This window comes from Anser cygnoides, chromosome 14, assembly GCF_040182565.1.
Source record: "Anser cygnoides isolate HZ-2024a breed goose chromosome 14, Taihu_goose_T2T_genome, whole genome shotgun sequence".
Classification (NCBI taxonomy): domain Eukaryota; kingdom Metazoa; phylum Chordata; class Aves; order Anseriformes; family Anatidae; genus Anser; species Anser cygnoides.
The window spans coordinates 10,109,960-10,254,138 of NC_089886.1; the positions used below are offsets into that span (position 1 = coordinate 10,109,960).

At 42.2% G+C, this 144,179-nt stretch overlaps 3 protein-coding genes across 4 annotated transcripts; all 3 read right to left on the bottom strand.

Moving 5' to 3' along the window:
* Nucleotides 1-4,821: 4,821 nt before the first annotated feature.
* Nucleotides 4,822-42,572, bottom strand: NSG2 (neuronal vesicle trafficking associated 2). Its single transcript, XM_067005592.1, has 5 exons — nucleotides 42,355-42,572; nucleotides 41,568-41,718; nucleotides 28,248-28,367; nucleotides 8,352-8,462; nucleotides 4,822-6,775 (listed from the first exon to the last, which is right to left on the bottom strand). Exons 2-5 carry the CDS (start codon nucleotides 41,694-41,696, stop codon nucleotides 6,584-6,586), a joined length of 552 nt encoding a protein of 183 aa, XP_066861693.1. The 5' UTR covers nucleotides 41,697-41,718; nucleotides 42,355-42,572; the 3' UTR covers nucleotides 4,822-6,583.
* Nucleotides 42,573-50,608: 8,036 nt separating this feature from the next.
* On the bottom strand, nucleotides 50,609-59,934 carry C14H5orf47 (chromosome 14 C5orf47 homolog). The gene is made up of 5 exons (XM_013191810.3): nucleotides 58,826-59,934; nucleotides 57,122-57,210; nucleotides 55,551-55,653; nucleotides 52,865-52,914; nucleotides 50,609-51,872 (listed from the first exon to the last, which is right to left on the bottom strand). Exons 1-5 carry the CDS (start codon nucleotides 59,214-59,216, stop codon nucleotides 51,846-51,848), a joined length of 660 nt encoding a protein of 219 aa, XP_013047264.1. The 5' UTR covers nucleotides 59,217-59,934; the 3' UTR covers nucleotides 50,609-51,845.
* Nucleotides 59,935-67,910: 7,976 nt separating this feature from the next.
* Nucleotides 67,911-110,620, bottom strand: CPEB4 (cytoplasmic polyadenylation element binding protein 4). Of its 2 annotated transcripts, XM_013191837.3 has the most exons (9): nucleotides 107,527-110,620; nucleotides 97,540-97,621; nucleotides 82,047-82,070; nucleotides 79,870-80,043; nucleotides 77,459-77,548; nucleotides 76,688-76,806; nucleotides 75,675-75,789; nucleotides 75,278-75,459; nucleotides 67,911-71,830 (listed from the first exon to the last, which is right to left on the bottom strand). In XM_013191837.3, the coding sequence occupies exons 1-9, from the start codon at nucleotides 108,646-108,648 to the stop codon at nucleotides 71,603-71,605; spliced, it is 2,136 nt and encodes a 711-aa protein (XP_013047291.1). In that variant the 5' UTR covers nucleotides 108,649-110,620; the 3' UTR covers nucleotides 67,911-71,602. The 2 variants fall into 2 exon arrangements, with proteins under 2 accessions (XP_013047291.1, XP_013047292.1); XM_013191838.3 differs by lacking the exon at nucleotides 82,047-82,070 and having other exon boundaries at nucleotides 107,527-110,619.
* Between the last annotated feature and the right edge of the window lie 33,559 nt (nucleotides 110,621-144,179).

Below are 144,179 nucleotides of genomic sequence, written 5' to 3' on the forward strand. Positions count from 1 at the left end.
CAGTGGATTAAGCTGTCTTACTCACCAGACTAGCCAGTCCAGACCTCTGCCAAATGCTATATTTACATTTCCAAACTAGAATCTGTTTCTAATACATTTTTATGGGGAGTTTTGACCCTTTATATTTATTGTTAATGAGCTTTCATCTCTATAATAGCCTTTCATCCCAAAGGATCCCGAAGAGTAATTGTAATAACCTGGCATACAAAATATACACAGAAATCAATTTACCCGCCATTGAAATGTAGCCACGGCTGGAGGGGTTGAGAGCAAGCGAGTGTTCAGCAGAAACCCGCGCAGCGCTGCGGTGCTGCTTCCATCTGAGTGACAGGGTGAGCTAATTACCTGCTCTGGCTGTTGGCCAGCCGAGCAGGGTTCACCCCTAGGCTTGCAAAGCAGCTTGCTGAGAAGGTATCTGGTGACTGCGAGGTCTCAGGAGCTTGGTTTTGGGGTTATCCGAAGGCCACCTCTAGGAGTGCACGCATCCAGCTGGGAGAAGAGTACTGGTGAAGCCCCGAGCACCAGAATACGCAGAGACCCGGTGCCACCAGAGCTTTCAAGCAGTGTCCGGCAAGCCGCTGGCATTGCTGCTGGGCATCCCTCCTTTTGCCACAGCACACAGTACCTCCTGTGGCTGGGCACCCTGCCGCTGCTCAAAGCACACTCCTGCACGGCTACACGTGGTGCTGTACAAACAGAGCTTAGCACTGAGGATGTGCTGCCCCGGGGCACAACCACCAGCCCGGGAGAGCTTCCGTGAAGGTGAAGGCCATCCAAAAAGCAAGCTCAGAACCTGCTGACTCTAAGGGAGACCTGGGCCTCCTGTGACTTTCCTCCCCATGCAGCATGAGCTATGCTCTTCTTAACCCTCAGGACTGTTGGACTCTCCTTTACGATTTGCAAATGTTGGTCTACAACAAGCACACTGATGGAAAAGGGCAGTGGAGAGGTAAATAAAGTCATCAATTCCCTTGGGGAAGCCTCAGCACAAGATTCATCTAAAACACCATTGCCCCCGAGGTGTAAATACTTTATTAATGGCTAGCTCAGCTTTCAGCATTTTTGTTACTACTCACACTCTGTGCTATCAGCAAGGGACACTACGGGGTGTCTCGTTTCCCACCCGTGCCCCTGCGCTCATGGGGGCTGTCGGCAGCAGTGAGGGAGGTGATGCACAGCCACAGCAACCGGCTCCTGCCGCAGGCTCAGGCAATTCCGTCAGGTCAGAGCATAGCAGGGCACCAGCCGTGCCAGGATCAACTGTGTAACCTGCTGCTAAGAGGCTTTTCCATTTCCTCCTGCTACGCTTTTAGCATCCATAGTCTGCCTACTGCGGGACAAAAGCCTCTTCAGCACTGATCCTGCTCAGCCTTTCCTGGTGAAGAGTGGTTCAGGCATAATGCCACTGCGTTTGTCACCTTCCGGTACTTCAGCTTGCCATAGATTATTTTCCATGATGGAGCAACCCCAAATTCATCAAATGACTTGCCAGGCACCCTCCTGAGTAAAGTAATAGTCTCAATCAAAAGGATTTTTACCTTTTTTTTTTTTTTGCCCCAGAAGGGCACCAGCCCAGGTCAGAAGGGTACCTGAGAGATCCCTGACTTTGCTGGGCAGTCACCCAGTGCTCCCAGTGGGATTCCAGTGACATCCCAGTACAGCATTTTTTTTTAAAGAATACAAGGCAAAAGAGATGGCAGGAAAGAGCCTCCCTTCCCCCATCCTCTCCCGTAAGTCATCCTCTTGGCCTATTTTACAGGAACTGGAAATCTATTAGAGCAATAGCTTAATCCGGTTTGACTGTAATAATTAGGGTGCTTTAAAAAAACCCTGACTAATCGTATAAAATGTGATTGTAGACAGTTCAGTGCACGACCCTTACACTTATCACTTGAGGTATTATTACAAACCAGAAACAGCTGGCAAGCACAGAGGAGGAGGATAAAGTGGAAAAAAATGCACACACGTAGGGACACGAACTGTTCCTTTTCTGATCTCAGAGCGAGGCACTGCCAGCACCTTGGGCTGTCTGTCTAACGCAGATCCACAGCATGAAGTCACCTCCAAGACCCTTGATAGATGCTTGTGTTTTTTGGAAGGGGCGCCCCCATCAGCCAGCAGGGTCCTGCGCCTGCCCCTCTCTTTGTGACACTGTTTTTCCAGGCAGTCCAAGAGGATTTGCTGTAGTGGTGGAATTATTCCCCGCAGGGCATGCTGCAGTCAGCAGATGTTCATAGCAACAATGGGCAGCTTTTCCAAAACAAGACAATCTGTATTAGTCAAGCAGGATATAGTGCTTTAGGGTCATCAGGTTACAATAGAAAAGCAATGCTGACTTCCATGTCTTGGCTGGTAGCAATCCCTTTTTCTCTTGCTCTCAACCTTTCTCAGGCTCAAACAGCCACAATTTCTTCCTTCCCCTCCTGAGCATGGGCTGAGAGCAGCTGAATTCCCATCGTGGCATCCCCACACCTTTAGTTATGCTATTTTTTCCCACATGTTGTGCCAGTAATTCTACAGGATGACTGCCTGCTCAGGATGCCCTTGTCCCTCCAGAGGAGCTCACTCATGTGCTGACACATCTTGTTCATCTCTTCCTACCACTCTGGTTACGACAGAGTCCCAGCACCCATCTCCTCTCTCAGAAGAGAAATCAACTCTCCCACTCCCAGTGGCCCAAACACATATTTTGGTGAAGAATTCAAAATGTCTCCATTAAAGAAAAAAAGAAAAAAAAAAAAAAAAAAAAAAAAAGGAGCCTCCCGCAAGCCAGAGACAACCAGGGAACATCTATAGAGAAGACTCTATAGGATATTTTGAGGAGCTGAGTTCACTGCAGCAATCTGGTATAAGGGAGGGGATTGCCCAAAGGAATTAGGATTTGACTTGTCTTGGCCACCACATAAATGCTGGGAGAAGCACAGGAAAGTCTCTCTTTAGTCCGCTCCATTAAGAGCTGAGATGGAGCCCCAGCTCAGACAGTAGCTTGCAAAAATGTGGCTCTGTAGAGTCAGTCAGGAGCTTCAGACTTCACAGAGAGATGACAGCCATATGAGACTGCACTATCACCAACACGAAACTTTAATCAGCACTGAAAACACACGATCAACCTTGAAGGAGGCTTTTAAAGACTGAAATAAGTAAAAGATGTGCTACGATTTCAATTTAGCATCTCCCTCTCTCTGTTACTGTGATTAAAATCCACGGTTGATCTTGGAAGCTCTACAGCAGATTGTACAAAAACCATAATAACATTTGCAGTCATGGAACTTGCAGCTGGAGTTGAGTTGTTTGTTTTCTTTCGCTCTCCCATGAGTCTTCCTCGGTCTTTTTTTTTTTTTTTCACTTTGCTCCACATAGATTTTGATCTTTCCTTTATTAAATAGAAATAGCTATCCCCACTGACTCACTTATCTAATAATAGCTAGACCCTTTTAATTCAAATGATTTGATTCCTTTGAGGTTTTTTTATTATTTTTTTTAAAGTAAACATACGGTTAGGGTATTACTGGGAGAGTGGCAATAGAAATACCATGGTCAAATTATCTTGTGACTCAATTCTGCAGAGCACACTGAACCCTTTTTAATACATTTCACAAGTACTCCGTAGTGACCTCTAACACCAGAGTGGTTTCTCTCCTGCAGTAGCTCAGTTTCACAACTCTGAATATACTTTTTTTTTTTTTTTTTTTTTTTTTAAGGAAAGCCATCCAAAGATTTTTATAAAACATTCTTTAGCCTTTGGGAATGAGCCAATTTAATGCCAGGGTATCATTCCATTTCAAAGAGCTGAAGGATTTGAGGAAACACAATCTGCTTTCTGAACAATGTGAGATGAATACAGTTGTGGTTTCATTAGAAGCCAGACTGCAGAGTTTGGATACAGAGCTCAACTTTTCCAAAGTTCAGCAGCAGCTCTTGGTTTGTCAGCTGTACTTTCCTGCAGCGCTCTTTCTGTGTCAGCCCTCCTTTCTAAGCCTGCTCCAGCAGGACAGGACACTTGCCTCAGGAGTAGATGACAAAGGAGACATTGCTGCTAGCCAAAATTTCTATCAGTCAGTCATTGGCCTTAAAACAGGGGAGGAGGAGAGGTCCCTCCATAAAGTCAGGAATCACCAATCAAAAGCATTAGCCCTTATTTTCAGCTATTTTATCACTGTGTTTGAGAGGATGCTGGAGAAAAGATTAAAGTTGCTCTTAAGACAAGATGATGCCTTGGCTACATCCTTACTCTGAGGCCATCAGAACCCATCTGGTCTTTTCTCAAGGTCACAGGACAGTCCAGAAATGTGCCCTGCTCCACAAGGACCCACGGAGAATCATTTTTGCACCCATTACATTTCTTCTCCATCACCCCTCCTGCACTGCCACATTTCCAAGCGAGTGCTGACATTCTGATAGGAATACCACAAAGTAGCACATCATGGTGCAAGCTGAAGAAAAGTATTTTTGCCTAGTTTTCATGTTAAAATTTTAGGGAAAAGCAAAATAGGCTTCTAAGAGAGTCATGGATCCAGGAGTTGTGGTTAGGCAACACGCTCTGTGCTCTGCCTGCTTTGAAGATCAGCTTGGTTTTAAGTGCAATTTTTCTGTTTTCAATTAAAAAATGGGCAGGGGTGTAGAGAATAACCCCCCAGTGATTAAAGCAGAAAACAGAAAGCTCTGAAGATGCCTCCTGAAAGCCAGAGCCATCTCATGCCCCACACAACGGCGCAGTCTCTGCTGCAGCCACGTTCTGCAGCTCCAGACACTCACCCGCCACCGCCACTACTGCCACGTCCCGGCACGTCACCAAAGAAACCTGCCCAAGCCACAGAGACACTCGGTCACATCTAGCTTTATTTTAATCCCGTCAGAAAAGTTCAAGAATTACACCAAAAAATACTTCAGTCTCTGCTACCTACTGACAAAAAATACACCACAAAATTATAAACTGTTCAGTGGTTTGCTGGAGTTCTGATTTTTGCTGGAGGGAGTGGTTTGTACATTTTGGGTAAGAAATGAATTTACAGGTGGAAGGAGAAGGAAGGATAGGAAATCAGACAATGGCATTTGGCACTACATTTTTAGCTATGCTATACAGTTATTTATCATGATGCCTGTAAGGACTGAGGAGTTCTGCCCTCATTTACACCCTCTAGTGTCTATGTATGCAAAATGAAGGACAAAACTGCCCAATGCGGGGGAAGAAGGGGTCAGTTCCTAATTTCCATCCCAGTCTAGCCACAAATCTGAAAAAGCAGCCTTAGTACAATGTGAATCTTGCCCTCCATGTGTGCTCTGATCCTGCTGCTCAGCCTCTCCCTGCCTGCACTACTGAGCAGCAGAACCACCTTGCAGAAATGGGCCAAGCAAAGGCTCTAAAAAACAGAGAATCCTTTTTTTAAATTTTTTAATCCCATCAGTCTGTTCTAGTTGTACATGCCATTTGTGAGGAGAGGATGTTTCACACTGGCCAGGATTGGACTAAGCTTGGGGTCTGGTCTGTGTATGCAAGCAGAGATTTGATGGGATGCTTGTAATCTGAGAGTACACTATGGCCACCCCTCTCTAATTATCTGGAATGAAACTCTATGCTGACATATCTGAAGCTGAAGGAGGGAAGCTGGAGCATCCCATTTCATGGGTGAGATGAAAATTAGGGGCTGAGAAGTTAGAGGTTTAATACTGTTTTATACTATCACCACTCTTGAAAGGCTCCACATGTTACAATGGCATTTCTTTGTCTCATGGTGACCCTCTGGAGGGAAGCCTCATGTAACTTACCAAAGGTCATGCAGGAAAGCCAAGCCAGAAGCAGAAATGAAGTCATCTCCTAACTCCTACCTCTAAGCTCAGAAGTATACCCATGATTTCTCTACAGCAGTTTTCATCCTGCTCCATATCCACACTCCAGCCAGGATTTCAGCCTCAGATCCCAGCCAAGATCACCAGCACAGTGCAGCTCTCTACAAATACCGAGATCTGCCTGGATTTGCTTAGGCCACTGTGCAGGGGTGTGTGCCTATGTCTTTGCATGTGTGTATGTGTGAGGGAGGAGGGGGGGATGCTTGCATTTATCAGCAAATGCACACTGATACTAGATTGGATTTGACAGCAAAATATCCCCCCTTTGGCAAGCTAAACAACACTGCAGTGTCTAACAGGTTCTCTCTACCCTGTCTCTCAAAAGGATTTCAGCTTATTTTTCAGCATCTTAAGTCTGTGCCACAGCTCTCCAGCAATGATGAAACTTTGCAGGATTCTCTTTGCTGCTTTTATCCTCTCTGGCTGTTTATCTAATTTGCTTTTTTTGTTTTTTAATTTCTTTTTCTAACAAATAGTTAAGCAATGATTTAAAAATATTTTTACATCGTAAGGTACAGTCAACATCAAACATGCCTTTGTACAAGAGCTCGACTCGGTTACAAATCAACGAGAACAATGCACGAAAAGAAATATCCATTAAGATGACTCCTGCACTTGGGTTCTATTTATTCCCACCGTGCTGTTAGCACAGCACCCTCTCTCAACTAGAGCAATGCAGTATAGACATGGTGTTGTCCCCCCACCCTCCCACTTTGCCCATCACCACTCGTTAACTTTAATGACCTTCTGTCTTGGCAGCCTTGGCTTCATGGTTTACCGACCCTGAAGACAGCCAAGGCGATACAGCCCGGGAGCTGGTCTGCTTGGCCATGCTGTAGTGGCTGATGACAGTGTAGAACCTGCCCCGGGAGTTGGAATCCTGTGCGGAGTAGTACGCGTCCAGCGAGGCCGGGATGCACCGCTTATGCTGGAAAAGGGGAGAAAGCAAGAGAAGTAAAGCAGGGTCCCACCAGCCTGAGGTTCTCCCTTTAAAAATCTCTGGGTTAGGTGTTTGCATGTATGATGTTTGACTCATATGCCTCAGCGAGAGCATCTGCTGCGCAGCCCCTACTGCCTTCCACCAGCCACGTGGGAATGCACAAAGTTTAGACTCAGGCAGCAGCCTTCCAAACCTGTTGCTATTGGCAACCCTGATTGCAGGCTGATTTCATTGCTGGATTGGAAACGAAGACTGTAAAATAAAGATCTGAGGGGTTTGGTATGTTACTGGCACATACAGAGATCAAAGCCCCTTGCTGGTGTCCTAGTGGAGTACATGGGGCAGCTCCTTCCCTGTGCTGGACTGAAAGCTCCATAGAGTGAAGTCCAGATTTAATCCCCAACCAGGCAGAGGACTGACAGAGGCTGCTCTGTTACTGTGTGTTATCCCTGACCTGTAGGACGACCACCTTGGATGGGGATGGTAGGAAGCACAGCCCAACTGGCCAGCCCTTGTCAGAGCTTCTCGTCTGTGCAGACACTGCCAATGCGTCTCCTCTGCGCTACTGTGGGCACTTGTGTGCTAAGAACTGCACAGAGAAAATAATTCATTTTGCAACAGCTGTAAAAGGGCAATGAAATAGTAAAAATGCTGGACAGGTTGGTATTCACCAGATTCAAAGTAGCACCAATGACATAAAGGGCCTCAGGTATGATTATTATTAAATGATGAGGCTCCTCAACTCCCACATCAATGTGACTAGCTGAAATCTGAGTTCAAAGCCTTTTATCTTTTTAGAAGTTCAGGTTTGGATCTGCTTCTGAAATTCATGTCTGAGTCCCAACTTCGCTTTTATATAACCTAAGAGAATATTTCACAACGACTAACACACAAACATGCTTACTCTATTTTCCAGCTCGCAGAATAACCTCGGTGTGGTCAAGACTCCTACGTGTTTATGAGTTTATTTGCAGCAAAGAGTCATTGAACTGTTTTGCAAAAGTTTTTTTTGTGTTTTTTTTGTTGTTGTTTTTTAAATCTCAACAGAGTAGACAAACAGTTCTCTGCAAATATTTGATATAAAACCACTGGGCAGCGGGTTTTTAGCAATTAGGTTACATGGTTTTGTTCTTGATGGACCTCAAAAGCACATCAAAAAATGAACCCCATAGGCAAATTTGGATTTCTTTGACAAAGGACACATGTGCCAGCACTCTGGGAGTTTGCTTTGCATTAAAATGTACAACAGTAAACCTCAGTCGCTTAAATGTGTGGGAAGAAAGCACAGGATTCCATCTGCAATAAATCCATTCACAAATATGAAGGATTGTTCCTGAACATCTGTCTGTAGTGTTCACCAAATGCTAATCCCAACAATTACAGTGTAACAGTAGCTGATGGAGGCAGATGCAAGTCCAAATTTCCCATAACACTTTTCCCATTTCAACACATTCTTGCCAAATGTTCTGTTTGGCCTGGTCAAAAAAGCAGACTAGACTGTAACCATGTAGTCAATTAGAGTATATCATTATCTCAGGCAATTCATCCATCTGAAGTTTCTTACCTTATAAACAAATCCATCTGGGCAACTGTGGTCGTAAGTAAAGGCTTTGTATACCACAAGAAACACTATGCAGGCAAGGAATGCAAGAGCCAGACTTATGAGAATAGTGACCTACAAAAGAGGGATAATGTTACTCTACATATGTTAAAATGGCATATGAGCAACCTCGTAATTAAATGACTTATAGTAACATCCATCCTAACAGACTGCAGTCTTCACTCCACTGTGCGGTACTTAACTAAGCATGGTAATTGAATGAATGCTAGATCTAATAGCCCCAAATTGTCACATCATTTCTATCCCCCTACAGACCTTCAGGAGTGCACGTTCCTGTGTTTAACCCACTGCAATAGATTCTCCTACGGCATTTGGTCTTCTCAGAGACTTTGTGTTCCCATGCTCTCAACTGAGATCTCTGCTGGCTCAGCAGGATTCACCAGCAGCCAGAGACTCCACATTTAGGCCTGATCTGTGTGATAAGCTGCTTTACAGCCATGGCAAGAAATGCTTTTCTGATAGCAGATGGAGGTAGGAAGAAGGAAGCCTCTGTAGAACATGTCCCTTTGTGCTACCTGGGTGACGCTTCAAGGCTAAATTGCACCTCGAGTAGCTTACAGAAGGGAATCCTTCTCAATCTATCAAAGCTGTAAAAGGAGAACAGCCAACCACTGACAAAGGCCAGCATGTGTGTCCCACCGCGTGTCCAAGAGCAGGCACGCAGGCATTGTGGCCGCTGTCTCTGTAAGCATTCCAGATCTCAGTGCTGGAGTTACCGGACACAAACAGGCCCAAGTACTCCCTCTCCTCACTCCCAAGCAGGCTGCACCATTCTGTTTCTTTGTTGCAGCTCCCTTCTTTCAGCTCTTCCAGGTCCCTCCTGGATTGTTCACTTAACAGCTAGTTTGCTGTCCCCATTCAGATGTCTGGATTGAAGCCCTGACCCTTGGTTGTAGCTGAGCTAAAACTTGTGTCCTCCCTCAGGACTGAGTAAGAGTCCCAAATGCACTCTTGTTCATCTAGGAAGAGGTTCAAGTTCATAATCATCCCATCAGGGAAGTTGCACTTGGGTGTATATTTTGGTTTGAACACCTGGATGAGTACCAGCCCCATCTCCATTCTTTCCTTCCTCAAAGCTTTCTTGGTTCCAGCTGGTAATTCAGCAAATGCCATGTAAAAGGCTCTGGACTTTTACTGCTTAAATTACAGCAACCCATCCTGTTGAGACTGCTGTCTCACACTGATCCGGATTGGCACGAAAAAATCATAATCCCTGGGGCTTCAGTGTTACCATGCAAACTGGGGCTCATAATCAAATGAACTCACTTACTGAGATGATGAGGGTGGGAACAGCAATAGAGGATCATTTAAGACTGCTGCACAGCCAGCAGCGTGGGCAGTGAGCAGAGGCAGCTCAGCAGCTTCCCCCGGCTCGCAGGCACTGCGCACCAGCAGCCAGGATCGTACAGGAGGTTTGCCTGCACGGAGAAGGTGCCGCAATGTCCCCGTGTCTATGAGCCTGTGTGGGAGCTTTCGCTGAGGAAATTGCTACAGCAAAATACCGAGGCATGGATTTACAGGAGGGACCGGGATTAATGAGGCTTTTGCCTACCCCTAGCTTCAATCTGTGTGCCCCTGAACCCCACTTTTGCACCACAGCACCAGCAGCTGAGCCGAGGGCTGCAAATTCTCCTTCGTCACATCAAAACCGGTCCACTTGGAGAACCACAACGGTAGGACCAGGAAGGGACTGCCTGCTTACCACTGGCTAACACCCCTGCCTGCAGGCACTTTCCCACCGTACCATGCATCTGCTTATCCTCATAACCAAAACAGACCTCCAAAGTATGCCCTCTCCTCAATATCATGGCTGCCTCCACCTGTATGAAAGACGATCATTATCACTTACTGCCCTAACAAGGAAAAGCAACGCTTTTTTCATTTCTATCTAGTTATTCAGCTATTGTTCCACCCTACCTCTTTTTGTTGTTAAAATTATGTCACAATTATCTTTATTTTCTTGTACAGGTGTCCAAGGAAATTCAATAGTAGGTACAGGCAGAAATTGTATAGGAGATTGATTGGCCATGGTGGAAAGTGGGGAAATTCAGAGATAATTCCTGTAGTATAGTGATTAAGTTTGTCAGGAACAGCAGGTAATAAATAATAAGCTGGACACATCTCAGAATTCATCAGTATAGTATTACTAATATAACAACAATATTATATAATATATCAATAAAATATATTAATTGCTTAATATTAGTTCACACTGAATTTTGCTCAAATTCTCTCCTTTGGTCATTGACATGGCTGTAATTCTGAGAACCTGTAAGATATGCAGTCCCTGCACAGACTCAAAGGGGCCACCGTAATTGCTTGCAGTGCAGGAAGGGACTTCTCCCCCTCATCCATCCTGCACTGCCTGGTGAGATGTATTCCTAAGCACGTAGCACATTGGGACTATTTCTTAGAGAAGCTAAATCAACCCTAGCCAATGCTGGAAGATCCAGAACTACAATCTTGGTGTCTCTTTTAAGACCAAAAAAAAAATAAAAATAAAAAGAGTGAATTTAAATCTTCATGTATGATGTCAAATCTGACCCAACACATACAGTTCAAAACTCAGGAGAGAGAGGTATGAAGATTATATCTAGCAAGAGAAATTCATAAATTCATTGTTAAGTCAGAATATCTTAGAATAAAAGTGTAAAAGGGTACGATGATTGGGTAAGACTGGGGCTAATGGGCTTTTCCAGTGGTGACCAGTTCACTGCAGCCCTGACTCTCCTTTTAGGATGACTGCCCAAATTAACCTCCTCCTTGGGGCCTAATCTGCTGCAAAATGGGTCAATTAAGCATAAGGCAGCCGTAGGAGGAGAAGCACTTACTGCTGGATCTCATCAGAGAACACGTGTAAGAGAGTCCTGGTGTGCTGAAGAGGTAGCTGGTAAAAAAGTACAGTTGTATGAATTTCAGTAGTCTGACCAAAAAAATATGGGCTCTACCTCCTCTCCAGCAAGGCACATTTGCCTGCAAGTTTGAATGGAAATATTTCAGACCAGTTTTATTGTAGCCCATGGGTTCCCAACCCAGGGAAGCCATATCCCTTTTCACAGGAGTGAAGAGGTAGAAGCCTCAGTTGGATTCAAAGGAGGTGGAAATAGAATTTTCCATGATTTCTGCCCCCAAGAGAAGTCATACTACACCTGAAAGAAATGAAAAAATGTCACTTTGAAGAAGTATAGTCAAAAGGAGAGAATTCCTGGATTATGTATGACAACACTCAACCTTATCCAACAGCAGAGCTGCAAAAAAGATCCTTCTCCTGAAAGACCCAGCTCTGGCAGGCCAATGTGGAAGAGCATTTCCCTCTGTAAAATAAATGTCCATCAACTCTTCTCCATTTAAAAGAGGAGCATAGTAGGCCTAGTACCTCCTCTCGTAACAGTTTAAGTAGTAATGCAAAGATGACAATGACACAGGTCTCCTTTGAGGTTAGTTTGAAGGCACTAAAGCAAGACATACACCTTGGTCTACCAAAGCCAGTGTTTAGAGGGCAGTCCTGGCTACAAATTCAGCAAGTAAGAAATGCTCAGCTCTCCAGTTTGGTTTGCTGTAATTACAATGTACAGTGAATGAAGAAATCTTGCTTGGATTAACCTGGAGAAAAAAACTTGGGCTCACATCAAAGGAAGAGACAAAGTGAGCTGAAATTACACCAAATACCACCCAGGAATGCATAGGGCATAACTCAGTGAGGAAGTACCTCTCGTTTCTGAGAAATACGAAGGTGTTCATCCTCTAGCTTTCTTTAGCAAATACAGCCTTCATCACAAGGGCTAGCAAGAGATGCACACCTGCAGGTTGCACACCCTGTGCACACAATTCCTCCTGCCCTAATGTCTGCATGGCACCTTCCTCCTCCTCCTCTTCATCACAGTTTCCTCCAAATGGGGCTGACTGCACCTAAAGAGGATGTGAAAGGGGAATGTCCCGTTGGCTGTGGGATGTCTCCCTCACCCAGAACAAATCTGTCTGCCTTCCCCATGAGCTGCCACGAAAGTGGCTTTAAATGCTTCTCATTCTGAGCCAGATAAAATGGCCACGTTTTTCCTTTAGCCTTGAAAAATGGAAAGAACTGAGCTGTCTGGAGCAAGAACGAATGTCCCTTTTTTTGTTAAATCCCCTGTACACGCACAGCCTATGGAAATGACCATTAGTAATGTGATTTGACTGGTTCCTTTCATCTTGTCTGCCCACTGAGCACCTAAAAATAATAAATGCCCCTCTGCTCTGGCGCTCTGTTCCAGCAAAGTGCTGACACCCAATTCATTACCTCCCGGGAGCAGGTCCCTTCCGCTGAGCTTTCCCCTCCCTCCCGGGTGTAATTGAGCCCATTCTCACCTCCCTCCTGCCGCTTCACGCACTTGCAAAATTACAGTGTGACACAATATTACACATGATGATACATAGTGTAAAATTGCTCTAGGATGAAATGTCATGTAAGATGTTAAAACCCAGAGGAAAGGGAAGGGAAAAAAAACCACCCCCAGATATTTCGCCAAGCCAGAGCTAAGATCCACCTCTATTCCAGGGAATACTTCATTAGCATTCAAACACCAAAGAATCACAGGGCTGCAATACCTAATAAACCTACACTTTTTTTTTTTATGAATAACATGAACCTTGGCAGTCCCTAAGCAATATAAACACTCACAGAGGGGAAATAAAATTTAGTGAGCAGATAAAACCTCGAAGTGCCGCAGGCATGAATCTGTCACGTGTGACTGCTCGAGTGGGTAGCTGGAGGGCAGGATTTGCCCACCCCTTCCCCAAAGTCATATACAGCTCCCAAAGGCTCCCTTAGGAAGGGAGTGCTGCAGAGAGAACATCACTACCACACTGAGGAACTCCCCATCCACCAGAAAACATGGAAAAAGGCTTGATCTAAGGCCCCTGACTTCGATGAAGGCTGATTTCATTTGCTCATCAAGAAGAGCGCACTTAGCTCAGTTCTTCCCCATCCTTCCATAGATGAAGCACATACTGCATTTTCACAACAGCACAGATTAAAAAATAAATAAAAAAAAACCCACTCTCATCAAGCAACAGGACATGTTTGCCACTAGGTTTTGCTCCAGTGAGATGATAAATTGTAATGGTGTTAGCAGTGTTCCTGTCAACCTGGCTTTTCGTACTGCCCGTTGAAGTATCTCTTCTGTTCTCTTTGATTTCAGCGACTGCCCATTATTATTTTTTGCCTCAAAAAATTCCTTTTTTCCACTCTAGCTGCAGAGAAAAAGCCTCATTTAAAAGCAAACCAGAGAACAATGCCACATCCAAACAGCAGGGCATTCCTTAATAGCCACTTCCCTTCTACATTTTTATTCCATATTGTCTTCCAAATTTGTATTATTCTTAGCCAAAAAAAATATCCATTCTGTGGCCTTAGTTTGCAGAGAGGATACGCACCCTTCATTCCCTATGGGAATCAACAAGATCAAAGAGCAGCAGGTCCCTCCAAAACCCAAGCCTTAAGGGCTTTGGCTTGCACAGGGGGGTTTGCCAGCCCTACTGGTGACCTGCTGAGCCACCGAGCCCGCAGAGAGCCACACACTGGCATTGGGCTGGTACTGACTGCCACGCAGACCAGTGAAGAGCCTTAAGAGTCCTGGGAAATCTACATCCTCTGGACATACCGGGGAAAAATAAAAAAAAAAAAAAAGGAAGCAGAGAAAGGCAGATCCTGAGCTGAGGCTGATGGGGTTACTACTGCATAGAGCAGATATTCATAAGGAACATTTTTCAGGCAGTGCAGGTGGGGGAAGGGGCTGTCAGCAGATGGCAGCTCCCTCAAATTTATGCACTGTTTGAACTGAGTTGACAAATATTTTTTTTCCCAGTGGGGACTGGATGCAGACTGCTCTCTGTTAGTATTCAGCATCCAACCTGTGCTGGTGAGTTGCGGGGGTGTGGGTTTTTTTTCCACATAAGCCACATATTACTTGCATTACCAGCTAGAGGAATATAACTTATAATCATGGCTCTGGTGTCAGGGCTTCTCATTCCACCTTTTTTTTTTTTTTTTTTCCCCACAGGCTCTGCTGATGATGTCACACCCTGTGAGGACTCAGCATAAAGGTAGTAAAAAAAATAAAATAAAAAATAAAAAAATGGTTAGGGAGAGAAAAGAACATGAGCATTCAAATGCAAGCCATCTCACAATGAGACACAGAAAATTATGTTCTACAAAACTGTCCTACTGAGGAAAGAAAGGTCTGTTTTTTCTAATTCAAAACACAGTCATAATTAATCTAAAAGATTTGCTCTGTACAATATGGTCAGCAGAGGGAGCTCAGTAAGATTCCAGAAAGATTAGGCATTTATATGGAGATCCTCCACATGGCTTAAGCTAGGGCTCAATAAAACAAAAGGAACAGCCCCACCAAGTTCCCAAATTTGATAAATTGAACCAGTCAGTCAGATCTAGACCCACAAAAGCAGCTGAATGTCTAAATCTCCTTTATTTTCCTACACTGCAGTAGTAATTCGGCACCATCTGTAGGTGTCTTCAGAGGGGTAAGAAATGGTCCATTCTGGGCTTTCCTACATTGCTCTGACATTTCTGGTTCTGGGTCACTAAACTGGGTTTCCAACTCAGAAGGGCAGCTCGTCTAGTACAGCCCTGCAATTCCAGTCCTCCAACACTAAGGCTCAGTCCTATCACAGCCCGTGCTCAGGCAGCAGCCTTGTCATCTGCTGCCTGAAATCCATTCTGAAGATCACTGTGCTGCCATTTCTCTGGGGGGAAAACAGCTGCACCGAGTCCAGCTTTGGAGGAACTCAGCAAGAACCTCCTGCTGTTTGCACAAGCCTCAGGTGTCCAGGTGTTTAAATCCATCCTCCATTTGTCACAAAAATGGAGCAGCTCTCAGAATGCAAACAGACAACATGATCTCTATCAATCTGTCTGAAGAAAGCTGCAGAAAATCTCTCCAGTGCTCATGCAATTGGTGTATGAGGTTAGAGAGCACAGCTTTTCATCCACTTGGATAGGACTTGGATATCATCAAACATGATATCTGTTTTTTTCTAAACCTGGCACATAGCTGTTTGACTCTGGATACCTTTCCCACTGCCCAGAGCACTCAATATATATGCTTATATATGCTTAAGACAGCAGCCAGGAAGAAGCCACAGCCAGGAAAAGCACTGCTATCTACAGAACTGTCCAGACAAGCAGCACCCAGAGAAGAGTTAATGCTCTCAGAGTGCACAGAGTGGTGTGCTACTGTCAAGAAGATCTGAGCTTAATTCCTGGGTAAAGATTATTTACCATGGAAAAATCCCTGGAAATTCTCCACTGTTTTCCTAATCTTATCAGCTGTGATGGAAATAGGGGACCTTGGGAGCCAGATGCCTCTGTCCATTCCTGCACTGCAGTCTCACTGTCTTTGCAGTCAAGTTTGTCCGGAAACGATGCCACTGCAGATGCCATGTCTGGTTCTCCAGGATACACTCAGTGTTGCTGGGTATTGGGAAATTTCATGACCTTTAATAGGCAATTCAGCTGAAGAAATTCTGTTGTTTTTAGTTTTTTTCTTTGTAAAGTAATTTTGCCTCCAAATGAGGCAAAATTTGTTGTAAACAAAAATGGCAGAAATTCCATCAAGATTATTTTCATACGAGAGTGTAAGAGCTATGCTTGGAAAAGCTACAAGGCTCTTTCAGTAGTTTATGCTAATGCCATTCCACCTGGAAATCTCTCAACCCATTGACAACCTAGTTAACAACCTAGAATAAAATCGCAAAATCATCAATCAATTTGCCAGTGAGCCAGTCCCAGAGCTCCTGCTGCTCAGTAGAAATTTTTGAGCTCCAAGGGCATCTCACTACACTATCATATGCTCATGATCTCGTTATAACAATTTATGCCTGACAGTGAAAAATTTAGGAGAGCAACTTTTTTCCCTTCATTCCATAACTTCTTCTATCCGATAATTAGATGTAAGATTGACAACATTAAATCTTGACATGAAAGCTACACCTAAAGTGAAAGACTCTGGAGCACGTCCCAGCTCCAGATTCAGATGTCTATCCTGGCTGCCTCCCACCTGTAAGTCTAGATGAAATCCAAATATGAACCATCCCAAAATCTGAATCCTGTAAGAAAAAACAAACATAGGCACAGAGGGAGCCACTAGGTGACAGGTTACTCAGATGGACCCCAAGAAGAGTTTCTCCACTGTCTAGACTCAGCCAAGGCAGTGTAGGGCACTGCACCCCATTACACAGACTGATCTGCTCCGCCAGTAAAACTCATTTGGCTACACTTCTTCGAAAACGGCATTTCAGTCTTGATTTATAACAACCTTTTTGTAATAAGTTGCTGGTTTTGCTGATTTTCTGAGAACAGCTTAACCTCTGAATTTTGAAAGGCTAAGAGGAAAAAAATGTGGCACAATTGGGTCTTTATTTTCCTGGTGCTGTTCAAGAAGATGTAGGATTTGTCCTTCATTATAACAGCACAGCTTTATTCCGGATGGTGTCCAGATTCTCAAGTAGCCTTTAAGAGATGCTTTGTCAAAACTATGGGAAAATACTCCTTCATGCTACATGGCTTTTTACATGAAGCTTTGGGGTTTGGATTTTTACACCTGTATCTTAGAATCCATGACCATAAAACAACTTGGCCCCAATTCTCCTAAGACCACTGAACACCAGCCAGGAGGATGTTATAATCTTGGGGTGCAAAACCATCTCACATCTGTTCCATTATTTTATGGGTTTCCTTCAGTCCACACAGCCCAACAATCAAAATACAAAGGATTTACAGGGAAAGGACATAGAAAAGAGAGGGTCATCTCTCCAACTACCCTAAGCTCCAAAGGCATCCACTTGAAAAATCATTAGTTATCTCCAAGCCAGTTTGCTATCTCCACCATGTCCTTTTTGGCTCTACCCATTTTTCCATACACCACTCCACCACATCCCCTCCTGTGAACCTCTTCATGTTCGCAAATCTTTAAAAGAAGCATCTATCTGCTGAGATGGCTAGGTACCCACCAGCAATTCCTCTGCTCTGTGCCTTGTAAAGCTGTGAGTGCAGCACGAGTGTGGAACAAGAACACCATGTTTCTAAGCAATTTGTCAAATAATTAAATTATGTGCACAATAACTAGCTGGCTCAATTATATTAGCCAGTCTCCATCATGTAATATAATTTCTAGTGGCTGTTTAGGCACTAATAGCCTCAGATCTTTTTAACTGTGCCTGGTGCCAGCTGCGGTCTGCATGATGCCTTTCTGTGCCAAGTTAAACCCCTTGAATGGAAAATTCATGGCTCAGTTTACAAGCCCCTGTTCCTTATGGAAGCTCTGAAATGCCATTTTCAATGAGGATGCTTCAACTGTTGAATATTAGTGAATTTCCACTTAGGTAAATAAAAAGCTCCATTTGTTTTGCTTTTTCTTTTCTGCCATTTACTGCCATTAAAAATGTTTCATCTGTTACCTTAATATAAGTTCTTTGGAAGACAAACCAAACAGGGTTTTTTGCCTGCTAACAACAAGAACTTTCCAACATGTCCCATGTTACACATGACACACAGATTTTTAGCATTCAAACCATGTTCTGTGTGCAGAAGACTGGATGACTTCTTCACGAGCCGCAGTGGTGCAAACAAAGTCATATTTTGAGCTCTTTCTGTTAAAATGTAAAGCCCTTCTCCTTACAGCAGGAGAAGCACAGTCCTTTATGCTCGGAATAGACTGGTATATTGAGATGCTATACAATTGCTTTTGGGAACACCAAATAAATACATGGTCTTTTGGGCAGAACATAAAGGTGTTAAAATGTCTTTTTTCCCTCCCCCTACAAGATTTTTTTTCCCTTTTTCAACCACATGAGCCTTCCCTTCTCATTTGTATTACTCTGATCCCTTCAGAAGAACATAACAGAGAAGCAAACACACAAAAATAAAAAAGTGGGCTGAACCACTGCTTGTAATGGTGCTTTTCTTCCCAAGCCCATGGTCCTATTCACAAAATGGTACGCCATTTCATGGAAACACGATCTGAGCAATTCTGGAAGAGGCTTCCTTTCAGATTAATAGTTTGAGATTTTATTTTTTTTTCCCATTTTTAATCCAATTAATGGGATTGTAGTAGACAGCCACATCATCTCCACAGCTAGCCCCTCCACAGTGACGTACTGCAATTTCCCATTGCATTGTGCAAAGTCCTGGCTGTGACATTTCCTCCGGTCATTGCAAGCAGAACATGACAATGGATGCCTCAGCTCATCAAGAACCCTTTTTAAATGCATTAACAGGAATACAAAATAAATCAAGTCATCAATAAAATGTCTCCTTGCCTACCCTTTGCCTGCCAAGACTCAACCTCTGAAGAGTCTCACGCATGCAAAATCTTCCCTTCTCCCTGCTTCCCTCCACTGGATTTGGCACAGGGAAAGTACTAGGAGCTCGAGTAAGAACAGGTCCAGGGATTAGCACATGGCAACAGATTTGGGAAAAGCTGGTTTTGTTCCTTGTTCCACTACCAGCTTTCTGTGAGACCTGGCACTCACTCAGGTCCAGCTCCACCGCTTGCTGGAGTACCGCTGGTACTCACAGACCCTCTACAAGATCCACCCAAAGCTGCAAGCATCTTTGTCTCCAAAACCTTGGCCTTCTCTGGGCCCCCGTCTGCAAAACCACCCAAGCACTGACACCATCCCACAGCTGAGAATTGGGCAGGCTCTAATGAAAATCTGAGGTCTGTTTCCTTTACAAAATATCCCTTTTGGGCAGGACATACAGGACAATTCTTGAAGCAAACCTTTCAGTATTGACGTATTAAGGCTAAGGCACAAAATGGTATTCCTCCAGGCACATTTTCCTGTGTATTTGCCTCTCCAATCTTTTTTCTGTATTTTGATTTTACGTGTGACACTACCATTTTCCACATTAGCCACCACAACGGGAGACTGGATTTAAAAATGCCTGGAACAGTTTAAGCTCTTTATACATCAGGGAACAAGATAACTTTCCCCTTCCACTCCCCAGTCCCACAGAAGGTCAAGCTTGCACATATTGAAACATATTCATTCAGTGCACCCTTGTGGTTAAAAAAAATCAATTGAAAGTTTGTTCTTTCAAAAAGGTCAAAATAATCACATGCACTTCAGCATCTATGTCTATCATCATGGGTCAGGAAATAAAGCTAATAATATGGCAGCATTCATGGTCCAGTACACCCATTTATCTTAAAAAACTTATTCCTATTATGTGGGTGCTTCAGACAAGGACAAAGTGAGGACTTGGAGAGCTAAGTGTTCCCTAGGTAACTTATGAATTAAAAGCCTTTCTATTTTAAATTAGAAATGTGAAGCTTTATTGCTGCAAATGACTTATAAAAGCTACTCTTTTAAAAACAAACAACAAAAATGAATAATCTTGCTGATTATGATCCCTTCAAAGGCATGAGGCCAGTTCCATTAACTGTGGATGTGGCCCAACAGGCTTAATACATCTGCAAGTACTAACAAGAGGGAGCTCAGGTCTGTTTAACATTCAATCAGCAGCCCATGCTGCTTTATAAATAGAGAGTATTAAAACATTACATGGAAAAAATATATGAGTGAAGCATTTCACTTCCCTGATTATTTTTTTTTTTAGCATTCTGTGGTTTGGCTGCAATACTCCAAATGCACTTCACAACAGTCAATAAACTTTGCCTTGGATTCAGTCAGCTGAAATCTCTTCCCTCTCCATTCCATCCTCTTTTGCTACAATAGCCAAACTAGCGTTAAGCATCTTTCATTCCATCTCAAATGCTGACAAGAAAATTACACAACAAATAGGGTTTACTGTGGGGCAGCAGAGATACCAGAAGGTACCATGGCATTGTGTTGTTGAAGACAGATGCAATGTAAGAAATCATTTGAATTAAATGGAAGCTGCGATTTCTTTTTGTAATTAGCAGAATTACTCCCTGCAGTCCCTTATGAAAATCTTTGTCATGCATTTTGTTCCAAAGAAAAGGGTCAGCTGAGGTTTCTCTTTCTTTTGCTCTGTAACTCCTTTTTTCCTCCAATACAACACAGTTTAGAAAATCCAGATTCAGCAGGTCTACCTCACAAGCTTTTAGTCATGTGAATACTCTCTGTGACTTCCATTTTTAGACAGTTTCTGCATAGCAATTAGCTTTTTTTTCTCTCCAAAAAATCAATTAAAGAAAAAAAATAACCCTGAAAAATTCTCTTCAGCTGATTATTCTGTCAGTGCTCACAGGTGGCAAAAAAATATATATTTCAGGTGTTTTTTCTAACTTTGCAAAAGAGTGAGTGTGTGTGTCTAACAAAGAATACAAAACAATAACATATGTTAAGGAATGATCCATTTCATACAAAAGCCATATCTTTTTCTTTTTTTTTTTTCTTTATTTTGTAGGTAGTTCTCAGCCTGGTCTTACAGAGCATCCTAGTTAAATCAAAATATACTTGTCTTTTGTGTGTTTCAGACATGGAAACTCTTTCTAGCTTTTCTTCGGATCTAACCTCTACCAGAAAGCAAGGTCTTAGCTAGAAACTTTCATAAAAATCTCAGACTTTTACCCAGACAGGAGAATGGAAAACTTGCAGGGTTTATAGTACCATACCTAGAATGTGATCAGAAATATCTGTTTTCTACCAGCTGAGCCACAAATCCACACTCAGCTCATCCTCACAGCTCTGAATTGTCACTGATGATCACAAATGGCTCCATCAATCTATCTCCATGCAAGCTGTGAGGCTAGCTAGGACAGATATGACCTAGCCTCTTCTCTTCCTATTACAGCCAGAGGAGGAGAAGAATGATTGCTGAGCTGAGGCAGAAAGATGATGAGCAACATTTCTCATTTCCTTTTATACACATCACAAGTGAGGGTCTGAATCCATGCAGGTGCTGGTTTGCATCAGATATAAGTAGACACAAGGCCAGGCAGTGGATTTGTGAATAAGGAGAAACCATGAGCCTCTGCACTGCAGTGAAAAATATTCAACCTCCAAAGCCACCCCAAAGCTCAGGCTCCAGAGATAAGTCACTCCATCACTGTCTGGAGAAGACAGGTGAAGTCTTCCACAAGCCCCTCTTTGAATACAAGGCTCAACAGGAACCCACAGAGCATCCCCTGTGCTGGTGCCAGTGCAATAAGACCCCCAAATGCTATTGTCAGTGCTCACGTGCTCTCCCGTAACTGCCCCCTTTCCAATTTTCCTCCACTTTGTCCCTTGCTCTCCAGGATCACACAGCCCATCCGAGAGCTGCGCAGCCTGGAAACATCTCAGCCACATTAGCAATTACCACTAAAGTGAGAAAAATCTCTGTGTGTTAGAGCGTGTTCCCTCCCTCAAGCACCACTCGCATTAGTCAGTGTAATGGGATCTTTCAGCAGCCACTCTGCATCTTCCTGATTACTGATGTGATGTGGCAGTCACCATGGTAACATTGTTTTGTTAGTATTAAAAAGCAGTAAGGAAAATTGTCCTGCTCGCATTCAGAGAAGCCCTTTCTCCATGAGTTATTCCTGCCCTGTGGTAACTTAACAATTGAAGGAACCTTTAATTTTATTTAGCTATTGAATGGGCACGATGAAATGCCCCATGCTATTTTCCTGGGATTCGTTCCTTTGCAGGTTAGAGGAAGAACCATGAGCATAAAGCAGTAGCCTACAGGTGGAAGCAGAACATCCTGTGGAGAAATTTGCAGGATCAGGCTGGAAAGGCAGTTTGGCAGTTGGGGGGGGGAGGGGGGGGGAGGTGGGAAGCAGAAAAAGAGGAATGCAACATTTTCAGAAGGAGCAGCAGAGCAAGGAAGAATTATCATCTACCCATCTGCAATGATGATATGCCCTTTAAAACTAAGGGCAGGATGGACAGGTAGATAAATATATGCATTCAGGGAAATGATGCATTTCTCAAAGCGATGCTCAAGGTGAAGTCATTTGGCAGAACATCTGCAGAGGCCACACAGCAATGCCCTGCACCACACTGTAAAAGACATGTAGTGCTCATGGCTCAGCAGATCCTACCTACAAAAATAAAGTGATCGAGACCTTCTCCTGCTCAGGAGTAAAACTCACCATCTTCCTCCACAGGCATACAAGCCCAGGACCTTCCTTTCCCTCTGAATTTCAGTGCTTGCCACATGAGGATCCTCCAGCTACAAGATGCAGCTGAATACCCTGGGGATTCAATGGGTCACATTCTAGTGGTGCAAGCACAGAAAGCATCTTCCATTCCAGCAGAGCTGTTACCAACAGGAAATCAAGCCCTGGCCCTGGCCCAGAAAAATCTTTCTTAATTAAGAGCCAAGTGTTTCAGATACTGGCTTGTTTTTGATAATGAACAGTTCTTGCATCATAGTCAGTTTTGTAGGGTGTGGCTGGAGACAAACAGATTTTGTTCTACATCTTTCACATTAGGTCAGAGGAAAATAATTGCTTCAGTATGAGTATTTCAGTAACAGAAACATTTGAATGAGTTCCACTATATTTTAAGAACCTGATGAAAAGTCTGTTGAATCATTACATCCACTGGATATTGGATCTGTACGTTAGAGCAGTTTCAGGGTGGAGGGAGGGGAGAGGGTTGATCTAGAGATAAGAAATATATTGTCACTGCATACTCAACAGGAACAGATTACACAGCCAGTGACTCTGAAAATGAATCTTGCCAACTTGCAGCAAAAAGAGTGAAGTTTCTAGTCTTCTTCAGTGAAGCAGGGATCAATATTTGCAGGGGATTTTTCCCACGTAAATAAGTTGCTCACAAGAAAATATCTTCTTAAATATCTCAATTTCTCCCCCATACACCCACTACCAACTTGATCTGCCGAAGAAAGTACATGATTTAATTATTCCAGCTCTGAGGGACTGATAACTTCAGTTTTCTTTAAAAAAAAAATCCATAAAAAGGAAAGAATTGTGGAAGACTTGATAAGTCATAAAACTATGGCAGGTAACTATCACCCAGCTAATGGTCATTAAAGCACCGTCTTCCTGGAAGGGCAGTATTGGATAACTTGGTGGCATTTAGCAATAACAGAGGTCAAACTGGTTACACATGAACTTCATAAGTGCCATTTGCACAAGCAAGCAGCTGGCAAGCAGTTACATGTGTCAGCCCAGTTCTCTGTGTTGTAAACTTTAATAACCCTGTGCTGAAAGACCCCTCGAGCCCAGACCTCGGTACTACTAGGAGACAGATACATCTGGGCAAACCCTGGGCTAGCACAGGCCTACTGACACTCTGGAGGTCTGAGTAAGTGAAGTGCAAAGATCCATTAGCAACCATTCTCCAGCTTGTTTCCTCTTAAGCAGGATGCTGATGTCCTGAACCCAAGCACCACCTAAGTGACAGTCAAGAAAGTGGGTAAAAACCCACTCCTCACCTCAATGCTTCTGACTGGTTTCTGTGTTATTCTGAGTAGTTGGAAGACAAAGGGAGTGACTGGAAACCTTGTCCTCCAGAAGTAACAAGACTTTAGATTCAATGGATAATCTGCTTGAAAAGCAAAGGTGCATTTATTCTCATTTCAACACTGATAAAAAGAAATAAGGGCAGAAACTCACTGAAATAATGTTACCTGCATGTAACCTAATGTTACCTGCATGTTGTTCTCAAAACTGTAATGTAGGGTATCATTGGCAAAAAAGAAGCAGTAAGACCTACCTCAACTTGCGCAGACCTAGATGCATTGCTCCACAAAGGAACACAAGAGAGTCATCACATTTGCAGATCCTTTCTAGTCCATCTTGGTGTCGCTACTGGATGGTAAAGCATGGCAACATGCACTGCCTTGAAAACATGCAAAATGGAAGGCAAACACCAGAAACTATTCCCCTTCAGACCGAGAAACCCTGGTATACATTATAACTGCAAAAAAAGATCTTTGCAGTTCAAACACTTCCTAGAGGGACACACTCCAGAAGTATAAACAGTCTGGAGGAGGTAACATCTACAAATCACTGCCAGTCAGCTTAGAAAAGCTGTTGTCATTGCTTCTCTGTGGAGGAGTCAAATGATAAAAGAAATGTCTTTTATGTATGGATGGCTCAACCACAACGCTATTTTAACATCGTTTTCTTGTAACCCATCTACACACAACTATTTAAACATTTGTTATAAAGTATGTATGGGGTGACTCATCCAGCTGAAGAATAAGCCTAATTGGTCAAACTTCCAGGGCACTGTGTGCTGAGCTATAGAGAATCATACTCTCATCTATTAGGAGATGTGACAAGTTGCAGAAGCTATCTAAAATTCTTGGAAGAGGTAGTGTGAAATAAGAACCGTTGCCTAGGGACAGTCTCTTCTTTACAATAATTAAAGATCTCAGATCTGTACTGTTCTGGATGGATGAAAAATATGCATGCATAAGCTTAGATTCTGGCTTTGGCTTGCTCATGCTAGAAAGTTGTCTAATAATTTATTAGCCTCTTCAATAAAAGATATCCAAAAAGCAGAATAAAGGGCATCTGTGGATTTGACTGCCATGTTCATAAGGTCCCTTACTTTCCAAAGAGATCTAGGTCTTCTTTGTCATGCAGCTACAGCTCAGAAAAAAAAAAAAAACTTGGGAAAAGTTCCGTGGGAATGTTCCCATACCAAGTGACCAGAAGAGTGAGAAGAAAAGTACTTCATAGATTGAAACTGGAAAGATGTTAAAAATTGCTCCAGAGAGATACTGGTGCGTGGGGAGCACAGGTCATACATATGGAGTCCCAGCAGCATTTTTCTACACACACTCTTTAATGACAGAGATTTACTTTACCACATTTTTGTTTGAATTGATGACAATTTTACTCTTTGGGTGAAAATTAAAGTACAAGACATCTCACTTTGTATTCTCCAAGATGCCAAAGCAGTGTAATGGCAGATAGAAGAGGATCTCTTGGCTATTTCTTCACACTCTCATACTGTCCTGTCTGTTTCCCCAGCATACAGGTACCAGGCTGCTGAGACACTCACTCCTCATACACAGGTCAGTAGAACTGTAGTATCAAAATGGTTCCCAATCAGAACCCTTGAATTTAAGCATTACTGCGGACTAACACTAGCTGTACATTGTGTGGAAGAACATTCATGCCCATACACGTTACTGGATACAGAACTCACATATTCGGAGTGCACTAATCCAATAGCCTGGCTCAAGTATAGATGAATACTTTAATCAGGGCATTAGCAAGAAAGTGTGGATGATATTTCCAACACACCATATACTGGAAAGCTATACAAAGCAACAAGCCAGCAACAGGAAATACGATGATCTCATTTATATTATTTTTTAAGCTTGTAAAATTGTATCAAAACTGAGATAATAAAAGTTAAGTATTTACTGTGATTTCCTCTTACAAAAAACAAATGTATAATGATTTCATCAGTACCAGATAACAGCCCTGCTTATAACCAGAGGGCAGTATTTTTAATAATTTCACTAAAAATATGCACTGGTATAAAAATGTGGTGCAATAAAAAAAAGTACAAAAGGTAATGAAATATTACCTATTATCTCAGCTCATTTTTGTCAGGAAATAATACTACAAACTTAATACGATACATGGAAGCCTTATGAAAAGCAGGCAGGGAGAGGCTTATCGTCTTATCCAGCATTAGGCTAGAGGCTGAGTGATTAATAAGTTGACATTGAAGAGCACAGAATGGAAATCGTATGGACTTTAGGGAAAGGAAATAGCTTAAAAACGAAACTGTCATGCTGCCAGGCTGTATTAGAAGAGGCACAGCTTCCACAGCCATCCCCACCATGCAGCAAAGGGGCTGGCAGTGCTTCAACCTCCAAATTTGTGCCAGTGCAGTGCATGCTGCTGGAGCCCCCCACTCCCCTGTGCCTGCTGCTGTGTCAGTCCTCACATGGACAAAAGCAATGGCAGAACAGTACAGAAAATAGGAGGGGAAGAGGGAAAAATATATCAAAAAGAGGAGTTTGAATGCAAGAGCAAGTTGGGGGGGGGGGTGGTTGAAGAATGGGAAAAATAAGAAACCTCATAGAAGGAGCTAATTAAAGGAAATTTATCCTTTGCAGTAGATGAGCTACACCTCTAACTTCTGTGCCTCCACAGTACACAGTGTGTAAGGATGAGATTGCAGGGCTAGAACTTTTAAATACCTAATGATGCACTGTCACTTGCAATATCAACAATAATGTCATTTATTGCACGTCACCACCCAACACATCACTTCCTGGAGACTCCACATTTTACTGTTTTTTCTCAGGCACATTGTGTCTGGTTCTGATTTGTAAGTTGTTTGTACTAGAAAATGTCTGTTGTGGTTTCCAAGACCAGGGATTTAAATGTGGCTAATTAGCTGTTTACTTTACTAGTGGTACAAGTGAAGCTTCACTATTAATGGTAAATAGGTACTATGCACGCAATAAGATCAGTGAAGAAGTTAAAACAAAATCAGCATCATGTAAGCTCCTGATAAGTGATTTAGATCAAAATACATGATATGCATTAAAAAAAAAAAAAGGCTACAAACATTTATTTACAGACATCTTAAGAATAAATCATGGCTTTAAATATCCTGGTTAAAAGCAACAGAATTGTCTTTGTGAAATATATTAACGAGTTTCCGGAAAAAAACAGAAACAGTACTATTCTGTAGTATTTCAGAAAAGAGTAGCTGAAAATTTCTCCTTTCAATAGGTTGAACAAGACTCATCTTGAAGTTTGGGTCTTGAAGATTTGGGTCTTAAAGACTCATCTTCCAAGAAATAAAGAATGGTAACAATTTTTCCTGGATCACATTACAATTTTGAAAGTACTAGTTTTCTTCTAAGTTGTCAGAAACTAATTATAATAAACTTTTCTACGTCTTGCAAGATTAAGAACTGGGCCAAATGGAAGTTACTTGAGTCAATTATTCAGTTACTTGGGTCAATTCCTGGTAATTCTTGAGGATGATACCCTTCTGTAAAAATTTATAAACCCAATCCCAGCTTTTCAAGTAGCAGGGCTATTAATTAGGCACTGCCTAGTCTCTACCTTTTCTACTTACATCGTTGATATTTCCTCTGACTTTGGAAATGTGAAATCAGACCTTGCATTTTTTCAACTTACATGCTCTGTGGTTTAGTAAAAGTATCATCTTTTCAATGAAAAGGGAGAAAATACTAGCTGCTACATGTTTGGAGTCTAATTTTAGGAGGAACTGAGCCATTCTAATTTGCTGCAGTCAACAGGAACTGAGAGCACTCAATAATTCATGAGTTTCTTTCCATGTTTCAGTAGAGCCTGTTGAAAATTTCTCAAGGAACCACTTTTCATCAGAAAATTTCAATTCCTGTGAACCAAAACTGCTTACAGAACAGGATATGCTTGGACACATTCTAATATAACTTCTTTTATCCATTTTGAAATGACTTTTCATCTATAATAAAATAATTACATAACAATAAAATATTTTAAATATTAAAAGGGTTGCCTGACTACACACACACACACAAAAAGAATTTTTGAAAGATGACAAACTGTTTCCATCAATTTTCACTGCTTTTTTTTTTTTTTCTGTTAAACACAAATGTTTGAGGGGAAAAAACGAGATTCAAACTTTTTTCACTTCCATTTTGGGCTGGAAAACATTTTCATAACTTTTCCTGGGAGAAGAAAATCATTTCCTACTGTATATCTTGTTATGAATGTATTTTCATATCTGTTCAAAACAAAAAACAAACAACATAAAAGAGCTTCATACTCATGCAGATAAATATCTCTTTGACCTTAGTGATGACTGGAGTGTTAAATTTGGTGTGTCTTTACCATCCCTTTGATTCAGTTATTTTAAAATGAATGGCATTTGCATCAGGAGGCACCAAAAAAAAACATTTCTTACCTTTAGTCTTTCTGTTACGCCATCAGTGAAACTGACTGTGAATTCAGCAATTTTGGGCACTCTGAGTTTTCCTTTGTTCTTCTGGTCAGGCTGATACTCTGTTCTTGTTTTCACAATTACCTGGAAAACATCAACACTTTTAAGGTTCCTGCCCATAGCATGCACTTTTTTTGTTATCTAAGCCTCTGCTTTTCTATTCTAACCTTCCCCTGAACCTACAGAAGTATCTTATAACCATAAATTAACACAAACTCATCATACCTTCAGGAACTAAAAGAGACAGATAAATAGCTGTATTAGAAGATAAATAGGCAAGCAGATAATACAGACCTAGGATAATGAGTTTATCACACTGAGTCTTAAAGTAGCTGACAGCAAAATGTTTAACACCCACTTTTAAGGCCAGGCACGTAATTTTTTGTATCACATTCAATGGGCAAAACATGTAGAATAACAAACAGTCCATCCATCAAAGATCCTCACTTATTAAAAGCCCCATCCTAAAAAGTTCCACTGAAGCCAATTTAAATTTAGGCCATTTGGCCTCTCATTTATTCAGGCTCCAGTTTATTAATATTAATCTCATACTATCACCTTGGGTTTTTCTCAGGAGATCTCATCGCCATTTGCTAACTAATCCAGCTCCTACTGATCTTGTAAAAGTGAGGTGGCTTACACCAACGGAAAAGCCTGTAAGTGGCTTTTAAAGGGTTTGGACAAATTACCAAAAATGCATTTTCAATCTATATTGAATATATATGTAAACTATTTTGGGTAAAAGCCACCCACTATAAGCATGGAAAATATAACACTTAATACCAACTCCCAGATGGGACTAGCAAAAGGAATGTGTTCTGAAACTAATAGCCCTTCTGAGGTGTGAGCGTGTCCATCCCATTACACATGAGAATCCTAAAGGACTGCCCATCCATGAGCCTATACAGGTAAACAGTGTGAGAGCATGCCAGTATAGCTGCACTGTCCAAATCTAGCTCGGAAATGCCAGAGAAGGCAAAATGGCCCTGTCCTCAGCCCTGGCAAGGAACTGGAGCTCATCCCTGGAGAGTTGGGGTTGTGGCTATGATTCCCAAATCAGCCAACGTCCTCAAGACATACAACTGTTTGGTGTGACTTTCAAGGTTCAGAGAGGTTAAGCACAAAAGAACAGAAAGCACATTGAAAATCTCCATCCCAGGGCCAACACTTCCACTTTTTGGCCTCCCATTCTGAACTGCAAGACTATGCAGTTGTCAGCCTTGCCAAGGTGAAAATAAAACACTCCAGGAGTTCACATGGGTGTGGCAAGACTGATCCTAAAGACCTTTGTTAGAAACAAAGTTTTGAAGGTCTGTAGGAAGATTATAAAGTGATACACAAGATTGAGTTATTGGCTAATGAAGAATTTATATCCAAATGAAGACAGTAAAGTCTGGTTTGGAGCAGAGAAAACCCTAGGTATTTAATTCTCCTGCACTTAATGCCATGTGAAAATCAGAGTGAGAGAAAATCAGCATGGAGTCATAAGCCAATTTTCTCGATTCAAATGCAAATCATTAAAGACTGATGAATATTTACATCCTTCAGTGAATCCCTCTCAATAACATTTATTACAGTAGTATTTGCAACATTAAGACTTGGGAAGAACAAGATAAAAAAGCACTCAAACGTATTCATGTTAGCATTTTGGAACCTGGGATTTCTGATGACACAACACAGATGTTTGTATATGACACATGACCAGGCTTTCTTCAGCAGGTTTGGGATGAACCCTAACACTACTAATACCCTACTAATGAACTGACCTCTATCATGCTCTAAAATGCAGCACACTTTGGACCAAATGAAACAAAGTTCTCTCTACAGTCAGGACAAGCTCATCCAAGTTAGTGCTGACTTGTGAACAAATAACAACGTCGCTCTCTTGCTCAAAAGAAACCAGGTGTGCTAGGACTACACACAGCTGGGCCCTAGCTTTCCAGTCTCCTTGCTGGCCTCTTGCAAACCCAGTACAGTAAGTTATAGTGTAAGCCATCAACACCTGCCAACCACAGTTCAGAAACTGCACTCATTTTGGTTTTAAACTTACCAGCCACAATATCCAATTGTCACAAATCCATACTTCCTGCTTGATACACAAAGTTGTCACCAATTAAATCTTTAAATATATATAAGAGGGTTTTCCCGTGAGCGCTAGCATTAGGTCTTAATGAAGGGCCATGAAACCAGAAAACAAGAGAAAAAAAAAATTTAAGTCTTACTTGTTTCTATATATAGTTGACATTTTCTTCCACTCTTTGTCATTAACCCCAGCTTTCTTACTGGTATTTTTTAACTGTCATTACATTCAATCAATATCCTGTAAGTAGGACATTTGAAATATGTGTCTCCATACACACATGAGACTGAAAACAAACCCACCCAACCGTGCACAAGGCATCGCCTTCAAGTCCAGTAGCAATGTCTATCATGTCTGTGAATAAATAAATAAGATCAGTCCCCAGCCAGAGCAGAGGCCACTTGAAACCCAATTCGCTGACTGTGCCAGCAGTGAAATGTGTGTGTGTAGAGCCACAGCCATCCTGCCGGTCAGTGTTTTGCAGAAAAATTTGCAGGCTTTAGTAGAGGAGCTAAGACATACCTTTGCTAAATGCCTTTTGGCATCGCAAAAACTAAATAGCTGCTCTCTAAAAGTATCTTTGCCAGACACCTGCTGGAATTACTCAGCAGAAGAAAGACAGGGCAGTCAGTAAGGTCTCCTCTTTAAAGCAGAGCACGGAAATAAAATGACAAAGGACAAACAGAAAACTGAAAACCTGTAGTGTGGGGATATCACTCAATATTGTGGCAGTAAGGATAAAAATGCAATTTTGCTGAGGGCACTGGGTGCACATTTAGAAGAAAAGACCTACCTCTTGTTCAGTCGCCTACAGTCTAAATAAATAAGCCTGAGTACAGATCCCACTTTTGCAGCAACATTCACCCCCTCCATCCAACAAGCTGCCATCAGGAAGCCCACGCAAAGGCTTTTAGAAATTGAGTTGCATTCATCAAACTGTTTGTGCCTCCTGCACTAGTGAGAACACCCCAGCCAGGGCTACCTCGGCAGCATCCGGAAAGAGGAGCGAACACTGTCAGATGATACCCACACACAGACACACACACACAAAGAATAACAAATCTCATAAAGAAATCTTTGCTACATTTTTAGCATCATTGTTTGTTGCTGTTTTGGTTATTTCTGTTTTCGCTTTCCAGCTTTCTGATTGGGGTTGTTAGGGTGGGCAAGATTTGCCTTGCCCCTGTTCCCTGCCTTTGCTGCTTTTTCACCTTTTCTTTCCATTTTGTTACCAAGAAAAAAATAGGGGTAGTTCAGTCTTCCAGAAATTCTAACCAAATTGCTGTTGGATGTACAGTAACAAAAACCCCACTGCCTCCACAGCCAGCACAATGATCAGAGCTCATTTATCACCAGCTGCCCAAGAGCAGTTCCTTCAGAGACCAGGATCCTACTGTTCCTGTGCAAACAGGGCACATTCATCTCGCTCCGTGGCAGGTTTCTTCAGAGAGGTACTGGCGTTTATTACAAACCATAGCAATCACAATGATCCTGATTCCCTCTTCTTATACGTTTTGCAGCTTTGCTGGCTCCAGTACGGTTGTTCTTGATTGAAACCGGTGAAAGGGAGTATGAAACTGGGGTCCTGTGTAGGTTGCAATTCAAAGCAAACTGAAGTGGGAGAAATGGCAATCTCCACATTCCCTTCTCTGCAATGCTGTTACAGTGGAAATGGACTGCAGTAAGGGGGTAAATACCAGAGTTGGCAGCATGGCTTGGCTGTGCTCTGGCCTCATGAGTACAGACCATATATGCAAACAATCAAATCAGTGCTTAAATGGACAAGAAGTCTCTTGAACAATCTCAAAATAGACAATTAGCCCCCTCGCCATCCCTAACGCAGCAACATCGCTCTACCTATTCTCTCCCCTTGCCTCCTTGAGCTCTCATCTCCTGCACACTCCCTAAGCCTTGCCTTAACTCACAGTGAGGAGGGTCTGGCTGTTTTGGGTCAACATCTCTAACTCTGTGAGCTTGCTGGGGCAGTGAATTATTATTTTTATTCATGTCACGAAACAACCTGCACACCTGCAAATGAATATTAAAAAGCAAGAACAGTCCCATCAATCAGCTTTTTGGATTAACTGAGACTTTGTGATTGCTGGATGAATACCCTTTGAACTTTTTTGGACACCTGTCAGCCTTTCCATTCCTTTATCTAGGCCCTGATCCAGCACCAGCTTATGTCTATGCCTCACTTAGTGGCTTGTGATCGTCCACCAGAGAGCAGACTCCCTGCCAGCTCAGTATAGCCCAGCTGCAGACCTTTAAAGCCTGTACTGTGGATGGAGTTTAGATGAATACCATCTCAGGGGATCTCCCTGCAAATTAGGTTGCTGCTATAACCTGTTCTTAAAGTTTTCACACTGTTTCCCAGAGACACTCCACCTTTAACTGCAGAGACACCATGTTGTTTATGAGAGGGAAAATAAAGAGGACACAAATAAATGACGTGGGACTTTCTTCATTTTACACCTGAGATAAAACTGTTCTTTGAAAGTTGCTTCTCAGATGAAGTTTGCAGATTACAAGAACACAAGATGAGAGTAAAGGGCTTTCATGGAGTAGCAAAAAGACACTTCTAATTAGGAGAATCCACACTCCTAGTCTTTGCAGCTTCCTCCAAAACTAAGTTTATCTAGCAGCTGAACTTATCAAATTCCAATTCAGTGAAGTTTTTAAGCTTGGAAGTCATCTTATTAACATCAGCAGGATTAGTTGGATATTTCAAGTTAAGTGTGCATTTAAGTGCTTTGGCCAGATCAGAGCTTAAGCCTGCTTCAGTCACCTTCCCACAGCCAGTTATAATAACAAGGCTTAGGGCTGCTCTGGCATTCTTCAGCAAGACCACTCAAAGCAGCATGGGCCCAGTATCCCCATATTAGAGAAGGAAGAGCACGGAAAAATAAATAAATAAAAGCTGAGTAATGTGCTGAGTCACACCAGCAACTGGTGGCTGCTACTTACTCTGCACCCTCTTTGCTCAGGTTTTCATCAACTGAGCAGTAGTAGTAGCTCCCTATAAATAAAACATTCTTGGGATTAGGGGCTGGCAAGTGATATGGCTGGGCTGGGTAGGAAGTCCGATGCAGCTCTCTGCAGAATTGTTGTCCTCAATCACTCTAGGTTAGCAGATGCAATTACACACTCCATATCTTGAAAGGTTTTCACTTTCTATCTACTTTCTTGCATCTTCTTCATTCCAGTCCCTCAAATGCCCTTCTACAAGACCTCAGTAGCAGTCTACACAGAAGCCTGTAAAAGTTATAAAAACCTAAACGTAACAGGACAAGACATATCTATCATGCTGGTCCACACAAGCAAAATTTTTCTAATGATGCTGTTTGCTAATACATTTATTGAGTACTAAACTTAAATGTACTACTATTCTAGGTTTAACACTAGTGACCACTGGAGCTAACAGGAAACCTTTCCTTTGTCTGTAATGAATGCAGGACCAGGCACCTTCTCTGTAGCGATGCTTTGAAAAATTATAGGTATGCTGAGCTGAGAAACAACAGCTCAGAGGCTGCATATACCAGCAGGAAATCCATCATTGACAACCCTGAGAAAGTAAACAGTAGGAGAGTGCTGGGAAATCTAGAGATTTTTGGATGCTGACAGAAAGAAAGGCAACTTCTCACCAAATGGACTATATTGAAAGCATTTGCTTTCAGGGAGAAGGAGCAGCACAGACATGAAATGTGACAAATGGAGAAATATCACATTAAGCATGGAAACTTAAAAAGGATTTTCCTGCAATGGGATGAAGTAAGTGTTTCAGAAAATGAACTGATATGAATTCTGAGTCTTGTCTCAGGCTGGCTAAATGTAACATCATTTATTGCCACTTTATATTTGCGTTTGAGCTCAATGGTTTTCCCTGAAGAAATGAGTAATAATATTTAACATAACTGGCATTGTGAAAACTTTAAATTATTCATCTGGAAAAGGACATGCAGCCCTGCTGTAATTCCCACTTCACTGCCACAGTGCATGTAATATATTGTGGTTCAGGTGCTGCAAAGTGCAGACCATAAAAATTTAAAATACTACTTCCCAGGATTATTAATAATGAACAGTCTCTCACTCAGAGTGGCTTTCAGATTGACAGAAGAGATAAACAAAATGTGCTTCTCCTACCAAGGAGAAAGGTTTCTTCCAGGTTCAAAGCTGGCCTTTGTAGTCCCACAAAATGGTTGTAACACACCCATCACTTTCCGTTTGGATTAGTCATGCTCACTTTTAAGTGAAAATGAGACTCTCAGCTTCCAAAGACAAGCCTTTCTTCATTCCTTGCAAAGAGAGAAGAGAAAATAAAGCTTCGCACTGGCGTTGACATCGTGGTTTCTTTTGCCATCATTACCCAACAGAGCATCAGTATCTGAGAAAGACCTTTGACCAAGTCCCAGCTGCAGCATGCTGTCCAGGTTACTGATGATAGCAAAATGGTGACCCCCAGCCTTGGCACTAAATCTGCTGTGACTGAGGCTGTTTCTATGCTTATGTGATACATGCCAAGGAATGGCTAAAATTCACCACCTGCTCCCACACAAAAATCTCCAGTGACCTCCGAGCTCTAATCCTCACACACAGCCAGCCTCAAAGGGCAAATGAGCTGTGCACATTGCCAAGAGCAGCTGAAGTTAAAATATTTAGCAGTAAAAGAGTGTAGGAAAAGAGATGGAAAAATCAAGTTCCAGAGCTTAGAACAATCTCTTTCTTTACAGGCGTTGGATGAAACATTCATGGACCAGAGCAGTTCCTTGTCTACTGCCTGTACCTCCTTCTGAGTCTTGCACTGGCTCTTGCTAGAAACAGGACACATCAGACTGGACAGATCAGTAATCTGAGGCTACCTAGTAATCACCATGTGGCAGATTCCCAGATTTTCAGACAATTCGGTCTTTAAAAACTTTCCCAAATAATTAAAACTACATCACATCCCACGGGAGAGGTGGCAGTGCTTCCAAATCTACAGGATGAACATATCTCAGCAGGCAGACTTCCCAGAGATTAAGAAGAAAATTGGCATTTAGGATGTATGTAGTGGTAGTCCCCAGGACACCCTACTCATTATTGGAATAGATGAAATGCCTGAAATATCAATCAACAAAAGGAGAAAAAAGAAAGAAAGGAAAAAAAAAGGAAAGAAAAAAAAAAGAAAAAAAAAAAAGGAAAAGGATGTCCTGGGATCAAATCCATAGTCTCCATAGTCAATGGAGAAAGCCCCAGTCAGTGGAAACACTCTGCTTTTTGTATTTTTCCTGTATCAGCTCATCTAATGGGTGTTGTACTGGAAATGAGCTTCACAGAGGGTGGTAGAAAAAAGTGGTCTCTTGAATCAGTGCCAGGAGGATATTCCAGGCATAAGGAAAATCACAAAAGGACAAAGACAGCAAATATAATCAGCCCTGGCACCACCGATGAAAGGCAGCACAGAATGCAGAAGCTGCATTGGGAGCTGAAAGCAGCTGAGAAGGGAAAAGCGTAGCTCACAAACACAAAGACAGCTTGAAAATTATTCAGTTAAGTCGCACTCCAAATCTCCAGGTGCCCATAACCAGCAGGAGCCCATGGGAGGCTGTGAAGGGGTGTAAAAACTGATTTCAGTAGGTTCAGCCAGGGAAGGGTACAGCAAAGCAGACAAAAGAATCAATCACACAGCAATAGTGATGGTAAATTGGCCAGGGTAAATTAGCAGAGCTCCATTGATTTCATCCAAATGACACAGATTTACACTAGTTAAGAATCCTTCCCAGTCTTACTTCACAGACCAGTAAGCAACTGGGATGTGGGGTTCAATCCACGGTCTTGCTGAAATAACTTCCACCTGCAGCAATGGCATTTCATGTTGAAATAAAGAACGGATTTCAACAGGCTTAGCCAAACAGCCATACCCTAACACATTTCTCCTGTGTCTATTTCTGCTGTTTCTGCAGAATGTAGCTCTAAGAAACAGAGGGCAGACATAACTGGGTTTAAGAGAGGCAATGGAGCTCACATGAACAGGCATGAGCTAGCTTTAAACCACCTAATTCAGGCACCCGTAGCACTGCAGTTAAGGAGAGAAATTTCTGCACAGGCTACACGAATCCCGAGCTGTTCCACACTCAAGAGCTGCAGCGGCAGCAGCAGCGTGTTATCTGTATGCAAGCGAGGTAGCTGAATGCTACCCCGGGTGTCTGCGCAGGCTGCGAGCACACGCTCGGATTGCAGCACAGCCCTGCCAGGAGCGGACACGGGCAACCAGAGTTGTTTGGTATGTTAGGCGAGGGCAAGGCCAACAGAAGCGCATCCGAAGAAGAGAAGCACAAACTGCCAAGAACCTCCAGCAAGGCTGTCCGAGACACACAAACAAAATCAGGAAGGTTACCCCAAAAACACTGCACCATCAGGGTGAGCGTTGCTGCAAATATTTATTGTGGCTTAATGAGCAGAGGTGGTGTTTACATCCAAACACGCATTTAGAGGACAAATGTCACCGGAGAGGAAGGCTCAGACTTGGTATTTGTGGGGATTAGGCAGCATTTCCCAGGTGAAGAAAGGAAAGGATGGGGCAGGACAGCTTGCCCATTCCTTCATAGTTGCAATAAAAGAAAGAAAATTTCTTTTATTCATGCTTTCTTTTCCTTTTGTACCCTGCTGCTCCCCCAAAACCAGCTCCGGGCTGCCCTGTCTGCGTGCATTGAGGCTGCCCAGAGCTGCAGCACACTACTAGGGCAGAGGGCAGGCTGACAGCGGTGTTTCAGGACAGAGCTGCAAGTAGTCCCCTAGGTACCAGGGCACTCATCCAGCATACTATTAATTATGCCTACTCAGCTGGCCAGGACAAAACATTATTTTCTACTAAACCAAGAGGGACAGGTTGTGAGCTCAAGGGACACTCCTGATTTTCAGGATTTCTTGATTACACTGTGTAAAAAAGCATGGTCTGAGGCACTCAGAGCAGGGTGCGGCCACAGAGTATAAGGAGGATGGGGTGGGAAAAGTATTTGAAGAGAGCACTTATATCTATTTTTTTTCTTTCTTCAGTTGACGGCAGGAATTTGTCACCAGAGAAATTATTTCTTGAGCCTCCAGATGCATTCAAAATAAAGAACAATGGGCCACATGATAAGCCCTCTGCAGCTTTCCCCACAAAAGACATGCCGGATGTTTTTTTCAGCCCTGACAATAGCTTTCATGCACTTGTGTATTATGTAAAATTAAGATTTTTACTGCCAGAACAGAGGCATTTCCTGCTGGATTTTGCTGAAGCGAGCCTATGAGACCAAGGGGTCCCCAGTTGTTGGTCTCATTCAAAATTTCAGTGAAACAGTATGGTCTGTGAAAAGTTGTGTATTTTTTAGCATTATTATTGCAGACGCACATAACAATTACAGCTAAAGCACTTTGTCTACGCCTAGGAAAACAAGTGAACAGCTAGCCTTTTCTCCCCTGCTCCTGAAAGAAAAATACTTTTTTTTTTCTTTTTGAATACAAAAGAAATTAAATTCAGAAACATAAAAAGCCAGGTCAAGGGCTTGTCACCAGTGATTGTTATTATTCCTGCTGCATGGGTGGATTTCAGCAAAACAGCCACGCAAAAATGATTTAAGAGCATCTGTCTCTGCCTTCCCTGCCTTCTGCAAATGCTCCCCATCAAGAGAAGGGAACCGAGGCGGGGGGGGGAACAGGACCAAGGGAAAAAAGCTTGAAGCTTGAAGATAGTCAATAAATATAAATACACAGCAGGCTTAACACCCTAGGGGAGAAATTACCATCCTGGGTACATTTCTCCCCTTGCAGCCGTACAATCGCTAAGAGAACAACCAGAATGTTGATGCTGCAGGAGGAATAACATGAGCCTTTGCAGGAGACATCCTCACTTCCAGCAGTATCAAGGTGGATGTCAGAGGGAACTGCTAAGCTCACAGAACTTCGAAAAGCAAACCTATTAGTAAAGCATCCCCAAAAGGACAGCCATTAAGATTATGAATTTAAGAATTTCTCTCCCTCACCCCATAATTTCTTATAATCAAGGAACTGTCTGAAAAGAGATGGCCTTCAGGAATTACATCACATGAGCAAAAGCCTCATTTTGATAGTCTTTCTATGTATCTTTTCTCTGAAAGTGGAGCTAAACAAAAAACACTTTGAAAGAGATCAGCTATGGTGAAACACCTATAGAGGTCAATGTTGAGAGTCACTTAGAGGTATTCTCTAGTGTCCCAGTTAAAATAATAACCTTAAAACAAAGAAAAAAAAAAAGGATAGTTAAAGCCATTAAAAATTATTTTCAGTCTGCAGATTCCATGGGCTTTGTGGGTGGCTTTCAAGGAGATGCAAAGGCAAGTATGCAAATGCAAACCATACAACAGGTTTGGTTTTCTTCGACATGCATGCAGGTGTCTAAGACTCAACTGGAAAAAAAACATAGGTGCCTATAAACGGACAGTGCTTGCAAACCTTTGCCATGCAAGATACATGCACCAAGTGAAGGCATTATTGCACACTGAGAACAACAGCAGTTGGGTTGCCCAGCACAGACCTAGCCTCCTCTTGGATCACGAGCCAAAGCCTGTACCACTCCAAATTACTAGACAAACTGATGCTAGAGCAAATACACAGAGCCTTGCTCTCATTTTGATGCATGTTGGATTGCCCCTGGACAATCCAGGTTAGATCTGGGTTAAGAGCTCACAGTGTCTTGAATGAAGATACCCTCTAATGGTCAAGATAAACCCAGAAAAGGGAGCATTAAGCATGTTTTCTTTTCTTCTCCCTCCCCCATTTTTTTTCTAGATTTCAATCACAGGAAAATGCCAGGGTGCACCAGCTCTTTGTTGCAGTGGCATAGGCGTTATGATTCCCTGATGGGAGTGTGGAGGCTGGGAGCATTGCCTCCTTGTGGTTAAAAGCAAGCAGCAGCGGATTTGCATTTAGGAAAAAGAGAGCAAAGCCCTTGAGCTCATACACACAGACCCCCATACCAAACCGGTTTGGGCTCTGGGGATTTATGCAACATCCCATGTAAGAGGCACAGAAAGTGCCCCGGCTTTTGTTTCGACTCTTACAAGCTAAAATCTACTGCTGGCAGGGTCGGGGAATACACAGAAAAAAAGTAAAATTGATTTTAGATTTTTTTTTTTTTTAACGCTGCCTCCTGACATGAAGGCAAGTCCAAACAAAAACCCACCCTGAAAGACTTGAAATCTATGTTTATTCTTCCTCAGGCTCACAGTCTTGCTGGATTCAGTTGCAGCTTTGCTTTACCAAGTACAAAGCTGAAGTTTCCCCCACCACTTAACCTTTACCCAAGCTCTTCACCTGAGGCCCCTCTCCTTATTAGCAGGTCTTTACTCTGCCCCAGGGTGAACTCAGCCCAACAGAATCTGTTCTACAAAGAGCAAAAGAAACAGATTGTGAATTATTTTGCTTTTATCGTAAATAACCTCTCCTTGTAACAAACCTTCTGTCGCCGTTAACTCCAGGCCTACTGCACACAGGAGCTGAACCACAGCCTGCAGAAATCAATACCATTGACTCTAATGAGTTCTGAATCACGCTTAGCACTCCTGGAGAAACATCCCACTCTTCCAGCAAAGAGAGATATGGATGTCAGTAGATGCATTGACAGAAATGTATGTTAATGAAGGTAATGTAACCTAACAACATGTGAATTATTGATGCAGGCATGTTTAAACAGGAAAATCAGCAAGGAATCACACTAGACCAATACACTCCAATGTTTGTTCACCAACAGGCAATTGGAACGTGGTGGTCTTGAGAACACTCATTACCACCTTATTAGCTTGAAAGGATTTTTGTTAGGTTTTCCATGTCTCACCTGATACACGAGCCAGTTACATTTCACATGATGTGTCAATGTCTGTGTGTGATATCAATAAGCCATTTGTCTAGCATCATATGAGTTATTTTCACACATCCGTACTTTCCTTTGAGCTTCTCAGACGTGTCATAAATCATATTGCTTTGCTCAAGGTATTTTGCTTAACCTTATTTATCAGTCATAGATACAGACCAGTTTATCGTCTCATTCACAACGGTTCATGGAAGTGTAACTCTCCTGAATGCAGTGAAGTTGCTCCTGATTGCCATGAGGCCCATGGGGAATGAACCTAGGTCCTTTGTCTGGCACGGCTGGTTCCCAGGATGTCAAGGCAGTTGACTCAGCTCTATCTATCATAAAATAAACTTAGTTTGTCTATCTTGACAGTTTTATCACATCCATCATCATGTTCTCCTAATGTATTTAGAGAAACTTCATTTTGAACTACAGTAAAAACAGGATGTATGTTTAATAATCATCAGTGTTAATTTTACTATTATTCCATTATCCTGTGAGATCTAATCATTCCGTCTTGTACTTTCGGGTGAGTTGGCTCCATCTCTGTGGTATCTGGGAACTACACTGCAGACAGGCTTTATTTTTGTAAGGACTGTTGGGGCATACAGATTTTCACGATCTCATCATGTCCTCACCAGGTTATTTTGATATGCACCGTCACTGCACCGCTATAGTCAAAAGATTTCCAACCGTATCCCGCATCTAAAAAACCCCAACCACCAAACCTCAGCCAATCACTGAGGCACATTTCTGGACATCTTAGTGCTGCATTCAGCGCTGAGAGTGGGCAGGGGAGAAAGCTGTCCCCTGGCAGGAGCCCATCGGGGAAACAAAACCCAGGCTTGCTCCATCACCACCCAGTGCATGGGGGAATTCAGTCGCTCTCTTCAGAGAAGCCAGCATCGTGGATGCCCAAATGAGCTTTGCATAGCCACAGAGAAGAAAATAAACCTTAAGTGAGATAATTAAAATAGCCGCTTATTTCGGAAGAGTTCTCACATTACTCTCAATGCAGGCAACTTATCTTACTGATAAAAATTATGCATTGTAAACTGCTCCTTGATTTCTCCAGCATTTATAAGAGAAACACACTAAGCCTTTTCCAGTTGTATACATGAAGGAATATTTAGGTATTTTTTTGAGGAGGGAAGGAGTTGGGGGGGCAGTTGTGTGCTCATTTGCTGCGTACAAGCAGATAAATACACTAAGAAAGACATCCCCTTCTTATTTATTGTATAGACACTATGCCACAGCCCATATCATCAAAGACCACTACTTGACAAGGGCAGGAAAACCAAGAGGCATGTACGTGTGCACAAGCATGCAGGGGTGCTGTTGGATTTTGTTTTACCTTTTCCGGAGCCGGGAACTGCAGGTGATTTACTTCCAAAGGCGTGATCAAAGGAACTGTCTGAAAACCATCTTCGCCGGATGGTGGCTTGCTGTTCTTGTCGTTCAAATTACTCCCCAGCTTCACCATTCTCGGACCTTGCTTTCCAGACCTAAAACCAGCAAGACGATCGTTGTCACAAGGGTAGTGGGAAGAGGACTTCTGCCCTGTCTGGCTCACTTTGCCTTGGCGTATTGGTTTCCTGGGTTTTACACCCAGGTTTCTAGCCACACAGCATGCCACGCCAAGGCTGACTTCACACATGCATTTCTCCTCGCCTTACACCGACACCCCACAAACACTCCTTAACCCCCCCCATCTGCTGCAAGCCCCAGCACAGCACCACAACCGGCACCAGCACCACAAACAGCATCACCCACCAGTACCAGCACCACCACCAGCATCACCTACTGGCACCAGCACCACAAACAGCATCACCCACAGGCACCAGCACCACTACCAGCAACACAACCGGCACCAGCACCACGACCAGCATCGCCCACCAGCACCACAAACAGCATCCCAACCGGCACCAGCACCCCAACCAGCATCACCCACCAGCACCCACCACCCCGGGGACCGGGCGCATCTCCCGGCCCCAGGTGCATTTCACCCCGCCCCCCCCCAAATTTTTTGCGGCCGCTTTGAGGGGTTCCCGCGGGGGTCTCCCCGCGGTGCGGGGGTGCTGAGGAGGGGGTGGGCTGCGGGCACCCCGCGCCCCTCCGGCCGCCCCCCAGCCCTTACTTACTGCAAACCACGCGGTCACTGGCGGCGGCTCGGCCCGGGCGCTGCTGCGGGGTCGGGGGAGGGGAGGGGGGGGGGAAACTCGGCGGGGAGGCGGGGCGGGCGGAAATTTTCGGTTAATTTATTCGATTCGCTGTAATTAAGGGCGGCCGCCGCGTGCCGGCGGTGCTGAAGGGACAGCGCTGCGCGGCGCTCGGCTCCGCAACGGCGACTGAGGGCGGGGCGGCTCCCCCCCCCCCCCCCCCCCCCCCCCCCCCACACACCTCCCTCCCTTCCCTCAGCCCCTGCTTCTCCTCCCCTCAGCCCCCCCTCTCCTCCCCTCAGCCCCCCGCTTCTCCTCCCTTCCTCACTCCCACCCTCCTCCTCCCTTCCTCGCCCCCCCCCTTCTCCTCCCCTCAGCCCCCCCCCGCCGGGCGCGCACCCGCTGCGCGGCCTCGGGCACCCCCTGGCGTCCCCGCCGCGCACGGCCGCGCGCCCCGGCGCCCCCTGCGGGCACCAAAAAGGGGTCGGGAAGGGTTTTTGGGGGGTCGCTGGGCCCAAGGGGGGGGGTCCCCCGCTCCATCCCCCTTCCCCGGTGAGACCCAGCCCCTTGCAGGGCGAGGCTGGAGCCTGATGTGTTTGTAACTAGAGCGTTTGCCTCCCGGGCTGGCAGTTTGGCATCTTTTCGAGCCCTAAATATACCCCTAAAAGGCGTGAGCTGTTCCCGTAATAAAGTGGTGAAAATGCGTTTAAAGCCAGACTTGGCAGAGCAAGGCCTAGTGCTCGAGGCGCTGGCAGGAGCTCGCTCGTGGTGCTGCAGTTCCAGGGCGAGAAGGGTCCCAGGCAGGTAGGAGGGGTGGGACAGCTGAAAATATCCGCTGCTACCATCACCTGGCACGGTCCTTTCAAGAATCTGTCTTCCGTAGCTTTGCCAGCTTTTAATGCTTGGGTTGGAATTTACTGTGCCACTTTCCTGCATAAGGCCGAACTTCCACAGAAAATCCCATCCGAAGGAGTTAAGAAAGGTTCTGCCACACATAAACCTTCACTTCAAGTAACTCTTACTCAGTGTGTTAAAATTTGTCGGCAGGTAGCTTTTCGATGTGCTCAGAATCATCTGCTAAATTTGACCACAGCGCAAGGTTTGGGGAGTTCATATCCATGCTGCTCTGAAAAAAAATGTCTTAAGCTCAGTAGCAGAATCCTCCCCAGATCCATCCGTTAGGCATGTTCAGCTCGACTCGACAAGATTTTCCCTGTAACTACAACTCCAGGTTTCTGCAGTCTGCCCAGGAACAGATACCTACAAAGAAAGCCAGCAGACTGCATCCCTAAGAGATGGGAGAATGTGCCTCTTAAGAGGAGCATAAACCCACTCACTAAAGACAATTGATTAAATTAGTACAAGTAATAACTTAATATTGCAGTGTTACCAGAAATCAACCATCAATGCCCATCTGGACTAGGATCTGTGCAAATATATAGCAAGTTATAAACCCTGCAAAACCTGCCTTCTCATGCTCTGCTCAGAGATGAATGCTATGTTGATAGTTTGGCTCAGGCTTGAGGACCTTCAAAATGCAGAGTTTGTAAGGAAATCTAAAAGCACAAAGTCCAAAAAGCCAAAAAAAAATCCTTTTTTTTTTTTTTTTAAAGAAATTGCCCCCGTTTCAGCTTGTGCTCATTGCCCCTTGGCCTGCCCACAGTGAGAAGAGGCTGGCTCTGATCTGAGCCGTCTCCAGGCTGAACAATCTTGACTCTCTCAGCCTCTCCCCATATGGCAAATGCTCCAAGTGAAAAAAAAAAAAATTGCAGCAACTCTTCCCCCAACTTTCAATATACTACAGGTTATATCATAAGATTTGACTATCCAAAGAGACTAACAGACTCCATCGTTATCTTTTCCTGAATATACACTTCTGAACTACTCTAGCTCCTCTCTCAGCAAAATGGCTATTTTCAGTTGAGGAACTGGGAAATATTATTTAAAAAATCCAAAGGAAACGACTGCATTGTAACTCCATAGAAATGGCGTAGTGGTCTTCTACCTTTACCTGGCAATTACAAAGGGACATGAGAGTGCTTTGTTAAAAAGCAAAGCTTGCAAATACATTGTGTGATAATTAAACCAAATCACTTTCATGCACATCAACATCAGTAATGCATATTCTGCTAGCCAAAATATGATCTTAGCAATAAGTAGATAGGTCCTCTTACTTAAGAGAATGTCTTAAGCAGCACTTTCCACAAGGTCATGTTAAATCTCCAGAATCACTTGTGCAAATCCACGGTTACAGCATGAAAAATAAAGTTGCAAACATGGCACCTGCTTGTTCAGTATGTCTACTCACATAAATACACTGACATGCTTGCAGAGTTTAATATATTAACCTTCGTTGGCTATAGCTGAATGCTCTTCACAGTAACATAGCTAAGGAGCAATGAGGTGAATCCCATACCTTCTTGTGCATTACTTCTGCTGTTAAATACAAATCTGTGAATCTACCGATAACTAAACAGAACTAAATCCTGCTGGGGATATTCTGTATAACCCAGAGAGCACAGAGCAATGCTGCCAGCACTCGAGCACTGGCAGTTAGAGCCACTTTGTCACTGGAAGGCTTTTAGTTGTGAGTACTAGCAGCGAGAACCTGCGATAAGTGAGCAGATGCGGCTTTTACCTTACGACTTTTCAGAACAGAAGCACATTTTAAGCAACGTCTCAACGGCACCATCTGAGAATTCTGGCAGCATGGCAGATGGAGATGTGCAGAGAGATACTGTCTCCCTCTAAGCTGTCATTGGCATTCCATCCAGTAACTTTCCTTTATTTCCTCCATGAGACCGAACTAGCCCTGTAACTGTTTCAGGTCATATGCTCCACTTCAGTTTGAAAATACCTCTTTGCAAAATACCAGTTTCACAGACAGACACAAACTACCAGCAGTGAGTTTACAGAGCAGAATGCTTTATGGAAAAAAACGGATGCTTAAAGTTGCCAGCAAGATCCTAAAAGCAAACCTTCTCTAGAGACAGCATTAAAGCAAACCCAAGTGAATACAACAAATCAAAGAGTAACGTACAGCTTTTCTTATGGAGCGAATACAAACTCTGACATTTCCACCCACACAGAGCAGATCAGTGACTGGCAATAAGACAAAGCAGCAGTACGAGCAACATGAGACTCCAGAGGAATAAACAATGTATTTCTCCTGTCAACAAAAATATATGCCTTTCCTTCTTCATTTAATAAGACTCACATGATGTATTATTTTCTATTTCCAGTTAAACAAATCAGAGTAGAATTACTTTTTTCATTATCAGTTTACACTGAAGATTATTGGCTGTCTTTAAGAGGCTTGATATTTGTAACAGGGCTTGGGTATAACATTTCACTGTATTGTAAATTCTGCAACTCGTAAACAAAATGTCACTCAAAATAGTCCAACTTTTACCCACTCCATGCCTGAACATATAAATCAACTGCACTTCATTGTTCATGAATATTATTTTCCTCACTTGCTCCATGATCTACAAATTTCTTATGCCCATTACATCTCTTCATAAAACATATTTCCTGCACATCATGCGCTTTCCCTTTAGTGTTCTTGTATATTATTGTAAGTATCATATTATTTTTATCTCTTCTCACACATTGAAAAACTGACATTGGGCTCTCAATAAAAGTATTTGAAAGCATCTGGACAGGTGGCAGAAATTACTAAGAGGAGAAACTGCAGAACTTGAAAGCACACAATGAGGACAAAGTCTCAGGAAATCAGACCAGTCAAGGCAGGGCAAGCCTAGAAAGAACATCAGCCACCTCAGACTCTTCTCATGAAAGATCAGGTTTGTCTCTCAGACATTCCCATTAATTCATTTCAAAATGAGTCCAATAGAGCAGTGACAAGCAGTGAGGAGCACAGTTCAGGTGACAGTTCAAGCCAAACCCAGCCCTGATCTGAGTCCTGTAACTTAATAAATACGGTATGTCACAAATTCACATCTGTGTTTTCCTGTAAAAGACACCATGATGTGATAGAAAGTAACATTTAGATGGAGCACATCAATACAGGAAGGAATCTCACCACATCCTCAACCTAAACCGAGTACGGAACTGTTCCCACTAAAATGCCTGCCTGCACGAACCACAGACTTGTGGATGTTATAAAAGGGCAAGTCCCTGTGCCCAGCCCATGCTCCGAACTGCTCCTCACTGCACATCCCCTGTTGGTTTGCTCAGTCTGGGATGACAGAGCTGAGCGAGGAGTGCATTTCTGTTCTTTGCCTTTGGAGATCACTCCACAGACAAATTGCTATCATAGCCAAGAATCTTTATCCTACATGGAGTTAAAGAAATTTAAAATACCAAGGGGTGTAAAAACTGATCATGTATATTTTAAGTTGGGGTTAACTTGTAGCCTTTGCTATGGAGGAGATCATCCATTATGTGAAATTACATCAGCACTGCTGACGTCCTGTCACACACACATTAGGAACAATAAAATAAGCATATAGCAGAACAGGAGGAGAAAAAAGAAAAAAGAAAAAAGAAAAAAAAAGCCATGTTAATCTAGTATTCATTTCAAAATACAAGAGTTTACAAAGCTTCTGGAGGAGAAGAAGCATTTGTCAGTGCCTTAGAGAACCTTCCTGCACAGCTCTTTTAATCTGCCTCCATTCCTCATCTGTGCAGGAATGCCAGGCATGCAATAAATTTCACACATTCACAGCATGAACATGTTCTTGTCGTGATCTCTGGGAAGACTACACAAATCAGACATATACTTGTAAGCAGCCCAGCAACGTTTGCAATTCAGCAAAATCTCTCAGATGAGACACACCTGTGAGTTCACAATTTAGAACAAGAAGAAGAGATGCTCTCATTAACATGCCCTGTACATAGAGCACGGAAGATGGGATGCAGCCTGTTCTAAGAGGGGCCACAGACAACGGGAGGTGAAAGTATGCAGCATCCTCCAGTAGGTATTCGGCCTCTCTCTGTCTGCATCAAGGCATACTCTCTTCTTGCTCAGGGGCCTCCATATATTTTGCTTCTAACAAAATGAAACTGCAGCTACACACCTCGATTTTCACCAGCTACAAAGCAAGCAGAAAAACTTTCAAACATGATTTTTTTTCCCATCAGATCAGATGTCTGTGATGTCACTAACAAGAGGGTAGCTTCCTATAAATGTTTATTAAAATTCATTGTGTCCTTAATACGTTTAATATGATAGGTTCCCCTGCTACTTCCATTTACAGAAAAGCCTATACTATTAAACTCATTGAAGTATGGACGCTTTGGGTTTTATGGAAATTCCTGTTGTTGTACTTATATAAGTGCTTATGCAATGAAAATATACATATTACACAAACCTGCCCAAGTCGCCAAGATTTACAAGAGCTATAAATCAAAGTTGCATCATGTTTTGTTTCATACATAAAGACCTATTGCACACAGACATAAAATGTCACATATGCCCAAAATTTGCTTTAAGTCATTTCCCAAAAGATAAAAAAAATAGAATTGAACTGCCTGCTGAAGGCTATCCTTTAGGCAGAGGCCAAGCAAAATTGTATTAGGAGCTTTGAAGTTAAAACATGAACATTGACTACTAGCAAGGGCCCTAAAGACAAAGACATTTACTGGATGTAAACATCCAGTGAAGACAAAGATCACCTTATACTTTCCTGAAATCCGATCATGGTAGAAACTCCGCATCCTGCTCCCAAGTTTTCTTAAAAGCTGAATTTTTTTTATGGAATGAATCAACGGAGAAACATTATTAGCTTTGGTGATTGTAATGGCCAAGTTATAACCTCGCAGGCCACAGGATTAGGGCAGAGGAATCTGATTCATCTCAACACCAGAGCAGATGGGTCATGAGCTGAAGAGCTAGCTGCCTGGCAAGCCAAGCCACCAGTTTGCAGGAAATGGGGTTTTATCTGAATCCGTGGCTTTGGTCCAAATCAGGCAGGAAACAAACGCTTTTGAAAATGCCTGCAAAGTGGAAATTCCCAGAAAGGTCACTTCAGAAACATCAAAATACTTCCAGAAAACAATTCCCTGAGTTACCAAGCCTCAGCTGATCAGTGGCACTGTGTCTGGCAGTAGGGCAGCATCTGCAAACGCCAGCTCAGCGCAGTAGCTGGGGGAGCTCCGAGGACCCTCTGGCTCTGGTGCAGCCTTGTTGCTGAGGTCTGCCCCGGGAAGCCTGCCCAAAGTCACAGCTCCGCGTCAGAGCGCGCAGGAGCTCCAGCAGTCCTGCCTCCAGCCAAGCCTCTTAGCGCTTCCAGACATGGAAATCAAAGTGGAGTTCAAGCCCCCAGGATTTTCATGCTTTTTACAGCTTTACAGCAGTTTGGAAGTGGTAGCCTAACACCAAGGGCTGGAGTTTCCAGCCCCCAAGCTCTGGACACTCCTTGGTGTCACTGGGCAGACAGAAGAGGCTGTGTATCCTGGGCTGACCTGCCAAGAAGTGCTCCAGGAGCCAGGGGACCTCATTTGGCAAGAATTCACCATCTGGGAAAACGTTCAATCAAAACATTTCAGACCCAGCAGATGTGTTATTTCCAGTTAAACTTTGTTTTACCAGCAAATTGCTAACTGAAGGCCTTACTCTGCATTACTGAGCTTCCTATAGAGTCATCTGTATTTATAAAAATGTGCTACAAAAGAATACTTATTCAGACCAACTCTAAGAACTTGAGGCAAGTGGCTGACACTAGCATTTACTGATCAGAGGAATTCAGCAGCAGCGCCTTCAGCTACTCTGCAAGTCCTGGCTGCTCCCTCCCACCTCTGTACCGCAACGTACCTCCTCAGATCTCCTGCAATATGTTCTCAGGGTTGAGCTTAAAAATTGTTCTTGAACTTTTAGAATTCACTAGAATTTTTGTACTGCAAAAGGTAATTTATGTACTGAGAAAAAAGGCTGCAAAGCAAAGACAAATCATGACCTCTATATTTGCACATCTGCTTCAGTTCACACTCCAAGTGAGATTTGTTATTAAAAACTTCAGGTAACTGATACGCGTTTTGAAGAATGTGAAAGAACACCATCACTACCCAGGAACCACAGCAGGACAGTATGACCCTTGGTTTTGCTTCTGCAGTGATGATTAAGGACTTCAGAGGAGGGTCAGTTGTTTTCTGAATCTCAAGTGTTTGATCTAGTGCCCTGAGGCTCCCCTATTTATTTCTGATTTCTTTTAACAAAGAGGGTTTAAATAAAGTTCTTCCTGTATAAACAAGTCCCTTTTTTTTTTCGTGTTGAAGATGCTACTTACTTGGATTGTATATGCATATTTTAATGCAACACAACAATTACTTTGTCTTCTGCAGTTTATATTTAACTGGTCTTATGAAGGAAAAAAAAAATTGCAGCAGGGATCTGAGTGGATGATGATAGTGTACGTGTCAGCTGGGCTACTTTGTACATCCTGAGCTAGATCTTCTTCAAAATTTTTTTTTTTTCTCAGTAGCTTAACTGCTCTAACTACCCTTGTTTATAACAGTACCTTTGAAATCTGGTCACTAAAGTAGAAAGCTAGACAAAGAGTTGGAAACCGAACCTAGAAAAGTAGGAAATTACTCAAGGAGTTAGAAGTTGAACTTAAATCACCATCTATCTTTTTGCCCTGATGCATTAGCTGATCTAACCCAAAGTGATTTCAAATTTAAGATCTCTTTCAGAGTACTGCCAATCAGAGGTTCTTTTCTATTAGTGGATCGCAACCATTTAATTATATAGCCACCACCACAGGGTTTCTGGGGGAAGGGGCTGCTGGCCCCTTGCTTGCACTTTCACACACCTCACAGGCTGAGAAGGACTGATGCTCACCACCTTCTGCTCTGGGCATGAGCTGCATTCTTGATTGAGGTGGAAGCGAGACGAAGGCAGAACACAGGCATGTTGGACGAGGGCTAAGACAAGCAGGTAAGAACACGGATTGCTGGGATTAATAAGGAAGGCAGTAGACATTTCTTTCTCTTGATCAGCAGCATGTTAACAAGTATAAAGTCATATGGCAAGGTTGATGCTGCATGGGCCCTCCCCTCAAATCACCATTGCACCTGGATGAAAAAGTAGCAGCACAGCAGAAGCACACAAGTTTCATTTCCAGGGCCACTTAAGTCTGTGCTAACACAGGTACCAACTGCAGCTGCAGTTTACAAGAAAAGAAACATTAGAGCAGTAGCTCTACAATTTACAATCTGAGATTATAAAATAACTACTCTTCATGCCAACAATTCATTGATACAACTGTGGGGGACCAGGAAGACTATCTCCTTTATTAAAAATAAATAAATAAATGTGTGACTCCAAACATGAATTTGAAAATACCAAAGAACTATGACATTTTTCTTCTGCCAGAAAAATGATCACATCTTGACTGAATACTTTGCTTTCTCACTTCCTTTTCCAAGCTGAAATGTCAACTATTTCAAGTAAAATCAGAATATTACTCAGCCACAAATCAGAAAAAAACCTTGATGCCCAAACTGTCATCAGAAGGGCACATTCCAGTTCCATATTTGCAGTTTTACTATTAAGTAAACAAAGATTAAACCCTTCCAAATGCTTTGCTGCTTAATGACACAATCACTGGCATACTATTAAAGCTCAACACTCTGACATTCCAGTCATTATATCTGCAAACACTAAGACATTATGCAATGAGAAAACCATCCTTTTATTGAAACCAAAGATGTCTAATTGTGACAGGTGAATGTTTTAGCTATAGAGATGAAATCTGTATACATACTATTTTTATGCAGTCTTCGTGTTCCATTTACACAATTTGCTAGTTTAAAAGGTTTTAACAGTCAATCAAGGTTCCAACTATAAAACTCCATAACAGAAGAAAATTATATTGTGTTATTGAAGTCAGCTAGATAAACAGCACTTTCTGATTATGATGATATTATTACGTGCTTCGTGATGAACAGTAAGACAGAAAATATTCACCTGGTTTCATATTCAAAATACTTGCTGAGGTTCATGTATAAATGGATGAATGAACAGAAGGGTAATTGTGTGTTATTTTACTATAATAAAATCAAAATTATTCAAATCACTAGGAACAAAAGTGTTTTGATATATCTTGTGTGGAGTTCTGCTTGACTGAATTTATGTTTGTTTATGATTCTGACAAGCTACAAAAAAAACTCAATAAAAACACACAGTCAACACTAAATGTGTATCTCTATTCTTTTGCAAGCAAACTGTCACAATATTATGCTCATTAAAAAGCTTTCAAATCTATTAACTAAGTGAAACACTAGACTTAATGACTTCAAATAAATATTTCACAACAGAGCTGTTTAAGCCACTCTAAAAACAAACCTCTTGAACAGCAGAAACACATATGCCAAACAAACAACAGAAAAACAGCGTTCACTGAAATCACTTGTAGTCTTACCACCAATTTCATTAAGAACTAGATCTTAACAAACAATTTCACTACTTTTATATTTCCTTTTGGATTGAATCTTCCTTTATTTTCTTGCTATACCCAACCGAAGATGGACTCTTCCTAGAGGAAAAGAGACAACAAAAGTGAAGTGGTACATTCCATTTAACAGAAAAAAAGTCATATACAAAGCGTAACAAATAGACTCTCTTTAGATTGTACTTCATCACATGAAGATTTTGTTCATTAAGGCACACATTGCACATGTATGCAGCCTGGACATAGGCCACTTTCCTATGTGCATGGAACTTCTCTAAGTGGCTAGTCAGAGCTCATGGGAAGCTTCCATAGTATCTAAGTATAAAGGTAGCCTTAAGCTTTGCTATTTCTCCAAGCTGCTATGCTCTCACTTCCAGAACAGACCTACACGTATTTCTGTTGATAAAGTAGTGTTCTTAACGCCAACAACCAGCACTGCTCACTGGATCATAAAAGAATGTTTTACACCCATAGAGCTAAAAAATGAGAGCACGTGACCATACAGCTTACAAATTAAACCATTTCTAACTGCTGTACTTTTCTGTCCTCTACGGACTGAGTATCTCCCCTCTAATATTTACTGAGGAGAGACGTAAAACCTGTGGAAAGCAATATAAGTTGACAGCACACTTCAGTATATTTTTATGTACATTGATCCAAGTTTTTAGACATACTATGAGTAATCTTTTGGGGTTAAAGGAGGGAAAGTATGTGATGAAACATTTCCCTGTTCCAGTGAGAAAGCCATTAATGAGCTACAGAGATCAGGGGACCAGCCCTAGGGTAGAATTGGGTCAGAACAGGTGAGAACAGTCATTACTACTCACGCACAAAGAATTGAAGTACAGGAACAGGGACCGTGCCTTTGTGAGGGCAAAACCCCTTCCTGCTGAGGACAGACCCCTTCTACTTCCTAAACATGAACAAAATCTTGAAAAATATTTGAGCCCAACATCAGTAATACTGAAGTGTAAGACTGGAACATATTAATAACATTAAACGAAATCAGTATATCTCTTTAATTTTTTTGTTTACCATTTTAAGCTTGCTTGCCAATTAATGGACTATATACATACCCTGTCCAGGGAGAATGTCTCATTCTGTGAACTTTGCTTCATGCCATTGCCTGTGGGAGAATCATCACCATTTTCAGTCACACTGAATCTAATCATGCAGCATTTCAAGGATTAAATAGGTAGCATTAGAATTCACATACATTTTTTTTTCTCTCAATAGAACTATTTATAGAGGCAATAAAATGCAGCATTAATTTTCTAGCTCTATTGATGTACTGAAAATTAAAAAATGAAGCAAGTTTATTCAGATTTGTTGATCCATATCTAAATGTCTTCCAGAATTATTCCATTTGCTTCTTGTTTAATGAAAAATTCAGATCAATAGCAGACTTATCTCCTTGATTTGGTGTTGTGTAAAATCTGCTAATTAACGAGAAGGTACTAGAATTGATGGTTTTCAGCTAAATAGGGCTTAATAGTAGATTCTCAATTAAAGCTCCTGAAAAATGAGGTACAATTACAGTTAAAGATAGAATAGGTATTTGGCTGCTTTTTGTTGGTGGTGGTTGTATGGTTGGCTGCTTTTTGTTTGCTTGCTTTCTTTTTTGTTTCTTTTTTAAGAAATGAATCAGTGGAAATTGCATATATAGCTAATGATTTCTCTCCTGATGACAAAAAGAGGTAAGTATCTGAAAAGGGAATGGGCCTTGTCTATTCAATCCCAAGATAAATACAATCTAGACAAACCAGTACTTTGCATATCCATAACAAACAGAAAAGCAGATTAGCAACCATTACGTTGAGATGGTAAATCCACCTAGGAGATCTTGTATCAGCAGAAATCTTGACTTTTTTTACAATATCTTGAAATTTCAGAGGCAATCACACATTATATGGTTTCATTTCTAGTTTCTTTCTAAATGATTTCTAGTCCTTTATCCTTGTCTCCCACTCTTCTTTTTCTTAAAAGCAGGCAAACAAAAATCCTAGAAGACATTTTTTTCTTCACTGACTGCTAAGTGTCACATAGACATTAATGACTACACTGAAACTTTTGCAATGATCTAAGCCATACGAGAAAATATATGGAAGCTGCTAGATCAAAACCTTTAAGTTAGGTAGTAAAGCACAGTTCTACAATGGCTTCTGCAACAGGTTTATGGAGAGAAAAAGTCCTAAGACACTTCTGATGTGAAAGACACCCACCTTGCCCAGGAACATCTCTCCTGGCTAGCAGGAATTGTTGAGTTCAGGAGGAAGGGTACCTATTCCCAACCCTGTGGAGTTCTTAGATATCACAGGTATTTACTTGTACAGGCAAAAGTCAGATACAGTGTTAGGCTTGCCAATAATTGCTGTCTCTTATCACCACAAACAAATGAACAATATGGATGAACTACGCAGAACGTAAAGAAGCAGAGAGAAAGCATTTCAATTGATGACCAAGATAAGAGAGTAAAGATTATCAGAGCTAAGAAAAAGTTTCCATATGAGGAGAGATTTAGTAGTCTTGACTTTCTCAGCTTGAGAGAGAGCTATGTAGAAATACGGCAAAGGCCAATGGAATCATGATTGGTATAAAGAATATAAATACCATATAATTAATGTTCAGCATCTTGTTATACCAAAATTAATCAGAAAATGATTTTAAATTAAACAGCAGTGCTTTTCCACATAATGCAGAATATTTACAGAACAATCACAGAATATGTTGTTGTGACATGCTGTCAAATTTCTTCTACTGTTTCAATTACATACACTGTAGGTTGCAGAGAACAGGTTACTGGGGTATATGTATTTCTATTCTGAACCAAAATTGCACTTCTTTTGTTCTCATGAAGAAAAATTTTGAAGGAGTATTTTCTTATTATGTATGTGTAAATTTAATCAGTCCACAACATAACACGTTATGAACATAAAATATTGGCAACAATGGACATACATTTTGGTACATAACTTAACAAGTGTGTGAGGAAAATTTCTGTCAACATGCGTGTAAACTAAGCAGAAGCACTGCACATGAATATGCTATTTTTAACTTACCTGGTAACTCTTCACAGATTAGTATATTCTCTTTCCTAAAAACTCATCAGACTGTGAGGCCAGATATTCCAATTACATTTGTAAGCATACACTGCATTATCTCAAATTGTGCAGCAACTACAATGTCTCTAATTGAAGATGTCTCAGTACAGAGCACCACTTTTAATTCCCTAGTCATTTTCCAGTAATGAAATAGCTGCATTGAGGGCACAGTGTGAGGACATGTTTGATGGTTATGTTAAATTGTATTACAGTTACCTTTGGGGAGCATCTAATTTATTTATTGTCAATATGAAACCAACCACTACTTTCCAATTTTCCAATGTGAAGAAATAAATTATCCAAGTACTGCCTTAGACCTGTCTGTGAATAACAGTTTAATTATATACTTAACATATTCAGGAAAACTTGCACATATTTTATGTTCATATTTTTAATGTTAAAGACTGCAGAAAACACTTCTGATGTCCTTCCTCCCAAGTAATACAGTTTTTATAAGGCCCTCAATGAAAAATAAGAGTTGTTCAAATATGGCTAGAAGTGTATAAAGTATGCAATGAATTCTGTAATTTGTGAGTTGTAAAGCATATTACCCAAAACAAACAGCTTAGTGGACCTTAAACCTCGAGATCTTAAACCTCGAGGACTTGCATTATTAACTTGTTTTCTCTAGGACAGCAAATACACTCAGTTCATTACCTACCTTCTCCATTAAGCCGACTACAAGTCAACAGTCGACTTCTGAACTTTTCATTTTCTTCAAGCATTTTTGAAATTACTTTCCAGACTTTAAGCCAGACTTTGGACTGAAAGATAAAATTGAATTTTTCTCGATGAAGCACATAAAAAGTTTTTGTCAAAACATCTCCTATATGGCAGACTTCTCCGGCATGACTATGAAGTCAGAGGACTGGAGGTGCGGATGTCAAGGAGGAAAAGTGGAGGAAGGCTATATACATGGGATATACTGGAAGTCATCTCTTATTTAAAAGTCAAAAAACTTTGAATTACACCATAATTTTCCACATGAGATATTGCTCTACTTTCTGGCCTAGCACTCTTGTTTATCCAGGACTTGTGGACTTCTAGATAAGAAGAACTTATGAAAACTCGCACGGAGCCATTAAATTATCTTCAAAGTCATCCAAAATGGGGGAAAAAATGAGAATAAGACAAGATTGTTCATTTTTACCAGGAGAAAAAGCTTTTCTGCTTAATCCCTCAGCAACAGCATAATTCAGACCCCGTGCCACATCCCAGCATAGCAATGGCCTGGACTATTTGATATCAAGTCGGTATTTATCTGTTTTATAGATGTTGATGACCTTTATTTTAGAGGCATAAAACTCCAGCTATAGTGGGCATATTTCAAATGTGCATTAAAAATATTAAATTGGAACTGTTGACAACGGCATTCAGAAAGAGAAACAGACTAAGAAATATAAACGGCTGTTAACATGCTAACGTTATGACTTTTGCTGGACCCCATCCGTGAAACTAGTTTAAATCTAAAGATAATTCCTTTCTCATGGACGTTTATTGCTAAAACATAATACATTTTCCTCATTCTTTTTGAAGACTATTTAATGTACTAGAAGAGTGATATTATAGTATGTTATTAGCTGTTCCTCTGAAGTCAGTAGTATTTTTCTGGTTTTAAATCAAGTATCTGTGACATTACTATATTACAGTCTAGCTGATTACTTGTACCTCACACATTACAAAATCTCATAATGGGTTACTGTTTTAATAAATGTGCCTTTTTAGATTTCAAGCATTTGTGGAACTACTGAACAGGAACAGAAATACGTCTGTGAAACAGAAAGTAATTTCATATTGCTACTATTATAGTATTAGTACCTATTGTTCTCGACTTCATTGTTTTTTTTGTAACCTGTGGAATTTCTTTGCTTAAAACAAAAGAGGAAGAGAAGGTGCAGAAGTTTTTTCCTGCCAGGTTTCACCAAGCAAGGTGTGCAGCACCTTGGCCCCAATCCAAGAAAGCATTTCAGTACATGCTTCAAGTCAACAGAATACTCTCATTCTTCAAGGTAAGCACATACTTAAGTGCTTTATTGAATGAGAGCCAGAATTTTAAAGCCCCCAAAGAGGGAAAATAATTCCATTTTTCTTTTCTGTGAGTAAGGCTTTCAGAAACAGACTACCGCTTCAATCTTTTAATCTCCCTTATGCTCTCACATAGACATATATGGAACAAGCAGGAAGCTATTTTCTCAAATGCAAAAGCAGCTAATCAGCTCCCACATTTCATACCTTTTTCTTCTTTCGTTTAATTACTTTTTCAACATTTCTTGATGGGCAGGGAAAGTCAAAGGTGTCAGGCTTCTCCTTTTGAAGGTCATCTAAGAAGAGAGTTTAGAAAGCATATCCTGAGTGTTTACAACAAATTCTTGAGGAAGCTGCAGCAACCCATCCTTCCAGAGATGCTTATTTCTGGTCCCAGCAGGTTACAGAACATCAGTCCTCACATCATGCCATCATCTTGCCCATTTCTGCATTATAACCATGTGGCAAGTGGGTGTCTCACAAACTTCACAAAACAGATTTCAAAACAGTACAGCAACCACAAATGAAGACAACATGTTTCTGGGCAATACAACTAGCTTTTAATTCCCTTTTTATCCCCTCAGTATGGCAGCTACAAAAATTTCAGCTGAAAGAGGAAATGGTGAGTACACTGAGGCAAGAAATCACAATAATCGCCTCTGCTAGTGCTAAAAAACAGAAGCAAGGAGAGCAGGCTGAGCTTTTGGAGTTGAGACACACAGCCACAAGGAGGAAGGACTGGGATGAGTTCCCAGCAGGGTGAGGACAGCAGGCTTCCCAGGAGCTGCTGGACAGACAGGCGAGGCGTGCAGATGAGTGAAAGGGTGAACGCACATGGGGATGTTGAACTCAGTCACAGCTGTGGGCTCATCCCCTCCTGCAGCACAGCTTTAGGCAAACCAGCGTTCTCCAGGCCACCACAGCCCCATTGCCAGTCACATCGTGGCAGCAGAACTTCCAATTACCAGTAGTTACAGGCTGTCTCTGAGCCACTGGTTGGCATCACCCAGTTAAAAAAAACAGCAGAACTGGTGCTATTAATTACAGCCTAATATAGCATCTCCCTTTGTCATCTTCAGAAAAATGTCTTTTAAAAGAAGAAAAATACAAAAATAAATAAATAAATAAATCTGAAGATCAACAAGTTAGCAACACTCAGGACCACCCTCTCTCTGTCACCCAGCATTTCCAACACCCCAGCCCTGGATTCTTCTCCACAAGCCAGGTCACGCTCTCCATTTTCTCTCCATTTCATCTTGAGCAGCAGAGCTCTGTTTCATAACAGACTGCAAACAGTAGGAAACTGCCTAATCTTTCTTCTGTGCTTTAAATAAATAAAAGGCACCCACACCCATGCCCATCCCAACTTTCTTTGGTCCCAGCCACAAAGAAAGAAATTTAAGAAACATCTTTGGGCTGTTACAGCAAGGAAGGAGAAAGCAGCACAGTGACACGTTGGTTAGATGGGAATCTCTTGAGAAAAGGCAGAAAGGGCACAGAACTACGATGTGTAACAGAGCAGCTCCACAGATGTTGGTTATTTTTGGCCTCATCCCAGGAAAGGACAAGGTAGGCTGTGCTGCATTGCAGCCACCTCACCTTGCAGGCTGGAGACACTGCAGCTCAACAAAGTAAGAGTTTGGGGCAAAAAGACTGAATTTTTTCACTCACGTGAGTTTAACACCACGATCCAACTCCTCCCTAATACCCAGTCTGACTGTACACAGCACATTAAAAAAACTTTTGTGCCACATTCACCTCGCAACATCCGCAGTCTGACTGGGACAAAGTGCCAGCCCAAAGCACCACACAGAAATGGTGTCCCCTGAGAAGAGGAGGGCATGGCAGGGGCCTGACCTCAGCCCCATGCTCTCCCAAGGCATGGAGGTCCCCAGTCCCAGCAACACGTACCATGGCACAGGCTGGTATCCTTCACCCCACCACAGCTCTCCACCTCCTGGGTCCTGCCAGCAGCGGCCGATGGCTTGAGGTCAGCCTTGTCCCCACGCGCCTTGGCTGCCCTCTGCCCCCTGCTCCTGTCCACGGGGCTCTGCTGGGAAAGCAGGGTCCTAGACTGGCCCACCTCAGCCCACTTGTAGCCCCTGCCACAGCGGATGAGGGAACCGCAGCGGTGGGAGCCGAAGCTGTTGACATAAATGTGTGGCACAAGCGGCCTCCCCTGGCTGCAGCCAGGCTCCATCTTTGGTGGACAGGCCGGCTGTGAGGGCGCTGAGGAGAGCCTGGGGAGGCGGGGGCTGAGGGAGTGGGCGCCCAGCTGCTGCGCTGTGGGGTACGTGGGCATGGCGTGGGGGCCCTGCAGAGCACCCCGCCTGCCCCATCCCGTCTGCTCACCACTGACCCATTTCAGTGTTCTGGCTTGGTGAGGGAAAAAAGGAAAAGTAACTATTTTCAGAGCAGGAAGGAACAATAAGCTTAGTGAAGGGTGGGCCTTGTGCCACCCAGTCACGCACACAGAAAAAGGGTTTCTCACAAAATTCCAGCAGTTCAGGAAGCATCCCCCTGGTTTGATGAGCCCACTACCAGCTGGTTATAACTCACTCCTCAGATGAGATAGCAACCTAGTCTGCAAGGATGCCTTTGGCCAGCATTATAGAATCACAGAGTGGTTTGGATTGGTAGAAACCTGAAGGATTATCTTGTCCAACCCTCCTGCCATGGGCAGGGTCACCTTCCACTAGATCAGGTTGTCCAGGGCCCCATCCAACCTGGACCTGAACTCTTTTAGGGATGGGGCATCCACAGCTTCTCTGGGCAACCCAGTCCGCTGCCTCACCACTCTCATGGCAGAGAATTTCTTTATGTCTAATCTCAATCTACCCTCTTTCAGTAAAGGTTTAGCACAAAAGACACAGCCTGAAGTCATATATTGACGTATTTGATGCAAATTATTGATAAAGTGATAGTGATATACGGGGCTCCAGGCTGAAGGCAGTGATGTACTATCCATCTTTGCTGCGATTTCCAGAAGAGGATCAAGTGGCACCTCTTTCATGTGGGCCCTTCTACAGTTCCTGTGTTGATACAATGAGTTCACACCAGTATACCCCAAAATAACAGCCTACCTGCCAGTGCATGGGTCACGGGTGGGTGGGTTTCCAGCCACCAGCATTTATGGAATCTTAATTAACTGTTGTCATTTTGTCCTTCTAGCAACGGCTGGTAAGCGTGAGTGCTATGTGACACCACTACAGCAAGGCATTCTTTGGACAGGCCAGCACTGGGGTTAGGACATATTGTCAGTGACAAGCAGGATTTCTCAAACAACTTAAGAGCGCACCTCTCATTGATTTTTGCTTTGGCATTGAAATACTGCTCTGTATTCTCAGCATTTCAGCACCCTTAGCTCTCAGGAGGGAAAGCATTACAAATTAAAGTCTGTGAGAAGACTTTTTCTGACTCATCAACAGGAGCATATGAATGGTACCGGCAACTTGTCACCCTGGAATCTTCCCCAGCTTTCAGAGACCGTACGACCGAGAGCCCTCAAGGTCTCCAGAGCTGCTGTCCCCTTGTCCCCTTGGCAAGGCAGGGTGCTGTGCAGAAGGACCCCACGAGATGGCAGCCTTACCTACCAAACAAGAGCGCTCCCGTGTCCCCGCAGGAACCTGAGATGTAGGCAGGGGAGCCAAGGGGAAGGAAAAACCCACAGCACTCTTCTGCGAAGTATCCCAGGATTTTCAGTTATTTTATACAGTGTCAGAAAAAGGCATCTTGTGTATGCAGTTGAAAAAGAGGGAAATAACTTCCAGAGGCTCAGCCTGACAGTTTGCCAGAGTAATTTGTTATGTCCCAATGATAAAAGGACATCTACTGCAGGATCCAAAGCACATGGAATGAAAAGGAGGTCGTAGTTATATAATATAACCACCGAGACTGTGCCCTCCCCGCCACCCCCTCCACACACACACACAAAAAGAAAAAAAAAAAAAAAAAGAGATTGAGAGAGAGAGAGAGAAAGAAGGCACCAGGGACTCACTCCGTCTTTTTCAAAGACCTGAGCGGACAGCTTGGCCTAGAGAGGTAGCCAGTGTGTTCAGCTTGAGGGAATGAAGCTCAGAGGGAGGCAAACAAATAGCTTCATTAAAAACTGATCCGGAGTACAAACTTTGTCATGTCCATTAATCACAAAGCCTTGCTTAAGAAAGTGCTTCTTTTGCTGAAATACACAGGTCTCAGTCCACAACCACCCAGAGAACATAAATGCACGCACATAAATCTAAACAGCACCCATTTTCAGTACATGACTCTTCACACGTTGCATGACCACTTGCTGCTGCATGATCCCGACCAGGAGTTCGCTTTGCCACCTGGCTGCTCCTGTCCTGCGGCCCTTTCAGGGCATCAGGGCTGCCACATCAGTGGGTTTTCTCAGCACCTGTATTTATGGCATATTCTTCCACACAATTTGTGATTTACAATACAAATACGCATCCCTTGTGTGACGCATTTTGTCTACGTTCCTCAACAGCACATTGCCAGGATTTCAAAAGCAAATTCAGCTCAGATCCCTTGTAGAATCTGTTACTGCTGACAAAAAACAATGCTCCCTGAAGTCTTTGAGAAATCTGCAGAACTGGACACTGTTCACGCTCCTTTCCACATGTGAACTGACTACCAGCTACTTCTGTGTTTGTTACTTTGAACAAACCTCTCAGCTTTTCACCACATCTTCAACTGTCTAGTTAAAAATATACCCAATTGTAGCTTTCAGTTTGCACCTCATCACAGTTTGTTTTGTATTCAGAGGTCAGCTTCTCCAGCTCAGAATGTGCATTGTTTCCTGCATTCTGTTGTTTCAGTTTTACTTGGTAAACTATGCATCATCTTCTATTAACCTCAAATACCGTTTTAAAACGAGACAGGTTTGGTGGTAGCCTGCCCACAATTTATGCCAAGAAGGAAGGAAAGAGCCAACAGGCCACTGCTGCATGCACACTTAGTGATTTATCTCATGTTACTCCTCAGCAAAAAGGAAACCCATTCTCATTTGAGATTTGTTTCTCTGTGAGGATTATTTGCTGTGGACTGCAAAGAATTGCTCAACATAATACTGGCAAGGCAGATTGCTGATTAAATACTACATTATCATGTTCAAATTGTGAATCCATCTAAAATATGAATTTTAACACTGTAAACCAAGATTTTAATGTAGAAAATATGCTAATTCTGAGAACAGCTACAGACAAACCTTGTTAATTATATCCTCACCAGTAGAACAAACAATTACTGTATCTGTCGTTCTCACAGAAGCCTGAGTAAGAGTCACTGGAGTGAGGTATTTTATTAGAACATGGTTACTTTACAGAACACACTGGAGACCATTTATTAGTATAACTAGGAATCATTATGAAAACAAAACTCACCACTTCTGGTAAATCTAAGCAATGCATTATGCCTTCAGTTTTTGCTTACTTGTAACATTTCATAATTTACAATAGATCTCAGTTAATTATGTAAGCAACAACACAGTGCAGCAGAGGCATAAAATGGCCAGCTGCCATTTTAACACACCTGCATTTCATATTAATGAACCTGCATATCTCAGATTGCCTTACAAACCATGCATGTGGGAATCACTTCATCCTCACCACTCATAAGGAGAGGCATATTTTCCCATTTATCCATGCTGCACATAAAAATATTTAGCACATTATAAACTAAGTTTGTTACACAAAAGCCTGAGTACCCCCTTGAGAGATTTTCAAGTCACTGAGAAGAACCATGGACTTTATAACCAAAACCCAAGTCAATGAGACTGAAACACTTGGTTTGGAAGAACTTCATGTTAGGGTATTTAAATAAAGATTCCCAATCTGAAATATAAACTATAGAGTGACTCAAAAAAGGCAAAATGATTGCTGCAGTAACACCAGAATACAACAGCCTTCTTACTGGAAAAAACTCGTTGTCATGGGAATATCACAAAAGGCAGGTAAGGACTTCAGTTTTCTGATGTATCTTTTCCATGTCAATGTGCAAACTAGTTTTATTTAATGATGACACCCTTTGTTTCCAATTCAGTGATAAGAATACTTTACCTTGGCTCTTTCAAATGTTAGGCTGCAGGAATTATAATACTGAATATTACTACTGTAATTCTGGGAAATGTGTACTCAGACCTTCCATGAACAAGCAGATGGGGAAGGTCAGGCCTACCTGAGATAAAACTCCAGATTGTCTTCTCAAACTGTGGAAGAATACGTAATCACCAATGCACCTGTCTAAGAGAGACAATTCTGTGTAACTGCAGTATAAATACCACTGAATATACTCATTCCTCAGCAGCGGGTGCACTCTGTAATGGTACTGGGGCCTTAGCACAACTGTTCCAGTCCCTGAACATTCACTCCCTTCCCTAGCTCCAGAGACGTAAGGATGCTGCCAGGAGAGGGACAGAGCAGGGCTTCTGTCTCCAGGGATTGCCAGTTCTGCAGAGAAAATTGAAGCAGTCCCTGCTTTGTTCTGCCATTAAATTCCTCCAAACACATCCTCCTGTGAAAGCAACCCTTGAGCAAATTTCCTCACTACTGACTGAAGAACTGAGTTGATTTTGCCAGTGTGTACAGAGCAGCATCTGCCTGTGAACAGCTGGCCTGCTGAAGCAAAGCTGGGGGCTACTGCCTGCTGCTTACGATGAGAATGTTCTTCAAAAACCTAAAAATCACATTTAGCTCACTGAAAGAAAATTCAGAATGTACTCCATACACAAACCAATACCGGGCAAGTGCTTAAAGCAACAAGCACTGTCTTGAAAAATGGCACTTTGCTAAACTGACAACTTAATGCTTTCACATGCATAGCAAGGCAAAAACAATCACTAAGCAAACTGATCTTGGTTCATGAGTCAGCAGCAGTGTGAGATGGCGATTTAGATCAAGCAAACAATTTCTCAAACATTAGGTTGGAGAAGGTTGGCAGAGTTTTTTTTTTTTTTTTTAAATGTTTTGCTCTATGTGTGAATTGATATCCCCCACAGATTACAAAATTGTGTTAGAGTTACTAGGGCACATAGCATGTGTGAACTGCATCTACACCATCAGTCTGCCATTTAAGTAAAACCAATGTTCTTCACTCACATGAAAAGCAAACCAACTCACTCTGCTATGCAGATTTGGAATCAAAAAAATGCCACATCACCAAGAGCAACAAAACTAAGTCCATTTTAAACATCAACATTCATGCAAAATCAAAAACCTGTTCTCACAGTTCCCCAGTACCTGTGTTGTATTCAGAGGATTTACTCTCAGCTTTCATGACTCACTAAAATTAAATTTCAGGAAGAAAAAAACAAACACAAACCTTATATATTTCCATATTTTATATACACAAGGAGAACTGAGAATTTTTGACTAGCAAATTTTTGGAAAGGAACCTGAACAGAGTAGTAATACACTATGGTTTCCCAAGCTCAGTAAACAAGATGAGCGAGGGGGCTTTCCTTAATAATGGCTACATTCAAATAAATTAATATTTACAATTCAAAAGCCTCTCTCCAACAAGCCCTACAAAAAGTCAGCGAATTATAGTTTGGGTGGCATGAAAGCAGGTGATATCTGATAGCACTAACGAGAGCATCACGTTTCGGAAAGACTCTCTCTCCATCTTAAACAGGGAGTTCAGTATCGTATTTAGAGCACCGATTCAGCCCCTCTACCCCCTTCAATTTCTATGACTGGGAAGACAGCTGCAAGTATATTCTTATCCCAGAGGCTGTTTTTCATGCTGGCAGACTGAATCAGCTTATTTTACACAGAGGAAGAGATGTCAGTGTTTTTTCCTCATCTGTCCTTTCTGAGGCTATTATTTGTCTTAGATTTCCTGTAGGCAAGCGATGTGCATTTTGGACTGTGCCTGAGCAGGCTTTCATAGCACTAAATAAACAGCAGCTGGAGAATCAGGACAGACAGTAGAAACTGTCCAACAACAACTTGACAGCTAAGAGACTCTCTTTAAAATATACCTTAGCCTTTTACTCTGTACTAGATGGGTTTTATCCATCTCCACCCAAACTGAGTTTCTTCACTGATGTGGAATGTAGCAGTTCATTTAGTGAAAGCAGCACCCAAGAGAAAGCTGGTGGCTGACTGTGCTCAGCGAGCAGTTTGTGCTGAAAGAAAATAGTTGAGATTCATGTACTGTGGAAATTCTGAAATTCTACCCCGCAGGCATATCTCCACCTTCTGGAGTCTGCCCCTAGCATTTATTTATAGTTTCTGGACAAACTGAAACCCAAAAGGGATTCGATATATCAGCTTTCCTAGAAAGTTACTCCTCAGCAATTCAGAACTGGCCAAAGCCCTCACTACGAAGAGTGGTTATTTTCAGTTTTGAACACTCCAGACTTGTGGTATTTCACCTTTTCTGAGGTGAATTTTTTAGACTCTGCCTGTGTAATGAGATTTCATTTATTAAACATTCACAAAGTATTTTGCAGTCTTCAGATGGGAAAAAGTTTAGCATTAATTTACACACCCCCAGATGTAAATCAGATGCTTTATCCTGATAAACACCTCTAAGTTTATATCATTTGTGAACTGAAATCAGTCTGGGAGTGCCTTGTTTGTGGAAGACATCACTGTGCCACCATCATGGAAAAGCCCATACCGATGGGCCAAATTTCAGGCCTATCGTACTTGTTAGAAACCATTATCAGATAAAACACTGATAAGCACATGCTTTCTGAGAGACCACTATGCACTTGAAAGTAATATCAAGAACTTGTTATCACTTTGGGAGAGGCCAAACTACAACTATTTCCTAACAGTGCTGACACAGAGAATAGAGAGAGAAGACTTCCATTACCAGCCAAGTAACTGGTCAATATTGTCTATATATTATCATTATTTGCTACGCAGACATCCCATATCTAGCCTCTACTTTTGATCCAAAGCTTACCAGCATTTTACGATTATTTTTAAATAACCATTTCAAGGGACTGAAAATACATGCATGGAGTCACCAGCAGTTTTTTTATTCTTGTTAAAAAGGCATTACCTTCGAAGTTTACATCATCTGAAGCCAATGGTAATTCAAGTGATTAGCATCTTGCAGAACTAATCCCATTACAGCTCAATTCTGTAAGATCTGCATTTCCTGAAACACCCATGGAAAAGAATTATACTCAACATCTATCAAACATTTACAACACCATTCCTCAGATGATGGCACAAGAAATTAGTAGCTCAGATGCCAATAACAAAGTGCTGGCCACTGCAGCAATATACCAATTTTGACTCCAGTATTGTATTTTGGGCAAGAGTTTGTCTCACAAGGTACACGTGCATGTTTCAACTCACAGTTCCACTCGGAGCAGCTACCAGACCAATCAAAATTACGCTACGCTGAAGCTTAGCTATTTGTATCAAAATATGGAAACCGAAAAAAAAGTTTGGGGAACTGGCAGCCACTGAGGATGAAAAACTCTTTTGAATAGTCCCCGAAGGGCAGATCCATAAGGTGGCAACACTTCACAAGGCCCTTCAGACATATCAAGTTGAGAAACTTTAAATGAAAGGCTGACACCAGCAAGCTCATCTAAGAACATTCTTGAAAATTCCAGACTTTTTCCTTCTGGGAGTATCAGATTACAACTGTGAGACAAGTAAAAAAGAATCCTTGTCTGTCCATGCCATGTTTGGCCTTCACGGGCCCTGGCTTAGTTATCTTTTTGTCCCAGCTGCACAATGGTTTCTGACTTACGTCAAGTCATGCATTGCATGTGCCTCAGCGGTATTCTTCTCATTAAATATGTCACCTGCCCAGTTAGCTTGATGTCTTCGCTGTGTAGTGGTTTTCATCTTTGTCCCTATGAATTAGCAGCAGACAGCACAGAGTAGAAGAAATTGATCAAACCGTAATTCTTGGCTAGGCCGGTACACTTAAGAGGCAGCAGAAAAAAACAGAAACAGCAGTGCTGAAACTGCTGGAAGGCTTTTCCAGAGCTACACAAAGATTTCTCAACAAGCACCAAATACTCAACAAGCACCAAATTCACAAAATTAAGTAGATAGTGTTCAACATTCCCTAAAGACATCTGGACCTAAGCAGTAAAAATGGTTCTTCTTACAGCCTGATTCAACAGACAGCAGTTCTACAGCCCCCTTGACATTGCCCTTTCCAGTTCTGCAGCACCGCACATTTATTTTGCAGCAATTTAATGCAGTGTACAGGGCACTCAACATCTCTCAAGTGGTTACAACCTCCCTCACACGCCCCCTACAAAACCATGCCCTAGGTTTTGACCAGAACAGGGCCACGGAACTCAGCCTTAAGCACTTTACACATCACATAGTCAGACGTGAGCCATACACTTCATCAAAATCACTTCCCAAGGCCCATGAGCTTCAGCCACAAAGGAACATGTATCTACAGGAAGCTTAAAATAAAAAAGGTTAAGAAGAAGCATTGAGTTAAAAGTTTTATTCATTCAACATCTCACATTACAAATATTTAAAAATTATATGCATACTGGTATAAATAGTCATTTGCAAACTATTTAATAACATTAATTTTTCACTAGCACTTCAACAAATGAACTCTTTAAAAAAAGTAACTTGTGTTATATAACTTAGAGTAGAACATACAAAAATATGAACTTAAACGTGAAAATGACTTTAATAAAAAATGAATTACCCTTATTTAAAATGCTATAATAAATACTACAACCTCCCCATACACAGTAAAAACTATATGGAAATTCAGCCAAGTAGTACAATTAACTGACATACTTAAATAACTTTTCCTTCTGATAATATGAGCAATACATTGGGGGAAAAACATATTAGGGATTAGTAAAAACTAGACACCCACTTGCTAAAAGTTTCACTTCCAAAAAATATAACAAAAAAATCTGATGAAAATTATAAAAACTAATTATACTTTAAAATTTAAAAATATAAAAAATAAAACAGTTGAATACAATATTGTCCCAATTCTTACAATGCTATCACAGTAGCTTTAAAATAAGATAATAAAATAAAGCAAATGACCAAAACCTTTTATTCCATTTTTTTAAAAATAATCTCAAATTTACATTAGTAGAAAGATTGATTTCTGATTCTTTTCTTTAGAAACACCAGCAAGAAAGAGGATTTACTAGAACAGTAGAAAATGACATTTTTAAATGTCTGCAATTAAAAACAAAGAATTACACTGCAAAGATCTTCCAGAAGTCTGAAATAGGTATTGCACATAACTTGAAGTTAACTTGCCACAATTCATCACATTCAAGTTTTAAATCACCTTATAACAGAAGGTTTTAACTCTTCTAAAAACAAAAGGGGTGAATTATCAAGTCTTTCCAACAGCATCCTTATAAAACGCTAAATTCACTCACTGCAAGTTTTAAATTTGCATTCTGCAGAGGTCTGTGTATGGAGAAGTATATACTATACCAAAAAGCACGGGGCAGTGGGGTTCCTTTACATATAAAATAATCAGAAACACTTTATTTTACATTGCAAAAATAACCATGTAATTACTCTGTAACTACATTGTAAATACATGGCCAGTGCCATGCTAGTGTGATAAAACTACATGCTTATTAACCCCTTTGCAAATTGAAGTGATACCCTAAGACTGGTAAACTAATTACATGTTAATTATGTTTGGAGCTACATGGTAACCCCAACTACAAATCCCATGTAATCAGAAGGACATGTAATCACTATTTAAGTACAGAGTAATGTATATAATTGTTTATGCCCTGTAAATCGAAGTGTAACCAAATAATCTGTAAACACGCTTGTCACACAATCACAAGTGAATATTAGTAGAATAACAATTTCTTACATTAGTCATGCATACTAACATTACATGCCTGCCACCTAGCAGGCTCTCTTTTATTCTTTAAATATAATTTAAAAGAGCAGACACATTTCTGCATCAAACACCTAACATCAATTTTTTATTAATATTAAAAATGGCTAAACATTCACCAAAAACGTCTGCATTTGTGTATAATTTTTAAAAACTTAGTAAGAAGCGGTAGACAATTCTGATGTTTCTTTACTTTTAAATTCTACACTATATTTATGCATTTAAATTTCAGGGTCTAAAGACAGTGTCATTTGTCACTTTCATGCTTTTCTTCTTTAATTCTCAACTTTACATATACTATTTCTTAAATTATATGTACACCAAATACCTGGTGCTGGGCTAAGATGTTTAAGCAACATGCTTTCTTTTCTCTGCAGATTCTAAAATAGCATTGCCAGTGCACAACATCCATAATTCAAAATGTATGCAGAGCACTGAAATGTATAAAAAGCAGAATATAAGAAAATAAAATTTATTAAAATTATTTATATTAAAAAATGAAGTATATGAAGATCTCTCAGTAATAAAAGTACAAAAAGCTACTCTTTGCAATATGAAAAATTGAGGTATTGCATAAAGAGATATCCCGTCAGTGAAAAGTGTGCCTAAAAATGCTCACTGTTGGAAAAACAAGATATACAAAAGTAGTGCATAACAAATATACATTATGTGCATGACAAAATAAGTTAGCTACAAAAACACTGTACCGAAATTCAGCAGGTCATGTACAAAGGGAAAATTATTATTCAAAGCTAGTTCTCAAACAGTGTTATTTCTTGTAATGGTAACCCATCTCACCTGTTTACTGGGTAGGATCGGCACAATAGCACACCCCAAGCCACCTACAAGCATTAAAAAAATTAAAGGAACATTCCAACTATAATTATGTACTTCAGAGAAAAAAAAGTCCCTGACAATCTACACAAGAGCACTCTGCATTTGCATTACTGTTGTCAATATTTTCAGGGATTTCATTAAAAGCAGCTCCCTTTCTATACTTGACTAGTAGACAGCAAATGTCTCCATTTTGACCTTTGGAACTCGATAAGGTATAGTTCATTAAAGCCTGTATTGAAAATAAAAACTACTTCTCATAAAGATAATCTGGGCTGGGGGAACAGGATGAGGGGGCTGACAAAGGCTTTCAACGGAGCAGATGTTTTCCGAGCAGTGCTGAGGCAAGTCTTTGGTCTGAGAGAATCTAGGATGGTACCATGCCGGTCAGGCAGTTTAGAAGATTGCCACTGAATTTGTTTGCACACTGCTAAATAATCAGTTCAGAAGTTGGCCAGGGCATTAGTTCAAAAGTAACAAAAATAATTTTCAGAACTACTCCTTCATTCAACTATTTCAAACTAAACCCCTGCACCCACTCTTTATCATTCAATTAACATGTACTGTGTTAATGCTTCTCAAGGTAGAACTTATTTATAATAAAGCAGGCATTAACTTAGCAATCTTGGCACTTCAAATACCTGTGTTTCTTTATTTCTCCATATTAAGTTCTGAAGAGGAGGAACCTTAGCTGGAATTCTTTCTACAGGAAGAGTAAGAAAGGCATATGCATGCTCGCACCGTTTCATGCAAAAATTCAGAAAACAGTGCAAAACAAGACTTGGAAACTACTTAGGTTCATGCCTTCTGTTACAACTAAGTTAGAGGGTATTTAAAACTAACTTTACATCCAAGATGGGAAACCAATAAGCAGCCAATTTGCTTTGCGTGACACATCTGAATATCAAAACTTCAGTAAAAATCAGCGATATCCTTGAGGTATCTTTAGGTTTTCTACTTTTTCATGTCAAAATGGAGAGCAAAGGCTGGCCCCTGATGAATGTTAGTATATTAGGATATAGAGTTATATATAGCCATCAAAAATAAAATCTATATATTTATCCTTCAGGAGAGGAAATGCCAGTTAACTAGTTGTCATTACTCTAGCTTTGGTAGGATTTCTAGGGCTGTAACCAGACAATTGAATTTCTTAAAGGAAATAAAAAGTGCACTCCCCCCCCCCCTCAGTAGTAACTTTACTCAACTTTTACATTCAGGAATTCTTAAAATGTAATAATTTTGATGAAAATATAATAAGCTCTGCCTATCTCATTACTAATTTGGATGTGGGTGGTAGTCAGAGGCAAGGTCGGATATATACCGAGCAAAAATTTCAGCCTCAAAACCCTTAAAAGATTAACAAAAAAAAAAAAAGAGAGAGAAAAAGAAGGAAAAAGAGAAATAAAGGAAGAAAGAAAAAAAACATTACTATAATGCTGCTTCAACTTTGCTCATGCATTTTTGTTGCTTTAAACATGCTCTTTCCTGTTGATAGGTAAATGTTAACTTCATCTGTTGCTGGAAAAATGTGAAGTCAAAACAAAAAGAGAGGCAAAAACAGGCTTCCCTGGGGGAAAGTGTCAGAACAGACTGATAGTGTTATTGTTACACGGTTATTTTAATAAAAGTATTCTTATGTTCTTTATTAACAATAATTTAATTAAAAAAACAAAATACTCTATTGTTTCAATTCTCTTTTCTTAATATTTTTCTCTCCTCTAAGAAAATGTTGCATGAAATCAAGTGTTCTCTCTGTAGTAAAGACAAGAGAATGCAACTCACTTGCAACATGTTATCAATACGAAAAGGAGTTCCCAATACAGTTTTCAATGACAAGATTCTACAAAATACCCATATTATAGGTCATTCTTTCATTATACTATTGTTAAATTACAGACTACTACAAAAGGACATGCTATCTTGAATAAGAGAAAGGGCAGGGTGGGGTAGGGATAATCAGGATAACAGAAGAGTGCACTTAATTTGAGGCCTGCATATGAGCACTGCAGTGATCATTTAGTTCCAGCGGAATGAAATATGTCTTGGGCGATCTCCTCCCTCCTTCACCAGGGGCTTGTGGAATTCCCTGCCAGCGCGTGAATGGATAGCAGCCCAGCAATATTCACAGTAATACTGCAGACAGGTAACATTAGCACAGAAAAATGGAGCAAATTTTCCACCGCAACGGGCCCCCTGACATTCATCACAAAGCTGATCATCCAAGACATATGGCTTAACTTCCACCTGTATACAGAAAATGAGAAGAAAGTTTTACAATTCTTAATTACAATGTAGATGATGACAGTTCCACAATACATACTGTCTGTATTCTAGCAGGATTGCAATCACAGTTCTCTCGTGGGGAACAACACAGACGAGAATTATCCTCCTCATTACACTTGATCATAGCCCTTAATCACCAAAAACCCTGGGCACTTAACTTGAGAATGATTCTGCTCCCACCATCTTCCTTGACGAAAAAAAAAAAAACAGAAACCAATGCTCAGCATCAGTTTCACACATGTTGTCATTTATTTACAGAAAGGAACAATGAACGTGTTGTTACAAGGCTGATATACACAGATTCACATCAAACTACTGGAAAATTCTGGGGGTTTATTGTTAAGTATGGTGATGCACAGTTAAGCTCCTCCCATTCAGGTAGGAATGTAAACTGTTTACACAACACTGTAACTGCAGATTAAATATGCATATAGTCTGCAAATTGCAATGCCTAAATTCTCAACTTAAAAAAAATAAATCATTACCTTTAACATACATTTCTGTTTTCTTTTTTTCTGTGGCTTAGTCCACTCAGCAAAAAGAGACCCATCTAATCTTGCTGGTGTCAAATATGAAGCTTAAAATGGGACTGATGACTACCTAATGCAGTTGGCATTAAGAGCCAGATGAGCAGAAGTAATTCAGCACAGCAAAAGAGAAAGGAGAAGAAAAATTTCTTCAAGTTCTTAACTGATAATGACTCACAGGAACTTACCAGCTGGTGCTCCAAGGATACATCCACCCTGAAACATCTGCAGGCTACTAGCTTTTAATCTAGACATTTGCATACCAAAAACAAGCCTGCTGTACTGTGGGCTACAAAACCCTGCCCACAGCACTCCAGAATGCTTACTGTGTGACAGGAAGGCAATGCTTGCTACTCTCGGTACACAAGCTGGCTAGAGCACAGCTCGTTTAGACATGCCTACGTGTTTAAATCACAGCTGCAGCACTGCCATCCCCTAAAGGCTCCGTTGCACCTCATAACCAGTAATCACCTCCACTCCCACTCCTCTGCTCCCTAGGACTATGAGAGGTCTATGCGACGTTTCAGAAGCGCAACACAAAACCTCCCCTTAAAAAAGCATACATACAAGTTCCTCTCCTAGAAGCGTTTGTGAGCCTTCTCTGAAGCTTGTGCCATTAGGTATTTTCACAACCATGTCCAAATATACAGACTGTGACTGGTATCTCTATGTTATCCTGCTATTTCTGCATCTGGCTTAGGAATGGGCCCTTCTACATCTCACAGATCTCAGTGATGTGCCAGCTCATTCAAATAAGGGCATTCACAAGTTCCCGTATTTTTAAACTTACCCAGTTTTATCACAGTCCAGGCAGGGCACTGCAGTAGTTTGATGCCATTTGTGCTAACAGTACAAACAAGCTGCTTGGAGACAATACAGCAGCCTTTTTCCCCCTCTTCCATTGCCAGAATTCTGTTTCTCAAACACCCCTCCGTGCCAGCTCAGGAGAATGAATATGTAAAAGAGCAAAGGCAAATATTCCTAACATCTTATCACTTTCTCTCTTCATCACCTAGTTTACTAAGCAGTCTGAGGTCAGGTACTCAATGACGAGCATCTTCTGCAAGTGCTAAGAGGAGAAACTACAGCTATGCTGCACAGGCATCCTTAACGTGGCAACTCTATTACATCTGCGCCTATGTATTCAGAAGCTGGTCTAGGCTGCAACCTAAAGGCCAAACTACAGCACAGGTAATTAAATTACTTATCTGCTTGCTTTAGCCTGTTACTACTCCACTGTTTTCTGTGCAAGTTTACAAAGCATAGGTATTAGCCAGAGTCCTCAGCACATTCATTCGGTATGTGCTGAAGTGCATATGCCCAACATGTCCTGCAACTGTTACCTGTGCTACCTATGTGGAGTCTTCCCAAGGAGTAGCTTAAATTACAGCAACTTCATCAGGCACTCTCTAGGATGGTGGCATGCATCAGAAGCTCTGTAGTGGTGGGTGCTGCAGGCCACTGAGCGTTTAGTTTGCATTACCTCTTTGAAGAGCATACCCTTTAGCAGCATTTCCTTGCCTAATTTTACAGGAAATCCTTCTTGTTACTACTTTCATTTTTATTTCTACAAAAAAAAATTTATTAGAAAATAATAATAATAAATAGCATCTTATTAGTAAAAAGTAGTATTGCAACTGTTGCATTTTTATGCTTCATGCGACCAACTACTCTTATAATGAACCCTCTGAGCACTTATCTCCCCACATTTCTTCTGAACTACAAACAGAATGGGGAAATAAGGAGTGGGAGGAGAGAAGGAAGAGGAAACAGATTGCAAAATCTTTGCCGGAGTTCACAAGTACTTACTTCAATTTCTAGTCCCAACAGCTTCAATGGACCTATTCACCCAAGTGTCTTCTTATGCAAGCAGAAGTTGCACAAGGGCAGCGCAAATTATTTGTTCAAAGCCATACAGAACTTATTTCAGAGCCAAGACTGGAACAAAGACATTCCAATTCGCAGGCCCTGAGTCAAACTGTTATAATTCTTCTACCCAAGCTTTATAGCCAAAGGAGAAGTGAAATGATAATCAGATCATCAGCCGAGTGTGCGTGTGGGGGGTTCCTTTGTAGTAATAATCAAATTAAAATCAATAATGAGTCAGGTAAGGAAAATCCAGAGACAAAGAATGTGAGTTAGAAAGAACACTAGATGTAAGGATCCCAGTTTCTCAAAACTGTGGCCCAAAGATCGCTGTAATTGGCATAGTCACATTTTATATAGATGAGAGGGCAGAAGCAAGCAAATGGCAGATATATTTGGCATATTCCATTAATTTATATTAACAAATTAATAAAAGCTAGCAAGAAATAATTATAGTAGATTATCATTGAAACAATTAACTGAGCACAGTCTTTACATAAGCTGTGCAGGATGACTGTGAGGCTGTAATGCACTAAGGAGTTCACAATGCATTACCATGGTGTTCTTTAGGAACACTCAGCACACAATGTGTAACGCTAGGGTTAGATTCTGTCCACTCTCTAAAAAGATGCAGAACAGGAGTAAGAATTGCTCCACCCTTGGCAGATACTTTCCTCCCTGACGTTCTGCAAATACTACAAGTGCAAAAACTTGCAGTGGGAGCATATGACGAATGCAATATTCTTATAAAAGGGGAAGGCAGCTGACATGCTTCCCATTATGCTAAGCAATTTGAGAAAGTCTGCTTCACAGTTGCCTCCCACGTTCCAGAAGCAATAGCTTTGCACCACTCCTTCATTTTTATTCTGTGTTGTATCTAAGTGGCACAATCTAGCCCTAAATATGCAATGAATCTGATATAACATTTACAGTCTTCACAATGACACACATTTACATGGAAAACCATTTCTAGAGAAGGCACTGAACAAAAATAGAATATGCTTGAAGACCTTACCCGTTTATCTATCTCTCCATGCTGCAGCTGAACAAAGCGAGCACTGATAGCAGCTATGTAACTCTGTTGATTAGAAAACGCAACCCGCCCAGCTCCTTTTGGGTACTTCAGCTCAGGGTCTGTGTCAATTCCAGCATAGCACACCCCTCCATAGAGCCGATCCATTATCATTGCAAGTTCCACTAAACCAGAAAGGAAAACGAAACAGTGTAGACTTGGTAAATTTTTCTCCACTTTAAAAGGCATCAAATGCAACAGTCCATTTGTATTCATGTTCCCCACTGTGAGCATCAAGAACACGTAATAGTTCCATTGCTGAACCAACTTCTCTCCCCCCTTGCTCCCCATATCAGACTGCATATTCAACATGCCCAGTGCTGCGGAACACGCAGTGTACCTGCTCGTAAAGGCCGAGGAACACCACCAACAAAAATGGTTTTTCGTGGGTCAAGAGGCTGTGAACCATCCATAACAAAATCACTATCACTAAGGTTCCAAGGCCGGATCTGAACCTACGGACAAAAAGCCTTTTTTTTTTAACCATTCACAATTCAAAGTATCTCAGTAATATAAATTAGAACAGTATCCTACACAGAAGAAAACCTCTTAATTGACACTATTTTTTAACTCGCTTTCTACTTGTTCAGCAATCGTTTCTCAGAATGAAATGGTAATAAGCTCTGTTAAAGACAGACTACTTAATCGTACCAAATTTCACCACTTCCCTGTTACCCAAATTTCTGGGAAGAAACTCACCCTCTACTTACGCACTTACTTAATCATGACTAAACTGTGCTGTATGAACCACACTACCGCATACGTATCTACAGAATTTGTGTTGTTCTAGCCAAGTGTGAGCACTAGACTACCGTTATCTCAATGGAACAGGCTCCAATGTGCAAAGTTGTATGTTTATTTACTATGCAAAACTAGCTGCTTTACATTTGCTTACAGCTGGCCAAATTTGAAGTACAGGAATATAGCAGAAGTCTCTCCAACTATTAACAAACTTGCATTGGCCACAAGACTGTTTGTACTAACAACTTGTACTTCCATGCCAAATTATGTTTTTTGGATTTGTCTCTGTAAAAACAAGTTACATACAACACTATAGACAATATGAACTCTACATTTTATTAAATAAGCATAGAACACCTGTCTGACAATATATTTATTATATCAAAGATGAAATTTAGCAAACCTTTTACTAACAGAAGTGTGAATTGTAACTAGACAAAAACTTGCTGATGTCTACTTTAAAAATATGTAACTTGATGTTCTTTTGGAGAACTTAATTTGATTTAAGGAAATTTAAACATTAGCACTCTGAAGACTGAAAAATAGGCATCTGAAGAGAATGATTTCTGGTTATCACACAGGAATTGTGCGGGCCCTGAAAATTCTACCTACCGGTTTGTCTTTGATAGTGGGGCTGGAAACACAAAGATAGAGCTTTCCATCTTCTTCAATACATGCATCAATCAGTGCCTGTACAGAGCTTTCATCTTGGAACAGCAAAAATGCATATCCTACAAAAGGGAAAACAAACACAGTTTCTTTCTTCTATTCACCTATAGCACAGTAATTTAACCCAAAATTATGCTTGGCACCATGTCATCATGCTACCATACAGTAAGGGACAAACTTTAAGATGCTCTCACACATTCCCAACCAAGCTTTCTGCAAGCCCTCTGCAGTCATGACGGAAAGCAGGGAGATTGCTGATCAGCATATCCTCTCCCCATTTCCTTTGAGAAGGATAAGCCAGTAGTAAGAACTGAACAAAAGCCACAGCTGTGGAGGCACACTTCCCACAACAGTTGTTAATACAAAGTATAAGTCTTCCCTGGCTTCTGTGGACAGCATTTAGCCCCTTTACAGAGGACTAGCTTTGTCTATTATTATAAACATGAGTAAAGCAGAACAAGTAACAACAGAAAAAAAAAAAAAAGAAAACCAAATAAAGTAAAAACAGGAAGTTACAGAAGAATCATTTTAGTGCAGAATAATTACAAAGCCACATTCTAAAATCCATCAGTTTATAAACCCCCAGGATTCAACTGTTTTTCCCCTAAACACTGGGTCATCATCACAAAAAAGAAATAAAATGCTTAAAATGGAGCCTTATTAAGAAAAATGAATTCTAGAATTCTCATATGGTATTAATTATCAGATATTTACCCTTAGGAGGAAAATAAGATTTGCTTTCTGCCTTGTGTGGCCAGTCTACAATCAAAGGTCCGAAGCGACGAAAACTAGCAGTGATCTCATCTATAATGAGAGTATAAAAAAAGCATGAACTGAAATTAAAATCAATTGAATGCAAGACACTTGAAGAACACAGACTTCATGTAGCTTCATCCTACAAATAAATATTCTGTGACTCTTTAACAGTTCACCAATTCACAGCAACGTTTTCTTGCTGATGGGAAATCTTTAAGACAAGTCAGAATAAATGCTAGAAAACAAGACAGTTCAAAGGTCAAGCTTTTGTTTACTGATGATTATAAACAAAAGTTTGTAACCCGCTAATGGGGTTACAGAAATTGAGTCACTGCATCTTCACAGCTATCATAACCCCCGTTCACCTGTTCTCCCCCAGAAAGCAGAAAGACAACTTGCTGACTTGCTAGTAAGCAATCAGCTCTGCCAATGTGTCTTATAATTGACTGGAGAAAAACGAAGGGATTATCACAGGACCCAGCCACGCCTGTTCATATCACATGCCAGTGCCACATCAGCAAATACTATCTGAGGTTGACCTCCAACTAACACAGAGTAAACTTACATGACATCGTTATGTAATGCTATAGGAGACATAGCAAGTAATGTATTACTATTTCAAGAAGCAATTTTTGCTTCCATTTCAAATCTGCCTTTCACCTAAAATTGCTGGTAAAAATTTTTATATGCTAGTCCCACAGAAGTCCACTAGTTACAATTCTGTTCTTGTTGAAATTAAGTGATTATTCCCTTCTCCACAAAAACATTTCAACCACCACTAGTTAAAAGTTCTATTAACAAGAATTTTTCATTAAATATGGAAACAAAATGAACAAACTTCCCCTTGCTGTAGCATCATCTGAATTGAACACTGCTTAGCTGCGTTCAGCTTAAGGTACTACAGGGCCTTCTACAATGGGGGTTCCTAATAAATAATTTAGAGAATTTTTCCATCCTCAGACTCAGAAGTTTGAAAAGGTGCTACTGGTTATGTTCTTTTCAGTCTGTTTACACTCTCTGATGACATTACTAATGAAACAGCAACTGACGAGCCACTGTACTGACAGCCACTTTGTGCACTACAGATCATCAGGAATGTATCCAGCAATGGCGGTGTGTCAAGGTTACACGCTGATGAGGATCTAAAGCAAGGAAAACAATACTTAACTACACACCTCTTAAAATAAACCTTCATTTAGAACAGCACTTAAAACAAATTTCATGTTAAAACACATACATAAAATGCTTCCTAGAAATACTCTCAGAAAAACCTTATTACGTAGCCCTAATAAGTGATTCACACTTGTGCATTTAACAAAAGTGCTGACAGAAGCAACTCTGAAAAATTCAAGCTACCCTCCTAGCACAGGTTTAGCAATGTTATGTTTATGAAGTCTTATGTTTCAATGTTTATGAAGTTTATGAAGTCTTATGTTTCATTAACTACAGTTCACACAGACAAAACTACTCTTGTGCTCATCCGCTGTTGAAAGAACAAAGGTGATAAACAAAAACAACCACCACCACCCAAAAAAATGTAATAAGATTTTCCTTCTTGTAAACACTGTGTTATATTTGACCTTTTAAGTGCTGAAAGCATAAGCTATGGTAAACAGGATAAAAGTAGTGCTTATGTTTGACATGAAAGTCAGGCTGTCATGCTGCAGGAATACACACTGCAGCGTATCACAGTCACTCTCCCTGACGTAAAAAGTGGGTATTAAAACAATTCTGTAATCAAGGAAATGCAGCTTTGCAGATTTACAGTTGTTGTAGTTCTTTTAACCATTATCCCACCATACTTGACACATGCAAAATACAGAAATTTCTGGTGAAAAGAAGCTTCACAATTGTGGCCTTCACCATGCATCCATTAGAAACTACCACAGGATGTGATCACTGCTAAAAATCACATCTAAGAAACTATACATAAACCTACAAATATGAATTACTGATTTATATAAACTTTATAAATCTACTAGCAATACTTTTCCTACTACTAGCTTCTGGTCACTATAAAATGATTGCAATGTATTGTGTATATTTGTGAGTTTCAATGGGAGATATTTACTTGTTTATTTTTGTACCTCCTTTTTGTAACATTTATACTGTAAAAGTCAGATAAAGGTATGATAACAAGTACTTTTGTTCTTCAGCTGCGAAATATTGCTATAGCCAAAACTAGTTTGAATTATCTCACATTTGCCATGAACTGAAAGTGGTGGTATACAAAGATCCATTTACACATCAAAGCTTTTCTGTAGAGTTTGAAAAACAACCATTCAGTAGTTAACAGACAAAAGTTTTCACACCACATTTTTGTCATTAAGCCAAAAGGAGCTTTTCTGAATAAGACTTTCTGAGCATACCTTCATCAATATCTGGTGGCAGTCCGCCGACAAAGACTTTACGGGAATACCGTTCCACTCTCTCTCCATTCTGATGGGAGAAGCAGTGAGGTGATCCTAAACCACTGTGAAGAGTCTGATCCCCACGTCCATCATCCAAGAACCCATCTTCCATTGGAAACAGTGAAGACTGACCTGAATGGGGGGGGGTAAAAAAAAAAAAAAGAAGGAAAAAAACATACTAACAGAACAAAGCACGCACTGTTTAAATTAAAAAATAAATATGCACTACTTGCTGCGTTGGCAGTAGAACTGTTTGCAGTCTTCCCTTTTAATTAGCAGTTATGTTCTCAATTTTACATGACCCTTATAGTTTTCAGTATCGTTTAGTAACTCAAATGTACTATTTCAGAGAAAAAGGTCACTACCTTGTTCATAACTGCACTATAGCTAATGAAAAATTGAAACAAAAAGGTATTTTGAATGGATGCTCAGATGGACTATTTTCCATAAATTCCACATTCCTAATTAGATTTCTTTTAAAAAGATTTCAAAACAGAAGAGAATATAAGCCCTTTGTAGGGAGTTTCCCAACAGCAGACGCTAAAACCTAAGCCGTATATATAATTTCCCAATGAACAGCTTCTTACAAGGAACAGATAAAATTTCATGGTGCAGATGGGAAAACAAGACTTCTACCAGCTAGACATATTCCACATTTAAATCACCTGATATCAAAACATATCCTAAGCCACCCACTTGTAAATAACTAAAATATCCTGATAAGAACAGGAAGACCCGCTGTAATTTACCGCAAGTGAAGACTGAAAACTAGGCAATACTGTGCCATTCCTAGAAGCGAGTTTACTTAGATGTTACAAAAGAGTTTCGTTAATGGACTCACTCTAAGAGAAAATGATGTAAGCATGCTTCCCCTCCAATATTCTTCTGTGATAATCCTTGATCACAGATTTCATTAATAATATTACTTTTAAATAAGATACTCTAATTTATAAATGCAACTATATAATACCATAAATAGAGCATACAAACTGATCTCATCCATGAATTCTCTCTTTAGTTACACTATTCAATAGCTAGACAACAAATTGAACAGATTTTTACTCATTTAATGAGTTTTTTAGGAATAAATATACATAAAGTAAGCAATAAATGAGGTGTGCTACATGTTTTAGGATAGATTTTCTTACATAGCCTATGCTATGCTATAGTATGTCTGCTTTTTCAGAGTTCATTACAATCTATCACAGTAGTGTATCGCTAAGGTTAATTTATACTGCTCTGTTTCCTTTCTTTGAAAATAAATTACTATCATTTACTTCATTTTAAAAAATGAAAAAACATCTTGAAAACTGAAAATTTGACCGATTCCAATATCCAGACATTTTCCATGCAAAAATCAAACAGCTCACAGGTTGAAAGCAAAAATAAAATCAACAGTACACAGAATTTATATGAATAAAAATACGGAAGACGTGGTCAGCTTTCTTTATTTGAAATTTCAGGAATCTTTTTACACCTTTGATTAAAATAGCAATCATCTATAAGGCCTACTAGTGTAACTAGGCAAACCAGGTTTCGTATTATGATAACAATGTTGGAGTATAGACTTCAATATTATTTTGTTTTCCCCTAATGAACTGATGCATATGCCATTTGTTTCATCTCTTAAGACCCCAGTCCTGCAGGCAGTGTTGGAAGGGAGCAATTCTCCATACCTAAACATATCTTTTTTTAGGTTCATTAGCATTCCCACTGCTGTGAGATAAGTTAACATGCATGCTTGCAGCATCTGGTTCTTCAAGCTAACAGGCCAGGACAAATATTCACTATAGTCTATGCTGTGTCGAGAAAACCATCAGCACCCAAAGAACCAAAATAAGCTTCTCCAGCATTCATTACATACACACAAACAGCAACATAGCTCTGCAGTATAACAAATCATATGGATGATGTCCACTGAAAGGACTGTGATCATTTCAGCCCCCATAGCGCTATTGTGGAGTACTACCTAATTCAGTAAAAATGTTTATTTACGGCATGCAAGCTACATAAACTTATGTGAAACTGATGTTTTATAATCTTATATTTTGGAGTTTGCCTTCTAGTTACAACTTAAATGTTTTTCTCCCATGAGACATTGTCAACATTAGAAAATTAAATAGGAATATTGTTACCTCGCCTTCTCCCATATGTCCTTGCTGCATGTTAAATGAGAAAGAAAACAGCCTTTCAAACATTGTTATAAGGACCAAAAGACCTCGTTTTATACTAACTCAGTGATTCTAAACCTGGTCATTTCAGATGGTGCTCACAAGCTGGCCTCCCCTCCCACCCACGATACCATGCCTTCCTTGCACCACCTCTCTTACTTCTTGGGGAAGCATGTTGATTTGAAGCTGACAAAATATACTCAAGGAGACTTTCTGAAAACAATTTTAGTTCTTAATTTGCACATTTCTTGTAGTATCTATTCCTTCCTCCTCTGCTGGATGTATGTCTGTAAGTAAACCGATCTTTCCTCATGCACCAGGTCCACTGACACTCATCCTGCAATGCCCCATGCTCTGCTCCTCGCCAAGATCAAGCATATTCTAACACTGATCTTCATCTGAACTCCAGGAAAAGCCCTAACACAAGGAAGGTGGAAGACAGTTGTGTTTATTTATGTTTTGAAAGTCAGTTGCAACAAATGTTTTGTACAACCCATAGAATCCTTGGCTGAAATTATTACTGGCAGCTGAAAAACCTAAAGTCAAGGAGAAAACGTCCGGGCCACTAAAGCTGCCTGTCAGACCTCCCGCAGCCCATGCACAACAGCACAGAATCTCCCCTACTAACTTTGTACTTCACTGGAATTATGCAACAGCTCCCCCCTGCTTCCTACTTTTCATTTTCCAAAACAAATCAATTCTACCACCAGTAAATACAGCATTTTTCTATGCTGGCTTCCAGTACCTGTTGTCAGAGCATGGTTAAACTTTGTAATCAAACTTGCACATTCTTTCTGTTTCAATCTCATTAAAATCTGTATCTGAAAGGAGGCCAACTGTTTTCAGAACTTGTATTCTTCTGGCAAGTACTACGAGAAACTCTGAGCGCATCGCACATTTTATTTTGCTTCCTCATTCAAAATTGAGGCTGACGATTAGTTTAAGCATTTAAATATTTGTAAACCACAACAAAACACAAGCAGTTTCCTCTTTCAAAATAAAAATCATATCAATCTAATTTACTTCATGATTATTTAGCATCTTTAAGATCATTTACGTCTCTGATGTCTTGCTGATAAGCTCGCAATTAACATAAAGAATCAAAAATAACGAAGCCTTAGTCTTCAGACTGGAGCATACCCTCGAGTGTTCACACAGATAGATACTAGCTTCGTGGAGGAAGTTTAAAGGGCTTTACAAGTATAGTTTTTCCACAGTAGTTATAAATTTAGAAATCCAAGACACTCATTCAGTCCTCAAAGTAGAAAGTTTGAAGAAATTTGTCTTTCGTGGAAAGCAATCAGCAACCTTCCAGCTTTTCTGATAGAGCTCAGAAGCATTTGCACGTTTTAGAAAACGTCAAGCACTTTCAAAAACAGCCCTGCCTATAAAGCCATAAAAATCTTGCCTGTGGTTTCTAAATTACTAACAAAACCGCACATCTCCTTCACTTGGAACACCCATTCTTGGCAGCAAAGCGTTCGGCACAGACACGATTCTCGCTGCAGATCTGTGACCACAATTTAGGTCAGCGGGCTCCTCACTGCTTTGCCACCTGTGTCACTCAAGACAATAGGATTTTGTTCTCCTTTCCCAGCATGGAAAACAGCAACAACAACAAAAAAAAGCTCTTCACCAGCTATGAAGTATTTCCACTGCCAAATACTACTGAAGAGATTTTGAGAACTAAGTACTAAGGTTTGGTTTTTTTTTTTTTTCTTAATTTCCTTATTTTCTGCATTTGCTTCATCTAGCCCACAAATCCCAACATCTGACATTTCAAAGCATCTCTCAGGAGCCACAGCTTACAAACTACCCCAGTGCACTACAGATACAAACTTTCTCTGCTCATTGAATTCAGAGCTCATCACATGCCACTAATTTTGCACAATGTAATACAGCACTGAAAGAAAAGAATGCTCTCTTGGCAGCGCAGGGAGGCAGCTAACTGTGATTTACCAGTTCTGTTTCTGGCTTTCATAATTTCATATTAAGAGACATCTTACCCCAGCTAGCTCCAACACAAATGAAGCCTTAAGGTAACTTTACCAACAGGAGAAAAAGATTTAATGTTCAGCAACCCATGCTGAGAAATGAGACAACTGCAATGCTGGATTCCTCAAATCTATTTTTTTTCTCCATTTATTTAGTATTTCAGATAAATGCATCAAGGGCCTAAGACAGATTTATTAAACTCATAGGATATTTGAGCAAGAATTATTTTTTACAAAACCTGAAAAATATAAAGTGTTTATGCAACCAGTTCAACTGTTTATTAATAACGTATGGAGTAAAATCAGTCCAAAATTTGAAATGCTATTAGCAGCTGCTTCATATATTCTGCCACCTCAGCACTCCTTGCCACACTCCTTTCTGTGTAAGAAAAAAAGCCTCTGATATTTTTGCAAGAATCTGTTGCTTTTAGTCTTTTATTTAACAAACCTAATGAACAAGCAACCCTCTCAAATTTTTGTCTCTTCACCTGAGACACTTAATGGGTTCCTGACCATCTCCCTCTCCCTCTCTCTTAAAATAACATTTTTTTGTACCTCACAAACGTGCCTAATAAATGTGTTCAGCTTTTTCTCTCTATAGGAAGCACCAAAAAGACTGCCAGCATGTTGTGCGTAACCACAGGGGCAATTCTGCATGAAGTACACCATTCCTGGTGACAAAGACATCCTGCTGAGGAAGCATGGATGCATGCAGGAGCCCTAACTCACTTGAACTCCCAACTTACTACAAGCTTGTCCTGCAACGTTTGTGCCCAGGCTGGGCACCTAGCGCTCTACTGGCTCCTGCTGCCTTCCACTCTGCAGACTGGGAGCCCTTGCAGGTGTATTTTGTGCCATTAACTGTGGGAGATTTACATAAAAAGGCCGGCTCAAGAGGCAGACTGCTTTAAGCAAAGGGACCAGCAAGCAGGAGGCTCTGGATCTTCTGTCTCATCCCAGCTTGCTAAGGCCACACCACGACTATGAGAACCAAGCAAGCATCCAAACAAAGCATCCCTAATTAGTATTAATAAACATAACAATACCCTGGAATGAACAGCCCAACTGAATGCTCAAAGCTAAATTATGCCTGTATCGTTTTTGACATTTCGACAGCGCAGACTTATTTCTAAAACATTCTGTACTGAACTATATTTTGAAATTGTAGCAAGCTTGACAGTGCTACGAACAAGACCGTTAAATACAAACTAGGGTAGTTTATTATCTTTTTTCCCTACTACTCCCTGTGGGCAGCCGGGGTTGATCACAGTTCAACAGAAAGTGGATAGTGTCATAAAGTGCTGCATGTGACTGTCAAGTCAAGTAAAAGTACTGCTTGTTATGCAGTCCTTGATTTTAGTTCTAAAACGTTAAGGAAAAAATAATTAGGCCATGCTTCCATGACATAAGACGTGCATATGAGCAAAAAATTTTTACTCAGTTCAAGCACATAATCTCACTTCTGTCAAATCATCCAGAGGACATGATATAGTTTATGTTGACTGTAGAACAAAACAGATGATGGATGCATGGTCTAAGCTCTGTCAATGCAGAATATAATGAGCAGGTTTTTTTTTAGCAAGTCTAAACTGACAGCAAATTTGTTCAGTATCAGAATTTCGCATCTTACAGTCACAGACATCTTTATCGTATTGTCAAATATGATCACTGTTTTAAAAACTTTTGTCACAAGCAAGGTACTAAAAAGGGATATAAGAGAGATTACGATAACCTTAGAAAAATTAAAACACCCCTATATGTCTGGAGAATGCATATTTGTCACACTTTTAGCAGGGTCAAAGTCAGCATGAGAACAGAAAAGCAGATTACATTTGGGTGCACTGTAAAAATCACAGAAGTGCTTTGGGTGTAGATCCTGCAAAATTAAGCAACAGAGATGCCAAAAAATAGAAGAAAAAATGCTATTTACTTTTAAACAAACACTATATATTAAAAAAAAAAATGCATGTGATGAGAAATATAGCTTTACTTTATATCCAAACTGTCCAAGCAAATGCTGAAAAACAAGAGTACTATAGTAGAGGCAAGTATTGTGCTTTATTTCAAGTAAAACCAGATGCTTGAAGACAAATATTTACCCATTACTTCTGCTGAGACCACTAATGAAATGAAGTCGCTGGTGTTTGGTAGCACTAGCATACAGGTCTGACTAGAATCCTTCGTTTTCAGTTCCAGGTCCCTGACACAAAACACAGCCAACACACAAAAGCTGAACAAGTTTCGTTTATTCCCAAACCCTAAAGAGAAGCCACCTATAAAACCTTCTAGTGCTGGCTCTTCTGATCGTAACAACGATTCACCTGTGATAATGTTGAATCAATTGGGTTTACAAAGCAAAAAGGCAGCACCTGGCTGTAGAGCACAGAGTATCAGCGTAATAACTTTTGGGTTGGTTGTAGACAACTTTACGCAACAAATAACTGGGAGGGCAGCAGGGGAAGAAGCTGAGAATGACCAGAGTCAAAGCTACTGTTCCCAAGACCTGTCCCATATGCTCCAAGTGTTCGGGGCTTTAACCTGCCTACAGAACTGCCTTCCCAAGGGGCTTGTGCGGTTACGTTTTGGGACAGAAGCTGCAGCGGTACCAGGACTCACTGCCACTGCACCAGGCAGGACCAGAGGCTTCCCCAGCAGCCAGCCTAGCCTAGCACGCATGCAAATCCACCTCTGGCAGAAGCTCAAGCTAATTCCCAGGCTGGGCAACTGGGAGAGAAAGTCCTAGACGTGGTTCAAAAAAAAAAAGGGAAAAAAGAAAAAAGGTAACTATTAAAACACCAGGATTAAGGTTTGTGTGAGAGCTTTAAAAACCACCACCATTATTATCCTTTTACAGCTGATGCTCTCAGGTAGTCTGCCAGACTAACAGAGTGCCATGCGGGCTGAACCTCAAAAGATGATCTTTCACACATTTCAACAACAACTTAACTCCGCGTGAAAGGTGACAAACCGAGTCTCACTCATCTCAAAAATACAGAAGCTTCAAAGGTAACTTTGAAGTTTTTTTTTGCCACCAAACGGAATAATACAGAGACATCTTTTCCAAAACAGACTTGCTTTAAATCCTGCACGTAGCTACAACTTTGTCTATAAGGTACCGATATTTCTTCATAATTCCTATTATACTACACTGGGTTATAGCAAATCAATCCAAATGGAACCCATAAATACCACTCATATTTGAATGTATTTCTTCCCTTCCCTCCAGGAACCCCCACAGGGTCAGAGATAAAAAATCAAAAGCAGAAAAGCAAATCATGAGGCAGAACCCCCCGCTGCAAAATGGATGTTAGTTTGAATTATACGTGTATTTCAGAAAAACAGCCGCCCTACTGCTGCTGACACTAAGCTTTATTTTATATTCATGTATGACTTCTAGGGAATAGATAAGAAGTTACAAAAACATCCAATCTTCTCCCTCACTACCTCTCCCCATTTATGACATGGAATAATTGGCAGCATTTATCTTTTGAACATGTAAGCTATTACTATACTCATTTCAAAAATAACAAGTTAAAGGTAGAGTTTACAGCTGGGAGAAGGAAAAGCATTGCACAACTTCGCCAGTAAAGAGCAAATCAAGTTCTCCGCTACAGAACTACTTCAAATGTGACTTCCAGCAGGGTCCAAAATATATACTAATGATGGACTTTCTGACAGCAGGAAGGAAACAATAGGATGCCATATGCTAAATACTGGTAGGCAGGATTTATTTACTAAGTGACAATAACAAACGATTGGTAGCCTCTAACGACTTATTACTGAATTTATTGAAACACAGAAAAGATGCAAAAACTTCACAAACCTTCCATTTGTGGCCATGGTTCACAGGCACTGTTCCTGGATGCTTTATATATAGCATACCCTCCAGAGATGCTGGTATCTGCCTATACCATCAGCCTAACAATTTATGTAAAAGAACAGGCTGAATTATGCCCAGGCTTTAATGAATAACTTGAAATGCGATTCCTGCATGTGACTCTCAAGAGCTCAATTTACATTGGCATATACTAACATGCTGCAAGTTTTAAAACCAGCGTTCCTTAAGTACAATAAGAAGTTCAAAGCAACTTATTTTTGTCTGTGGAAGGAATGATCACAAGGCAGCCTGGAATGCAACGTGACGGCTTTGTTCCTTTTTTAAGCATCCTCTTACTTCACTCCCAAACAATAAGGAAACAGTAGCACAAGCAAGTCACCATCATGCACGCTCAAGGCTCCGCAACAAAACATTTCCCCAGTTTTTGTTTTTACAATAACAATGTAAACAAGACACTGATTTTTCCAGGAACATATTAGAAAAAAACCTTTACTACACACTTCCCCACCCCCACTCCAAAGGGGAAAATTAACAGAAAACTATATTTTGAAAAGTGTCGGCACTTTATTTCCTCCATCTAGATTCAAAGTGGTATACAGGACCGGACAGCAACACTATTTATTGCGACAATTTAAAATCACACGTGAACAACCAAGGCATTTTTAGAATGCTTTCAGAAAGTTGACTCCATCTCCCCAGCCATTTGTGCACTAACACTAGTGCCAAGATAAATATTATTATGTAACAGTACTATAAAAAACTGGAAATTAATTAATTTATTATGAATAGTATCGTACACTTTGTCTACCACAAGTGTCCCCACATTCCACAGGCCAAATTCATCCTTTTCTCCCACCTATGCAATCTGACTGCAGAGCTGGATCCCTGTTGACAGGATTCCTAAGAAAGTAAAAGTGAAAGAACTCGGCTCTGTGTGCCTCTGAGGACACTCAACTCTTGCTTATCTAGAAATACGCAAATGACTGAACCACTCATCTGAAAATCCAACTGTTTAATATACTGAAAGCAAACCCCAAACCTCCTGGCATCACAGCTAGCCAATCTGCGCTCCAACAAATAATAAATTAAGCCAAGTAAGGATAAATCTACTGTAAGATGTATGTTCAGATTTCTCTCTCCAGAAGTTCTTATCGTTATACCTAATGCTTAAGTACTAAAGTAAATAAAGAATACACAAATCTATATATATCACAATTGTCTCTCAAAATATCTTAAGTAACTAGATTTCAGTCTGCTGCATAGTCATTCAGGTATATGCAGAGACTGCCCACTAGGAAAAAATGCTCCTGGATTACTTGATTTAGTGTGATATTCCTAGGAGGCTACTAAAATTAACTGAAATATTTTGAATTTATTTTTTAGGTAGAGCAGCTGGTGGTTTTAGGACATACAATATAAATCCTAAAAGAATTAAATAATTTGTTTTGAATTCCAAACAAAAATGGGAAAAAAAAGTCTTAAGGGCTCTTAATATCTCTTCAGAAAGCAAAATCTAGACACAAAAGTTAAGCATGGACTTATCTGAATCACTATTTCTATTCCCAGCAAAATAAACAGCATTTAAAACTTAGTTTTACCTTTTCCTCTTTAATCCTCCAATAAAAAGCATTTCAGAATGCTTAAGAAACACAACCAGACGTCTCAAATGTGGGAAATGCTGTACTTGTTTGCATGTGCACTTTTAATTTGCTCCTCCTAGGCAAGAACACCCCACTATTGCAGCCAGTATTTCAGGCAAGCTAAAGTCTTCTGTGTTACAGGTCCTTGAAACAACAAGCATTCAAGAATCAGCTCCCTTATTTTCGCACCCAGGCTTTCAAGACAAAGAAACCAAATTTTATTTGTTGCAGGTATGCAGAACCCTAGCCAGAAAACCACTAACAGAAAACCACTGACATACTAGTGGCTACGAGGAAGAAGCTGTATTACAGAAATTTTGCTGCTTTGCAAATAAAAATATGCCACAGAAATTGCAAGCCTTTAACAGGTAATCCAAGTGATCTCACATGCTCTGTAATAGCAAAGGTACTTTCAGAAGAGCCTGTCCCAAACGACAACCATACATCTAACTGGTGTTACCTGACTTTCTTCTCTAGAAGAGTGCATGTAACAGACCACAGAAATTGAAGTGTGGTGCTGTTACAGTCTTGTTCCCATTTATACTTATGCCTCATTTGTTGCTTGCTTTCTTTAAAACCCATCCCCGTTTTCACTATGTCTCCCTTTTCTTCTTTATTTCACATTTAGGGAAAGCACATCAGGCTTTTCATTCTGCTGCTTTCATGCCATTTCTAACTTGATAAACATGATGGTAGAGAGTATGCAAAACGTGGCTAACAAAGGATTCAAAGAGCTAACAATTCAACATCAAGGAAAAAAAGTGAACAAAGAAGAAAGACCAAAGACAGGTAGTTGCAGCAGTTTGGGAAGGGAGGCAGGGCGAGCTCTCTATCTTCTAAAGCAAGGCACAGAAACTACTCATGGAATACAGTTCCGTAGTAAAGGCTTCTTTGAAGATGATCCAGAATGGCCAGAGATTATCAAAGAATTCAGAAATGAAAAAGAAAAAAAAAATAAAGCATTTGGTGGACAGTAATATTGAACAAGGCAGAAGACTAAAGACTAAAAAAAAAAAAAAAAAAAGACAAATATGAAAAAGAAACCAAGAAAAGATTTTACTCAGAATAGCAAGGCTGCTGCCATGGTATTCAGCACAACTCTGCTGGCTTTAACGCTTTTCAAGATGAAATCACTGATTTAGATATTGGAACTTCTAGCAGTATTTTTGATGTTCTGTAGTGTTTTAAAAATCAGTATCTGCCTCATCACTTGCAGGACATATATTTCTAGGAAACATCTTGTTTAAGGAATATGAAAGGTGTTTAATTTTCCATGCAGACCCCAGAGGTGGGATGGCATGGCAAGGGGCCTATGAGAAATGTTTTTCAAGACTGGATAAAAACAACATAGGCCTCATACTCTAATGAAGTTAACAGGAATCTTCACATTGATTTCAAAGTTGGACCAGGATCAGAAAACCCTGGGATATTTGTACTGCTCTGTGGTGGCAGGGGAAGGAATTTCCTGGCCTCAAAGGGTGGTTACATTAATACCCTCTAGTTCATTGCTCAATGCCTCACTTTTTGACAGCATAAATCGAGGTGTTACTCTCGCCTAGCTGAATTAATACCTTACCCCAAAATCCTGAAGGACTGACGTATAAACATCTAATTCTTTGACACCTGCGTCATCAAGAGCTATACTTCTATAGAAATGCAGATGTTATCACTAGCAAATAAATTCTGGAAAAATCCCCAAGCTCTGAGTAGCACCATAAGCTACATACTACTTTTGAGATACATACAATTGAGAGTGTCAATAAATCCAGGGGAATTAATTTATTATAAACAGTAATTCACCTCTTCCAACAGTTATGTTCTGTAACTGAAAACAAATATTAATCCCACACATTTCAGTACATTTCCCAAATAATTCTGGATGATTGCAAAGACATTTATTATAACATCTTAAATACTGCATCCCTGTCCTGGGATTTTGCAGTATTCATAGTAGGATGAAGATTTATAGCAGACAGAAAGGAAAGCAGCAGTAACCTGCCTACTGCTTTATTCCTTAAATCATATGCATCATGGCACATGGATATGGTTTAAATTATTTATTAGGCAATGTACGGTATTTTCTGAGAGAGTAGAATAGTGTTGGCTTTTCGCAGTTGATAGCAGAGAATTAAGGTGTGCCAGAGCCAAGGAATAATCAAGGAAAAATCCTGAACGCCTTGACCTCAACGACACCGTGTGGCCTCGGGGCAGGCTGCGATGCTGGCACGGGGCTGCCAAGGGAAGGGCAGGCTGTGGCTGCATTACCATCAGCCTCAACACTGCCAATTTCAGAGTACCATAAATTAGAAACCCTACAGGCACTGCCCCATTGGCTCACTGCAGACACTGAACCCGGTGCCCGCTCCCATTCGAGAGCCATTTCAAGGCTTCGGCAGAGGGGCCAAAGCACCCAGCACCCCCCACCTTGCTCCCCCTCGCCGATCTGGGACTCGGCCACCTCAGGAGCCCTCCAGAAGGGGGCTGCCAGAAGGGGGCTGCCAGAAGCTGCCCAGGCCCCAGCCAGCGGAGGCCCCCAGCCCGCAGGCCGATTGCTAAGCCTTGGGCCCTGCTGAGGGCTGCCTCTGGGCCTGCAGCCCGCCCAGGGTTGGCAGCTTGAAGCACTGCTCTGCCTCCCAAATCAAATTTTCCCTTCGTAGGCCCACCAGATTCAGCCTCTCTTACAGAGGGGCATTTGGTTCAGGGCACAAAAACAAATCTCGTAAATGAGAAAGCTGGAAGATCGGGAATAGGCAGCAAATGTAAAACCAGAGCCTTACGGACATCGTGATCGCTGCTGCGTAAGGTTAGAGGCCAACCTATGGCCTGACCTCAATATTTACTAATGGAAGATTTCTGCTAATTCCGGCTGCCCAGGGGATTTCGCCTCCCTACCGCCTCGCTGGCTGTTTTTAAGTGAAGGCTCTGGTAAAGTCCCATCGTTGGAAAGGCTGGCCTAAATCAACATACACTTCAGCTACCAGCAGAGGAACTGGAAAAAGAAAGCATAGCGAAAGACTAAAAAATGAAAATATTGAATATTGCCCCAAAATTATGAGTATTGGGTATATGTGGAAAGAAAGCACGCCCCTATTTAATAGCAATGCTAGTGCTTCCATTCTAACCCAAGTGAAAATAGTGGATTATAACATGACTGGGAGCTGCTGATTACAAATAAAACTCACCTAGACTGTTTCCCCCATCACAGCCCCATTAGCTAGGGCTGGAGGTTATTGCTGCCAGATCCAGTTCAGCAGCACTCTGAAATAATGTTGCAACTGGTTTTACTGTTAATTAATATGCACTCCAGTCTGAATACCCCATTGGCCTTTCCTGGTTACTAATGTAGCCAGCAAAATTCAGGAAGACCCCGAGCAAGAAACACCCAATACAGTAAGTCATCCCAAAGACAATTGCAGCAAACCCTGTTGGCGTTCAGTGCTGCCGAGTGAAAGTTTCTGCACATTTTACAGTAAGGTGGATATGTCCAAGTTGCAAGTGAGTAATCCGTAGCTAAGACTGTTGAGGCAAGGCACACAAACGAGACCAACTGTGATCCTGTTGGTGTGGTCTGAGGTGAGGCCACCACAAGTCCCATGTGGAACCCGCTCCCATACAAGGGGCAGCAGAAGCCATAAAGACGCCTGCAGCGTTGGGCCACGGATGCACAGATCTGCCAGAGGCCTCTGCCTTCCAGGACTCAATAAACAGATGGCGTACCTCTTTGCACAGAACAACAGTAGGGAAGAAACATTCATCTTAGCTGCCAACTTAAAGCTTTCCTCATTGCTATGAAAACATAAAGATGGTTTGGAAACAAAACAAAACCTCAAAATGTATTGTTCTAACTTTTAAAATAGCTCAGAGTTTGTCCTGTGCGAGCGTAAAGGACCACTTACCTAAAAAGAATCGTAGCCATTGTTACTTAGCCCTTGGCAAAAATTGGGCCATATTCTCACCAGAGTCTCACTGGTTTTCTGGGTCATTTAGGAAACCGAATGGCCCATTTTACTCAATTAATACAAACATGTTGCATAATCCATACAACGAGAAAAGAAACAACTAGTTCTCTTTCTTCTCCAATACCCTGAAAATGCTGTCAAAACAGTTTTCATCCCTTTGATCAAAGAACACTTCATAAGGTTCATTGTGGAATCCTCACCTACTTTCTTCACATCTGAAAAACTTTTCAAATCAACATTAAGGGGCTGACGATTGCTTAAAATATACAGTTAGGTATACGTCATGTCACTCAGAAAAATCCTGAAGGGTGTCAGTTCTCATCGTTCTGGCTTTCTCATCTCTAAAATGTAGAGCTGCTGTTTGACTTGCTCTACCAGTGTCTGCATGTATATTCTGACCTTATGCTACCTCTAAAGCCTTTCTTTTTGTGCATAAGAATCTCTAGTCTCATTTTTCACCGCACAGCTTTCAGGCAGATACTGAGCTATTCACACCCCAATTTTAGAGTGCTTCACAGTGCTAGAAGCGGATTTGCTGGTCTGATTCAACCTATTTCATTTTGCACAATTTCCAGGCAACAACCTTATATCCTGAACTGCACTATAGGATACTTCAGTAATAAAGCAGTCTGCTGCCATAAAGTATTTAAAGACATTTCAGTGTCATTTAACAAGGAAATATTTAGTCAACCTACTACTATTACAGTAATGCTCAAATTGCCATCTGGAAGGCCCAGATTCAAAAATCAGTCTCTGGATCCCGAGCTCAGCTCACGAAGGCCGAATACATTGTGAAGAAGATGCAATTAGTCTCCAGGGAAGGGCTTCTGCAGATTGTCATTGGCTATGCAGAATGCAGCACACTTGCTCGTGTGGATAAAAATAACATATTGAAATGGCAGCTGCTCCGCAAAGGAAAAGGATTCGCACAGGGGTAAAAATACAGATTAGAATGAGGAAAAAAAATGGTAAAACGCCTATTGAAAGTGCTAAATGGTAATATTGAATATAGTACATCAATGGTACTTAATATTTACCTTTGAACCTCAAGCAGGAAACACTATTTCACATAGCAAGACAACACAAGAACATAATTATTAGGCTCCTATAAACCCAAGGCCAGGACAGCTAATCACCTCAGTCAAGAAGTACACATTGTGAATGGAATTTTTAAGAATTCCTACTTATAATTTTTACAGGATCCAAAACCTGCTACTATGAACATAGCATTTAAAGATAAAAAGGATTTCTTTAAAGTTCCAAAAGCCAGTGGGTTCCAAACTGTGACCTTGTCCATACTCTTGTTCTGAAGGTGTATTTTAACACAGTACCTTTTTCTCTTGAAGTCCACTACAGCATGAAAGGGATGGTATTAGTGTTATATACGAAACTCATGTTAAGCCAATATTAAAGCCTCTCAAGGACTTAAAAGATAGCAGTGAGACCTATTAGATCATCTAAATTATTTCCATGCCATTCTGAGATTGCTCTCTACAGCATGCTTTATTAGTGTCTTGCCCAGGCTATTTTTAAAGTCTCAAACCCAGCAGCTTTTCCCTTATGAGAGTAGCCAACTTCAGTTTAAAAGCATTATATGCACAGGTTAACCTAGTTAAAACACAGAACAAAAAACTTCATATGAATCTGCTTATCTAACTCTAGGTGTTTGAAATGGAAAGTAAGATTTTGAACTGACAACCATAATTTGTGATATTTTAAGAGTTTTAGATCCAAAGTTTCAAAAGATTCCTTTCAAACAGTTTAAATAAAGGTGATGCAAGACAAAGAGAGAAAACAGAAGAGAGAGAGTCTGTTAAGACATAATCTTACACCAACTGATATTGATGGGGAAAAAAAGCAACACAAAAGGTTTGTGGTCACATGAGCCCTTCTTCAGACTTGACTTGAAATATGTTTTGTACCAGCAAGTTGCAATTTTTTCCCAGCTGTATCAGTTGGTTTAACTAAAGGTATTTCTTCTCCTTGCAAATCCTGCCCTACCTACAAATGATCACTGCAGCATTACCACAACACAGGAGATGCGAGCTTGAATAAAGATCCATTCCTAACTGCATTACAGCAAATACGTTACTGCATTAAGTCTGCCGTGCCAGATAAGCAGCAGTCCAATTCAGTGTACTGCATGTTTCACCACAAGCAAACTTAATGCTTTTGCTGAGGAGACCCTTGAAAAATGAAGAGACTTCTCAACAATGAAGTACTTCACGTAAGCACTTAAAATTTTCATCTTAGTGTTTTATAACAATTAAGCATGAAACAGAGAGATGTATAAAGCACTCAAGAAATAATACCAATAACAAAACCAGCCTGATATCTCTGTGTTCTGATCGGTACGATGCGATGCCCACAAAACCCGAGCGAGACAAAGCACAGATGACTCTGCAGAGGGGATTAACAACCAAGCTCAAGCAGGAAATTAACATCTATCAGAACTATGTGTGTTCTTTGCTGATACACTTATTCCATCATTCTTAAAACACTGAAAGCACTCAAAAAAATAAAAGACTGCAATTGCAAAGAATCTTTTCAAAGCATTTAATCTAAAAATCACACTACCCTGGTTTAGTTGCTGAATATAAATATGTATCAATCTGACTTTGTTAAATTCAAATTTAAAGGGAGACTTTATTTGTCACCTTGGGTTGCTACCTTGCCAGATTTGAGTAGCTAAAACCTGGGTTGGGCCTGTGCGACAGTTGAACAGGTCTCAGAGGAAATCCCAGGTGCTGCAAATAAGGAAGGGCACCTGAAATTTGGTTCAGTGTACAGTGCTGGGGCATAGGATATTGCCATTTCCAGGCAGAACATAAAACAGACAAAAGCCTTTACTACTTGTCATTAATGAAAGCCTGACCCCAACCACATAAGTAGGGAGTTTCTTTTTTTTTTTTTTTTTTTAATTCATCCAGCATTACTTTCTGTCCACATCGAGCTCCCCTTGTCATTTCCATAGCAAAGTATTTCTTGGTATTTCTCATCACCCTGGATTACTGCACAGTACTGGGGATGTGAAATGCAAACTGCATTTCAGACCAAAGAGAATGCAACAAACAAGTTACTGCCAATTAATCAAAGGTCGGTCTTCTGAGTAAAAATCACTATTAGAACAAGCCAGATTTCATTAACACCACAGGCCTTGATATCAAAAGAAATTTACTTTTAGAAACCACAAGTCCAGCTTTGTTTTTTAGTGGTCTCATGACTGGTAACAAAACTGAATCCTTGGAGTACAAATGAGTAGAAATATGAGTTTGACTACTTTCACTTACACAATTAACCCTCAAACTGATGTAAATTACTCATTTTACAGAATAAGAAACTAAACTTCTGAATTTTAACCCATAAATAGTTTCTACTCAGGTTTAGATAAGGTTGTAGACAATGCTTTGAGTATTTTCTAAGTTGAGGTATTTTCAAAGAAATTTACATCTGACAAAAAAAAAAAAAAGGTAAGTCCCAACTGCAAGTCATTTCAACATATCCCCCTTCCTTTCCCAATGGCAAAAGAATTCTGAATTCAAGGTGGCAAAAATGAAAAGAAAGGTAAAGGGATTAAAAAGTCAGAAATATTCAGTGTTCTTCTCAAAATGACATACTTAAAACTCCCTCTTCCCCAGGACTGAAAGAACTATGACTTCAGGCAGGAAAGCACTACAAAGCAGAAAGTTATGTCTCACTGATCTGCTCAAGATTCCTGAAGCTGATCATTTTTACAGGCTGCACACATTGTATCTATTAAAAACAACACTGGCAACTTACACAAAAGATCAGCTTATGTTTGTGTTTCGCATTGTTTTACATAAAGACAAAACACACTCCAGTGCTCATGTGCTGCAATCGCTTCATCTAGGGACAACTGCAAAAGGAGGCCTACCCGAGCTGACCCACATGCACTTGGTGCACATTATAACTTTACTTTTCCTAACCAAAACTGAAGTTTCTTATCCTAAGTAAGCATGTCTTCCCAATTATTTACTGCAGGAAATAGTCTCTTGCTAAATTTACCTTTCAGTGAATCATTTTCAGCTCTCATTATGTCAATTAGTGAATTCTCCAGTGAATGCATGTCGAAAGTCCTTGTACGATCCTGCAAGCAAATAAAAACAAACACAGTTTAGGAAACACAGTGTTTTAAAAAAGAAAAAAAAAACACCTACCCAAAGCATAAAAACTTCAGGTTTTTTCTATATCACTACAACAGACTTAAGCTAAAGCACATGCTTATATGCCCCTGAAGTCAAATACAGAAAATTAGAATATTCTGAATATAAATCCAACCCATATTTATCATAACTAATGATTTCTTTAATAAACCCCAATTCAATATTTAGTTTTGTTTCTTTGCTCTACAGTTAAACTTTGTTAAAAAATAATTTAAGTTCACGTTTAGGAGGTGAAGATAGATCCTAGGAGAGAGAGTTGCAAAGAGAAGTCATAAAACAGGCACTTCAGCCTGAACTAGAGAAAATCTGAATTCCAGAAACACACAGCTTTTCCTTCACCTAAACTACTACCCAATAAAATTAAATAATCTAATTCCGCACAGTCAAATCAAATTCTGCATAAAGTATTTCACACAAGGAGTAGTGCCACCTAGTAAACCGGACTACTTGAACAAGTTACCTCTGGTTTTTAATTCCCTGAATTCACAGGTTTGATATTCCAAGCATTACTCAAATTGAAGGATTCAGAAAATATGAGGCAAGATGTCTCATGCACCTAACCATTTCATTACATCAATCCATTTGAAGTGTATTTACCACATTTCTTCTTCATGCTAACCAAAGACACAGATATGTCTCAGGCTTTCCCAACTAAAACAACACATTCCACATCTTGAAAATTTGATGTTATATTAATGTAACACAAAATATCCTGGTATTTCATTTTAATTAGTAAATTCAGGATAACCAAACTTTGAAATCTTTACGGTATCACCAAAGGTCACTAACGGAAGCAAAAAATCTCCCATTCACAGAATTATTCACCTATCCCTGTTATCCATTTATTTATTGATTTGGAGATCTGTAGAAACATCTACATGGAATTTTATAAATCAATCAATCTCACATTTAATTTTTCTGAGTCCAAGAACTCTAATATTGTTTCCAAAGGTTTTATTTCATGCATGTTTTATGAGATTCATCTCTGAACTGAGATCAAGCATGGAAAGTATCTGTTGACATAAGAAGGCAGGAGATTACAACATTATTTGGTCTAACCTGCTTCTCTGCAACTACCATTATTAATGCAGTGAAAATGCATTTTTTGTCCTTAACTCTAGCTGTGAAGCTGAAACTTCTCCAAAGCAAACAGATCCAGATTTCATCATGTTTCAGACTAGTGAATTCAGAAAGGTAATGCCCCTCTGATACACAGCTGAACGCCACAATGTCCCCTACCACCAGTAATGGAGTGCTAAAGCAGTATCAATGGCAGTGCTGCAAGAGGCATTCTTTGTATCAGACAACGATCAGTCATCTTGGACTTCAACCACTTAATACTATTTTAAGAGCAGGAATCCACTAGCTCGTAGAGTCCTGATCCATTTCCAAGTTTGTAAGTTACATTCCGACTGCTAAAAAATCCTGTTTTCTAACTAAATTTTCTGACAGTTTTCCCTTCCTTGGAACAGTGTATTACTGACGCAGAACTGGCGAAGTATTTCTACCCGGATGTGCTGCATTTCAAATAGCATCAGAAAGATCTGAGTTGGGAACCGTTTACTTTATTAGTCTAGACCAAAATGAAATTTGCTATGAAAAGCATAGCGCGGCCCTGTGGCCCACAGCATTTATTTCCTTGGCCATCTATATTACATTGATGCATCTTAGAGAAACTATTGCAAGCATTTGGATTATTTAGTTTCACAAGTTTCCTGCTGGTTTCTTAGTAATATGGCGATATTCTGGGAATACTTAGTTTATTGTTTTTGTTTATACATTGCTAGTCCCTGAATTTTTCAAACTTCAGTTACACTAAAATACCTGAGCAGAACTGAGTCCTGTGGTCTGCACGCTGGACCCACTGGGATCCAGCAGCTATATAACTGAGGAATGGATACTGGAAGAGTCTCTACATTTTCAGCAGTCTTCCTAAAGTGACAAAAATAGCCTAAGACACAGATGGGAACATTTTCTGAAACCCCAACATGCTTCAGAAGGTACTCTTTTTTTCCATTCTGCCTTTCGGATCGCATTGTGTTCCTTTGTGTGGGATTAACCTCAACTCCAACATCTAAACAGCTGTAAAATCTTTACAGGGTGCAGAAACTGAGCAGTTTCAGGTGTCTGCTGAATTTGTGGCACTTAGCATTTCAGTTGTCTGAGACAAACAAAGGGCGAAACCAAAGCTAAATGACTTCTGATGTACTGTGCTGTGAATGTGCCACACTGAATGAGCACTAGGAAAGTCTCCCATCTCTAAAATATCCACGTTATGCTGGATAGAGCTATAGTAACGAACAGAGGGTTTTGCTGCAATGGGTAGTATTTAACATTGAGAACAGAGCTTAAACATCTGAGGAGGAAAAAGAAAAATGGAATTGAAGTGGTTAGCTGATAGGAACACCATTTTCTCCAACGGAAGCAGTGTGGTGAGGAGTTTACAGTTTTCCCCTTCTTTTAGCGTAAGGCCCATAAGCTTCTAACCACACTGCAGACACTTTAAAACACGGCGCTGTGCAACACCACAAAGATTAATTGGTTGTATTCCTACCTTTAGCCATTAACAATGACATAAAAAGAAGGACTGTCTACAGAACACGCCTGAAATACGGCCTGCATTCAGATTCCTGCTCTCCAGTGGTTCCAGTAACCTGTCACAGCGACCGACAAGGCTGTCATAGGCTAGAGAGCTCTCAAAATGCCGATCCGGTACTATTTCTTGGGAAGATGAGTCTCGTTCCTCAGCTGTTTGAAACAGTTTGCTCCTCCATGTCTCCGCTCACTGATTAGAAGACAGCAAACCACATTAAACACAACACTAGGAACCACTACCAACTGTTAAACTGAGTTTGCGTATGTTCCTGAAATGAATGCAGCACTCCACCTCTCTGGGAATGCAGAGTAAACTCAAGAACTTGGCATATAAGTAAACCTGTATACATCTATCGCATGCAAAGATGTCTCTCTTATAAATGACCTAAATAAAAACTAGCCGAAATGAAATCAGCAGTTTGCACGCTGCTTATTGTAAAAGAACTCCACTAATTTAGCTGACTACCTATCGTGCTACTGAAAGGATCCACGCTACTAGGGAAAGTCAGCATTGGTAGTTTTTAGATGTTTTGTAAAATTTAAAGACCTTTCATTCTGAGACTGCTTTGAAAACAGTAGCGTGAGTTTTGCCAGTCTTAACTTCCAAGATGATCAGCACATTCTATCAGGAACACATATCCAAAATATGCGTGTAACTTAAATACATAATATATCTAACATATCTGAAAATAAGGACTGAAGCCATGGTAGCAGTGGTGGCCGTATTGCTGGATACATGTATAACTCTGCATTTAACTCCATGACATCAAAAAGCTGTAACAATCAAAATATTGATCACTGGCTGGTATCTAAATCTGGGAAAGAGCTATTCGCAGATACACATTAATTACAAGTTATAAAGCAAGTGAGTCACGCTGTGCTCAGTAGAAAAAAGTGACGTTTTCTTCAAGAGACTTCTTGTAAAGAAAATTAATAACAGTGTAGTGATGTTATTAATGGATTGATTCACAAAGTTACAATGCAGTTACAATGCTTTCCTTGGAGCTGGACTGCTTATTGTACTCTTATTTACTTATTTAGTTATGAGGAAAAGATATAGGGGTAATGAATACCCTTGAATAAAGCGAAGTGTATACACCCCAGTAAAAAGTAAGTTAACCACAACCTGATATTATTTACACAGGGTGATCACAAAACCTTAGCTTTACATGAGTGTGTTTTAGTATATCTAAAAATCTGCTTTATCAGAGAGCTCAAAGGGCACACAGATTTACCCTTGGGAAACTGGAAGAGAGGTAGAAAGACATCAGGTTGAACGCAAGACCATGAAAAAACAAACAACAAAAAAAACCCTGCAGTCTTAATACACGACTACATTTAAAATGCCATCCAATATTTTAGAAAAAGTGGCATTGTTTTCACAAAATACACGAGGTGGCAGCTAACAGAGCTGGTTGAGGGAGAACATCGAGATGGTCAATATTCTACGGCAGCAAACGTGCCAATTTTGAACTAACCCCTGTCCAGCTCTGTCTACAGAAAAATAAAAAATATTCAGATTCTCCTGCTGTCTAGAAAGCATTTATAAGTAGTAAAGTGCTCACAACAATGCAATCTCCTTGTTAAAGCATAGTTGGTAGAACCCGGGACTTTGGAGTCACAACTCCATCATGGGATTCATGCAGCACGGGCAAACCACTCCGCCTCTCTGACCACAGGGCTTTCCCCACTGACATCCAGACAGGTTATTTTACATTTAGAGGTCTTATGAAAAATGGAACCACTTGTAAATAGGAATTTTAAGTGCTATTCCGTTATTATTTTTCAAAGTCCAAAGACATTTCGTTCCAAAAAAAGGCAGATGCTACCAAGCACGTACAAGTGTATAGGATGTGCTCCTATACAAAAGAAATTAAAAATGAATTTTTGATGAACAGGAAGATCACGCTTGGCACTCAGAAATCCCATATTTAAGGTCTCTTACACATCAGAAATAACATAGGTCTAAGTTTAATAATTACAGACCTATTATATTTAATCCGCACCCATGGCATTATTATCACCTGAACAATTAAGATTCAAGAAGTTCAGAGTTTCTATTTAGTGCTTCCCAAGATGAGCTCACCAATGCTAAAACTCCAAACTGTACAAAAAGTAAAGCCTGGTGAGGTATGAGCACCTGCTGGTAGCTAAGGCTGTACCTAATCTTAGAAAATCTGATTTCTCTGAAGACTGAGGAATCAATAATAACGCAAAGTCTGCCACTGAGTTAGGCAATTTATTGAAGGTGATTAAGCAGGATTTACGAAGCAGGTGTAATTATAAAACTGGGGCTTGCTTTATTTATTTAAATCTTTGTCAAACCAGAATACCTGTGAAAATTAGAAAACTGACAGCTGCATTTGCTACCCTTATTATAGCACAGGAAGCCTGAAACTTTCAGAAACCTCGTACCTATTTCCCACAATTAAAGAGCCTGATGTCTCAGGCAAAGTACAATGTGTTGGGAGAGGCAGATTGTAGGCACTAACATAAGTTTGACATCTTTCTATTAATTGCAAAGCAAATTTGGACTTGATTATACTTCTGGGTAGGCTTCTCCTCCTTCCCACCGCCTTGCAAAGGCCCTGTTCCAGCTTCCCATCCAGTCTGCAGTGAATTAAAGGCTTGGAGTAAACAGGTTTTTCCTGAAAGGATGTTGCTGGATGCTGCCCTGAGCATCTCTTACAGCTTCACCAGGGAACAATATGAAGAAGCTGGAAAAGTTAAGTGGTGGATGACACAGGAGCTTTTTTGGGAGGGAGCACTTCTGGTTTTGTCAAACTTGAACTTTTTTTAAGCGTTAGAAATTACAGACCTCCATAAAAATTTCCAGTAACATGCCTGATTCTATTTTAGCCACATATTAAGTTTTTTTATGTACCTTCTATAAATTATTTTCCACAATATCTTGTGTTCTTGGTCTTTGTGCTGGGCTGCTAAGTATGCAATTCATTTTCAAAGCAAAATGCTTAATAAGAGTACTCCTTTTAATCTTTGGAAAATACAAACATAATTCAAATAGCTTTTCACAAAAGCTCTCTTTAAAAAGAAACCCTGAGGTCAAAAACGCACAGGAGGGCCAAAGCCGGAGTATTAACGTCAGTAGTAAGTTTATAAAACAAGAACAGTGTTAACTTCCACAGTACTTAACTTGTGCATGTCATGCCACATTAGAGTGCTCCTAATTCCACAGGCCAATAGCTGTGGGGAACAGCACACAAAACACTAATTACTGCACAGCTGATGGAGTCATAGAAAAATGGGTGAACAGACATTTAAAAATCCAGCTTCGAGTATTTACTCTAAAATGATAGCTTGAAATTCCTCAGCATAGTTGCTGCTGCTAGAAAAGAGAATAAAAGCCTGCAAAACTTTCTGCAAAAGCAGCAGCCTCGCTTTCTGCAACCAGCCTTATGGAAAGGCTCCTCGACAACAAAGAACAGATATTAAAATAAAAAGGCATGGTAAAGAAATTTCCTTGCAAAATTCCTCCAAGAGGAAAGCTTGGCAAATGCATTCGAGAGGGCTTTTTTTAATTCCAAATTCATGGGAATTTGTTTGTTTTAACGTGCTTATTAAATCAGCCCATTTCTATGGGCAAACAAATCATGACGTATAGCTCAGAATTAAAACACAGTCTGTAATCACGGATGTGTTTTCTCAAACCTTCCATATCTGCCTGAGGGAGAGAAAGTCCCTCTGGCACAGCCCCTCAGTGAATTTGGAAGGGGTTATATACCTGGAAACTAGCCACTGAAGAAGAAAGGAAAAAACATTTTTGAACAAGTGGATATAATGAACTGCTCTCCAGTACAAAATTCTTTGAAATGAGCAGTTATCGTCAAGCTTGATTCCAGGAAGAAACGCAAATTATTTTGAATTATTTTTACAGAAAGCTGAACTCTATTGCTTAATCTGCTAGTGCCTTCAAAGACCGATTTAAAAAACAGCACCACACATGTGAAGATGAGATCTGGAAACCTGGAAATGCCTATCAAAGCAAGATTTATGCATTGCATAACAGGCAGGATGTTCCACTCTCATGAGGAAGTGCAAGTACATAGCAAAAGGAAAGCCAAAACAATCTTGAGGGCAATGCTGCAGTAAAATGCAATTACTGAACACATAGTTTGCCAGTGCTGCAAGGAGGGAAATAGAAGGAATAATTTTAAAAATCTGTAGTTTTATAAGATGTAACAGTCACAGTCAAGATATTTTCTTTTATTAACTCCCAGGGAAGGCTGTTGTATCCAAAAACACATTATTTTTTTTAATTTTTATTCAGGAACCATTCTTTCATTTGGAGACCATTTCCTTTTAAAATGAATACACAAAGAACAATGGCTTTTCTCTTTTCAAAATATCTTTGAAGGGGGAAGGCTGCCCAGTGGTTAAAACACAGTATCGAAACTTAATTTCATTAACAGATTTGGTAATAGTCTTCCCTGACCTCGCCGCAAGTTCCATCTCTGCAACATGAGGATCCTACAGACGTGCTGCTTCTGAAGTGTTACGAGACAGAATTCCAAATGAAAAATAGTTGTGACAAACACCACAATGTTTTGCATGCAACTCTCAAATACCAACCAGGCCACCACCAAATTGCGAGATTATCAAGCATCTCAAGGCAGCATTTTCCTTTTATCTGCGCCGTTTGGAATGCCCATTTCGTCTCAAGCGTCCCAGGGCCAGGGGCAGAAGTATTTGAAGTGAGCAGCAGTTCCCATTAGTGGCTCATGGGGACATTATGCAATGTTGTCCTCTCCAAAGAGGAAATTAGCACTTACGCTTGGTTACCCTAAGATTTCCATCAAAACACAGACTTCTGTTTCACCAAGCTTTAGAGTAAAGATAACTTTTTTTGGGGGGGGGGCGGGGAAAGCGATCCCCAAATATCTGCAACTGCTAGTTTACATCTTGCTTTATAAAGATACTAATTTTCAGTAGACTGCAGCAACACTTGTTAATGATTTAAGCAGCAAAACATAAATATTGAATGAAAGGGATAGTTGTATCAAATTACCCCATTATGTTGCTGCAGCAAAGACAGCTTTCAGTTATTTCCTAAATAGGAATCTAAGAAGATTCCAGTAACAAAATAGCCTTGTCCAGCACATGATTGCATCAAGGAGGATAGTACATGTAATATATACATATATATGCATAAGCACAAATATACAGTAAGCAAAACTCCTTATTTCTGCTTTGAGTCAGGCATATAATCAGCATAATCAAGAAAAAAATAAAAAATACATCAATGGTTGAATTTCACATCATTTGTTTCCAGTGATTCAAAAATCCAGTATGCTTTCAAAATACAAAGGACCAAGTAACCAAAGGAGATGAAGATTCTGCACCAAAAAAAAAAAAGTTATAAAAAGCAGTCGTCCAAGATGGCTTCAAAATTAATCAGCATCTTTCTAGGTCTGCAGTGCTGAAGTCCTGTTTTGCTGCCCTGCCCTTTTCTTCACAGAAGTGATAGTAACAGACTGGAAAGCACTTCACTCCAACACTTTCCTTTTCTTGGCATGAAGAAGTGTCAGACTTGGTCTTGACATGTACAGCTTCATCTCAGCGTTTAAGTAAACAGATACCAACATGCTACACAAAAATTATTTCTTTACCACGACCAAAATAAGCGTGTCTGATATTTTATGTTTGGAACATAACCCAAAAGCCAAGGTTGATTTTGTCAATTTCCTGAAATTTCCTTGATATCAGACCAAGCGTGTTTCTATTGGTGCACATACATTTGGGCCTTACACACAGCAGCAAGGACATGCTCGATCTCATTCTGTCACTCTGTACATCAGCTACGTGTCAGGGTACAGAATGAATTAAACTGCGAGCCAAGTATTGCTGCAGTGAGGCTGAAAAAAGACTGACTCCAGCTGTGTCCCTTTTTCGACTGGTTTCAGTGTATAAATTTGGTTTGCTGGACACAGGTTCATTATATTAATTAGAAATCCCAATATTAACATCAATTACTGCTATGCATTGTGAATTTGCATGGGCTCTACCTGATACTGAACCAGCTTGCAGCTCTGCAGCAGGAAAAAAAAGGTCTCTAATGGAAAGTTAGTGCCAGCAGCTGCCCTGGTGTCTGAAGGCTGCACAGGCTGGCCCTGCAAACCCAGCAGAAACTGAACAGGTTACTAAGGAGAACCGAACCCTTCCTATGTCTGAATCCACCGTGCCATTATTACATATATTTATATTTCTCTAGGGTGGTTGATAACATGAGACATATTGCACAGTTCTTATCTACTGATCTCTCAAATTATTTTAAAGTGGGTCACCCTGCTTCTTACACCATGGCTAGAAATACTGCAGTCGTTTTGAAATTTTCACTTTTGCCCTCATTTGAAGTCAAAGAATTCTTGGGCTTATGAATCCACGTTAAAGGACTTCACAAAAGGCATACACACACACAAAAAAAAAAAACAAGTTTTAACTAATGGTCAGGTGAAGAGTTTTGATTTTTACTGCAAGTGAGGTTCAGCAGTATACAGTTCTTTTCAGATTCCTAAAAAGTTAGCCTAGAAGGAGAGAGTGAAATGTCAGACAAGCTATCTCCTATCAGGATGAGGCCATATGAAAACACAGGAGACCACCATCTGACATTCGTCCAGATCTATTTTTGGTTGTGATTTAATGGCCTGTACCCAGAATTTGCTGCCATCGCTAAGGAAAGCAAAATGTTTTGATTACCACCACATAAAAAAATCAGTTTCCAAAAAATGCTACAAAAATTCTGTTGCACTACAAGTCCATATGGTACTGTAAAGCAAAATACAATCGCTTAATACTTTTCTCAGATGTGGTATGTTTTCAAATACTTCAGAAGGCCTCAGATCTCTCACACTTCATCAGGCAGCACTTTTTTCCTTATTCCTTTTTGTAGATGTACTTGCTACTTGCAACTACATTTGTTCTTTGGTTATTTCTTCGTGTGTATAAATATTAAGCTGAAGGAAACTGGCTAATTATAGACGCCTGGTGGGATATAGACATTTATATGACCACTACTATTAAAAAAACAAGAAACACATGATTCACAGCTCCGAGTGTAATTACTGTGACATTTCAAGTTAGCCGTGTGGCTTTTTTTAGTTGCAAACACAGAAGTCATACAATCACACCGGGCTTTCAAATCCCCATCCCACCCCCTCTATGGTATTTTAATGCACTCATGTTACTTTTATTACGGATGTTAACAGAGAATACTCACCTGAAAAGGAAAAATGTTGTCAGCTCTATTCAGGCTGTCTTCCATCCATGATTTCGGAGCAAAGGTCGAGCTGGGTCGAGCATATTTCTGCAACTGGATATGGTTACTTGCAAAATTCTTCTTTAAGGGCGAGATGGAGTTCAGGGGCGTTATCCCTCCGTTCAGTCCCCGGCGGTGGTCTCGACCCTGGGACCCACCCCACCCACCATATCCACCGCCCCCGGGGCTCCATGAAGATGGTGTCGGCGATGGACTTTGGTAGCTGCTCCATGGAGAAGGCGGCTTGTTTAGATTATTAGCCAAATGAGGCAACTGATTAAAAGCAGCATTTCTATGTGTAAATGGAGGCGGATGAGGGCTTGCAGGAGACCTCCTCTGTTGCTGATGCTGATTGTGATGATGCTGAAAATGGGGGTGATGAGGGTGGTGCTGAGAGAGGGGTCCAATTTGAGGGGAAAAGCTACCACCAAAGCCAGGGCTGACGTGATGTGGAAAATTCTGAAACAGCAGAGCACCATTATTAGCCGAGGCAGTAGGGACCCCTCCCTGGTGAAAAAAACTTGCATCTTCATTGATTATTGTAGAGGAAGAAGGAGCGATAGCTGCAGACCAGTTACTAAAACCAGTCAGAGAAGATGCAGTGGATGTCAAGGGCTGTGTCGAAGTGCCTAGCCCCGAAGCCTCTTGATAATCAAATCCTGTTAACACCGGCGACTCTATTCTTATTTTCTCCTTTCCATTGCCGTTCTCCGAAGAATTATCACCCTGATTTTCTTCAGTTTTAGCTTTCTCAGGTTCAGAGAGCATGCCTGCTTCCTGACTTTGACTAGGGGAAAGCTGCTGTTTTTCTAGGGACTCTTGCTTTTCCTGTTGCTGAGTTTTAGATTTTTCTGACCCCAGAATCTCATCCTGAATATTATGGGCAGCTGGAGCAGGAAAGAGCCAAGCTGACCCAGCACTACTGCCATTGGCAGCTGTGTTATTATTTATAAAAGCAGCAGGGCTGGGGGTTGCATTTTGATGATGGTGTGGAGGCTGCAGATGTGGATGAAATCTGACTGGAAAAGCTGACTTATTTCCAGTGTTGTTTTGCACTAACACTCCAAACCCGTAATCCCCCATTTATTATATTTAGGGTTTGAATCCTCTATGTAAGAACAAGTCAATGTTTAGTGTTTACCTCTTCCTCTTCTGAGGAGAGATTATTAAGTATCCTGTTTCTAGCTAGATATTCCAGTTTCTCCCTCCACGCTATTTATTTCAGATTTGGATATAGACTTTTGTTTTTGCAAAAGATAGATTTCTTCAACTATTTAAATGTGTCAATTGGTGCCCGTTTCCTCCCTTCAGCCAGGAGAAAGGGAAAAATAAATCTTTGGTTCACAAAATAAGAGGTTTCCTTTTTCTAAACGAAACGCACAGCAATGAGAGAAAAAGCTTCTGGGGAATAAGGATAAAGAGATTCTAACTATCCTGTTTTTTTCCTCCTCAGCAGCCTTGACTCGCCCATAAATGAGTTAAGAGGAAAAAAAAATATACAATGACGTCTGGTCCCCCGACCCCTTGGCAGCAAAAAAATAGATTTAAATCTCGAATAATTTAATACATCTCTATAATCTAATATATATTTGTCCTGTTCAAAAAGAGTCTTTGCTGTGGGTAAGAAAAAAATTTACCTCAGGATTTCAGCATTCAGAGGGGTGAAAAAGAGGCGTGAGTTGCAAAGGAGGCTTTTTACCGTGCTGCTGTGTTTAACCTATTATGTGTAGCAATAATATACACTCCGTGTGTGTGTGTGCGCGTGTGGTTGTTTAGAAGGGGTAAGATCTTATCTCAGGAAATTAGTATTCTGTGTGTGTTGGGTGGGGAGTGAGTTGTGCAGGAGAAGGGTGGATTCTTGATGCTGCTCCTTTTGGGCTGGGTTTCTGAGCTCGCCAGACTCGCTTCTTATTTATGATCCAATATTTGCGTGTCCTTCACATGAGCCCTGGCTGTCCGCGGAGGAAGATTTTCATCTCAGAAATCAGCATTCAGCGTTCGGGAAAAGGGAAGGGAGGGGACAGCGAGCTGTGCGGGAGGAAGGGGAAGGCGATTTTCTTGCTCTCTCTCTGCAGCTGGGAGGGTGCTCCTGGTGCCGGGCTCGCCTCCTTCCCCCCGGATCCGTGGGTTCCCTCCGGGCAGGCTGGATGTGCGTGGACGTGGTGATTATTTTTTTTTTTTTCCCCCTCAGGGTCTCCGCATCCAGCCGGGCAGGCTGGGCTGGGTGCAGGCAGGCTGGGCTCGCCAGGCCCCGGCTCGCTGTGGGGTGCCCCCCGCGGTGTCCCCCCACCCTCACGAGTGTCCTGCTGTCGGGGTAGGCAGCGGGGGTAGGCTTTTTTTTTTTTCTTTTCTTTTTTTTTTTTTCTTTTACCTCAGGAGAGGAGCAGCCTCCGGCGAGGAGGGGAAGGTGCAGGCGGCGGGGGGCCGGGCTCCTCTCTCCCCCATGGAAGGTGTTTAAGCGGATCTCCCGCAGGTTTCGGGGCAGGGGCTCGGCCGCCGGGTGCCGCGGAGGGGGGAGCCGTGCGGACTAACCGGGGCTCGGGGGCCGGAGGCGGCGGCGGCGGCTCCTCGGAGCAGTCCTTCCCCTGCTGCGCGTCTTCTGGGCTCCAGGCGGGCTTCCTTCCCCCTCATGTAAACCAGCCGGGCGCCGGGCGGGGGGACGCTGCCTCCGGGGGGGGACGGCGACGGCAGAAGGGCAGCGCCACACGCACCCACGGCTCCGGGCGGGCGGGAGGAGCTCCAGCAGCCGGCGAGCCTGGCCGCGACGGGTCCTCGGCTGCCGCTCGCCCCGTCGTGCCGCTTATTATGATTTTTCCTTTAACCCCCTCTACCTCCCCTTTTCTCCTTCCCTTCCCCTCCCTCCCCCCCCCCAGCCGCTTCCTGCTCTCGGTGCCGCAGCCGGTGCCTCCCTCCTCCTTTCTCCTCCTCCTCCTTCTCCTGCTGCTGCTGCCGCCGCCGCCGCTCCCCGCCCGGCCGCCGCCGAGCCCGGTCTCCTCAGGAGCGAGCCGCCGCACGAAATGACAACCAGCTGGAGGAGGCACCGCGCCACTTCCGCTCCGCCGCCGGGCGCGCCCCCGCCCCGCCCCCGGCCCCGCCTCCCCGCCCCAACCCCGGCCGCCCCGCCCCGCCCCGCCGGCTTCGCGGCGCCATTTTGGGTAAGGGCGCTCCCCCCCCCACACACACACCCCTCCGCCCACTCCACGGGACGAGCAGCCATCTTCGGTGTGGGCACGTTGATCCCGTGGGTGGCGGCGCGGCGGCCATCTTGGGCTGAGCGAGGTTCCCGTCCCCGAGCGGCCATCTTTGTGGAGGGCAGGGTGTCCTCCCTGCCGCAGGACTGGCGGCGGAGAGGGCCCGGCCAGGCCGTTCCGATATCTGCTGACGCTGTTTCCTCCTCTGTTATCGTGTCTAATATCTAAGCATTAAATTACATCCGAAATGTAGCCTGTTTTTTACAATTAAGATATGAGTCCCCTCAACTGGCCCTTGCCCTCTCCAGACTGCCCTGCCCTAGGCTGCAGCCTCCAAGCTGTCTCCCAGGTGGAAGGGAAAGTCAGTAAAATAATGTAACAGCATTCAGAGAGCTGCTGACCTGGAGAACGTACCACAGAACCTGACTTCTACTTGTTATTTTAGTTTTTGAAACATGGAAATGGGATACGAAGACAAAGTTACGTTAAAAATACGTTAAAAAAAAAAAATCTGAGATGGTCATTCTAAAAGTCTGTTTTCAAACTCTATCTCACATATTGTAAAGGATTTCCCAAGAAAGTTGCATTTTAAAATAGGCAAAAAACTAATTAGTAAAAGATATGTACAGAAGCAAATAAATATGCAATAAATTGGAGTTATCACTGAACAAGCGTATATTGAATGTAGATAGATAGCTTTTAAATCTTCACTATTCTCACTGAAGGCAAGTGCCTTACAGACAACAACACCGTGCCAGAAGGAAGCCAAAGGAAGACATGTCAGTGTAAGGCAGGCGAGGAGAAGGCATGGCATGGGGCCTACAGAGAAGCCCCTTTGTCACACTCCTCAACACTGGGCTGAGTATGATATACTTTAAGAGGTTCTGGACTGAAAGTCAATGTGTATTCATAGAATCACAGAATCATTTAGGCTGGAAAAGACCTTCAAATCATCACGTCCACCGATCAACCTGACCTATCGAGTTCCATCACAAAACCACATCCCTGAGTGCCATGGCCACACATCTCTTAAATACCCCCAGGGATGAGGACCGTACTACTTCCCTAGGCCACCTTTTCCAGTGCTTGAAAAACATTACAGCAAGCTGTGCAGTCTGAAATATCAATTTGGCATGTATTTTATACAGCTATGGTATTTACTAAATATTCAATGATTATTACTTCACCTTGCTTAGCAAATCTGTATAAAACCAATGGTCTTGATTGTTTCTGCCTGCCAAGAATACATAGTGAAATTCCAGTTTTCAACTGCGGTTACCATAGGGATAACACCATCCATTGCACATCTGATTGGCTTCTATGGGCACAATCGTAGGTCCAAAACTGACATGCACTTGTTTTCTTTAAAATTAATTCTTGCACAGGAATGGCGATTATTCAAGCGCAGCCATCAAAACTTTTGTCTACTACATATCAGTTCTGTAAAATAGTTCATTTCTAGAGATGGGTGCCCTTTTCGCACATCTACAAATTAAAATAGCTAAATGTAGAGATACCATTAGAAGAATCAACATAGAATAGAAACAGTCCTGAAATTTTTTCATTTAGTAGTGGGATGCTCACTACTACTTTCTCCAAGACTCCTTCCAACTTGCTCAGTCACCTGCTCGTGAGTTTGGATGATACAGACATTTTTACCAAACCCAGTACATCTCAAGCATTTTATTAAATGATAAATTTTTTCTTTGCCTTTTTATACCTTGTTTCCACATGTGAAAATGGACTTTACATATCATGAAAATATCATTGTTTGTTGACTTGTAATTACTGGGTTATAACTTCCCCTTTTGTTTACTGTTTGCAACCTACGTGAGCCCATCTAATAATAAGTACTAGTTTCTTCTGTACTTTTCTAGTCATACTGTTATTATTATCGTCATCATCAGGTTGAGACTTAACAAGCACTTCTGTCAAGAAGCTATGAACCTGGCTCCAGCAGTATATTGCTATTACATGAGTAGTTTGGGAAAGACTGAGTGGATGGCCTTAATTTCAGGCACACCCTTGCAATGCATTAGGGTAGATGCAGATCGGTTGGAGAGATAGGAGCAGAACTTCCAAAATCTGACTTTAATCACTTTGCTTGATAAACACGGTTTGCTGAAAACATGGGAGGTTTCTTAACAGCTGACATTTTGATGGTATCAGCTGCCAGCAGGATGTGTCATTTTATTCAACCTCTTTGACGAAAAAATGCCAACAAAATGAACAATATAAAGGGATTGCAGTCACCACATTTAGTTGCAAAGAATAAATCACTAAAGAAAATGAGTAGTGTCTATAAATAACTGCATTTAACAACCTGTGAGAAAGTTGCCACTTTGATGAATTGATGATGTAATGAGAGTCTCAAATAATGCGTCTGAGCTTTTTTTGGAATGCATGAAAACCAAAAGGTCTTTTTTGAATTGCCACATAAGTTTTGCAGAAGCTAATCATCAAGTCAGCTACATGATTAGCTTACAAAATTGTCAAACATTTTTAGATTCTTTATTATTAATAGCATCAGAATTTCATTTGCCACCATCTTTTAGAGAGGAGTCTTTCACAGCTGCCTAACTGCAAAACCGATCTAGTTTCCATGGAGTAATGGAGATATTATTATTGTTGTTTTTTGTTATAGACATGCTAAAATAGTGGCAAGCATTCCTAAAAACTTCCTTCTTGCTGTACTTCAATATATAGCTAAAAGCGTAAGCTGTTGTTTATGGTTTTTTGTGTTTTTTTTTTTTTAAATCACAAACCACACACTCAAATTTTGCAGTCAGATGGATGCTTTTTCATGTAGTAGGTGACATACTGATTTTCCTGTAGCTTATCATAGAATCTTTTAGGTTAGAAAAGGCCTTCAACATCATCAAGTCCAACCATCAACCTGACCTACCGAGTCCCATCACTAAACTCCACCACTTCCCTGGGCAGCCTGTTCCAATGCTTGACCACCTTCTTCATGAAGAAATTGTTCCTAAAATCCAATCTAAACCCCCTCTAGCATATCTTGGAACCATTTCCTTGTATTCTATCACTTGCTACCTAAGAAAAGAGACTGACGCTCTCCGCACTAAAACCTCCTTTCAGGGAGCTGCGAGAGCAGTGAAGTCTCCCCTCTACCTCTTCTTCTCCAGAGTAAAGAGCTTCGTTGCTCTCCTCTGCCTAACTTCTGGGTGAAATTTTAAACATAAGACCCATAATTAAAAAATAAAAAACAAAATTCTTGGCCATCTAATTAATGTGAATCAAAAAAAAAAAATTTAATTTTAAATTTCCCTTTACCTCTACAATAAAAATGTTCTCAATAGAAAGGAAGGGGTAAAGTTTTTCTAGCAGCCATTGCTCATGTACAACTAAAATTCAGTATCCAGATTTACTGCTACATCTACCAAGTAGACCCCTGCAGTTTGGCTGTCGTGTATCATACACTTTTCACCTCAAAGGGTTTTCAAACTGACTTCCCTTTGAAGTACTTTTAGTCATTATGGTAACTCACACTAATCTCAAACAACACGTAATGGATTCATTTCTGGAAGCAACGCAACTCTTCCAGTGACCTTACAGCAGAGGATTCCCAGGCCACTGTGGCATCATCAGGCATTTGTGGCTGATGATTGCTATAGGGGCACCACGCAAGCTCCCCCCACAACCAATCTCCAGGATCCCAAAGCCCTTGGGAGACTACCTTACAAGTGGGAACATACAGGTCTCTGCCAAGGATTATATTTCTTTGCCCACTTTTATTCTGATATTAACACATCACCTGATAAACATTCAATTGGGATTTAGGTCTCAGCAAAAACTGAGGATGACAGAACTGGTGTAGAAAAATCTATTTGTTCACTTTTACTCAGAAACAATAATGGTATCTATCGTTTGTCTGGATCTAATGTAGCGCCCATTTGAATTTTCAGCGTTATACACTTAATAAAACACAGCAAAGGGTAAATATCTTCAGTGCGCAACAGAAAAACTTTGTCAGCTGGGCCACACAGCCTTGGAAAAATCATATGACCCGTAACAAGTGGAATCATTAACGATAATTTCATAGAATTAGCTCAAAGATAAACTTAACCTGAAAGAGAGGCTTCCCCAACAAGAATGCTCGCCGTGGGAGACTCCGGGAGAGCAGATGTGCGGTGTGTGATACACCCCAGTGTTAGCAAATCAGGGCTCTATTGAGCTAAGAGAAATGAGTTGCAGAGCTTAGAAGGAACTCCTTATGGAAAACGCCTTGCCAGCAAAGCTCTTTTTTTTTTTAAAATCAAAGGAGTGTCAACTCTCATGCATCTGCTGATTGCAGCTGTCATGGTGTCATCTGGAAAGAAAGGTGAACCCGCAGTGACTCAACATGTGAACTTCAGGCGTTCGCACTGCACACACTGCCCATTACAGAAACATCAGGCTGAGGCACCTACTTAACACTGCTGGTGAGGAAACAGAATTCAAGTCTCAGTGCCGTAAATTTAATTTAAAGTCATCTTCTACATTAAAAAAGGAGCAGAAAGAGAAAGAAAGAAAGAAAGAATCCCTTTTCTAGAAACAGAATTATCAGCTGGATCTTGTGCAGCAAAAGCTGCAGCAAGGCCTGATGTTTTCTTGAATGCCAAAAGCCCTCTCAGGATGTCCAGATCTCCAGTTCTGTATTAATATACATTGGTCTGTCTTGTCCATACAACACTACATCACAAGGACACAATTTACTAAATTAAATCAAAAGTCAAAATTAACACTACACTTACAGAATAAAGACTTTAGGGTAAGTGCACTGTGCTGTAATAAAATGTAGAGGAATCATTTATGGTATTATTAGTCACGCAGGTGTTCCTCCACATTACCTTAGATCTAATGTATCACACAAGACACAGAACTTGCTCGTGTTCAATGGTAATAAAGATAACCAACAGACCCAAAAAGCTGCATCAACATTTTATCCTCAACAATCGCTCCAGAAAGGCTGAGCTAAAAACTCCAAGCAGGCTGTCAGTAGCTAATATTAGCCTGCACATAAAAAAATTTTTTTTTTCAGGGCAATTTTCAAAGACTGAGGAAAGTGTTCTCTAGGCCTCAGAGAAAATCCAACTGCTCATTTTTGTGCTGATGCAGCTGCAACTGCTGTTTGCTAGATCATATCTCAGCTTGGTCACTGCGATATCAAAGTATGATTTTATAAACCCAGTAAACCATTTAAGTCTTGTGTAAAACACATTATACATGCTAATAGCTTCATTTGGCTAAGCTGGCTTTGTCATATTTCTGCATCTGGGTGAAGGTACCACGTATACTACTGATATACCCTCATACATTAAGCAACCCCTTAATGGCATACATTGCCTTGGAGTCTTTATTCTTTATGAAGAAAATCCTTATCACTGCCCAGAGAACTATTCTGTGTGGTAATTATGTAATATTAATGAACAATATTATGTACAACTGTACTTTCCAGCCCTATTCTTTGTATGGAATGTACTTTAGAATGACCTGACTCTGCAAACATGCCTCTAGCCTCCACGACTCATGTAAAATACAATAAATACATAAATAATTTAAAAGAGGAAATAGTGTTGTGACAGCAGTGGTGTTCTTATTGCTGTACTTCAGCATCTGGTGATGTGGCCTTTGAAAATTCTTTTTTTTTTTTCGCTTGAGAACACTACTCCCTTAAGCTGGACAAAAAGTTTGCTACAGAAAGAGAGGTTTAAAATGCATATCTGAAAGCTAATTGTCCTTCTGAAATTCTAGGAGGAAAAAAGGAGACAAGGAGGGTATCTGTCTGCCCACCATGGGCTTTTGCAGAGCACTTTGATATCATGGAGCTAAAATGGGATTTGTGAAGCTGAAAGTTCCTAAATGTTAATCACAACTGCATCCCGGCATTGAGCCCAGGGGGAAGCAAGAGGCAGGCACCTCTCTGGTGCCTGGTCTGCATGCCGAGGGCTGCCCCAAGCCCCTTTCAAGACCGGCTGGTGTGACACAACCACCGCCGACCCACAGGCAGGGCCCCGGGCACAGCCAGGGTGCCCTCTCCCAAATTTACGGGAGCAGGAGAGGTGTCTGGTGGCAGGAGCAGAGCAGTAGCTTTACTGGGAAAGGAGCTGCTCATATGAAGGAGACTTAGCTTCTAATCTCTTTGTTGTTTTTCTTTTTTCTTTTTTCACTTCTAAAATAAAATAACTGGCTACTTAATTCCTATTAATAAAGGAGGAATGCATTAGGGTAGTTGCAAGGGCCAATTAGTCAGGGCTTACAAAGTGCACTGGTGCTGAGTATAATTTTTACAGCAACTCTGTGACACCTTCATTTCTCAAAATAAGATTTCATAGCCTATTCATTTACAAAGTGGGCTAGTGCCTTTGGGTATTTGGGAAGGGCAAAAAGACAAATTGAAAAGCACCAAATCATTTAATTTCAAAGTGCATTAAGCACACACTTTCCAATTTTCTGACTAAAATGTTCATCAGCTTTTTCCAAAGAGGTTTGTATTCAGGGCACAGAAATAGTTTGTGGATTCCTGATTCCTGAAATACTTAACAATGCTATTCAGGGAAAAAAGAAAAAAAAAAGTGTCTTTTTGTCCTAAAAAGCACAGATTCACGTGTGAAGTGGTAATGATTGCAAGTGACAGCTTAAGGATAAAAATAGCACTAATAATACAAATGGTAACTAATCAAACACTTTCAAGAACAGAATTTTCCCCCACTTCTGAAAAGTGGGGGCTATTGTAATAAAAAGAGTAAGGAAAATAGTATTAAGAGTCCAACCCGGAGTGACCCAAATGCAAGGGGTCTCTTTTTCCCCTGGAGCCACCGCACACCGTAAGGCAGCCCCGCAGGACCCAGCCCGGCCGCCCAGCTCTCTGTGCAGTGCTGCTGGCTGAAATCTGGAGTCTCCAGGCTGCAGCTCCATTATTACAAAGGAGAGCAGTGGTAATCTGCTCCATTTTAGGCAAATTAAGTGCAGCTCTTCGGCTCCTGGCACATTCCCAGTACAGCTCTGAGATGAGCATAATTCCACAAAATCCATAAAATTCAGAGTTTAAGGCCGCTACTGTTCCTCCTTCCCCTCACAGATGGAGTCCTCTGCTGGGGTACTTCACAGGGGAGAGACGGATTCTGCATGTATCTAATGAATGCTGGTGCTATGTGCGAGGGCGATGAGTTAAGAGGAGAGTTTCAGTCTCACCTTTGAGTTCTCTATCTTATGGGTTTCATGTTATATTCTCCTGGCAAGGGAGGGGGGACGTTGCATATGCAGTGTTCCCCTCCTTCTGCCTTGCAGGGGAAAGAGGGTGTGTTTCCACCGACAGCAGAATGAACTCATGCTTTCCAGTCTTTCCCCATGTTAGGAAATAGGTCCTGTCTCATTACTGGTGACAGCACATATTGGTAGGTCATAGAGCAAAGGGAGAGCCTTGCGTAGAACAGCTGGGGCCCAGAGCCAGAAATCTCATTAAAGTAAGCTGCTGCTATTTCCAGCCTGTAATAGAGCTTTGGAGCTTGATTATATTCAGTGAAAGCAGGTCATTACAAACACAGAGCTTTTTGCATATTATCTAAATTGAAATAATAATATGTTCTCCCCTTTCATGTGCTATATTGATAAATCCCAACTTATGAATGAAACATGTTGATTAGTTAGTTAAAAATAATTAGATCCATATTATGCCTTCAAGTTTAAGGCTTGATTAGTGCAAACAAATAACTTTTCTTGATAATAAGTCATTTACAGATTATTCTTTTAAATGGAGCACCCAGGCATAAAAATAATCTGCAGCAATAAATTGTGTTATTTATTCTCTCTTTCTTTGCACTTTGACTTGAAATATCACAGCACTTTCAGAACCTGATAGACAGAATATCTATATGCAGATTCTGATCTCAACAGCAGCTACCACCATGAAGCTCTGGTGTTATTTGATTGAGACAGCGGTGTAGCAGATAAAAATGTGACCCATAAGTGTTCTTTGATTCAATCTTTCTAGCCGTGTAGTCCCAAAAGAACAACAGATATTGCTTACAGTGACTGAGGATATTGCTCTGCTTAGCTTCTTGTTATTTAACTTGCATTTAAATACTCTGATATTTACATCAGATCTGAGCTAATGAGTGGTTGGTGGAGGTTTCAGCACTAAGTAACATTTTCAGTTCTTTGGAAGGAAAACAAAACCCGGCAGGAACATTATTTTTCTAGTCATCAGTTCACTGAGGCCAAGAGGATTTAGCAATGTCCATAAAGCTTAAGTGCTGTCCTGAATAAGAACATTTTTCTGAACCAGAGCTTAGGGCAGCCGTAGGGACAAAGTCTTTTTCTCAGCTCCCCAAGACTTCTTCTGACACCGGCAAAAGGTGGGCCCATAAACACGTACGGGAGACATCCAGTAAAAAAAGGCTATACGTTGATAGGATTATGGCATACGTACTATCATAAAGTTAGATAACATCCTGGTAAAAAGCCCTGACTGCGTTGATACTGCTGTCTCTGCTGTTGCTTCCACCTACGGAGCCTGCCTGGTGGAAAGTTATGGCTCTCAATTATCACTGTGAAAATCCAGCCCTATTTTGGGAGTGCTTATAACTTCCAGCAGTCATCCACAGTGTGGGAGTTTGACGGGGTTCTGAGAGAATATCAGCCCGTGTATTTAGCTGCTGGAGCATGACGATTCTGCAGGAGGCAAATAATACAATTTTGTAAAGCATTTTTATAGAATGCTTTCCATATGGTTGACAGGAAAACTTGCAAAGGCTGGGAAAAGAACCAGCCCCGTGCTCCATTCACCCTCTTTCCAGATTGCCAGCAAGGGACCTAATTCAAGAGCTGTGGTTGGTGTGGACACTTGTCCGCTTGGACGTGGTGAGACCACCAGCTTACCACAGACACACACTCACCAGATAGCCAGTATCGAGAAATTACATCTCTACTGTTCTCCGAAAGACCTGGAGTGACTTGTTGGTTAAAAACCCTTCAATCCTTCCCAATCCTCTCAGAGGGCACTTGCAGAGAAATGGTAATGGTTTACAGTCTCAGAGTGCTTTTAAAGCACTCAATGTCAGGAAAAAAATGGCATTAACCCACCCTCCTCCCCATACTTCAGACCTGATTCTGAATGCTAATCGGGAGTAATTTCACTGAAGTGAAGGGCGTTATGCAAGTATAAGCCCTGTGTAGAAGTGGAATCAGATCCATGCATCATACATTTAAGGCTCCTGGCAAAATATGCTCTATTTACTTGAGGAAATTAAAGCATTTCAAAGAGTCTGGATGATTTAAGAGCTATGTTCTTACTTCCTAGAAATTAGAATAGTACATCAGGTAATCAATAAATGTATAAAACTGCCTGAAATACACGCAGTACAGAGGTCAAGAATGGAAAAACTGCAGCTGAAATCACTTTACGTGATATATTGGAAAAGCAACATTATTTTACCAACAGCACTTAGAAGCCATCGCAAAAGGCAAGAAATTGATTTAATGGTATAGCAAACAACATTTGTTTCATACACCCAATTTTTTACTACTCCCTTCACAAATAAAAGCAAACACCAAATGATACTGTTCAGTTAATCACTTTGGCTCCGACCTCCCTTGAACTTCAAAAAATTCAGGGAAGGATGCACCCACGTTGGGCTCATCTGCATCCGAAACACAGCACTGCATTCAAACCACGTTATCAGACTTTTTTTCCCTTCCAATTACAAGCAGCAGGCACCGTGGGGTATATCTCCTCGACGGTCTGTAATAGAAACTCCTCAGCTACGTGCAAAGCCTCTCCAGTGTCTTCCACACAAAGAGGCTCCATTGAAACCAAGGCAAGTGGCAATTCTGCGCAATGTGCCCCAGCTCCTGCCGGAGTGCTGCAGGAAAGAAACGGCCTCTTAAGCAGGTGGGAGTCACTCAGCCTCTACCCTCAACTCTAAAAGAGCTGCTTGACAAGCCTTGCTTTCAGCTGGGGGCTGACTGCAAGCAAGACATTCAAGAAGGAAATACCCAGGGCTCTGGAAGTATAAGTCAGCTGCACATAGTCTCCTGACTTCTAATAGCTCACCGATCACTGTGTCAGCTCCTGGGCTACTGCAGGAGCATAGCGAGGCTGCTAGAAAGAGGAACAAACATGCCTCTCTGCTGCTCCTTCCCCCTGCGTTGCAATACAGCCAGGGCTTGTGATGTTTGGCCAAAGAATGGGGAAACCTAGGAGTGACTTTGGACAATACATGCTGGTGATCATGAGTCACCAGCTAATGTTAAAGACAGATCTAAGGTCAGATGTGGCGTGGATAACAGTGACTTAAGTGGAGTTTCAGTGGAGTTTCCATTTGCTTATTCCTGACCTGAATTTTGCTTTGTGTATACTCCTAATGGCATTAAAAGGAATTTTTTGTGAATGTACAGTGAGGGGAATAGATCCCTACAGTGTCAGCCTCAGTTCTGAATGGGTTGGCTTTTTTGGCTTGTCACATCTTTCCAATGTCTAAAGCTCTGCCTTTGTATTGTAATATGGCGTGCCGTAAATATCTGTAATGGAAGGGATTACATCAGCTAACTTAGTGCTGCCAATCTCAATATTAAACTCCGCAGCAGTAAGGAGCCCTGCCCAGAGGACTATGACAAGCATTCAGCTCCATTTGTATTGCAATACAAAGTACAGAATAAAGCCACATCGTTGCTGGCAAGTGATACTACTTGTCAGGTTAAAATGGCACATGGGAAAACAACGCCATAGCGCTGAAGTTCCTTCTCGGAATTGAGGGCTGTGGAGTACCTGATACATGCCCTTCCTGAATTTGCTGTAGGTTAGTAATCATTAGGGGGAAAAGATAAATAACTCTCCATCCCCAATAACCATGCAACAGCAGAAAGAAGATTCCTATTTCTACATCCACTGACTCTGTGCAGGTCAGGGCATGCTGGCTGCAACAAGAGAGGGAGATCTGGTGGAATTCTGCATATTTCCATCCCATTTCAGATACACCAAAGGCACTGGCTAAAATGCTTTAAAATATGTTCAACATTTTCTTGCAGTTTCTGTACACCCAGTCAGCCGCACGTTAACTGCACTGTTCTCACTGCAAATTTGAAGTTTGCTTGAAGTTGTTTGGTGCCAAACAAAATCCCATTCCTATGAGATAAGTCACCATTAGGTTCCAGTGAGTTTGACCAGAACTATGGTCCCAATGGTAGACTCCTCGTCAGGACTTTCTGTTTTAGCCATCACCACGAATATTCTTGGAAGAGGCTGCTCAAAGATTTATGTAGCGAGTGTGAAATAATTAGGCTCAGTGGAACACAAGTTTTGAAGCGTGGGAGGCATGATGCAGCACTTTTTGGAGATTTTCAAGGGAAAGCTGGACTCTGCATGGGGCTTAAAGGTTCTGTAGCTGGAAGGATAAAGAAGTTGGCAAGAGCTTCCTTTATCCACTATGCTTTTTTCTGACTGCTGCAAGCCACACAGTGATGGCTCCATTTCTTCAGTATTTACTGCATGTGAATTGCAAGCAGCAGACTGAGATCCTCTGAGGAAAGAAGCGACAAAGGCACAAAAAATAGGAATGCTCAAAGATTGCATTGTACGTTGTGCAACTATGGACCCAGATCCCGTGGTCGTGTGCCTTTATCTCAGCGAAGGAGCCGGCCTATTGTTTCTATGTAAAATTGGTTGCCATGGTGGTATCATCCGGGCTTTCACCCCGATGAAAATTGTTTGCATCTGTGACGCAGTAGCGCTGGCAACCCAATGTTTGCATCTCTCTCTAACACAGGACTAATTGTGGAAATGGAACCTGGCTGTTTACCTTTGCACGGTAAGCAGGTTGCTTAAGCACACACACACAGCGCTTGCTGTGAAAACAGAATGGAAGTGGAAAAGCAGGTGGTTTGAGAGCTTCTGAGGCTTCATGTACCTCAGATGAAATGGAAGCGCTGAAGTAAAGCTCCATCGCCAGGCTGCCCCTTCCCCAGGCGCGGCACCGGTGTATGGTTTTGATTTTGCGGCACTGGGTGAAATTTCCAGCAAGTAACAGGTCTCATGTTTTCGCACTGATGGGAAGCCCTGCCTGACATCCAGATCTGCTGATAAGAGAGCGTACCTATTCCATTTGCTAATGAGTCTCAATCATTAGGCTCCTTACATCACAGGCGGCTAGCGATCCCATTAGCTAGGTGAATTGCAGCTGCCAGCAGAAGACTCAGAAATATCACTGAAAAATGCAAACGTTAAAAAAGACACTCTTCATATGCATTTATTTTTGGTGGCAATTTAGCTTCTGGTCCAAACTCGCTATGGGTTCAGGTTTATGAGTGTCAGAACCTCATGGAGGTCCTCTGAAACTTCACCTTGCTTCGGGCTCGGAGCTGATGCTGTAGGCCTATGTTCGCATCGGTCCCACGTCCTAAAGGGCCACCTAGGTTTAAAGCTTTATCTCCAGCATAAGTTTTCCTGGAATACTAGACCTAGCACAAGGAATTGATGGGGTTAATGCTCCTCCCTGCATAAGCTGTCAGCACTATACTTTGAACAAAACAGCAGCAGCTTTATGAGCTAGAATAGTGCTTGTTAAATTGAATTAGATCTGGAGCATTAGTATCAGCCTCTTCTCTTTACCTTTATTGGGAAATCCTCATTTCCAGCCTGTGTGATAAGTGGGGGAGGAGGAACTCAAGAGCAGCTCTGAACAAAGCACAAGGACCAAATGTTATCAGCAGAAAAGAAAGCCTGGCAGTGCCAACCCCATAATGGCATTTAGGCTTTCGCAGAGCGGAATCGGCCTGGCCTGCCGTGTCCTTATCCCTTTCCAGCTTGCAAATAAAAGAGCTGGGCAGTCGCCTGTCTGCCTTTCCAGCATGCATATTGTATTTCGGCTGATGTGCCTGCAGTGCTGATTCTGCTGAGCTGTAAGCAAAAGATCTGCTGAGTAAGAAATTATTGAAGGGAAGCAAGCACCCCATTGTCTTTGGGTGATGTCAGTACGACCCTTATCAATAATTGAGCGGCTTTTCCAGGAACCCAGTCTAGAGAGACCAGTCTGTGTTAACACCTTGCTGCCTTGCTCCAATGTTCCAGGAAAGGCTGCTTGCCGCCGAGGCAATGTTGTGCCGTTGCTTTATTCTGCAGGCTCACAAAGCTGGGAGTGAGACTGTGCTCCATCTGACACACTGCTGCCCACCCACATGCTGTCAGATTTAAAAGCATCACAGGCTTGAAATAGGGAAGGTTTTATAAGGGTCCAGCCCGTTTGCTAGGGCCCAGAGCCCAGCAGGATGTGAGGGCTGGGGAGGGTGCGTGTCCTTTGCTGTCCCTTGAACCTTCACCACTGACCTTCCTGTTAAAAAGAGGAAGGCTGGGGGGTAGAGCTTCCCCCCATCACCATCTCGAGGACTTGGCGTGTGGAGCAGTGGTCATCTCAGAGCACTTGGATACTAAAAAAAGTATAAAAAGCTGAGAAGGGAATTCCTGAAAGCTCACTGTTAAAATGCCGAGCCACAGGGATGGCAGAAGCCAGGTGATTCTGCATTTGTATCACTCCTGCAGAAGAACTCTTTCTCTTAAGTCCTCCAAATCAATATACCCCACTCACAATAAATGCAAGAAAATACTTGTCAGGGGAGAAAAACAGAGGTTGCATGTAATCAGACCTTTTATACCTATATACTCTAAGTGACATCAACTGATAGCCTTGCTTTCCTGGCAACAGATTTTGTGGGACAGAATTTTATCCCTCACTCCAGACCTTGTGTGTTACTCTGATGGCATGAAGGGGCTAGAAATGGTGTTCCGCAAGGCCTTGCTACCCAGGCAGGCTTTGGGTAAGGCACTGGCCCCTTCTCAAGATCAGCCTTATCCTTACACTGCAACAGGGAAAGGCAAGAGAGGGATTTCCACAGCAAATACTGTATCAGCCATTCTGGGCTGCTTCAAATGACAGCAGCACATAAGAAGCAACTAAATATAAAACCATCCTCAGGGCAGCTCCAGTTTAAACCAGGGCACATCAGCCCTCAGAGAAGCGCAGAATCTCCTAGATGTACATAAAATAAAGGCAGGATGAAGACAATTTGAAGCTCACGGCTGAAATTCCAAAGAAACAAATGGCAGGTGTGCCACATAAAGGGAGAGAAGCACAGAAAGTATCAGAAATGTGAAATGTCTGATATCTGGAGTCCTAGAGCTTGGGATCTCAAGCATCCTCCACCACAGTTCCCTTGCAGTAATACCTGTTCTCCTCTCCTTGCTGGCCTCTCTCCGCCTTGGAGGAGCTTTCAGCTCATTCTGACCCTTCTCTCCTGTTTCTTTCTTTAGACCATTTCTTCCTCTGCATTTGTACAGTACCCCACAAAATATGGGGGCCCTAAAAGCCACTAGCAATAAAAATAAATATAATAAGTAACTGAAAATTTTCAGCAACGGAACTGAGCCTTCCATTGCTGCAATGTAAAGTCCACTTACTAAAATGGTAGAAGATGCTCTTTGTGGTTTTCCCATTTGCGTCCTCCAGTTCTATGGATGGTGGTGGCTCCACACCCAGCTCTGCACTTCACGCTGGTGGACCTTGATCTAATGTGTGTGGAAGTGTGCAAGAAAGGCAGATCTCCAAAATCCCCCAAACAGACTGGATATCTGGTGGGGTCAGATTCCTGCTGGATAATACTGAACTAGTTCAGTGATGAAAACTGTAGGTGAACTTTGCTGCTCTAGCCTATATCTAACAGAGATAAAAGAGTCTATCTTTATCCTCTGGGCCACACAGTCCCATTTTTGAGCCTTATTGTGTTTCCAGGTTATGTTAAAGCCAGCTGACTATGCTGACTTTTTGCATCTGAAACATTCCTCCTCTTTTATCCATGTATTCAGCTGCAGAATACAGTTAATGCAACAATCTGTGGAAATGAACAATTAGTAGCTGTTGATGTTAAACGAGGTGACAGCAGCACTCACCGACTAGTACTTAATTATCCAGGCCAGACCATGCTGACAGGTTTACGTACACTTTTGCTGAGCTTCAGCATCAGCACAATTTTGTACAGTGAAGGCAGGTCCCCTCTTGCAGTGCACTTGCACCATCCCTGAGGTTGGTGCCCCAGGCCCATCACACTGCATGTAATTAATCTACGTTCTGAAAATAATCTTTTAAGCACAGCACTAGAAGCATAATTTTAAAAGAAAAAATAAAGCAAATTATATGGAACAAGACAATACCAGTAAGGAGTAGCTACTTCCCAATCTGCCATAAGCTAGTCCAATCTAACCTGTGTTTTTGTGATCTCCTCCTATATCACTTTATACCTATCAGAGAAAGCAGACACCTCCTCTAAATAGATATGCACCACTGAAACAGGTACCTCACAGTCTTTTATCCCTGGCATCTTATGAGCAATAGAGTAGAACACATTTGACAAGTAGGAGTGGGGACAGACTAAGTTGGGCATCTAAACAACAGTGATCAAGCACGTAAACATCTTCTAGCACCTCAACCCAGTTGACTGGGATACATTCACCCAATAAATCTGTAGCAGAGCAATTCAGTGTCCTCTACTACCACCTGAAATAATAAGCTATCTTTCCACTGTTATGGTTGGGCATCCTAATAGATGGTTCTCCAGGACAGTAAAAGTGGTACGTTTGACCTGTCAGGTCAGTTAAAAACCCACCCGCTCACTTCTTGTGCAGCCTTGACTTAATTCTGGCCGTGTTCCTGAGGTGTGTGTGGCTTGCCCCAGAGTCATCTACTACCGTAGGCTGTGGGCTGAAATACATCCAAGGTTCTGCAGACCTTCAAGCCAGGCTGCTCTCTGTTTCCAAACGTGTTGCAGCAGTCAGCTCCTGCCCCAGGAGTTGCAGCACCGAGCGATCAGGCTGGTGACAGATTGCTTTACCCGTGCTTGAAACGAGAACACCAACCTGCAGAGATAATTGAGCAGTTGTTGCTAGGAGGCTTCGGAGCTGCTTTCTGAAGTTCTCCTGAAGTGATGGGTGCTTTGTTTGGATTGTTAAGGAACTCTGAAAGCTAAATACAGCTGCATCAGAATCACCGTAAAAGGGAGTTGGATTTTGTGACTCTCCGTTTCCTGAGACTAATAGTTTCTGGGCACAAAACAGCAGTTTGAATCTGTCTCTGAGATTCGGGAATGAAAACCAGCCTTTTTGACACTGTTCAATTGCACTAAAATTGGAGCAGAATATCTCAGTCCAGAGCACACACATGAAATACACACTGCTACTCATATTTAAAGTGATACGTGCGTATACATATATGTATACACAGTGTATACAAACAAACCTTCTTTTTGCATTCATGTATGTCATTTAGCTGTCATAACACTTGTTGTAGAGCTAGGCACCATTTAATTTTCCATAGTTCTTGATCACCAACCCAAACACATATCATTAATTTACACTTTTACATGTCTATACCAGAACTTGATTGTTTCTCGACACATTACATTAATTTAATTTGCTTGAGATCTTTGTGTATACTCATTTGAGATCTTTCTAGTCTTCTGATTAAGCATAAAAACCTGAAGACATCTCCATTTCACAGATTTTAAAATGGGTAAAAATAGATACAACAATTTGCTTTACTCAAGACCTTTGCTGAAAGAAAGAATCAGACTAAAACCATGTCATCACGGCAAACAAAATATGTTTTTTTCTACTCGCAAAGATAACTCTACGTACAACAAGGCACTTTTTTTTTTTTTTTTCACAAACTCAACTATTTCCTTGCCACTTTTCACAGAGAGGCTGTGAAAGACATAAGCATGATGGGTAAGGGAGGGACGACCACTGGAGCAGCTTTGGAGAAAGACATCGACTTTAATAAGGCCAAGAGGTGCACAGATAAGAGAGTCACAAGGCAAGGAGGATGGGAAAGCTCATCAAAGTATTTAAGTAATATTACCAAAAAGCAGAGTTACTCCATGAAGTCTATGCTCTCTATAAGGGCCTTTTTTGCACAAAGTCCCTTACTGTCAGGGAGGGATCCACTGGGCAGAGAGGAAAACCTATTTTCTAGTGTCCGACTCTAGTCTGAGTGCTACTAATTTGAAGTAGATTTTTTTGCCCCAATCTCCACAGTAAGTCATCAGGGAAAATGCAAAGTATATTTAAACCAGGTGATGAATCACCAAACCTAGTGCTGGCTGAGGTGGATCACCCCTCTGCGTGGGGTCTGCTCCTCGTCTCTAGCCGAGGTGACCACGATTCTCCCAACGAGAGAAGTCACACAAGTTAAAAAAACGACAGCTTTTCCTGAGTACCTCCAAGAGTAATTTGTATATTTGATTCATGTTTCAGAAGCACAAAAAATCGTTAAGCCTGTTAAAGGAATAAAATCTAAGGCAGAGTGCAGGGGGTGAAGCCTGGCTGCTGCAGGTAGATGGGGAGGAGAAGGGAGAAGGCAGGCAGCCTGGGAGCCCTGGCTGCGCTGCACAAGGCACCGCATATTTAGCATGGCAAAAGCATCTGCCTTTGACAGAGATCCTCTCACTGAGGATGGAAAGAAACGTTCATCAACGGCAACAAAAGACCTTGGAGCATCCCTCCTTGGCCCTTTATTTCCTGAGCGTGTAAGCCATGAATGATGAGTATGCTGAGGGTTAAAGTAAAAATAAAAAATCACTCTCTGGGAAAACATACAAGAAAAGGGCAGCTAAATCTCTGACAGATGAGAACACTCCCAGGGTGTCAGCTACAGGAGTTCTGATTTACTTTATCTGGAGGGAGAGATAAGGACTCCGCAGTAGAGCAGCATCTAATAAATGACGCCTGCAGCACAATAACAAGAGAGAGCTCTTCATTTTATTTATTTATTTTGCAGTTAATTTAGTGTTCCTGAAAGCAAGGGCTTTTTTTGCTCTGGTCACTGACAATACAGCCAAGCTCTCCCTCCCTCCTGGCTCTGTCAATAGGCACTTTATAAAAAACTGGCGAGGAGGATCTTCACCCCTGACCTGTGGGATCCACCACTTGAGAAGAAAGACGCGGAGCGCTGAAGGGGCACTGATGCCTGGCAGACAGAGCACGTCCCCGGCTTGCAGACTGCTCACACAAATCTACCTCCTTCAGACCTGGTCTTCAAGGCAATAAGCATCTGGGCCATGTGTATGTATTAAGCACATGATGCATGTAACCAGCAGCTGTGCGTATGAAACTGAGTTCATTCTGACTTCTGGGGTCTGCCACAGAAACTGAAATGAAGTCACGAGACAGGAAGATCAGATCAAAAATGAAACATAAAATTACAGCTCCTCTGCTCCCCACCTCAGCTGGAAGACTGGAAGAAAACTATTCATTTTGGGGGAGAGATTAAAAAATGAGCTAGTGCTTAACCCAGAGCTACTCCTGCTTTGCAGGAAGGACTGCTGCATTATTTCAGTGCACTTGTTCAGAACAAGAGGTGTTGCAAACACCTTTTTTTTTTTTTTTTTCCTGCTGCTTCCATGTTCCTCATTCCCTCCAGACTGTCCCTAGCTCGTTAGTCATGTTGGGGCAATGCTAAGGTGGAGAATGATTACATAGTTGGCTCAGACTTTTCCCTTCCCAGTACAGCATGTGCTTGGTTCCCTGCGGGGCGGAGGCTGACCTGAATGCCTTCTTAAAACCATACGCATGCAACCTGGAACTGTAATGATTTCTAGTCTGGTATTGTCCCTGTTCCCGTTCCCAAAGCCCATCTTTCAAAGCAGGATGGGACTGATTCAGTTCCTGTTGTTGCTGTAGGACCGGGTGAAAGACTGCAGATCCCCACTGAAACAACTCACCTTTTCTCAGTTGCCTTCCGAAAAACGTATCACTATGTGTACTCCTCATCTGGTGTTATGTGCACGAGAATTTGGTGAGTGTGAGAGTGTTGTGATAGTCCCTTGGGGAACATTGGCTCCTCAATAACTTTTCTGAGCTACTCCAAAAGCCTGGACTCCGTGGGACTGATAGTGGTGGCCTGTACCCCCCGCAACAGCTGCATCAGACAAAGCAGGGCTCTTTTTTGGGGAGCACACAGTCAAAGCAGAGGATAGCTGTCCTCTGATGCCACACAGCCATGTATGTTCTCCTTCTTTTCCCCCAAACTTTCTCTTCTTATATGTATACATATATATATGTATTTTTTAATTTTATTTTTCAGAAAATACTGAGGCCCCTTCTCCACCAGCCCTAGCCATACCTTCCTCCTTGACTCAGTCTTTGACTCAACATTACATCCATGCTTGTCATTTCTTCTGCTGTTCGTTCAATTTTAGCCTTTCCTCTCTTTCCACGCAGAGAAAACTAATCCGAACACACATCGCCTTGTGACTTGCCTGTAGCAAACCGCTTTGTGCCACAACACCACCAGTATTACCTGTTCAAAACAATCCAGACTGCTCCTGTTCCGGAGCCTCCCACCGACTATGCCCTTGCACCCGTGCCCTGCACATGCAGCGCTTATGGACGAGAAGGTGGAAGGTACGGGGTGAGGCCAGGAGGTTTGGGCAGGACGTGGCTTTGGGCAGAGCTCCCGGCAGCAGGCGCTGGCTCAGCCCTGCGCAGTACCAGCGCTGTGGCCCCGAGCTCTGGCACGGTTCTACCTGCTCTGCCAGTTCCCAGCTCCCACAGCTGTCAAAACGCCCTTGTCAGGAGCAGTAAAGCTCGCCCTTGCCTCTATCTGGCCGTACCCACGTAATAAGCTTTTGTGCCTCAGCCCTCGCCTCCAACATCTCCTGCGGCTTTGCACCTCTGCATCCGACCCGGCCCACGGGAGTCCCGATGCGCCCTGGCAGAGCTCTGACCTGCCCCAGGCTGTGTGCAGCAACAGCAGGGCAGTGCCAGCCTCTGACACGACTCCTGCCCGTCTGCAGGCACGGCAATGCAAAGGAGAAGCAGGTGATACACCTCCTGCTTCCCCCAGCTCTGCTTTTCAGCCCCAGGTGGCCGTTTCAGCTTCAGTGCCACCAAATCCTCAGGCTGTGCTCTGAACACCAACCGAAGTCTGAATCCTGTTGTCACCATCTTGGCAGAGCGAGCGGTTAACCCAGTTGTTACTGAGGCATCCATCCAGTCCACCAAAATACATTAAAAAAAAAAAAAAGGAACTAAAATATTCTAGATATTAAATGAGGCATCTGAAGTCATCCCCAAATTATTTTGCTTTTAAGTCACTCACTAATAAAAGGAGCATTGACAGAGATTTTTCAAAGCTGTTTTACGATTTAGATCAATTAATTTGTGCACCTGTACACCTCAGACTGCGCTGGAAATCCCGAGCTAAACTTCCCCAAGCAGAAGGAAGTGCCTGCCTTGCAGCCAAAGCCCCCAAAGCCAAAAGGAGCAGGGAAGGAAAAGGGGAGGCACGTTCACAGTGGGAAAGGCTATTGATCCTTCACCACAGCAGCAATAGCTGGTAATACTGCAGCTCGAACCGACCTGCCCACCAAAGCAGTGATTTGCAAAAATCCCCTCCAGAATGTAAGGAGCAAGGCCAGAAAAGCTATTTATGGCTTGCAGCTTTCCTCGGGCAATGAAAGAAACCGAAGCCTGATTAAGTCGCAGATTTGTTACTCTGCAGGCGAATAAACACATCCCCTGTGTTTTCGCATAAAAATCACTCGTGAGGGGCTGGTTGCAGCTGGGGGAGAACATTTGGAGAGGGAGAGGGAAAATGCTTCCCCTACCACGAGCAATGTGCCCTCAGCTGATGGCACGGCGCTGCGCTCCTGTCGTACCGGGCCTGCACAGTCACAGCAAAACCGAGCTGGGGGAACAGTGCTTTGTGGTAGGAGGGGATCATTTCTGCTACCCTGGCTCTAGGAAGACTTCTTGTTTTCTTTTTCACTCAGCTTCAGAGCCACGGCTTGCTAGATTCGCTCTTTAGTAAGTGCTAAAGAAGAAATTCCCCTTGGCGCAGAGGAGCCAGTAGCAAGATTTGGTAGGGTAATGTACTGTTCCAGATCCGGGCTGAAATGACTGTACCACCGGGTAAATGACTGCATGCTCCCAGAAAATGCCCTCTGGAGAATTATTGGAAACCATTTCCATCTGACAGGTTGGCGCTCAGCCTTTTCCACGGTCAGCATCCATCTCTGCTGGTGGCTGCTAACAAGCTGTCCGCTGCCCCGCCGCACAGCACAGGTGGATAAAGCCCCGGAAAAGAGGATTTTGGAGACCTGAAAGAGAGAGAGACCCTACGCCGGGTGTCCAACGACTTCAGAGGGAAGTGGATCGAGCCCTTTAATATTGTTGTCGTAAGACAGCAGTGCCCAAAGGGCCGCAGTAATGAGAGGCTCCGTGGCACTCCGTGGTGCGTCTGCTCCGAGAGCACTGCGAGCTGCCAGCGAAAGGAGCGAGTGAGCACGGACAGGCCAGGCAAGGGAGCACAGGAGCAAATGAGTTTTTCGTTTGCTGACAATTCTGTAAACATGAATGAGTAATTTTGTTTGTCAGAGATTTTCAAAGTTAAAAAGAGGCAGCTTGGCGCTGGACGCAAATGTTTCCCACTGGACTCTGCAATAACCAAACTCCAGAACATTTTGAAGTGAGGAGTCAGCCTGAATCTAAAACGGGAAAAAAGGAACATGCCGTGTTTGAAATGTCAAGTGAAATGGTCTGAATGCTTTTGTGGTGTTTTTTCAAAATGAAACCAAAATGGGTTTTCAGATTTTTATTTTTTTATTTATTTATTTTTGCCACATCTTCTTGCCAGCAGGACCAGCTGGGCTGGAGGCAAAGCATCTCAGCCTGGGTATCTGGGCAGCACAGCAGCTGCCAAACTGCTGCTGAGGCTTTTGGTGCGCTTCTGGCCTGAGGAGGACTTCGAGGAAGAACGTGGAAGGGGAGAGGGCAGCCTCGAAGGTACCCGGGTACTAGAGAGGCTCCAGGAAAAAGGATGGGGGTGGAGATGGTTTAAGAAGTGGAAGAGGAAAGCAAAACAAAAGATCTAAGCTCTCTACGGCCTCACAGATGTGACAGGTAGGACTGGGGTAGCGTACCAAGGCTCTGGGATACCCTGGAGAAGGGAGAGCCTGGGGCGAAGGCATGGTGAGGTGTGCTCAAGCCCGAGCGGTGAGCTGGGAAACAGATCCCTGCATCTCGCATGGTCTGCGACCGAAATACTCGTGTCTCAGCCCAAGGAACTAAACACCGTTTCCAACCTGAAGCGATGGCACCAGCCGGCACCGTGTGACTCACACTGAGCCCTGACCTCTCCGGGGCTGTGGAGGCTGATGTGGAAAGTATTAAACTGACACACGAGTGGAGCGCTGACCTGGCCGTTTGTGGTGAGCGCAGCAAGGGGACGCCGACCTCCCTGGCCAAATGTCTGCTGAAGGCTCGGAGGAGACCACGTGCTGTCACCAGATGTTTTCTGGGAGGGGTGGAAAGAGGACCTTAGGAAGAAGTGTGTGCTGGGTTGGGGAATTACTGGAGGTGCCAGGCTCCTTCGCAAAGCAGAGCCAGGCATTTATGAGCAGTTATTTATCAGTTAAGTGTGGGGCTGATGGCAGGAGCAGCATGTTCCTGTGCTGCTTCTAGAAATGACCCTGGCTCCAAAGGGGACCCCAAGGAGGCACCAGAGCAAGCGATTGTGTCCTTTTTGGCTTCCACCGTGGCGAGGCACCGAGTGAAGGACCTCCTGGTCCCCCAGGAGGGTGCTGGAGGAACCACCCAGCCACGGCGTGAAGGGTTCAGGGGAGAGGAGAGGGACCTGCAACACCTGTAGCTCAAGGGATTTTGTTCAGGTGCCACGTGGGAGTTGGCAGTGACCAAAAATCTGAGCCCTGACCAAAAATCTGAGCCCTGACACAAGGTCTGAGCAGCCACCATGGTTTCTATCTGAGCTGACAAAAACATCTACCAGCACCCAGAGAAGTGCTGGATGTCGCACGCAGGCTGCGAGAGCCCTTGGCAAGCAATGCTCCTTGCTCCCTCGGCTTGAAGCAGCCTGTGAGTGGGCAGCATTCTCCTCCACTCAAAATCATCTAACAAGCTCTTTATTTTTCACCCTCTAATCACTGTTTGATATCCAGGTATCCGGCTGGAGTTCGTTCCCGTGCTGTAACGTGAGAAATGAAACCGCTGGGAGTTTTCCCACTGCAGAAGCTCCCGGGCAGCCCGTACAAAGTTTGCCCTCCTGCAAGCTCTTGCAGGCGTGAGCTCAGCGCTTCCACCCGCACCAGCGCGAGCGCTGCTCAGCTGTGTGGGAATGCCTGGAGAAGGCCTTTGAAGAGGACTGGATCAAACTGGAATTGCAGTTTAATTAATTGCTGTAGAAAATGTCACTGGTATTATTCACCCAGCTGTACTCTTATGTCATGCTTGCCTGAGACGAAGTTCTCCCAAGTGCTGTAATTTATCACCGTACTTAGAATGGACGCGGAACGGTGCTGATATTCCCCAGGGCTTTCTGCAGTGGGCTCCTCGTCCAGCCTGGAGCTGCTGCCCCTCTGGCAGAGCCAACTGGAGCTGCTCCTGTGCTTCACCTCGACCCCATCCCAAACTTCCCGAGGTCTCGGGGTGCGCTCAGTGGGCAGGCAGGAGGGCAGAGCCCCGCTGCAGCACCCGGCCGTCCGCCAGCATGGCAGGAGCAGGAGGGCAGGGGAGGCGTTGGTAGGGCTGTAAATCACCTTTGCTTCCTGCTGAGCTCCTGAGCTGCCAGAGATCTGCCTGCTTCAAGCTGCAGAAACTGACTAAGTGAAGGTGGGAAGAGGTTGCTATTATGCTTGATCAGCTTACGCTGCAATTAATGCCTTTTTTTTTTGTTTAATATCCCTTTGCAGAGCAGGTTCCTCTCTGTTCTCTCCTTTGAGTTAAACCTTCCACCACTCCCATCCCTGCCAACACCCACTGGTTACGAGGACTGCAGTGAAATCTAATCGGAGCGGAGATCAACTCATTACCCTGAGAAGTAAACGTGTCTCTCAGACAAAGCAGCAATTTTGTCTGAGTCATTGCAGCATCCCTGAGTGTATCCAAAACAGTCAAAAGCTGGCTAAACCAGTCCGTTAGTAGCAGAGCCATCACCTTTTCCTCCTGCACAGTCCCGAGGAGAAGCCATGCTCTGCTTGCCCTGTTCCTGGCGAGGAACCCTCCTGCTCCTTTGTTCCCACGATTAATAATTCAAAGAAATCCCATGGCCCAAGCGCTCAGGTTTCCCCTTTGTTACAGAACTTTAAAACCTGGCAAGAAAATGGACATTTTTAGGTTTTTTTTTTGGACTAACTCATGAAGGGCTGAGGATGGTGTAATTGTCCAAGTGGACGGGGATGAACAACGCAGATTTGGGCGTGCACATGCTGGGGAACATAAACAGGAGGAGAAGAAGCGTTACCATAGAAATGACGAGCTGCCCGTGCCGACACGTTTGTCACATCAGCATCCCCGCCACCGCCTCCTGCTCCAGCCCTCGATGCTGCAGCGAGGGTGATGGCGCCGTCGGGTGCGCAGGTGTTCCTCTGCTCAGCCACTTCCCGCTGCCATGCGGGAGAACTGATACTGAACCCTGATAAAGGTCTGCAAGGTCCTGGTGAGCAGGCAGGAGCAGGATCCGCAGTGCCACCCAGGAAACAGCTGGGCCGCCAGAGCTGCCTCCTGCCCCAAAGCCAGGGGATGGAGAGGGCTTGTGGGAAACCCGCAGATAAACACCTTGTCAGGAAGCCGAGAGCTTTACATTCCTTCCTCGGTATCACAAAGTTGTATCTCTGGACCAGTGCCAGCCCATAAACTAGCTGGGAACCTGTCCCTCGAATAGGGCTGCAAGGCTGCAGCGAGCAACGCAACCTCATTTATGGGGAGACGGAAAGGCTGGGGGTACCGCTGCCCTGGGAGGTGCAAAGCCAGCTCCCTTTGTTCCCCCAAAAGATCCTCACTTATTAGAAGCAGCAGCACAAGCAGTGTTTCCTAAGAACCCTCCCTGGGGGACAGCGGGGGCTGACAACACCAGCAGTTTTCCTGCAAGCCTCGTGGAATTTGGTACTTTTCATGAAGTCTAAACTCCTGGACTCTTCTCATTAACCGAAAGTCTTAGCTTTCATTTTTTCCTAGGTCTCATGACTGCAGAGAAAAGCTTAAAAACATGACCCTTAAGCCTCATAAATCAGAAGTTAAATAATTTCTTTTTTAAACTCAGCCCAAACATCCCAGTTAAAAAAAAAAAAAAAAAAAAAAAAAAAAGGAGCAAGATCTCATGGCACTTTTTTAAACCAGAAGACTTTCTTTTTTGTAGGGAGAAGCTGGGGGGCTGCAGAAACAAATCTTGATTCTTTAGTGTTCAGAATGTATATATATATATTATACACATAAATAAACATCATGCAACATACATAATGTGTATTTCAGCTCTGATATTCTGAGTCCCTTATATTTTGTGAACAAAATTTATTGTTAAGCCATGGTCTCCCCTTGGCCTCTGTCAAAACTGCCAACAAAATAGGACAGAGGGAAGAACAGAGGAGCCAAACTCCTAAACATCTACGACACAGAACATAGAAGCCGATAAATAAATATACCTGAATGGACAAACAACTTTCAGCCCAGAAAAAATGTTGTTGACCAGTGGCCGGCAAGCTGGCAAACGACAGAAAATGGCTCTGTGTCCCCCTGCAGTTTGCGGTGCCTCTCAAACCACAGAAGCAGAGAACAGGCAGATTGTGTTTTGTCCCTCCTTGAATGCTGCCCCACTAAATGATTTTCCTTGATCAAGACTTAATCCAATAAGGAAGGCACAATAAGAATGTGAATGTCAATTTTAGTTGAGAAATTTGACCTGTTGGTCGTAGAAGCAGCTTAATTTAATTAGAGCTTATTGGAATAAAATAAATGCCCATTGTAGTAAGACTCGCAAACAGCTGTGTCAAGACAACATAAAGAAGAGAGGAAGGGAGACCTGGCCTAAATTGCCAAAAGCCAGCACGGCGAGGTCAGCCGCGGGACGCGCACCTCCGCGCACTCCCTTACAGCCTCCTGGACCCTGTACAAACCACTGGAAGCTTTGGCACCCTACTAAGGACACTTCACGTTCGGGAAGCATCGAGGCTCTAGGAGAGCTTTGTCGGTGTTGGCTATTTAAGCTTCATGCGAGCGCATTGCAATTAGAAAAACTGGGGCTCGGTGAGGTGGGGTGCCTTCTGCTCCGGTCCTGCGGCAAACCCCAGCCGGTGCTCATGCTCCTCTGCTCCTGCCAGCTCGCCATGAGCTCGTGTAGGGGGCAGGATCGGTGCCCATGCGGTCGCTCCGTGCTCTCCGCCTCTCTCATGCCCCTGTTCCAGGCAGCCGTGACGTTTGTCTGCTTTCACGCCCGTGAGTGCCGCGTTTCGGGCTGTGGGAATTTCCTGCTGCTTTGAAGGCACGGCCTGGTGTGGTTCGCACCCTGCGGAGAGCTGTCAGTGCCTGAGGCTTGACACCGCCTTGTCACAGAGAGTATTTCAGTGTGAGTAGCATAAAACCCCAAAACCGAGGGGGCGAGCTTTAGGCCGAACAGATTTGGTCCTATAAAATTGCCTAGAGGCAATCGCAAGCTTGATCCTGGTGCAAAGAAACCGAGTTTCCCTCAATCACTGAGACTTTTCTAAGTTGCTTGGTGTGACGAGTCAGAGCAACTCTTGTGACACTCAGCTTTCAAATGTTTTTAAACAGGCCTTCAAAGACACCTGCAATTAAGTAGGCAAGTTTTCACACTTACAGGTCCAGATCTCTGTTTCAGATTGAGATGTGGCCACAAGAAAGCAGCCTCACAAAACGCGAGTACCAAAGACAGAGAGCAATGCTTTGCCTCAGCCTGATATTAGCACTCAGGTCTACAATCATGGTTCAAATGCAACACCAGAAAGCGGAGTATTTGGACATACAGTTAATCAACGAAGCTTGAGGAAAACTGCTTTAAGAAAAGATACTGGAGGAAAAAGAGAGGATGGAAAAATAACAAAAATAATTATCTCAAAGCCAAAAAATAAGGACAGCTCAGACAGAGTACCGTAAGCACTGAAAAACATGCCTGAGAAAGTTATGGGATTCCAAGACGTGGCTTCCACCCAAGAATCCTGCAAGCATGGCACAAGCAAATCCAGATAAAGCCATTTTTAAACAGCCCCTCAAAGCAGAAATTAACAGAAGGAGCTGAACTAGAAAATGTTCACATATAATTCCCGAGCAGATGGATTGTAAGTCTCTGAAACAGAAGGTCTCACCCACAGAAGTTCCTATCCATCCTTGGAGTACGAGAGACAACAAAAGCAGCATTTATAGATGCCGATGTGTTTGTGTGCTCTTACCTATATGAGGATGAGAGTCTCAGCACACAAATTTGGGGGTTTAACTCTCCTTGTGTTGAGCGCTGCCAGCCTTACGGTGCTGTGATTGTGGTGCAGGAGATCACCCAGACATGACTGCAGTCAGAAGGAAGGTCCTTGGTATGACCATGCACCTACTGAGGGACCCCATCCTGGCCAGGCCAATGGTCAGCGGGACCCTGCACACTGTATTTATGACGTGCTGGTCCATAAAGCTGCAAAACTGGGATTTAGATCCAGGGTTCTTTGGTGTCTGGATGTGAAGCCATGGGTTAGGACCCCCTCTTCCATGCAGAGGGAGCTGAACCACTGCTGGACAGCCTCCGAGCTGTTTGGGGAGGCTCGGGTTGGGAAGGAGGCACGGCCAGGTGGCTGGACGCCGCGTTGCACAATAACACGGGGTTTGGGCTTGTGCAAACCTGATAGAAAACATGTTTATATTCAAGAAAACTCCCCAGTAACAGCATTCTGTTGACCTGAAGAGCAACCTCAAGAAGTGAAAACTTTAAAGCTATCTATACTAGTAAATATAAATACATACTTGAGCAACCTGGTCTAGTGGAAGGTGTCCCTGCCCATGGCAGAGGGGTGGGAATTAGATGATCTTCAAGGTCCCTTCCAATCCAAACCATTCTATGATTCTGTGATATCTTTCCTGGAGGACACGGGATGTAAAACATCTGAGCTTGTCTGGGAAGCTGCCTGGATTTGTGTCTGTCCAAGCAACACTTTAATTGCAAGAGATGATGTAACACAGACCTTTTACCTGTGCTTCGGAAACCCTGTACTCCTCCATGAATTCAGGCGGGTGTGGGCATCTCAACCTTTTAACAGACCAAGTTCTGAATGGGTGAATCAAACATTGGTACTGGGGGCAGGAGCCTCGCCGGGGGAGCAGAGCCTACAGTCCAAAGCAACAGAGGAGCTGGATTTGGGGGCTGCACTGAACGCTGGCTCCACCTGAACCAATAGATACAGATCTATTGAACTGGTTCTTCCAGCGCAGCCTGAGCGCCTGGACGCCTGGCATTTTTGTAGTGTAATAGCACACACATGAACGGTAGGGAGTGGCTGGATGAATAAAACACTGCAGCAGAAGCAATAATTCAGGATTCCATTTAACAGATGATGGCTTTCAGGGCTGTAAATACCTATGAAAGCTCCCAGGGCCTGAAAGCCTCAGTGAGGTTGCTCTAGGTACTGCATTGGCACTGATGCCCCAAAACTGGTGCAGAAGGCAGCACCCTCCGGCATCCCTTTCACTGGGACCCTCACCCAGGCTTTACACCTCCTACCCAGCAGCCAGGTTTGCAAAAGGCTGTGGGGCAGAGCATCCCATTTTCCACCATTTAGGATCCTCAAGAGGAGAGGTGATTTCCAAAAGAAGTCATTTTGCATCTACACACACGAGTATGGGCTATTAAATCCAGCTGAGAGCCTGATGCCAAAAGCTTCCCCCACGTCCTGCCTGTCCTCCAGGACACTCAAGGCACCCAGCCCCCTTCTTCACCACACCTCAGCGACTTCGACTGGCAGCCCTCATCAGCATAAACCTGCATAAATCAGGGATTTACTGCCAGAAAGCTGAGCACCGACCACAATTGCTCTAGCTCCATACGGTAGCCCTGGCTAGAACATGGTAAGAATTCTCCCCTGCGGGGACTTTTAAGCGACTGCCAATTATTTCCCATGCTCCCGGTGCCAATAATTAATAAATAAATAAGCAGGGGGAAAATGCAAATGGAGAGGACACGTAAAACTGCCAAGCCAAATTCAGGACGCAAAAGAAAAAAGGAAGAAAAAAAAAAAAAGGCATTGAGAAGAGCACAGTCTAGCCAGTAACACTTTCCAGTCCCATCCATAGCTGAGCTCAGAACAGTAATTCCTTGTTTGCAGGCCCCTCTGTTAGAAGCTAGCTGTGATTGCAACTGAAGTACATTGATTAACCCAAAATAACTTTCCCTCAATTTGCTGGCTGCTCAAGAATACTCAGGAGACCTGCTTTTGTTCCGAGCTAGTCACTCAGGAGCGCTGGCTCCAGTCCTCATGCATCTATTGAAACTGAGTGAACCAGAAAAGCGCCAGGAACTGCACAAGGACACATAGTACAGTTTAATTAGTTTAGAGAGAGGAGTTTATTTTTTTTCCAAGCATCACTTGGGCAAATTGTTGTTGTTGTCTCTCTTTTTTTCTTTTTTTTTTTTATGGTCTTGTTAAAATAATTTCATGGTTGCAGTTTTTGTTCCTGTGCTTAGCAAAGCAAACTGTAGCGGTTACAGCCGGCGGAGCCCGAAGGGGGAGGGCTGGGACAATCTCTCTCTGTACGAAAAAAAAAAAAGTGGTGCGGCATTTTATCACGCTGCTTGCAAAACGATGCGTTTAAAGGGCAGAATTGTCAATGTCAGATGCGAGGCTGAGGTACCTATTAATAAACAGCCCCTGCATAGGAAATTCTTTACAGACTTTAATCAGGAATTTTCCATAGTAACGCCGTGTTCCTACAGTTAGCTCAGCGATAGGGGTTTAAATTCCACCCAATGGACTTTGCATTCGTCTTTGAAAATAGAAATAATACGTGTGAGATCACAGGTGCTTCGTTCCCTTCGTTAGCTAACGTTTTATGATGGCTTTTATTCCTCTGCTTTCTTCCCTGTACGTATGTGCAAGCTGGAAAGGGAAGTTAATTTTAGAATGACTGAAAGATCTGAAACCAAATCCAGACTGACAGTCAGGTTCAGATTCTACGCTGTCATTATCGTAACAGTTGATCTGCAAAATGCTTCCACAAAATGATGGAAATCTCACAAGAGCCACCACTTTCCCTAGTCCCACAGCCAAACTCCCACAGGAGGGGCTGTTCTTGTAACTTTTTGGCCACATCTAAACAAGGAAATAAGCAGCTTCTGCTTTGGGATTTAACTCAGAACTCAGAAAATCACATCTCAAGTCTCTAAAGCGAATAGGTCCTTTTGATCTCAATTCCAACAGCTGTGGGGCTTTTTCCATCTCAAGGTTAACCATACAGCTGCTCTGCAGCACTGCGCAGCTCCTCGTGAGTGCTGGAGGTGGGAAAGCCATGACAGCTCTTCTGCCACCTCTCCCTATTCCCTTTGATGCTTTTGAGTTCCTTCAAGCCAGTTTTGTGACCTGTGAACGCTTCTGCCTCCTGAGCAGGGCTGCAGTGCCCTGGGCTCGGTGCAGCAGTAGGACCACAATCCCGCTACATCGCTCTGCAGTGGGAGGCTCCTTCAGCATTACCGGTGGTTCCTAATAACCCTCTTACAAGACACCCATCATAGTATGGAAGACTAAAATGTCAGACGCCCAGTACCTGAGGTCTGACGGCTAAGCTAACCCACCTTACCCCAAAGGCATTTTGTTTGCCAGGTATGTCCTCTGGCTACTTTTCTGCTAGGTTCCATATGTGCTATGCATGCCACAGGCTAAATAAAAGCTTTAATAACCCAATTACCCCAAGGACAGATGCCTTTTTCTTCTGGTTTTCAATTTCATAGACCAAAACCATCTTAACTGCAGCGGATTTATGCTTCAGCCACAAAGTGCTTGAGGCTAAAAGAATATACCAAGTAGGTATCGCTGTCGGTTCAGCTTCTTCATGTACTTTCTTCTATACATTACACCCACTCTGAGCTACTGTTGAAGATACCAGGCTAGACAAACACTTGTTCTGATGGAAACTGCACCCTATTCTTCTGCTTTATAAAGACATTTGCTATATGGCCTAGCAAGAAAAGGTTAACAAGTTAAATAATGGGGGCACCATGCAAATCCACCCGAAGTGCTGAGGAGAGCCTGAAAAAATGGCATCTGCAGGAAATATTGCCATAAAGAATCTGAGATTTTTGTCTCATCTCATTTGCCACCATCAGTATATTTGAAGTGGGCAAGCAGTAACAGCTATTGGGACAGCCTAGTGTAAGTACAGCAGGCTTCCTGCGACTTTATTTCTTTTTCAGGAGCACGTATTCATGAATTCGGCAGCAAAGTCAGACCCTGAGTTCAGCAAAACTTCCACGAGCAGCTTAAGGAGTGATTGACGGGTAATTTTCCAGATCTCAACAATACGAAGAACAGCGCCAACATGAAAGGATCCGGCAGCATTTTTGTGTGGCGATGTTTAATGGCTCAGTGTCCTATTGTGACGATTGTTCCCCGGGTCTGTGGGGAGAGCCGGTTTTAATCAATGGAGCCCTTTGGAATCAAATGCAGGTATTTACTGGAACGCGACACACAGAGCAGTGTTTGTCTAGCTAGCAGTCTGCCTGTGTCAGCTAATGCTGTGTTTGGAAGGGGCTCCTGACTCTGACAAAGAAATGGATAACCAGACATTTCCTCATCAGCCCATCTGAAACCTGGGAGCAGCGTGCGCCCATGAATGAGAGGAGAAGCTCTCTGCAATCAATAAAATGGAGCCGGCTTCTCGATCTCAGCAAATAAAGCCCTGATCCCAGGTCAGCCCTGAGATCTCCAGCAGTCTGAAGGAGCGGAAAAGACAGGCTCCGGATTTTCAGCATTTGGCTGTGTGCGCGCCTGTTTCTCCTGGCACCTGTGGGACCTTCGCAGGATGAGAAGGTCGGGAGAGGGATCGCCACAGCACCAGGGTGCCCAGCCCCTGAGGATGGCAAGGAACCCATCGCAGTTTGAAACAACAGCTCGGAGACTCTCGGGGCTCTTCTTTTCACAAAGAAATATTATTTCCTCTTTCCAAGCACAGCGACATGCCCAAGGTCAAACACGAAGCGATAGAGCCACAGTCACAACCCCGGGCTCTTGAGGAAATGCCTAATCCGCGGGATTGCCGCAGCAGGTTATCTCCACGTGACACACTGCACCGTTGTCCTGTGATCCCTGCCCGGGGAACCAACCTGAGCCGAAGCTGAGTCACAGTTCCTGACATCGATTACCCGGTACTGCTGTGTAATGGTGCTTGTTATTGCTGTTTGATAAGGACGGGCCCCATTTCCCCTGTAAGGCGTCTTTGGACTCTGGCTGCAAACGGTCAACTTGTAAAGTACAGAAGGGAGCATCCCTTACACCCCACACGTGAAATCACACTGGGGCGAAATCCTATCTTACTCCAACAGTTGCCATTAGATATTTAAGCAGTGCCTTAAAGAAGCATTTCTGCAATTTGGGAGAGTGACATGACCCCAGAATCAGAGGCTATGAAATCCTTTCCATTTGTACAGCCCCTGCCAAAAGTGCTTGATTAGCAGGTTACAAAGTCTCACGGGCTGGAATTTCTGCAGTAAATTGCATTCAGGCCAAGCTCACAAATCATTAGCCATACAATCTTGTTTATCCTGCTAGGACTTGGAGTTTGTCCTGTTACAAAATCAAAGCAGCAAGGTTGAATGGTTCCAAGTGAAAAGCCTAACGAGTGAATAAGATTCTCTGAGGAGAGACGAGGGGACTTCAGGGACAGTCATTAATGTAAACATGGCTGGGAGATAGCATTTGAATGGTCCTGTTGAGGTGAAATCCCCACAGACCAGCCACAGAATCACATCGCTGCTACCAAGGCCCTGTTGTTTATTTGGCAGCGTGCTGGAGAGCTTGGTCTAGATGCTAACAGCCCCTGGAAGAGGCTAACAGCAATTTTTATTCTTCCGCTTACGCATGTGATTAGGACGTGCACAAAAGGTTCCCTGGGAAATGAAGCAGGCTCCAAGCTGGGGAGTTCGGCCTGGTGAGGCGGCCAGCCACAGGGAACTGGTTTTTGGAAAGAACATGGTGATTTCATTATCCGAAACTCCCTAATTAACATATATTAATTTAAAAGACAAAGAAATATGGAGTATTTTTTCTTGTGTCCCCAGATTTTGCTCCTCAGAGCTGAGGCATGACTGCAATGCCCAGCTCCTCGCACACCTGAGGCCACAGCCCAGGGCAGGGGCTGGCCGTGGCCGTTCCAGAGCTGCCAGTGGCGCTCAGCACAGCATGGAGGGTCCACATGGAAAGTGTCCTGAGAGTCAGGCATGACACCTTGGAATTGCTGAGGAGGAAAGGAGAAGATTCTCTCCCTAGTCCCATCATCTCCTCCACACCACTTCTCAAGCACAGGCATTATTTTTGGCTCCTTTGTATGAGAAGTAGTGCTGAGGTTCACAAAGCTCAGCCTCTGAGCTTGTTGGGACCTAGTATAAA

What these genes read in the sequence shown, in the direction of transcription:
- C14H5orf47 (XM_013191810.3), bottom strand. Translation starts at nt 59,216, where the DNA reads ATGCCCACGTACCCCACAGCGCAGCAGCTGGGCGCCCACTCCCTCAGC. An exon ending in GGATACCAGCCTGTGCCATG is followed by an intron (nt 57,211 to 58,825) that starts GTACGTGTTGCT and finishes CTCTCTTCTTAG; the next exon opens with ATGACCTTCAAAAGGAGAAG. An exon ending in TTAAACGAAAGAAGAAAAAG is followed by an intron (nt 55,654 to 57,121) that starts GTATGAAATGTG and finishes TTTATCTTTCAG; the next exon opens with TCCAAAGTCTGGCTTAAAGT.
- CPEB4 (XM_013191837.3), bottom strand. Translation starts at nt 108,648, where the DNA reads ATGGGGGATTACGGGTTTGGAGTGTTAGTGCAAAACAACACTGGAAAT. An exon ending in GCCACCAGATATTGATGAAG is followed by an intron (nt 77,549 to 79,869) that starts GTATGCTCAGAA and finishes CTCTCATTATAG; the next exon opens with ATGAGATCACTGCTAGTTTT. An exon ending in ATCTTATTTTCCTCCTAAGG is followed by an intron (nt 76,807 to 77,458) that starts GTAAATATCTGA and finishes TCCCTTTTGTAG; the next exon opens with GATATGCATTTTTGCTGTTC.
- NSG2 (XM_067005592.1), bottom strand. Translation starts at nt 41,696, where the DNA reads ATGGTGAAGCTGGGGAGTAATTTGAACGACAAGAACAGCAAGCCACCA. An exon ending in GCGTAACAGAAAGACTAAAG is followed by an intron (nt 8,463 to 28,247) that starts GTAAGAAATGTT and finishes CCTCTTTTGTAG; the next exon opens with GTCACTATTCTCATAAGTCT. An exon ending in CAGATGGATTTGTTTATAAG is followed by an intron (nt 6,776 to 8,351) that starts GTAAGAAACTTC and finishes CCCCTTTTCCAG; the next exon opens with CATAAGCGGTGCATCCCGGC.